This window comes from Clupea harengus, chromosome 22 (assembly GCF_900700415.2).
Source record: "Clupea harengus chromosome 22, Ch_v2.0.2, whole genome shotgun sequence".
In the NCBI taxonomy this organism is placed as follows: Eukaryota; Metazoa; Chordata; class Actinopteri; order Clupeiformes; family Clupeidae; genus Clupea; species Clupea harengus.
Window position 1 is genome coordinate 13,034,854 of NC_045173.1, and position 144,179 is coordinate 13,179,032.

Below are 144,179 nucleotides of genomic sequence, written 5' to 3' on the forward strand. Positions count from 1 at the left end.
TGTGTGTGTGTGTGTGTGTGTGTGTGTGTGGGGGGGGGGGGGGGGGGGGGGTGCGTGCGTGTGTGTATGTGTCTGCCTGTTGTTGTCCCTATTCAATTCAGCATATAACCACATCTGACATGCATGACAGTAAGTGCTTGCTAATTACAGCTCAAATGTTGCAGGACAAGGTTCTGTGTCACCAGCTTCCCGGAACAATCCAGTGATTGTTGTGTGAGTTGATTAAGCAGACAGGGCAGGGCCGTTTCCCTCCAATTATCCCCATTTGCTGGAGCATTTTCATGCCTCCATGCCCATGACAGAAAGAGTGTGTGGGGGAGGGGAGGGGGTGCAGAGGGACGAGGAGAGAAAAGGAAAAACCAAGAGGGAATTTTTAAAAACTCACTTGATGGACACTGTGTTTCGAGGACACATTTTGGCTCCTTGTTTTATCTTTGGTACGTTTGGCCATGGAGTATGGTTTAGCTTTTCTGCTTTGTCAGCTGTGAACAGACAGTCATCTGTTTGTAGTCTGCTGCCAATGTGGAAATCACACAGGCTTATTGGAATTAGGGCTGGTTGACAGTTAGTTGATATTTACTTGATAACTGATAGATAGTTGAGTTAGGTGAAAAGCATTTGATAGTTTGAAAGTTTGTGAATATTTAATAAATACCTACTGATTGTTTACTAACAATAATGGACCTTTAGTCATGTGTCATAAGGAGTGGAAAAACAAACGTCTGCAATTTCTTAATGCAAAATGAAATTATATCAATGTTGATATAGTAAAAAAATACACCAAACTGTCATTCTACTTAAAGCAACAGAGCTAATAGCTCCTGTTCGTTAGGTTTGACTCGGCCTATAGCCACAGACACACGTCCCCTCCCCCCACCAGGCCCTGCCTCTCTCTCTCCCTCCCTCTATTTGTCCTCTTGCTTAGTCTCCCTCTTTCTGTGTCTCTCTGTCCCTTCTGTTCTTCTTTCTCTGTCTCTCTTTCTTTCTGTCTTTCTCTCTTCCCGCCTCCTCTCTCCGTGCTAGAGCTGGCCCACCGGCACAACAGGCCATTTATCTACCACATCCACCATAGGTGTCCATTTCAGAATGTTCCTGCCTGTCTGGGTTGTGTGGTTGCCTTTTTTTAGGCGAGTGTGCCCTGTCCTCTTCTCCCTTCCTCGTCTGTTTGTTTTGCTGTGTTGTCGGATCTTTTTTGGACGACGTGCATAATTGGCACGGACAGCTATTTGGCCCGCTGTAGCAAAGGGCCCGGGCACTCTGTGTTCTGGTGCCTGCTTGCCCTCGGGCCTCCTGAGTGAGGAGTTATTGAAGTGGAAGTCCTGGTGGGAAGCAGGTTTCCTTTAAAAAGCCTGTGTTCCTCTTGCGGGGCCTGTAATTATGTGATTTACAGCCAAAGGGGCTTTTTATCCCGCCCCCCCTTTTCCCCTCCAGTTTACCCACCTCAATTTTTGCAGTGACATCCTTAAGTCTGCTGCTGGCCCAAATGAAAGAGAATCAAATGAGGAGACTGGAATGGAAAAGGGGGGGGGGGAAGGGTGGTCAAAGGCGGTAGGTAGGTGGGTGGGTGGGGGGTTGTGGGGGGGTTAAAAAACATCACAGCTACTACCACTTAAGGGCTAAATATTTCCATCTGTTTCTTCTAATTTGTTATTTTTTCCTTCTTTCCTCTTCTTCCTATTCCTCATCCTCCTCTTCCTTGCTCCGTCCTTCCATGCTTACATTTGCCCGTTGTTTAACTGTTGTTGAGTTTGGGCGCATGGAGGGGTGGCACCTCATCGAACTCAGCCAATCAGAGTATGCTTGTCTAGGTTTGCCTCTGGTCTGTGGCTCTTTGAGCTAACCGCTCCTGGTCCACAGATGGTCCCGCCGTAATGATTTTTTCTTTACCCATTAGCTTTAATAGTTGTTTATGGCAGTGAAATGCAGGAATGTGGCCCACTTAAGGCAGGGTGGGGATGGGACGGGGAGAGAGGGGTAGCAGGCATTAGCCGTGCTGCATTAGCTCCTCAGGCTGCTATTGGCCACATCGATATTGAGAGGTCTCATATTATTCAGGTTAGGACTGACCAACAGCATGTAGCACAGACATGCATTAATGGCCTCCCTGTTCGTGTATTACTCAGACACAAGATGTGCAGGTCATTCTTCAAATGTGTACATTTCAGACAAGGAGACCTTACATCTGGTGGAATCCAAGCGACATGGAATTCCTTTTGACAGGTTGAGCAATGCACAAAGCCCAACTCAGTCTTGCTGTCTCACTTCACCACACTGAAAGTGAATTTAGCTATTTTAGCTAATTTAGCTAATTTAGCTTTAATCAGGTCCTATAACTGCATGAATATGGATACTATGTTTCATGTTTAACCTGGACAGAGCACCAGAAAAACAAACCGGCATTGAGGACCACATCCACGCGTGTTGTGAAAACTTAGCCTTCCTGTATACAGCCTCTACAGGCACTACTGGTGGTACCTTGGCATGTCTCTAGGTCAGAGTAAACCCCCAGCAGAGGACTCTTTCAGCCCTCAATACTTTGTGAATATGGTGCTCTACTCAGGCAACCTATGACTTCAGGTAACCTGTGAATATGGTGCTCTACTTAGGCAACCTATGACTTCAGGTAACCTGTGAATATGGTGCTCTACTTAGGCAACCTATGACTTCAGGTAACCTGTGAATATGGTGCTCTACTTAGGCAACCTATGACTTCAGGTAACCTGTGAATATGGTGCTCTACTTAGGCAACCTATGACTTCAGGTAACCTGTGAATATGGTGCTCTACTTAGGCAACCTATTACCACCTATTTGTCATGTTTTGTAGCCTGGAAGGACATAAGTAGCACAAAAGGTTTGAAATGTACGATGCACTGGACTAACATGAACTTTATTAACTTAATTCATTCATTTATGCAAAACAACTAACAAGTTCCAGTGCAGCAGTTGTACAGGTGCCATCTAACGCCATTTGTACCCGAGGATGTGCCCGGCCCTGTGCCCTCGAGAGCAGGGACCTGCTGGAGGAGTCTCCGCCCGCCAAAGGCCCTAATGAACTCCAGGCGCACCGTAAAAGGACCGGGGGACTCTCTTGTGTACAGTTGGCGATGGCGTTAACACAAACCTCCTGTTCGAACCAAATAAAAAGGGGCCCATCTCAGAGACGCTTTATGGAGAAAGCGGCAGGAACAGCCTCTGATTCATTCGTCGAGAGAGCACGGGGAATGCTCTCCGACTCATCCACTTCTGTCCATTTGCCTAAGAGCTGCAGATGTTCTTGTTCACCATTTCAAGTACATATAAAAAAAAATAATAATAAAACAGCACAATGACTAACTGCAGCAAGAATGAGACAAAACAATCAAAAAGATACACATTTCACTGTGTTGAGAAAGAAACGTTATTGTGAATACATCCCGTCTTTGTTAAATTACTAAGATCCCTGCTGAGAGGGCAGTCTGATAACTCAACACAACAGCCTCGAGTGTTTGAGTCGCGCTCAGGAAAGCAGACAAAACTGCAAACAGATGTCAGCTAACTGCGATGGACCTGTTTGTTTTTACATCGCAGCCCTTTGGCAGACTGGTAACAAACGGAAAGCTGTATTCGTTTGCGGGGTAACCACAGTCATCCACCGACTGGGATGCCATGTTTGAAGATACACAGTAAAGCGGTGGCTGGCAGAGATAATTGAATGTGATCTTATTAAATGACTTAACATACCTTTGGGGAGAGTAGACTTTGTTCACATACATGCAATCTGATCTCTGCCTACTCGAGAAATGGCCATCATTATATATGATTGTGAGTGAGTTTGTCAGCATCTTGCTAGTTTGTCAAATATGGTCAGACATTGTGTATTTATGTACACAAAGCTGGAGTGTGTGTGTCTGTGTCTGTGTGTGTGTGTGTGTGTGTGTGTGTGTGTGTGTTTGTGTGTGTGTGTGTGTGTGTGTGTGTGTGTGTTTGTGTGTGTGTGTGTGACCACTTGCCTGCCCGAGCAGACGAGTAAATTCACCACGTCACACGTCTGCCTCCCCTCGCCTACCCTACCTTGAACAGCAGGCTCTGCTCAGGTGACGCACGCTTCCTGCTGTGGCTTTGAACTCTCAACTGTCACAGGAGCCTCGCTGCAGACAAATAACAGGGGCGAGGGCTCAGGGCCGACTCCTCCCTCCCAACCCCTGCCTCGGGCGCAGCCTAAGCCGGCCCTTTTTCTCTCCAGACAGCCTGGCACATATTTAATTATAGGCCTGGGCCCGTGCTTCACATTTAAATGGAGGGAAGAACTCAGTAAATGCAGCACAGAACAGGAGCCTCCAAATGGCAACTCCCACGCAGAGATACATCACCCTGACACACAACACGCCAAAAGCAGTCTACATGAACCGCTCCAATATAAAACCTCACTTAATGCGGAGGAATAATCTAGCTATATGTAGTGTTTTTTTTTATTAGATTTGTCGCTTATATACTACTGTTGCTACTGTTCAAGGTATTGATTTACTTACAAATTCACCTGGACAATTGTGCAAACACACTCTCTTATTCACGCACACACACACACACACACACACACACACACACACACACACACACACACACACACACAAACACAAATACAAATGCAAACACGCACACACACACACATACACACACCTGATGAACCACATTTTCTTTTTAAATGCAAGTCTATGCAATACATCTGTTAAACAATCCCATCGTCTCAGTTTATAAGGAGCAAGTTTTCAGAGTATGAATGACAAGAAAAGTCAGGAAGCAGAGGGTGTCAGCAGGAGCCAGGTTGTACCAAAGCAGACATGATCCTGTCACTGGGTTATTTGGGAAATGTGCCCACGGTGCGTCGTAAAGACGCGTTTGTTACAACAAGCTGTCAGAGGAGAAGAGATGGATGGCCTTTCTAAGCATCCAGACAGACACTTGACTGAGAGCCTGTCACAGTTTCACCGAAACCTGCTTTTCTTTGAGAGGCCTGAGTGCTACACTCACATCCATCTCTCTTTCTCTTTCCCCAACTGTCAAAATGCAGAAAGATGCCATGGAGACAACTTTAAATTTGTCCTCTTCAGACTTGGCGATCCATTATTTAACTGCTGTCCACTGTCTGAAACAACACTGTTGACTCCCAGACAGAGAACAATGGAGTATTGAGTCAAAATACAATAAACCATGAATATTTAGGCCCAACGTCACATTTAAAGCCAAAAAAGGGGCACAAAATATCATCCAAAAATACAGCATGCAGAATAGTTTTCCCTTTGTCCTGTCTAGAGTCTGTAACTTGCCTCTGAGATGAAGTACTGTAATCTTGGCAAGGCTTTGGAGATGACTTCAAACCCTGCAATCGGCCAGCTCCATAATTAGACGCACAGAGCAGCCTGTTGTGAAGCTCTGTTGTGAAGTACAGAGGACTGGTCAGAAGCCCTATTTTGAAGGCTAAATTATACCTCCGCACTCAGGTACATTTTCCTCCTTTTTTTCTTATCTTTGCTGAATCATTCATTTATATCTATCATCTAGCATTTTGTTTCAAACTTAGATTTGTTCAAAGGAGATTGTATAAAGGAGGTCGTGTAAAAACAATTGCTTGTTATAACTTAAATCCTTTTATACACAGGTTTATTGTAGTTGATGATTCACGGTATCCAGATTATACTGTTGTTAGTATGCTTTTTTGTATGCGTTTGGTTCCAGGCAGCAAAAGTTTTGGTGATTTGACTGGTACAGCATACCACCCATATTTTCATTTTACTGTGGAATTATGACAATCTCTTCAAAAACACGAAGGAGAGAAAAGCCTGGTGATAAAAAAGAGCTTGGCGAATGCCCCAGCCCCATACACGCTGAGATGTATGCAGACATTATTTTCTTGAGAGAAAAAAAAATCCACCTTTAGACCGAGCTAATCCCATTAGTGTGCTGATAGAATCTTTTTCCTGTTTCACATGCCCAGTGACATTAAAACCAGCTGAATTCTTCGTGACCACAGGGCTCTGCTCACTGGGGTGACTGTGATTACCTACATCATCAGGACCAATTTCAACCTATGGTTAATTAAGCACTCAAACGCGAAGGGGGGAAAACAATGGATGACATTACAATAACAAAAAAGTCTCTTTCTTGTCCAGGCAGAAAGATGTCTCTCCCTTAGCACATACTTAGTGACTTTAAATCCACTCGGTGATATTGCTGCTTTTTCTTTAAAGCCACTTTGCTCAGAAAAAGGAATCATGTTTAATCTTCCCTGACCTCCTTTTGATCAAATGACTCCCTAAACAAATAAAGCAACAAGAAAGCCAAACACATCAGGCCGGCTTACATACTTTGCCTTGGATCTGGGAGGCATTCCCCCTAACTCAAACCAAATGTGAAGAAATGAATGGGAATGTTTCAGTAAGGGATGTCCGACATCCGATAGCCCCTCTCACAGAGTACATTCAATCGCCCCATATCTGTGAGCACTTAGCATATCATTCGTACCCGTCATGAATTTTGCACAATGTTCTGTACTGTGTGCGTTACTTCTGCATGACCCTTCTGATGCACAAACGGACTCCGGGGCTGTGTAGGAGAGGCTGAGGCCATCTGCTATGAGCTCCGGGCTGGCCCATCATACCAAAAGCATTCCCCCATTCCCCCATTCCCCCGTCCAACTGAGAGCAGAGCCGAGCACTCTGCACAGAGGCACACACTCTACCCTGTCATTAAGTCCTCCACCACTGGAATCCACTTCAGCTCATGTGACTGGGAACTGCAATTTTATGTCCAGGGTGCATGTGTGTTTGTGTGTATGTATGTATGTGTGTATGTATGTATGTATGTATGTATGTATGTATGTATGTATGTATGTATGTATGTATGTATGTATGAATGTATGAATGAATGTATGTATGTATGTATGTATGTATGTATGTATGTATGTATGTATGTATGTATGTATGTATGTATGTATGTATGTATGTGTTTAAATCTATCTGAGTGTGCAAACACTTTGTGCTCACATGCAAGCCCACGTGTGTGTGTGTGTGTGTGTGTGTGTATGTGTGTGTGTGTGTGTGTGTGTGTGTGTGTGTGTGTGTGTGTTTGTGTGTGTGTGTGTGTGTAAGGCTGATTTTAAGCTGTAGGTAGAGGGCTGTATGTACAGTAATTATTGTGAGCATGACAGAACATGATAGGAGAGCATGTCATGTCATCTTCAGCTGGCCTCTGTGAAGGAGGAGTCTGCTTTGATCTCACACTGCACTTCTCCACCCCGCGCCTCAACACCCCCCGCTCCTCCTGAAGATCACCAGAGCTGCCTGACAACTGGGAGTTTTTAAGGGCCAAACAAACCGGCTTCCATAGTGGGGAAAAAAACATCCCTCCAAAACTATTCAGGCACCACAGCTCTGCATTGGTGCTCTATAACTGGTTATTTATGGAAAATGGAACATGGTTCAGAACCCAAAATTTCACCAAAAATCAACACAACGGCGTCTTTTGAACTAACTTTTTTTGTCAGTAATCGGCTAATCATCTAATCGTTTGTCGGTAAACGTCTAGGTACCTTTTAACCCAGAGGGAGCTTAATGTGAGCTCACTGAGACGCTGAGGCGTGTAGCGCCGTGGCGGATAACACAGGGGGCTGTGCAGCTGCCGTCTGTGCTTCCTTAGGCGAGCCAGCCGACTCCGACACCAGCCGGTCTGAGAGCAAGCCACAAAAGCATGGTGGAGTCCCAGCCTGAGCCGTGCGTCGTGAAGGAGGGGGGAGTGGCGGGGGAAGGAAAGGAGGGGGGGGGGGGGGGGGGTATGGCCAGGCAGCTCTCTGGGCTGTTTTTACAGACACTGCTCCCAAAATGAGAGGGTTTTTTGACAGGCAGGGCCGGACAGGATGCCTTTACGAGTCGGAGCGCGGAGTTGTGGCCTGCTGGAGAGCTGTGGCCAGGCTGGGGGAGGCCCCTTTTGTAAACAGCGACATTGTTGCTCTTCTGCCGTGGTGAAGGCATCTGTTAAAGGACTGGAACGTGGTGCTTTGCCGTGGGGGCAGAGAGATGTGGCGCGGTGGCCATCTCTGTCATTTTCGTTCTTGCATTTGAGACTTTAATCGTCATCCCTTGAAAATTACAGCTGTGAAAATCACTCCCTTGCCGAATGCAGAGGAAAGAAAATGAGTGGCCTCGCTAGAAGAGGGGACGAGCTCCTCTTCCCTGCCTGTCATTGTCCAGCCAGTTCGGCAAACATATAATTACAGCAGACATCATGGTATTAAAACAAATTTCCAAAACTTTTAGGTCTCACCAATTTAAAAATTCCCTTCTGTTGACAAGTTGTACAGTGAGGGAAATATAGTGAGTGTATGCAGGACATACAGAAATGTAAATATGACGATTGTCTCCATCTCTAACTACCACCACCCTGTTGCTCTGACTCACTCTACCAGCATGCCTTACAGACATCATCTAATTGTATAGTTACTAATACAGTAATGTGTTACTGTCTAGCTCCCACAATTGTTTTAGCCTCTGAAACATCACTATAATTAACATTAACTACACTCTTGTAATCGTGTCAAATCATCAAAGAATGATGCTGAAAGACTAGTCTCTGCTGGTCTCCCCATGTTTACCCTGTACACTTCCTCTCTTGTAATTCACTCTTGTAAATCTATTGTCTCAGTCACATGGCTGACTGGAGCCAAATTCTCTGTCTTTCTTTCTTTTTTTTTTTTAAGATGTTTTTCTCTTTATGGGCATCTTTCCCTCACTAACATCAGACTGACCATATCTCACCCAGATATAATCTGTTCTGATGTGAGGCTGTGTTCGGGTCGCAGTAGCGCCATGGTCCACTCATACTCACACACCTCTGATCACCATACAGCTTAGCAGCTTCCAGGCCACACTGTTGCCACGGCCTAGACAGACAGGGTCAGACACAGACACACAAGCACACACACACACACACAGAGACACCCTGCCCCCCATACCCTCACACAGGCAGACACGCTGGTTACCTCAGTTATGCCTTATGTTTGTTACACAGCTTCACCGAGAACACACGTTAGACGCCATTACGGCTCTCTTCACCATGTTTGCTCTGCTTATACATTTGAGGCTGTCAAAGTGACTGCTGAAGCCAGTGCAAGCACAACAAATGGGCAACACAACATGGGCAGCGCAACATTGGCAACCAAATAATCTCTCTGATGACATTTGGGTCTGTCTGACAATTCAATCAGGAGCAGAGGACAAGCCATATTCTTTCTGAAAGTAGCCTTTGTGTCTGCGGACACGACGATGCCAATCACGTCCATGTACCCTATTATCTCTGGCTGCCAAACACTGCTCTTATCTGTGCCTAGTGTTGTGTTTTGTTGTGCTGGTTCCCCCGGAGCGGCGCATCTGTCTGGCCCCGTGCAGCGCAGCCCAGCGCAGTGCAGCGGCTGTGGGTGAGAGAGGGCTCCCTCCTGCCCTTGAGGAGTGGAGCCGGCGTGTACTCATACAGTAATCCACATTCCTCACACTTCAAGTTCAAAGTGCACGCTCGCTCGGCTGATCAAGATTCGCCAGAGCCGAGGATTTTCAGGGAGTTCAGAGGCAGAGGCAGAGGCAGGGGGGCATAACGGCTTCACAGAGAGGGAGAGTGTATCCCCCCCCCCAAGAAAACGAGCTAATACCCCATACCCTATGGGCTCTTTCCCTCCATAGATCTCTCATGTGATCTGAGGACATAAGTGTGATAAGAACGAACATGTGTTTTGAGAACATGTCAGTGGGAGCACTGACAAGCCCCTTACTGTTCCAGTGCTGCATGGAAAAGACAAAAGTTGGTTTTGTCTCGTAGTTTCTTTAATACATCCTCTTTTTTGTCTTTGGTGGTTTTGGAATAAGCCCCAAGAAAGTTTTTTTTTTCATTCCATTTAAAACTCTTTGAAATAAGTCAGCAAGTCAGGGCAGGCTGATATTCCATATGCTGCCGTATAGGCTAGAGAGGTTACTGAAGAGGAGACTGGCTCAAATATGCTTTTACAATGACTTCTTAGTAGGGGCATGTTCCTCTGATGTATCCAAAAGAGTTAATACATCCGATAGCAAAAATCATATTAGGATTTACACTAATCTCAAAACTGGCAAATTGCTCATCTACAAGTGCTAACAAGTCATGTATGAACCAAAGTGGAAATGGATGAGACCATGCTCAATGTACCTTTCTATTCTGCGAGTATGAAATGTGCAGACATAATCGTTAAATTACCAGAAAACCTTTCAGGCTTTTTTTTCTGTGGAAATTGCGTGCTATGCTGTCAGAACAGATTGTGAAACCACCATTTTCTACACTAAAGTGTATCTTTCATCAGATGGGTCAAAAATAGCCTTGCTACACCGCCTCTTCACAGGATGTTTATGCAAACTGAAGTCGATGTCCTTTCTATAGCTATATATATAAAGTTGCAATAAAATCAGGTTTTCTATCTTGGTTACACGTGGAAATGCAATTAATTATGCTGTAATCGAGAGGGTCAGGCGCAACATCAGTTTGTCAAGCTTTGATGTGAACCAGAGACCAATTCAATCTGTCATTTTACTAGAGGGCAAATCCCACAGTAGCACTAAATGTGTATAAGTGTCAGATAAAAGGAGAGAGAGAGAGAGAGAGAGAGAGAGAGAGCGATGGACAGACAGCAGGAGACAAAACGCGCAAAGGAAAAAGTGAGAGAGTGAGCTCCTGTGGCCTGGGGGAGGCTCTCTCCGCTGTGAGTCAGAAGACGTGTAGTGCTACTGTAAAACAAGACATCAGTGTAATAGCTTCCACACTACTCCAGCATGCCCCACAGGGCCTCTAATGATTTCAAGGCTCCAGCAGGAGCGCATAGAGACAGTGTATAGGTAAATGAGAGCGTTTCTGTCCGACGTGTGTGTGTGTGTGTGAGTGAGAGTGAGAGTGAGAGTGAGAGTGAGAGTGAGAGTGAGAGTGAGAGTGAGAGAGAAAATGTCAGACTGTGAATAAGCAGATGCAGTTGGCAGAGGACCACCCTCTCGGCATGTTCAATATTTTTGAGTGAGCATAAGGGACACTCCCAAACTATTTTGAAAGCGAGCTAGCAGTTAGCCATGTCGTCATGGAAATTAATTACACGATGATGTGGGGGAGCGTGGTTATTGAAAGAAGAGGGAAAGCTGCTGTGAGAAATGCAAAAAGAACTGCAACAAACTCAAGCACTCGTCTCAGACTTATTATATATGTATATATACAAACACATACAGAAATCTTTACACAAAGATCAACTTGAAGATATTACACAGGAGTGGATGCACACATAGAAGCAACACATTTCCTCTGTCATGGAACTGGAGTTTTCTTGTGCCCTGCAGTCAGTCAGTGTCATTTTCTTAAAGCAAAACAACCCAGTTTTCTTTTTACAAAAGTGCAACTTTTTACAACTGTAATTTGGGAATCCTTCAGTGATTACAGAGGAAGATTCAGCTACTGTACAGTTGACTTCTATGCTTATGAGCCACAGCTCAGGCTCCTCCAGATCCAGCTTCTGTTTTCAAGTATAAAGTGCCTCTAAAAAGCCTTAACCGTATGGTTAAAATTTCCGGAAGTTCAAAGTTTTTGTTGTCCTTTTTTTAGTTGTCTCTTTTTCAGAGAACCTAAAACAGTCACAGATGTAGACAAGCCCCATCTCGGTCCAGCTGTTTTTTTTTTTTTTTTTTTTAAAAAGAAAAACAAAAGAGGTCACACAAACTCCATCTTGCCCCGGCCTCCGTATTTCCCCCAGTGCACCAGCGAGAGTAATCGCTCGCCAGCCAGCTCCGACGACTGCCTCATCTTGTCGCAGGTCAGGCAGCAGTTCTCGTGGCCCGTGACGGGCACCATGCACTCCAGGTCCAGCTTGGCCACGTGGCCCTTCTTGAGCTGGTGGCCATGGAAGCTGTAGTGCAGGCGCGACAGCATCTCATGCCGCTGCTGCCGCAGGCGCCGGCTCTCGCTGCGCAGCATGCGGAGCGCCAGCACTATAAGCAGAACCAGGATGAGACCGCCGGCAATGGGCACGGCGATCACCGCTGCCCGGAACCACACCTCCCGGCTGGAAGGCACCTCCTGGACGCGTGCTACTATATGACGGCCTCCACCTTCCGTCTGCTGGTTCCGGTCCCGCCGGTCTGGAGGAGAAGAGAAGGGGGGTGAGAATGAGAGAAAGACACACAAGGTTGTGGCGGGGGACCTTATGAGGGACATGCCACAACTTAACAAGCAAGAGAGGAGAGCAGGAGTGAGGAGGAAGAATGCAAAGCAGAGGAGATGTAAGGAGATGAGAAATGGAGAGAGGAGAGGAAGTATGAGTAGATGGTCTAGAAAGAGAGGAAGGAGACAAGGAAACGCTGCTGAGAAAAATGCAGTTCTGGCAGTGTGTGTGTGTGACCTTGATGTCACACTTGAAAATAGTAGATGAGAATAGAACCTAACAGCTGACCTGTCAAAATTCTACTGAGGTAAAACTAGGAAAAAAACAGGTGTCTATTAGATTGTCTATTGTTCTATTCATTCTATTGCTCATCTCCACCCAGGTCAACACCTCCATGTTCTTTTCTTTTCATTGTTTTTTTACAAAGGTGAAGAAAGGCCTCACATGCAAGATAAATGTGACTACGCAAGCGAATTCAGAGCAACAGGTATCCATACCTAAAGTTTCTCTCCTGCCGTAGGCCAGGTCTTGAAGGCCTCTGTAATTGCACATGTCCTCATGACAGCACTCTAGTGTGGAGGAACCCCGGCCAGATGTGTCCGAGGCCGCGTCTGAGCGACACGCGTCATCCGAGTTCGGCAGGGGATTGCTGCAGCCGTGAGAGAGCAGGGAGCGAGGGCTGCTCGGGTCCAGACTCCGCGTAAAGCAGGCGTTCACCTCTGACTTGCACATGTAGCCAGTGGCCACACAGTGTGGAGCATCACAGTAGCACCTTATTTCTCCTGTGAAACAGAACGATGGATCTTTAAGGGAGATAATGATCTAGGCAGCACATAGTGAGTGAGGAGCTAATCAAAAGAACACAGAAACCATTTTATGAACACACAAAGATACATCAGGAACACTGCGACTGTGTAGTAAAACATTATTCCAAACAAGAGCCTTAAAAAGAATATAAAAAGACATACTACACAGAAAACAGTACAAAAAAAATCATATTATTTGGAACAAGCACTTCTTCGTCAGTTTATGAAGGTCCTGACTGGCAAGTCTCTGCCAAGTCTCCTTGCTTCTTCTCACTGACCATTTTAAAAGTATCTGACCAAGTACATTCACTACGGACTCGCAGGATAGAATAGTCAGATTTCTTGAAATGATGAATTTCTGCCATATAAAGCCATAAAGAAGTCATATCTGAAAGGCATTCCGTTACATTTTTTACATTTTTTCAGCATTAAGAATTTGGATAAGCCATAGCACAGGGTATAGGCTGAAATAGGCTTCGCAGGCTTCGTACTTGACAGACCCCACAGCAACAACTATGCTGTTATGCGCTCCAGGACAGAAATCCAGAGCGCAGAGAGTGGGATAAAATGCCACTCGTTTTGTCAGCCTCCTTTTTTGTAATTTTTGTGTTAAACAGTGTTGAAAGCATGTCAACAAAACGATAGAGCGATAGATGTGGAGATAAAGCGGTTATGGTGTATCCAAGACGAACCTTTCGTCAGAAGAACAGCCATCGCACAAAGTTCCAGTTGTAACCACATGGAAACGATATTAAAATGCCGATCCATTTGTAAAAGGTTTTGTTTCTAAAAAGATTTTTCCTTTATCCAAACTGTAGGAGTACCTCGCGATGCTAAGATTTGTGTTGATTTACGCATACACACAAACTTCGAAGAACAACTGTCTCTGGCATTTTACAATCATATCACATCGACGCTGGAGAATCTGAGAATCGTCAACTTTTAGATCGCTGTAATGTCCATCGCAGACGCTACAATGTAGTAATTTTCAATAGCTCAATGAGTAGTCCACAGCTTAGAGGCATTCATCTTCAGAAATGCCTTTTGATGTTCTCAAAGTCTGTTAGATTCACAACAGTAGCTCCGCAAACGTCCTGGTACTTCCGTGGCACTGGTGCAAAATAAGGACAGCTCGGTTGAGCGTAACGTCAGCGCATAGTTGACTTCAGAACCTGCTTGTCATACTCCCCGCCTTTCAAGAAATTCATTGGATTGTGCATACTTGCATTTGCATGAATGGGCCTGCCGTTTTCAGAATCTTGTTTCAATGCCCGAATGGGAATTATAATATTTGGTCTTCTTTAATCAAAAAACCTACAACAATGACAAAAAAAAAACCATCTGCACCCAAGTAATCAGAAAGTTAACACCTTGCTTTTCTACACTGAATAATGCCACCTTGTTTAATCTATCAGCAGAATACCTACAAATAGCCACCAACACTATTTTACACGCAAGAAAAAAATAGGCCACATACTTTAATTTTTTTTGCTTAACCAGTGTAATGTAACATTTGGTGTTCCTGAGCATAATGCATAGAGTTACAGCAGAACTGTATCTATGATTATGCTACAAATAATAAATTGTTAAAAAATAAAAGCAGTTTACAGTTCCAAACATTTTTAGGAGCAGTTTAAAATTCTCCAGATCTTGCGTAGTAAACATAATTTGTTTTCCACAGGGGGGCGTACGGGGCAAATGTACGAAAGAAATGCCACGGAGGAGAGTTGCTGAGCGCAAGGTTTTCCTACTTTAAAGATCGTCCCTTTAAGGCACATTTTAGTATCATTTTTAGGTTGTGCTCCGCAAAACACTAGCCTGTTTCCACAGGCAGTTCAGCATATCAAGTAAATATAAGGTTTAAATGATCATGTATCTGCAAAACCTTCAACACAGACCACTGTAGGCTCTATTGCACAAAAGTAAAAAAAAAAAAAATCCAAGACTGACATATGTTAGAATAGTCTTTTATTCTTATATACTTTAAGAAACCATATACAAAGCTATGCCCTTCTTCCCACCCCGTCAGTCTAATGCACTGTGGCTGGTGGGAGCTTGACATTACAGCACTCATCAGGCGAGAGGAAGAAAAACAGTGAGTGCAGGGACTACAGAAGACATGGACATGGAGCAGCCCCAAAGCCACACAGTTCCACTACCGTATAATTTTGTTCATCATATAGAAAAATCAGATTCGATTTTTCTGGAGACACCCACATTTTTTTTTTTACTTCCAAGGAAAAGAAAAAAAGTGCACAATATCTTTGATGTTCCATGCAAAGGCAGAGCTGGACCCACTACACCTCACCAACGCCGTTTGGCGCATGCTGATAACCTCACAAGGCTTGCTGTACCAAGGGCCAGGCAGCATTGTGTCTATCCTCAGCAGGCGCAGTTACACATGTGCAAATGCTTTTACAAAACCATCCGAGATCTGTTGGCTTCACAGATCCAACCTTTTCAGTTTGATTTGCTTTTATTTTTTATTAACTCAACATATGTTAGCAACTGTACATAAGGAATGAAACTTTGATTGGCCCCAAGGCAGTTCTCTGAAGCCTAGAAGTAAAAACAAACAAAAACAAAAAAAACAAGAGGTACAGTTGGGGCGGAATGAGAGAGCAGGGGCGGGCTGACTTGGGGTAACCAGTAGGGGGCAGAAGGCAGTGTGGAGGTGCCCAGCCCACAAGCGTGTCGCTCCCCGGCTCTAGCACAGGGTTCTGAGGAGGAGGGGTGGGCTGGCTGGGCTGGCTGCTCTGGTGACACTGGGCTCAGGCCTCCAGATGGCTGCCGGTGGTCCTCTCTCTCTTGATTCTGCTTCCATGTGGAGCCTCGATAGCCTTGAGCAGCAGATCGCCCCTACCGCAGGGTTCGAGTGCTCAGAACCATTGAACAGCCCAGCTCACAGGCTCTGTGGGGTGTGTGTGTGTGTGTGTGTGTGTGTGTGTGTGTGTGTGTGTGTGTGTGTGTGTGTGTGTGTGTGTGTGTGTGTAAGAGAGAGAGAGAGAGAGAGAGAGAGAGAGAGAGAGAGAGAGAGAGAGAGAGAGAGAGAGAGAGAGAGAGAGAGAGTGAGTGTGTGTGTAAGTGTGAGTGTGAGTGTGAGTGTGAGTGTGTGTGGGTCTAGGTGTTTCTGTTGTCAGAGCCTGGTCTTGTAACCAACTCCCCTAGGCCCTTAAATCATGTAGGAGTTCTGATTCTTCATCTTATCCAGCTCCTTAATTTGTTGTCTTAAGAAGAGTATCCTGTTTAAAAAAAAAGGTATGATTATATCAAATTCAAAATGTGTCGATATCTTAAAACAGTAGAAAGTATTCAGCATGTTTTCATGTGGTTTACCCAGGTGGGCCATTCCTACATAGGGTGTCACAATGGTCTCAGTAGTTCTTTTGCACCTGGATGGAGCCCTTACCTCTGTTCTCTGAGAGTGGCCTGGATCTCACACACACGCACTAAAGACCTGAGGTTCTTCAGCTCGGTGCAGATGTCCGACATGTGCAAGTTGCCCATGTTGTGGGCCTCCTCCCTCAGCCGTGAGGCCTGGAATGGCAACAGCAAAGTCACATCCACCTCACTGTGTGACGACTACTACAACAAAGACTGCAACTGACAGGGAATACCACATGAACCTAAAGTTGACAACAGTCACTCAGGTGAACTGCTCGTGGCTCAAAGGTAAGGTCCTGTATTTAGCAGAGGCTTTTATCCAAAGCGACTTTCAAACCACCTGCAGTGGCTGAGAAACGCACCGGAGTCGGCAAATTGGAGGGCAGTGATGCTAACCACTTAACCACCAACACCCATTACATATATATTACAAATCTTACCAATGCCAACACTATTAGCACAATTTACTAGCATTGTTACTTATTACTTGACTTTTGAGGCATTCTTCTTCTGGAGGTGAGTGCCTTAAATTGCCTGACCTGAGGCTGCCTTTCTTACCTGTTTCTCCACGTGTTCAGTAGGCCAGCCCTGCACGTGTCTGATGAGATTCTCGTTGAAGTGGGTCACCAGCGAAGGCGTGAACCCACTCTGAGGTCGGCCAGGGGTTCCGGCAGAGGCTAGGGTGCTGCTGGGTAATGTACCAGTGCCACCACTGCACACTGACGCTCCACCAGCCACATGGTTGGAAGCCGGCGAAGTGCTGCCCTGACTACTGCAAGGGAAGAAGGACAAAAATATACATGATTTGCAGCATACTACACTTGGAAGACATGCCTGTGAAACAACTGCAATGCAACAAGACAAATACTAAATATACTTAAAGCTGATTTTGATTAGTATTATTACTAGCAAACGACAGGTAGTCCACCAAGACCCAAACACTGACACAAGTCAACGAGACAAGTCTAATACCTGCTGTTACCACAGGCCACCAATAGAGGGGGCTGAAATATAACCTACCACTAATAATTCCATCTTTTTTTATATATGTTTACACAGTATTTTATGTATTTGAACCAAGAACTATTTTTCAGTGTTTGAATTAAGATGTCATTTGAGAATTTCAAACCATATATACCACAATGATATATTATCATATTTTTACATATGATTAAAATATATACTTCTGTCGGTGCAGACGTGGATCCTCCAATTCCAGGGCTTTCTCGGCAGGGGTGAAGGCCTGTGGAGCGGCTGATCCTGACTTCACCAGCGATGCATTAACCTGAGACCGGGGATGGAAGGACAGATCAAGCATGGATATGGAGACCAGTCTTAAGATGTAAGGTCTTCATAAATACAACTTGATCCAACAGTGGAACACGCATGCCCACTCAGCCCACGCCAAAGACCCAAGTCTCAAACATCCATTAACACTACAGGACAATTATGCATCCAACAGGCTACTTGAGATTCAGTATCTGAACACTGAAGGATAGTGCCAGGGCTCAAACTGTTAAGGACTAAGCCATCTACTGTTACACCTAGCCATCCAATCAGAGGCTGCTACCATAGCATACCTACAGTGGCATATTTAAACATTCCTGAAGTATTCTACCTAGTTAACCTTCACCTGCACCTCAAGCCTAACATAAGACTTCAGGACAGAACCTCGAGTGTCCCCTCCCGAAATGTACACACTCTGGATTAACGACATTTAGAACTACTGAATAGTTTTGCGTGCACGTGATATGAGCACACAGAACAATATCCACAAGTGGAAAACCATCCAGCCGAGTGAGCAATTCAGCTCTGGACTCTGGATAACAGTATCCATGAGCGGAAAAGCGTCCTCACGAGGGAACAATTCTGCTCCGAGTGTACAAATGAGGTCTCGTGCCCACGGGGCTGAGATGACCGTCCCTTCACGCTTGCGGCTGCTCAATACTCGCTCGCCTGCCAAGTTGAATTTTGAGACTTTTGAGGCAGGGACAGTGGCTGATGTCTCAGTTCCTTTGATTGATCACTTTGAATACCGACCATGGGCCTGTTCGTCGTAGAGTTGAAGCTAAGTTAATCAATTGGCCTTTTAGCCCGTTAAGATTAGCGAGCTGATTGAGAACAGCAAATATCGGTTCGTTAAGTTGCTTCCACGAACCAAAAAGAGGGGCGTTTTTTATCTTAGCCTGAAAATTAGCTCGCTAAACCGCTTAGCGAGCTACAACGAATACCCCCCATGCAGGGGCGGAGATCCCATTTCATTGTAGGGGGGGACAATACATGGTCAAATTTCAGAGTGTAATTCCGGGGGGGGGGACATGAAAAAATTGCTTTCACGAGAGCTAGCATAAACTGCTAAATACCGAATTCTCTTATCACATTTACAAACAGAAATTCGAAGTCATTTTATAATTATCTAAACAGCATTAAATGTACTAACACGAAATATCTATTCACAGACAAATAATGTCCAAAGTTCAAGAGAACTTGATGCTCAAAATAAGTTATAAAACAGCTCGACAGGGAATCGAACTAGCAACCTTTGGATTATAATACGACTTCTCTACCTCCTGCGCCACTGTTACTCCATATTACAATACCAGCATAGTTCATGGACCGCAGAAAAAGATGACATTCATTTAACTTCAAATAATTTAACAAATCTGGAGAGGCACTGAGATGTAGACCTACGTTTATTAACTAGCATGAACCTGCCCCTGACAGGACAGTGTCCTAGACTGTCTAGCTAGCTATCTTAACTGTGTTAATTACCGGCATGCGTGTGTTATCGGCAAACGTTCACGTTGTCATGCCAATCCATTAATAAACTTATGTATACTTGTGCATATCGATTGGAACTTCGTAAATGGAGTTTAGAAAAAAACTTCTTCTTTACATGTTCTTACTGCGTTCGAGAATGAGGTAAATCTCTTTACATATCGTGTATCATAGCGGCAGCGACAGGGGACAGAGTAGGAAACAGTCTGACAATCTGACCGTGTAGGCTACTGGGCTGATTAACTGAAACACGGAGCTGCCGGTAGCCCTGCCAGTTGGAAACAGCATGTGAACCAAACCACTTTGAGGAATAGGGGGAACATGATTTTTCAACACTTAAAAAACACATTGTTTTACATCTATAATTAGCACCGCTTGTGTCGGCGTATTTTTATTTAAATTTTTTTTTTTTTAAATAAAAAAAAAAAAAAAAAAAAAATTCAATGATTGTTGGGGGGGACAACTTTATGGTAGAGGGGGACACGTCCCCCCCGGGATCTCCGCCTATGCCCCCATGACTTTGGTTGACTGTTTGGTTTGATCACGGCCACGCATAATCTCTTGTTCCACTCTCCAGTCTGGCCAGCCCAATTGGTGGCTTGGTAGAGATTGAGTGGGTTGTGTGACTATAGAGGAAAGTTGACAGAAACATTTTTGATCTGGTTCTTTAATGGTCTTTACATCTTTATTACCATCAGGTATTATTGGTATTATTGTAGATAGCTCTTCCACTTTAAGTTAAGGTATATCGCGAAGATAGCTAAACATGGTAGACATGCAATTTAGCATTTTGCTGGCCGTATTGCAGTAATGTAGTGGTCACTGAACTACGGCCTGCCTCCCACATTCTGGGCAGCCACCAAAGCCATTCATTGCCATTTTCCCCAGACAATTGGTGTCTCTCGGCACGGCTTTGCTCAGTTTTGCCTGTTTGCCCAAACACAGCCTGGATTTGCTTTACCCATAAATCAGAGTTTCGCTTGAGGGTGTGTAAGTGGAAACAAAGAACACAACCAGACAGAGCATAAACGTAATGGAGTTTGGCGCTGTTCAACTGGTACTGGAAATGCAAATTAGCTTGGCACAGCCTGGCTCTGCGCAGCCAAAAGTGCCAATGGAAAAAAAAAAATTTGAAATGTATTGTATCCAGCCTATACGGGAGCTGAAAAAAGTTAAAGATCAACTCACTTTTCCCATTAATTCTCCATGGTAGTTCTTAACATCACATATTTTTTGGCCACTGGTGGTATCGTTGGCGCAGTTCGGAGTTTGCCATTGTAAACAATAACAAGGTATACAAGGGCTTAGTAGACAGAGGGAGATGAAACCCCCCCCCCCTTCACAGTACCGATGTCTTCTCTTCTAGCGGGGTGCAAATATGCAAAGGACATCAGATGGGAGATTGTACTGAACAGATCTTGTATAGTCACAAAAAGACTACCACAGGAAATGAATAACAGATTACAAAGATAATACATGAACTTGCTTACTGGACAAGTTTGGACTTTTTGCCCCCTAGTGGAAAAATAAATGAAAATGTAATTCCTGTCTCCTGGTCCTGTAGTTCCTTCACGTTTCAACATATTCTGTAACTGTATTAGCGACAAGTTTATTCATTCTTTTTACCACCTGGTTTACTTGTATGTGACAATGAGAGGTTTGGCCGCCGTGGAAAGTTCCCAACCAATAGTGCAACTCAACATCTTCTCCTGTGTATAACAAAAAAAAAAATGGTAATATAGCTATTCTTTATGTAGGCTGTATAGTGCCTTTCTAACAAGAGCCAAAGGTATGGTCAAGTTTCAAGTATTGAATTGGGTGTCTGAACGGTCTTTTCAAAGGATGTCAGTCACACGGATGTTGACACAGCAGGTGGTTATCAAAATTGGCTTTACTTCAGCCCAACATGGAAGGATTCGCACACAGTAAGCAACAAGAACCTAAGACTGGAGTGCGTTCAAAGTGCAAAGGGTGAAAGAGAGTTGGAGGCCTCGTGTATAATCCTACTTAACACTAGATAACACACGGCCTACTAAGACTGAGCTCTGAGAAATGAAACTTTATTGTGCATCCAGATGTCAATAATAGAACAATTAAGAAAAAAGCGCTACGTTTGGATGTAGGCTACTGCACGAACCCGGGGCAACCTCGCTAACATTATAGAAATACAGCTATAGCAATATAGGCTAGTTAGTTACACTTAATGTGTGGCCTCGCTATCTGTGTGATATAGCTTAACTTAGCGTGGAAGATACAGCTACCTACGATGCATGGCTTTATATAACGATTTAAATACATTTTTAAAACTAATCAAAATAATTTTGTGATTAATACAAAAATAAGACAAATCAACTTCTTTACCCAATATCTTCACTAAGCCACCAACTGGACTGGAGTGTGGCACCGATCAAACCAAACAGCCAATCAAAGGTCATGGTTAGTATTCAAAGTGACAAAGGGACAATGAAAGGAGCAGAGACATCTGCCACCGTCCTCGCCTCCAAAGTCCTTCAACTTGACAAGCAAAGGCTGAGCAGTTGCAAGCTTGTAGGGTGGGTCGAGTGAGCACTCGCCAGAGCCCCGTGCTTGCGAGACCACACTTGTCCACGCGTAGCAGAAACGCTCCCTCGTGAGGATGCTTTTCCACTCACGGACACTGTTCTGTGCAATCGTATCGCAGGCACACGCGTGGTCTTTGAGAGTAATCAAACACGTCACGCCCAGAGCGGCTCACCTTCGGCTGGGAGGACAGCGCAGCTGTGCTCAGGTGTTGCTTCAGGGAGACTGCGTTGATCTGAGGGGTGCTGACCCGTGGAGACACATAAGACCTTGGAGACGAGGCATCTGACGGCAGCGACATCGGGGACTGGGTTGATGTCTGGGCTGTTTGATTAGGGCAGCAAGGAAAGAGAGAAAGAAAATCTAAATTCAAGATGGAACTCAGACTTAATTTAGTCAAAGCATACCATCATGCAACAGTAAGGCTGAATGTAACCACATTTACGCTGTGTGTGGTGAGCGCTTACAGAGGCCATCTTACACTGATTGACATGGAGTGTTGAGTTAGTTACAAATGGAGCTCCAAAAGGCGGATGGGCCATGCTTTCATAATGTGGCAGTGAAATGTATAATAAATGTTTCCTGGGTATGCTGCATTGTGCTCACATTTACATAGGAATAAATGATGCCACATGATGCATGTCCTATATGGATACAAGCAAAATTTACGAACCATGGTCACCATGTACTGTGACAGAGGCATCAGTGAAAGCCTATAGCATAAGGTCTAGTGTTTTTCTTGCGAACGCGTGCCAGAGGCTGGGGATGCGGAGTGGGAGTGAGTGGGACTGTGGCCATACCTTGTGTGGAGAGCTGGGCAGCTTGGGAAAGCAGAGTAGTGATGTTGAAAGCAGACGGTCCAGCAGTGAGAAGTTTATGAAGCATAGACTGTAAGGAAGCTTGTGTGACAGCGGCGGTGAGAACTAGAGGGAAACGAGACAAACACACACACACACACACACACACACACACACATATATATATATATAAACAAATCCAGACACTCAAGACTCAGAGTCTCAAAGCAGCTCTGGACATGAAAAGCCATAAGGTAGCAGGGAGGACTGCAATTACCTTTGTTCAGAAAGAACTGGGTCTGCAAGACATTTCAAATTTGGCCATTTCCTTTTCTTAAAGTGATTTTTAGAATGTTAAAGTGAAAGCTAGTTAATTAAGGGTAAATTCCCTATAAACAGTCTGTGAAATGTCGCTCACATCCATGTTTGTTTCCCTTTCATTCCCATCAGACGATGTTTGGGCGCCAGCTATTACAAGAACAGTTGAGTCATCACCAGAGGGCAATAAATATAGAGCGGTCCGCTCCATTTTAGCATTGCTGGCTAAAGCGCACCAGACTATGCAAACACTTTTAATTGAGAAGTTGACACAAAAACTCAGACAAACTTAAATGCATTCTGAGAAATCGCATCAAAATAAAATAAAAAACTAACGCCTCCACAGACGTGTCATCAGCTTAGGAAACCACAAGAGTCGAGGTAGCGGAGATGGCTCACAGGAGCCTGATGTACAGAAATAGATGGCAATAGTGTACACTAAGCTTTGCTAGTGACTCCGTCCCTTTGTTTCTGACGGAAACGCAGCCCGTATAGCACCTGAGGGTGAAGAGATCAGGAGCAGCAGACACAGTGAGAGCAGGATCACACAGTACTAGGAAGCTGACCGGGGGGGCAGCAGAGAGCCAACCCTCAGGGGGGAAAGATCCCAGTAGGGTGGAGACTGACGTCCCAGATCTAATTAAATGCTAAATCAATGCTCAAGACCAACCACAGAGGAAGGGTCAACAAGTCACCAAAGAAGCCATCTTCCCATGTCTAGCGCTCTCTCTCTAGCTGAGTTCCAGCTGTTCAATGGGAACTGAGAGTACCCCCCAACCCTTGGTTATCCCCCACCACCACACACTTGGGACCCTAACACCCTCAGGGCATCCGCAGAGGAGATGACGGGATGGCGGGGGAAGGCCTCACCTTCGTTGAGCTTGGCCACATCCACGTTGCCATGGTTGAGGTGAAGCGTGGCCTGCAGGGCAGGCAGCAGCTGCCGGAGCAGAGCCGGGTCTTGCAGCAGGGCGGCGCTGGAGGACTGGAGGGCGGAGGACGCATGCATCGTGGTGCTGGAGGAGGTGGAGGCAGGAACTGAGGAGGAGGAGGAGGTGGAGGTGGAGGCCCCTGAGGGGTTCATGCCCTGTGCAGCACTGGAGGAGGCGGATGAAGAGGAGGAAGTGGAGGCGGACTGTGATGAAGCTGGATGGCTGGTGGGGTTGTCCGCTGCAGCACTCTCTGGTGAGGGAGAAAATAACACAAATGTAGCATATATGATGGAGCAGAACAGAAGCTGAACCTCTGCAGGCCAGCAATGACAACCAACCATGTGATATTAACCAAGTGCATACAAGGGCACATCCAAAACTTTGGCTGTGACTTCAATAAATTGGCCTTGGGGTCTTGGAGCAGACTGAAAACAGCGTGCCATTTTGCTTCAGGCTTCTTTTCAGTATTGTGGAATATTCGAAAGGGTATGTTCCGGCCTGAAAGGATCTACCAACAATCTCTGAAGGTGGACTACTATGGCTATATTCAGGTAATTCTAGGAACTGAATAATAGTTTGTGTAGATGCCCATTCTGAGGCTGGTTAGGGTCATGGCATGGCCATGGGCAACAAGCATATAGCATAAATATGAGTCTCTCAAGTAATGCCCTCACAAAACATACCAACACACTAGTGACCACCAGAGGTGGTACAAAGTCATTGACTGTCAAGTAACCAGTCTCAAGTCAAGGATTACCAGGTCCAAACTGAAGTCCAAGGGCCGTATTCTCCCAAGTGTGCAAGCCTAAAAAAGCTACACGCACACGCAGTTACACACTTTTTCAGCCTATGCATATTAAGTCTGTGATTTGTGCACCAAGAAGGCAACTACCGTAATTTCCGGACTATAAGACGCTACTTTTTTCCCACGCTTTGAACCTCGCGGCTTAAACAATGACGCGGCTAATTTATGGATTTATTTATGTCTATGGATACCTGTGACTGTATACGGTGGCTTTGTGTTTACGGTGGCTTTGTGGAGCTAGGATGCTAGAATGGATGCAGCCGCATGGATGCTTAGCTCCACGCGATTTCTCAGTATCTCTCAATAACTTAACTAATGTCAAAATGTTAAGTTACTAAATGCATCACTATTGTATTACTTTTGATATTCATTTTAGCCTGTGTAAAGTTCATTTTTTTCAATGTAGCGGTAGGCACCTGCGGCTTATAGACATATGCGGCTTATTTATGTTAAAAATAATATATTTTTTTAAATTCAGTGGGTGAGGCTTATATTCAGGTGCGCTCAATAGTCCGGAAATTACGGTACGCACTTTGGACAGAGCAGACGCATAATGTGGATATTTCTTATGTAAACACTATTCAAGCTTTTTCAGATTTATTCTGCCCTTGACTTGCGCACTTTTCAGCTACGCGCCTCTGAGGGATGTAGTAAGTGAAGCACCACTAGGCCAAACACCATATTGCAGCGGGCGTATTTCTATTGTTATTCATCTGTGGTTTTTGCAACCCGTTTAGTGAATATGAGGCATAAGCGTGACTTAACAGATATTCATGTGTTGAATTTGAGCATTTTGTGAAATGAGTCATGCACTTCCTACAGGACAACATTTAATAATTTTTGGCAAAACAGTTGTCGAGCTTTTGCTCAAAAAGTTCTTTAAGCCTACCCCACTTCAGGGGGCGCTGGCATTAAGGGAGAAGCTCACCCAGGGACACAAACCCCATATACAGCCACGTGGAGGTACAATCATGCCAAGTTTCATGTGAATTGGTGAAGTCTAAGTATATGATATCATTCACAAAAAAACAAACTAACAAAAAAAACCTAAACTAAAAAAAAGAAAAAAAAACATAAATAATCATAATGATGACAGTCTATGCAAAAACAGCCATTTAGCAGGTATCCATCTGTAGTAGCTTATATGCCAAGTGCTTATCTGCTAACTGAAATGAGCCCATCATTCCTCTTAAATGTCTTCAGACATGAAACCAATACTAGTGGTCCTAGATCCTAAATTTACTGTAAATATAACAGCAGCTCTTACTGGTACTGGAGAAGGCGCTGGTGGCTGAAGCCTGCATGGCTTCTCGTCTGTAGTCCCGGTCTTTGGGAAAGCTGTTGACAGTGAGCATTGATTTAGAGGCTTCTTTCGGTCTCTGCCCCCTAGAGTAATACCACACACAATGCCCAATATTTAATATTAGCATTACCTTTACCAACCCAAAAGCTGAAACAGCCCCTAAATAATGAAATGTATCACTAAAAACCAAGGCCCTGCATGTATACTTGTAACACAATACTTCCCCTCTGCAAAGATAAGATCATCTGCTCCACTGGAAGTGCATAGCACCAGGTATGGCATGCACATGAACTTGTGACATACAAGCCTCACCTATAACCTGAAGTAACTCAAACGCTTGAGGAACCTGTAAAAGCAAAGAAGGGCTTCATGCATCACCTCTCAACCCAATCCTTTGGTTTCTCCCATTGAGAGACCTCGGTTCTGCAGTTGTAGTAGTACTTCTTTCCAGAGGAGCTGATGTGCTCTGACCAGTCATCTGCAGGCTCGTGTGGCTGGGAGAGAGAAGGCAGGTTGCAGTTGACACGCAAGAACAACACAGAATACAGAAGACACAGAATCAAAACATCTCTGCTGTTCATCTTTCATCTGATGCAACTGCCTGCAAATTGGCACAACTATAAGGTTTACCCTGATCTTGACGGCACCAAATGTAAATGAGAGCTTTTAAAAATATAGATTTTCCCTTGTTTTTAACGGTACCTGGTAGCAAGTAACACGTAACTACCGCCAGAAGGTGGCGGTAACACACCTAAAAGCTGCTTGCCAACCACCATTAAACAACAAAAGAAGAACGCGTTATAGACTATAGTTGGGGGAGTAGGGAAGAGACAAATCACTGATGGCAAAATGAATGTGGAATCAGGGGGGGAATCCGTAATGCTAAATATGGCAGATGTGTAACTGGAAGTCCTGCACTGTATTAGAAAGAGACAATCACATTGGTGGAACCGGCAATACCTGAGATTTCGCCTCACCTGAATGTTCTGTATATTTCCACTGCTAACATAGCAATAGTCACGCCATGAAATAAGGTGCATGTGCAGTGAGCAAGTCAACATGAAAGAATGAAGTATTTTTTAGCCTGATTTGAAAAAAACATTTTACACCGTTTGTCAGATTTGAACGTGGATTCATGTAATGTACTTTTAATGTCTGTTGTCCAAAGTGGATATACGGATCTCTCCCCATTCATTTAGATAGGACTTTGTTCTTGTTTGCCCGAAATAGCTGCCCGAAGGAGTTGCTAATATGATTGCTGAATGGTAAGACTTGTCTGAAGGACTTACCTACAGGTGCGAGTAAAATGTGTGTGGCGCTGTGAAATTAGATGCTATTGTACAAATTGGAGAAACATGCAAAGCCAAAGACTACTACAGCCAGTCAAAAAGATCTGTGGACAAAACAGAACTGAGGTGCCATGCAAACTCTGCCAGGTAAAGTGTGAATCGGTCTGTCTGTGTGTGTGTGTGTGTGTGTGTGTGTGTGTGTGTGTGTGTGTGTGTGTGTGTGAGGGGGGCCTGGAATTATGGTGTGTGTCGCAAGGTGCTCTTGCTGTTGGTGTGGATTTGGGGGGGGGGGGGGGGGGGGGGGGTCATGATGCTGGGCTTTATATCACAACTGGCCATCGGCCCAACCCTACTGTTGAGCGAAAATGTCAACAATCTTTGGCGAAACCTAAACCAAATTGCGGACTGCATCTTGAACAGCCCAATTCTCTAGAGTGGGAATTTACTGCGTGCATGGTGTGAATAAAGGCAACTCAGGTCAAACTATCACACTTTTGAATCTCTCTTAAATAAGCACTTAGCTGAAATTAAACAGGAAAGTTCAAACCCTTTTTTTGCACCTAAAACGGGCATGTCTCCCCCTGTGAAAATGCATCCAGCTTAACTACACCTCATGAGGAGTGGGTTTGGGCCATACTAGGACGCATCCAGCTAAACCATTACTTTCAGTACAATAAAATTCCTTTTAAGATGTCACACTGACTACATATTGGAGTAGTTGGAATCACACACCAAGAGGAGAGTCTGAGCTTATACGAGTTTTCCAGATAATGACTTTAAAAGGCAGCCTGGGCCAAATAGCAGTGTCGTTACAGAACACTTGGCCCGCTCACAGGACTAACCGGAGCTTTAGCTGGGATGGCATAGTCATGCATATTCTGCCAGCCTTGACGTCCAAAATGCATCTACAGACCGGCCGCTAATACCGTTTTACCCAAGAGACATAATCCACACCAGAACCCCTACCATGTCTGAAGCTTTGCTTGGATGGGAGTGAGAGTTTGATCCGTGGTGGCTGCTGTGGCTGAGAGAGTTCTCCTGTGGAGAGCAGCTGGTTCCTGGAGCAAAGGGAAAAAGCACAGAAGGATGCATTACTACATGCTGTGTCTCTTAGGAACACCCTACAAGCTTAAGGCAGTCCCCAGTTCCAGTCCCCCAACACAGGCCAGTACACAGGTATATTGGAGTTAATAGTAAAAGTTTGTAGAACTTAATAACTTCTTAAAATGTATATTCTTGGTAACAGCGCTAGCAGCCTCAATATTGTAGACTGGAAAGGCTGATAAACATTTTAGTAGATGGGCAACATGTCCTCTATAGCTATACCCACTTACCGCCATCTCTTTCTCGTTGACGCTGTGTATGGACTGATTTCGCCTTGCTAAGTGCTATAAGGTCGGTAGGTTTGCCGTCGGGACTGTCAGAGCGGCGGAACATTTTGCTAGGTGGGGTGGAATCTGATGCATCTCTAGTTTTCTCATGACGTTGGTCAGTGACTGGGTGGTTCTTCAATGGATATTTGTAGGTCTATAAATGCAAAGGAACATTCTGTAACAAACTGTTTGGCACTTAGCCTTCACAAATTACAACACAATAAATATGTCCTTCTCTGCATATGCACAGCTCTTTAAGACAGCATGCACCTACATCATGCTCTGTGCATACCAGAGAGTTGAGAATTGCATTAAGCAAAATGTTGACATTCTCTCAATGATAAATAGCCCGACAACTAGAATTTGTGAACCTGTTCGTTATGTTCAGCCATATCTTTGAAAATAATTTGCTTACAAATACCTAACTTCCGATTATTTTTTTAACAGGTGATGTTCAAACAATTAGCTAAGAGGGAGCTACGCTGTTTCCTATTGTATGACCAGACTTCTAATTGCTGTTTATAGTCCCTGTGCTATGCCAGTAATTTGAGAAATGTCAAGGTTTTTTTAATCGCGCTGTCGTATTACATAGAGGCCTGTGTGTACGTCTAAAGCCTGCGCCCATACACCTACGTCAACTGGCTAGCTACGTAGCTCACCCATAACAGGAAAAGCCTGTTAAATTGTGTTAATGGACTACTTAATCAGCCATATTTATACGCTTACCTGGTAGGATTGAGAATCCCTTCGGTCACTGCACCTACAAAGTGGAAATAAAAGTTAATGGTTTGAGGAACACTTAACAAGCTTGCTAAGGATAGCTGGCTAACTAGCAAGCTAGTTCTTAGCTAGTTAGCTGGGGAGCGAGCAAGCACCAACTTAACCTGCTGTTTTGAAACCTTCCTAAATCCTGTTAGGTTCATCCGAAGATGTGACAATTAGGATCGGAGCAATTAATGTATAAGAAATTACAAGTGCGTATTTGCAAACTCAGCGATAAAGGGGGAAACCCAAATGTAAAGTATGAGTTGTTTACCCATCACTGAATCTCGGTGGTTTCCTTGCATGCATTACCATCAATGCCGTATTAATGTGTGCGGGCGTAGAGGTGAAAGAAGTACAACTATTCTGGTTGTCTTTAGTATATTCAGCAACTCGATATGTGCCTTAATTTCACTAAAAGAGACTGGGACTTCAGCTAGTGTCACTGCTTCGTTCCTTCGCTTCTCGGAAGTGCACGGTCCATCTCTCATTAGCCTATACACTGCACGACCCGACTATGGAGATAGTCTCTAAATCGACACAGACGCAGTTTCCTCTTTACAAATATCAGGCATGGGAAGTGGTGCCCCCTAATGGATTGAATCCATTGCAATACCTCTTAGTAGAAGATTGTTATTTATCAATTAAGACAAAATCTGATTATGTACGTGCCACGTGCTAGTCGGATCGAATTAAACTAATCTGATATGAATCTGTAAAATATGTTGGCTATCCTAATTTACAGAAATGTCTGACAACGATAGAAATACAATTGCATAATGGTTCCTTTAGCCTACTGGCCAACTAAAACTCAAATCTGTTACAGATCTATGAAGCCACACACACATAGGCTACACACACGTGCACACTAATAAAAAACATTAATACAAATAAATAAATACACGAAAACACAGACAATCACATAGATTTAACTAAAAAGTCACTTTTTTGTCATGACTTCATAGGGAAATGGGCTAAACATATTCTTATCATAGCTTATTATAATTTAAATGATGTGTGTGTAAAGCAGTGTAAAATACATTAAATTATTATATTTAGTGACTGGTGCAAAACGTGTTTGTGTTGGTGTGTGAAACAGAAACTGCACTCTATCCAGTAGAGGGCATCAACCTTCTTGAGTTTTCAGACTCAGACACCATCATTCCAGATTTTTGCTGACTGGTATTTAGTTTCACTTTGATGATGATTTTTTCCCCCTTGCAAACCTCATTCACTGTCACTGCTGTGTACATACACATAGCTTAACTTATTTCATTGACCCAAAAAGACACCAAGGCTTACCTGTAACATATGCGTCAGTTTCACTATATATGGGAGATGGTTTCCAGGCTTGTAAGTGCACTGTGAGCAAGGAGGAACCATATCAGTGGGTGTTATGTTATGTAGTCTTACAAGCATACGAGCATGACAGTATCTGACTCATCTTGGTGGGACCTATTAGAGGATTCACTCATTTGTCCCTAGTTGTATGGTCTGAACACAACATGGCAGATTCTTATTCTCGAATATCATCAGTTTTTGACTGATGACAAGACTTCTCTGTGGACTAAAACTATTCAACCTCCTCTGGCAGATAAGGTATTGTGTAAAAGGGGGAAACTGTTTATTTGTCAACCTGTAAATAAATAAGCATTTTTAATTTCTGACAACAAAGAAAGTTGAAGTAAAGTGAAGCAGGGAGGCTACTGACTGACTGGACTGACTGGGAAGGATGTAGGCTGCATTTTAGCTCAATCTACAAATTCATCTGTGGCATAACCCAAGACTCACAAAAAGATGTTTAGTATTGTGCTGGTTGTAAAGAGAAAAAAACCTGTGTTCTGTGGTCACAAGGAATATGTGTGAGTGTTTGGATATTTTGGTGAGAAATAGTGAAACACTAACCCACTAAACACATTTAGTTCATCAGTGTCCATAGTGTGTAAAAGACACAATGTGGTCACGTGTTCCTCTTTTCCATTGAGCGTTTGTGCTCGCTTGGACAATTTGGGTCAGTATTGATGATTATCAACCAGGGCAGTGTTGTCTGTTACATTCAGTGGCTCATTTCTACTGACAGTGGCTTCTGTTTGCCTTTTCCGGTCCTCTTGGGGCTTGGATATAACCTGAGTGGAAATAAGCTCTCTATAAAAATATCCTTTTCCGATGTGTAATATACCTGTATACCTGTGGTTGCAGAAGATTTGAACAAGGACAAATGAGAATTTGAGAGGTGAAGCCTGTCCACCCTTCAGATGGAGTGTTGGTAGGTTCCTTCAACTTGGAATCCTTTTATTTTTCTTATTTTCTTATTATAATTTTTTAATTTGTACATTGTACACTTTGTAATTTAGTGTTAATGCAGTGATTAATAAGTGCCATTGGTAAATTCACAGTTCTGAATTGAGAACTTCCAATTTTTCATCAAATTCTCTTTTTCCTGGATGTTGTAATGACTTTAATGTATTCTTCTCAATTGTTGGGCATAGTATTACAGTGAGAATTGAATGATCAAGTGGTGTATTGCAGCATCTACTCACGAAAATGTGCAATGTATTCATGTTGTTCATGTTAGATGTCTTATGGCCAGTATTTTAAAACCTATGACATTGTTTATTCACCAGATTTACTCTTCATATGTAGTTTAGAAGTATTTTTGCACACATCTTAATCTTAAACACTGGTGATGTCGAATAGGACTTTGTCGAGCAGTGCCAACACCATACGAATAATCCTGGCAACACAGTTCACCACTAGGTGGGGGCATTATCACAGACTCCCCATTCATGCATTTAATGCTCTAAACAGCTCATAGGTAAAGTAGAGCTGAACAATTACAAATGAGTTAAATGACTGGAAATAGTTGAAAAATGGTTGTAATAACCATGTGTCATACATTAAAACCAATATGTCAGTGATCACCCAGTATCCCTCATTAGCTCTACTAATAAACTCTCTATGTATATATATCTCGCTCTCTCTCTGTTCTCCTTTAAAGATCCAACACCAGTAACTGACCCCTTTGATATCATCCGCTGCATTATTTGCATACAAAGGAGCATGCTGAGCCCACCCACCGTAGGAGACGGGATATTGGACATGGATCACACTTCACATTACAGTGGGTCAACATTTCAAGGCAGCAGCCCCAAAATGGGAGAATAGGCAGCATAGATGGTTGCTTGGCTGTCGTCTAACGTTGGTCTTGCTGCATCTCCTCGTAATCCCTGTCCTCATTGGCTCTCAGTAGTGGTCATGCTGAAATGTGTTTCCGTATAAAAGCAGCGCAGAAGCAGGTGGGCAGCAGCTGGATTTCAGCATGATGAGTTTTGGTTGGCCTGAGACAACGGTGTTCCATTCTAAAAAAAAGGGGACTGTGCGCGTATTTAGTACAAACTGCATTCAGGACTTGGCCTGCTTGGCTGAAGAGCTGCATCTGGTGATAACAGGGACAGCAGAACTCACATATCTGGCTGTGGTGCGACATAGCAGAACTAACGAGAAAGTCATGTTATGAATAGATAATCCTGACGGTGTTGTAATATTTGCTTATTTATTTATTGACCAGAGTATGGAATCTTAATTCAAGCTCCCACTTAGCCAAATGTAAGAGACTTGGAAGGATGAGATGAGTGGAGACAGAAATGCAGTAGACAGACACGGAGGGATAGAGTGATCTGACGTCCAGGCCATGAAAACTGTCCTGCACACACATCTAACCCCCCCGGGGGCGGCGTTAACGCTGGTTATCAGATAGACTTTTACAGTGCAGGTTAACAAGAGGCTTTGTTACATTTGGAAGCTCTACAGCCGCCTTCCATTTTGTATGTCCTCTGAGACTTCCCCATAATCTCCACAGCCTCCAGCTCTGGTGTGTCTCTCCCTAAATTGAGTTTAATAATCCATTCAGTACAAGCTGGCAGCCAGACATCTGTGGACATTATCATCTCTCCAGTGTTTTTGAATGGTCCTCGTATGACTTAAAACACCAGAGAACTATTTAACTTGGTTCGGCATGAGCGAACAAGCAACATGCCGGAGGAATTCTGCTTAGTGACGGAACATATCAGAGAGGCGATGACAGTGAATTGACAGTGAAAACGACTAAGAATAAACAGAGCTCTGTGATACATACCCAAATCCTTCTTGCAGCAAGGAAATGGAAGCGTAGATTTTATAAAGGCGTTGGTGCAGACAACACTACCAACAGAGGAGGACAGCAAAATGGCACCTAGTCATTTCACAACTTGTACCCAACTACTTTAATATTGCATTTCAAAGTGGGAGGTTTGCTTAGAAATTAATTACTTTGAGTGAAATAGTAAATATTGAGTGTGGTCTAGGGAAAGAGAGGTTTAGTTTCATTGCCATTACATTGATTGCATTGCCGTTATTATTTAAGAGTTAAAGAGTTTGCTTGTGTGTATGGTGAGAGTTCTTTTTTGTGTGTTTCATGCTCATCTGCAGGTGTGTGCAGGCTCCTCGCCTCTCTACTGTATGGGCTGGAGTCTCATATGGATGACAGTGAGGACAGCAATTTCCTGCAGGACACACTTATGGGGAACACACTCCATCTGCTCATCAGGGTGACCTCTCAGTCTGTCCATTACTGAAATACACACACACACACACACACACACACACACACACACACACACACACACACACACACACACACACACACACACACACACACACACACACACACACACACTGCATACACATACACACATACTGTATATGCTCACTCTCATAAAGGCACGTACAGGCACACAGATGGACAAAAACAGTCATAGGCTTGCATGAAAAAGAGAGCCCTAATTCAGTCCAAGTCAGGTTTTATGTCTCAACTCCAAAAGCAACAAAAAAAAGACCTGCTCTTTTGCTTTCTGTCTCTGTCTCCTTCTTACTCTCTTTTGCCCCAGTGTTTTTTTTCCCTTTTCTTTCCACATGCACTCCGTAATAATTCTTTGTTGACAATTCATAATAACCTGATGGACACCTTCTGTGGAATGATGACATTCTTCAGTGACAGTCAAGCGTTTGGAAACGAGACTTCCAAAAATACAGCCGGGCGAGCACACCCAGTAGCATCATCTGCTGGCTGCCTGGACTGATGGCTGAAACAAATGTTGTCTGGTGCTGCCTGCGCTGTAGTACTGTGGGGGAATGGGGGGGGAGGGGGGGCACAGAGGAGACACCGTTAGTAAGGGAAGGTTAAAAACAGGCAGAGGGGAATGTAAAAAGCTTGAGATAAAGGTCCAGAGTGTCTGTATGGGCTGTTGGTGTCTTCTGTGGTCAATGGGGTAGCCACGCTTCCTATCCTGTGGTGATGATGAGGCTATTCCTCATGTTCTGTCCATGGCGTGAACCATGCAGAACAGAGAGGATTGTGGGATTGGTGATAATCCTCAGAGCAGCCATAGAGCGAGCACCTGCTCCAAGGCATGATAGCAGAGCTAACGTCTGTTACGTTGAGGGGAAAAACACATTTTAGAGTGCAAAACAAATGGTGAAGTTATTTATGGTCACGCACTTCCAAATGTCTCCAAAATAGCTTGGTTTGAGATATAATGTCTACACACACAGACTCTTGTCCAAGAGATTTTACAAGTCACTTTGAGAAAACATGGATGCTCCTTAACTGAGCTCAGACCAATTTAAAATGGCATACTATAATGCTGTAAAAACAGCCATACTTATACTACTTGTATAAGACTGCCTAATATAATTTATGATGTTTGTTTGTTGGTATAATGTTTGTTGTTTGACATGAGGGACTGAAGGAGAAGTGATGTTCAAGAGAAAATGGGTGATTTTTAATCTTCCTTTGTACGTTCTAGTACAATAGTATTTTTTACAGTTATAGTGTAATACCAATTCAAGTAAAAAATAAAAAAGCTTGAAAACATTGTTGTGGTCAACATGCAGTGTACACTTTAATGCAAGTAAATCCTACCCTGACGGGCATTTCGTTTTTATTTTTTGAACATGTTGGATCAATAATGTTATTATTGTTCTTTTTCATTGCTGAGAAATTCCACAACTTCATTGTCACAGATGGGACACAGCCATTCCTATCTGATGGTGGAAAAACAGGATCAAATTCATTAGATTATCAAACAGTTGGATCTCCCAAAAAGTATTACTGAGGACGAATGAAATGGGATGAATTTCTCTGGACGGGCCATTATACGAGGTGCAAGACTTGGCAGATCCACGTGTATTAAGCAAGCGACACAGCCAACACAGACCGCTTTATGAGCACTGAGATGCAGGCTGGGCAGGAGGACCCAGACTGGGAGAGAGAGAACATAAGCCTAACTGTTCAAACGTATGGCTGCTCGGCTAGTAGCATGAACACTTAAAGGAAAAAAAAAATACTGACATTGTCTCAACAAATCCAACTGTGATTAAATCCATTTTTTTTATGAGGACTCTCAGCTATGCAAGGGTCGTAAATATGATTACATATTTCTCATGGACTAATGTGATGCTGAGTTTTCTTTCCCCTCCGCTCCCCCTGTGTTGAGTGGCAGACAGATAGACGTACACACAGACAGCGGCCCGCCGGTCGGCCAGCCAGCCAGCCAGCCAGCCCCTGCTTCTCCTAAACCAGCTCCTCTGTTATTCTTTTGACTGATTTAGCATGCTGGGACGTGCTCTGCTTGTCAAATCATCCGTCCTCGGCCCCGTGCCATGATGTATTACTCAGACAATACAGAGAGATTCTTGTTAACAGACACCACTGTGTCTGGGGTTTCATGGGTTCGTAGGTTCACTCGTCTATGCAGGGCATCGCCCGCCACCTCCTCACTGGACCCATCACCCCCCTGGCCCCAACACCCTTACACCCCCGCCACCTACCTAGCAACTGATGCCGGGTTCTGCCACCCCCTCTCTCTTTCAATGTCTTCTTTATGTCTGCATCTATATCAATTCACCTCATCATCCACTGTCTTTTCCTCATTCAACCTCTCTCTGTGTCTCTTTCTCTCTCTCTCTCTCTTTACACTCACAGGTCTATGAGAGATTGCTTCGCTTTGGAGCCCAGAGGCTCAAACCCATCCAGGACAGTGCAGAGTGCCTGGCAGGCGAGGTTAGTGCTCCCTGGTGGATTCTCCTCCACCACCGCTCCCGCTCACAGGCTCCTGGAGGCTGGAGGCTGGATGCTGCAGGTCGGTGTGTGGAGGGATGGGGGGCGGGGGGTGAAAAGAGTATCCAGGGCGGTGGAGAGGAGTTGGCTGGAGTTTGAGGTTTCACTGCTCTGGCCCTCTGTTTGTGCTGTCAGGGATTACCAGTTAGGTCCCAGGACAGCAGCGTAGGATCAGCCTCACACACAGGCAAGCTTGCACACACACACACACACACACACACACACACACACACACACACACACACACACACACACACACACACACACACACACACACACACACACACACACACACACACACACACACACACACACACACACACACACACACACACACACACACACACAGACATGCAAATTCACACAAGCAGAGACACACACTCATGTTCATGCAAATGTGAATGTGTACCAACACACACATACATACACAAGGATATACAGACGTAAAAAAGTATATTATGTACATACAGTGTATACCTGCTGTCACACACACACACACACACACACACACACACACACACACACACACACACACACACACACACACACACACACACTTCCCATCACATGAAAATGTATTCATGCGCCATACGCTGATGACAGTCTCACCCCCCCTATGGTTAGAGTTTTTGGCGAGTTTTCTGGGGTTTTGGAGCATGACCAAGAATGCACCACAAAAGTACAAATCCATGCTCTTCATCGCTTAGCCCTGCTCTGACTGTACAGCTATAAAATGACAGGTCACAGTAATCTGTCCCTGGTGCGAGATCGAAATCATACAAAGCAGAACTCATGGTAGGATGTATAGCGAGAACTCCAGTATTCATCTGATTCCTATTTAATCTTGTGAAAATAAGAAGGGCATCCAGTCCAGTTTTGCTATAACCCATTCATTTGGATTATGAACATATGCCTGATAAATCTGTCTACTTTGGTTTGGGTGATTGCTATCAAAACAGGCCTTGTTTGTCTGTGCGTCCAAAAAAACTCAATACCAGCACAATTTTGTGACGCTCACTCTTTGAGCATCAGTTTGGTGGACGCTCTCTTCCTGTCTACACCCAGACCACGGATTGTTTTTTTTCCTTTTAAAGAGATATCACTTTTCCAGCTCCCTGCAGAGTGAGAATAGGGAGGACATTTTTGAGCATTAAGCTGTTAAAAGCATTTCCCTCGCAGAGTTGGGTTTCCAGCGCAAGGAGCTGAATGTATGTTTAATGTCAGGTGAAGTGACACGACCGTCAGTGCTACTGCCACGGTTAGTGGCCACTGCTGCTGGAGGATGTTCAGCAGATGAGGGCTCCATTTTCCTCACAGGGTAGGGCTAGCCGGCCTTGGGGACTTAGTGCGGCTGCTGCACCACCACAAACTTAATGTGTTTTTTTTTTGTTTTTTTAAGTCTCAGTTTATGAAGGACATTCTTGTTTGGTTTATTTCAAAAAATCTGGAACAGTTGACATTTGTGGGACATTTTAGGGGAAGAGTGATTGAATTGTGTTCAGCTTACTGGCACTGCGGCTCTCCTGGATCATATCCTAGTTATGAGCAACATATTTACCATCCATGTCTGATTTGAAAAAATTGCATTCAAAATGTCAACAATTGCTCTAGAGTATCGATGATTTGTTGTCGAGGGACCAGACTGAACCTCACTGTGCCAACCCACTATACAACTTTGCTACTTTTCTTTGACTCTGGCAGTGTATATTGTAAGTTTTCTCTTATTTGTGTTATTACCAGTTGGCTCTAGAGCTAAGGGAGTCGTATGCCAGTCCAGAGGCAGCTGAGCTGTACTACCTGCTGTCCAAACCCCACCTTAAGGTAATGAATGACAATCACAGTCACGCATAATTTAAGCCTTATACACTGGCACACATTTTACTTAAATTTACATACAACTACATCCAGCTCTCCAACATCTGGCCAGGCCTTATGCCAGGCACATAACTGCCATAGTTAAGTGGTGATATATTACCCATCTGACCTCTAACACTAACACTTCCTTGATCACTGATCTCACATGCTACAGTAGAACACTTGTTCTTCTTCTCCAAACCCTCTGTTAAAATGTGCTTTCTTGTAGTCAACTGTGTTTAGGCAATCGAGAAAAACTGTAATATAATTCGGTCCCCATCCTTTCAAGCAGTGAATGTGGACTTGAGCATTGACTGCATTAAGACTTGAAAGTTGGAGACGAGTACTCAGACTTTTTTGTTAGTTTTTTTGTATTAGGCCATAATTATATGGCATAAGATATTAGCAACTATATCAATACTAGGGCTGTCAAGCATATATTGCATTGCATATATCAATTTGCCATGAGAAGCGTTTAAAAATCATATCAGATTTGTCATTGACGTGAGTTGACAAAAGTAAACAAGCCATGGCAGTGTGATGTTCACTACACGTTGATGGCAATTATACCCCGGAGATGATAAATACAGGAGCGTTGTTGCTAACGAAGAACACATTTCCTTTCTTCCTGATTAATCCATCTCATAGTTTGTTGATGATTTGGACTAATGGGGACTTGACTCGTTCTTTTCTTTGGTGATTCGGACTAGGACTCTGACTCAAACACTGGGGGCTTGAGACTGGACTCAGACTCACAACACTGCATTCAAGAATGCATTCCTGTAACTTGCATGCTGTTACTTAGAATATCCTAGTTCAATAGCTCATATCAAACTTAGCATATGCTAGTTGAGCTCATCAAACTTAGCATATGCTAGTTTTTCCATAGTCATCTTCATGCTGCCAGAGCTCTGTAGCTGTCTCATCCTCTCTCCACCCTCCTGTGGACATCATTCACACAAAAAAAGACCAAAGTACAGGGCTATGTCTTAAATCGAGTACGTTACGAAGTACACTGCAATACAGTGCGTAGTGCACACCATGCACTTACATCTGTAGTGCGTTTAGTCTCTGATTAGTGTTTTCTCAAATGGAATACTGACGGACGCAAATGTGCCAGCCTTTTACCCATAAATCTGTGCGCCAGCTCCCTCCGGCCAACTGGAAATTTTAAACAAAGATGGCGGACCAAACTCCGCTGACGGCCGTGTTTTGTATGTAAATGTACATTTTTGGGCATTTCCTCGCTTAGATTTTTCAAAAGTTACCGAGAAATAGACACTGTACTATCAGATAACACAGTTATTGTAACCAGCAATAATGGTTGAAGTGATTTGCGACCTGCAGTCAGCCAACTTTCCAAACTGAAAAGCTGCCGAAAGGGCTCCTCCTCTTCCGCTATGTAGCCAAGATGGCGCCCGTTTAGGGCGAGAAGTGTCCATTGTTTCACACTGCATTTTTTGACCGTTTGCAGTGCGCTATCCGGGTACTTTCAGTGCCCTGAATTCTGCTGGTTCTGTCAGTGTGAACGCCCTACGCACTGAAAGTCAGTGTTTGAAGTGCGCAAGTACCCAGTTTGAGACATGGCCCAAGTTTAGGTTTCAGTGGAGCAGATGAACTGAAAGGAAATCTTCACTGGGTTCAACAATGTGAACGAGTTTGGATGAAATCCTCTGACAATTAAATATAATCAACTGAAACAAACATGGGTTACCTGAGTGCATGTTCAATGTCTGCCCACCTGACTATGTACCTAGATTATCTTGATTCAAAGCCACCCACAACACAGCAGCAAATGAAGGCACTCACTCTGTGATAGAGGGGCCTGTGGTTGGAACAGACACGGCCCATTTCTTGGGTGGAAAATCAATCAAGGTGTGATGTGTTTGTCTGGCTTCCCCTTTATGGCTCCCCGGCGAGGGAACAAATGTTCTCCCCATCAGAGTCATTAGCAAGGCTAATGTGCGCAGTGATGAAACCATTCATTACGACTATTAAAAGGGCCGTTACACGCTTCTAAAAGGAACAGTTGCCTAGCCCCCCACTCTTTAATAACCTTACCCTGTGCATCTGCAGAACCGAAATGGTCCCGACCAATTACGGAGTCGAAACACAGAGTACCTCAATATTAGAATAACAGAAGATTGCTGATGATGAGGGTGTCTGCTATATGACAGGATTTATTTTGGACAGGTTTAATGATCTGTTGGCTCTTGGATCCTTTTCTTTTTGGCCGAGGAAGGTTTTTTTTATGGAGCATGATACCCATAAATCTCTGTTTGTTGTTTTGGAAATGTTAAAAATTCATAGAACTAGCTGAAATTAATTCTCGAGGCTCCCAGACACTCATACATCAGGGCTTTGTCTTGTGTCTGATCGCTAATGTAGCCTATTATACGGTCTGAATCTAAATTGTACTCTCCCCACAGAGTCTGCTGTCTGTCCACGATTCTGTGGCACAGAAAAATTACGACCCTGAGCTTCCACCTCTGCCCGGCAACATTTGTGACGAAGAGGAAGACTCAGTAAAGATCGTTCGGCTTGTCAAAAAACAAGAGCCTCTGGTAAATATTTCTGAAGTTCACACAGTACTCAAACATGGTAGTCAGAGACTTTATTCCACATGTATTGGTGTTTTGACTGATTTTCTCACGACTCTAGCAAGCTCCAAATATGCAAACGTGACCAGGGACTGTGCCATGTTTGTTTCCAAACTACGTGTGGTAGAGACGATCCAAACACACAAATATGGCTGCGGCAAATCCTGAAAAAGTATAACCTTGAGGTGGGAAGTCTCTCCAATTCCAGGAAATCTCCTGTAATTAGGTACCAGTAATGATGTGTTGGGTTAAGGTGAGGGTCATGGAAATGAGCTGATTTTCAGCGTGCTTTGTGAGAAGGAGGAGAAGGAGGAGGAGGAGGATGAAGAGGAGGAAGAGGAGGGGGGCTCCCGCTGTAGTGGCTGGCCAGTGATTTCAGCCGGACATGTGGCAAGAGAGCGAGTGGAGAGGGGACATGAGGCACGGGTCAGAGAAAGATCTGGATCACCTCTGTGCTCCGGAGTTTTCCGCTCAACTTTTCCATCCCTGACCAGCCAGGATATGCACTGATGCGTCATGTAGATATGGCACTGTGCACACAAATAGGTAATATTGGACAGAGGAGCAGGCAAATTATAGGCACCCCTTTATCATGCAAGCCAGAGAGACAAGGTTGATCCCACAGTGCAGTCCTCTCTATGCAATCCAAGCATGGCATTTGTCCCATTCTTAATGCAAAACTTATAAAGAGGTTTTTTTCTATTGTTTTTTTGCTTCAACTTGTTCCACTGTACATCTGGTGAGGATGGCTGGAGCAGATCCATTTGATTTCAGTTGATGATTTCCAAGGATGAAATGGAAAGTATGAAATGTCATCACAGAAATGTCAAGTTGGTTTGCATGGGACCAGGTTGCCTTGCTGTCTTCCTCTCTGTCTCTCTCTGTGGGATCTTTTTTCTTTCCCTCTCTTGTCTGCCTCTACCATTACTGTTATTCTTATGGACACAAACAGATCAGATGGATTTCCCATATCTCTATGCAAATGGTCACCGATTTGAGCCAGACAAAAAAAGATAAAAATGCTTTTGCTGCATTTCTGCAAAGTTTATGCACTTCAACGATATTTTATGTACATGAACTACGACCTCTGCTGTCTTCATTGGTAATCTATTACCCTCAACACAGTGCACTGTTCCCTGTATGTCTTAGTACTTCACTGCGGCCCATTTTGAGAGTCTGCTACCCTTTTCCTTTGTCTGGAAAAGTCATGCTGGACACACTGGTCATAATTTGTCATACACTCAGTGGCAAGTCGATCACCCGATACCTGGAGATATGGCTTCAATTCTCACCACGCAGAAGGGGCAGTGAGTGTGTGGAGTGTACAGCTGAGGGTCTAGAATAACAGCCAGGAGTGATTATGTGTTTGAAGGCCTACAGTAGTAATAGCCATCAGGCCTGCTGCCTCCCCATATGGATTCCATCACACTGGCCATGCCAGGCGCCGGTCATCTTACTGATGATGAGTAATTTCACTGCCACAGAAGAAAGGGCCCCAGACTCGGCCCTTGATTGTTCACTCTCCAAGCATGTCATTCCAGCCAGAGACTATGCTGCGACGGAGAACCTTTGCTGAATTCTTTTGTGCGCCCCCTAACCCCCAACCCCCCCCGTTCGTAACAGGAAGTCAGGAAGTAAACAGGTGGCCCCCTGGGTGTGCCCCACGCAGCATGACTCAGGGGAAAGTGCATCCATACCCGCTCTGGGTCCTGGTGGTGGTGGTGGTGGGGCCCAACCCTGTGATTAGTGTTGGAAAGCCATCTCGGCCGGTGCCTGTGGTTGAGGAGCCTTGAGGGTGTCTGTTTCTGGTGCTTGCCGGTAATTTCGTTTTTTTGTTTTTCATTCAGGCACTTAGGCCTTAGTATGGCACTTCACGTCTTCCTTAGCAGTGGGTCCCTGCTGATGGTGATGGTGCCTCCGCGAACCAGTTATTTAAGAGGCCCTTCCACCGCTGGTTGTGTCTCTTTCACTAGTGTTTGGACTGGAGCTTATTTTAGTATGGCGGTTGTTGACATGTGTTGACATGTGCAGTGGGCTTAACCTAAACTGTTGAAGTTGGACCAGCGAGACTGATTATGATGTGTTGATCAGTAGTGAAGCTGGGGAACAAGGAGCAGCTGGAGGCTGAAATCTGCGGGCGTGTTGAGTGCTAGTGTTTGTGTCGGACGATAGTTAATGTGATAAGCAAATGGTGTACCCTGTTCAATTGGCATTAGGTACAGCAAAATAAGCAGTCTGATTCTTCACTGTGGATTTATGTGGGAGTCTGTCTGAAATAAATCTGTTCCCTGACTTGTCAGAAGTGTTGAAACGTTCGTTCTTATTTGATTAAGACTGATATAATGTTTGACAGACGTTGTCAACAAACACAAAGGTGTTTTCAACAGTTAGGTCCTTGTCTTTCTCAACTGTATACATCCTTGAGCAGTGTTCGGTGTGCCCTTGTCTCACAGTGGGCTAAAGCTAACTTGACAGCATTTTGATGAGCCAAAACCATTTCCTTTGTGTTCCCTGGATATCTGACACGTCCCACTTTCAGCTTAAACCCTTGCTGCCTCTGAAAAAACCTTTGCCAGTGCTGGAACAAATACCACATGGTTGTCATCAAACAAAATAAATGTGGTCTTTTGTTTGACACTGGAATGGGGGAAATCAGTTGTCACATTTGAAGGTAACCTGACAATCCATTCCATGTTCATTCCATTTCTCTATGCCTGTGGTGATGTTTCATGCTGACTGGAAATGTGGAGTGTGCTGGGAAATATTTGGAAGCAGTATGAACATATCACCTCTTCTCCAGGGTGCCACTATAAGGAGGGATGAATTCACTGGTGCTATCGTTGTGGCTCGAGTTATGAGGGGAGGAGCAGCAGATCGAAGTGGTAAGCAGACTTCACTCATAAAAGGATAATTACATAGTTACTGATACTCAGTTATTAGTACAGAACAGTAAACAAAATGAATAGCAGCTTACCACACATATTTAACTTTAAAGAATTTTGCCAGTACAATTAAAGAAGTCCTTTTATCAACTCGTTTCCTCCCTGGGGTTGAACTAACGACCCTTGGCCACACTAGCGCACTGCTCTATGACTTAATCCTCTAGAGGGTATTATCCCTGAAGATTTAAGAGAACATGGTGTCTTCCTCCAAATTAAACGGAAGGTATTTGGGACTTCTCCTGTACTTCCAAGCAGTTTTTTGTTTTAGTGAAAACCTTAATCCACTGTCCAATCCTCCCTTTCCTCGGCTGGTCCAGTTCAGGTATGCGGATTGTTGTGTGTTTATGTTGGAGTCTTATACTGTGTGTCTGATGAGGAGTCTCTTCATTGAAGGATTAATTCGTGAGGGGGATGAGCTCAGGGAAGTCAATGGCATTCCAGTGGAGGACAAGGACCTGGAAGACATTATCCCCATACTGGTACAGCAGCATAGAGCTTTGCATTCTGTTTTCAAGTTCCCATATGTGTCTCTGCCAGTAGTGGTTATGCAGTGTGTGTGAAGAACATACGTGTGTGTGTGTGTGTGTGTGTGTGTGTGTGTGTGTGTGTGTGTGTGTGTGTGTGTGTGTGTGTGTGTGTGTGTGTGCGCAAAATTGCCACTGTTCTGCTTCCTGTCTGTGTCTCTGTGCATAATGCAGGGTGAAACACAGATCTGGCAAAATGAGAAATCTTTCTGGAAAGCTTTCGAGTCTCTTGTTTCCTTCTCCTGCAGGCTCAGGCGGATGGGGCCGTAACCTTTAAAGTGATACCAGGTACCAAAGAAGAGCCAGCAGTCAACGACACCAAGGTACGCCCCCTTCAAACAGATTGCACTGATTTTTATGGATGTTTGAGTGGCTGCATGTGTACAGTAATGTTCATATATGAACCCCATGTATAGTACTATGTGTAACACATGGTGTTTTGACATAAAGATGTTCAGAAACCACAGCTACCCACTGTGCTGGGAGCAAGTTTTTGGAATCAGTGACAAGGCATCTCTGTGCCAACGTTGGTGTGTGCCAGACCTTTGTCAGAGCTCTCTTTGACTACGATCCTGAAGACGACCCAGCGATCCCATGTAAGCTGGCGGGTCTGGCATTTAAGAGGGGCGACGTCCTCCAGATCATGTGCCAGGAGGACGAGGTGTGGTGGCAGGCCCGGCACCATGACACTAACTCTCAAGCAGGGTTGATCCCATCCAGAGAACTTCATGAGAGGCGAGTGTCCCATCGCACATCATCGTCTTTACACTCACTCACGCACGCAAACAAACAAATACAAAAGAACACGTTCACCGAGTGTTGTGCACACACCACAAGACTGGTTCTTAATATGTGGTGACACCTTGAAATGGTTATGTGTACATGATCCGCCAAGTCTGCAGCAAAACTCCAAACACTGACGCTCCAATTGTCACCTGCAATATTTGGTTAGGAATTTTGGACAGGAATTTTCTGTCCAGAAGCTGCTAAACCTCCCTTTGCGAGTGTGTGTGTGTGTGAGAGAGAGACAACATCTGCCGAAATGAATCATCACATCAAATGATGGCACAGGTGCTGATGTGTGTTGGCCAGCATGGACTGCATGGAAACTGCCACAGCCCTCAAAGCCTCCATGATGTGCATTACAGACCTGTAGACTAAGAGCACTTTCTTGGCAGACTTTGAACGCCTTCACTGCTCCCTGCACTAAGCTCTCAGCAGGTCGAATGTAGGATTTTGTGTCTGAGATGCTGTCTCTGTGCTAGGTTCAGTAAGCCCAGAGCTGTAGGTTTTGTAAGGAGATGATTACTGTTCCCAGGTCAGATTGTTTGACTGTGTTGCACTGGTTCCTCTGTAGGAGAGTCACCCTTCAGAAGCCTGAAGCACTCTTCCACCCACGGAGAAGCTTGAGTCTTGGGCCAGGTAAATTCTGTGATGAAAAGCAGGACAAGAATGACATGAGACTGACCAGGTAGACTCCATCTTCTGTGATGACAAACAGGTGTCCTCTGGAACCATCGATAAAAATTGCTAAGCTATTTCATATGTTGTGCGTAATTGATCACTATATTTTGTCTCTGTATAGCCAGTGGGGGAACAGCAGAAAGCTAAAGTTGTGCTGGGAGGACTGAGAAAACTGTTTGTTAAAACAGTATTTTCTATATTTAATTTATAATCATATTAAAGCTGAATTGTACTGTGATGGAGCCTTAAGGCCCCTAACCCTTTTGACTGGCTCCATGTGGGCTTATTTGTCTCACTTTCACGAGTGTCTGGAGTAAAGGCACTGATGTCCAAATGTTCTCTCAGAGCTTGAACCCAGTGTCCTCTAGAGTCAGGCAGAAGCTGAGTAGCTGAGATGAGTCTGAGGGTGTTATATAGACTGTGCTTAAGACGAAAGCGTCTCCTGAATCCCGTCCAGCAGCGGTGACCTGGTGGAGGTGAGGGAAGTGTGTGTAAAGCGCAGTGGTTCTGCTGGACACGTTAAAAAGTGTTTTACTGTGTGTGAACACATCCACCATGGGCTGCACCGTGGCCTGGAAACAGACGCACTCAAGATATTATAGAGTACTGGAGGATTGTGTTAAAGAAAGTGAAGTTAAATAGCAGGTCTACCCACATTGCTGAGAACGTCAGAGATGTCTTTGTTTTGCCTACCAGACTAGCAAATTTAAAAATCTATATGTATTTCATGATTTCTGATCCCCAAACAGATGTCCTCATAGAGACAGAACAGAGATAAATTATTTCTTCTTTGTAAAAATGTATATTCCATTTGTTTCTGCCATTTCACTAATTCCTAAACAGACTTTTGTTTTTCATAGCTTTAAACGCTAGCTTTATTTAACTATTTATAACAGTATCTCTTGTTAAGGTCATGAAGCTGCAGTAAGATTGACACAGCTTCTCACACCGTACCAAGCATTCTGCAACTTTTTTTATTAAAGTCGGTTTTATTCAGTTTTATTAAATGTTAGACAATTGTATATCATGGCCCTAGTTTACTGAGCAGCAGCACAGACATGTGATTAATGTCCTTGCTGCAATAATTGTGCGATGTGGCAAAGCACGTACATCTGCAAACTTCCATTACTTCATTAATTTCAAGTATCCTATCTATCATGTTGTAATTCCATGTAGCATGTTGTAATGCCAACTAGCCAGTCAATCAACCAAAGTCTGTTTACGAATTTAAAACCTTCCAGTCAGAATTGAGATGAATCTTCTAACTTAGAGGTAGTCTACAGTTGGACATATAATTGGACCTAGAACCAGATGGATAAAATTGGATCTTATCTGGAATATCTTAGCAGCCATCTCATCTTGAAAAGCCATTTTAGGACTGTTCAAAGTGACGTGGATTTCCCATAAAACCCCATCTGCCTGTTGGCTTGGAAGTAGAGTGACACCTGCCCGTAACTCAGGGCCCATCATATGGCGATGATGGAATGGGGTCACTTTACAGCCTCTCTTGTAGCACACACACACGCACACACACACACACACACACACACATACTCATACACGTACTCTCACTCTCACTCACACTCACACTCACACACACACACACACACACACACACACACACACACACACACACACACACACACACGCGCGCGTACTCTCTCTCTCTCTCTCACACACACACACACACACACACACACACACACACACACACACACACACACACACACACACACACTTACTCACACTCACATTCTAAGACAGCCATCTGTGGGTCAAGCTTGTGCCACATGTTCTGCTGGGGACTGCTTCCATCCCCTTGTGTCCCTAGAGCATGAGATACCCTAGTCCGTTTTTATTATGTAGGTGATGACACATGGTTAAGCTGGTAGGGTCACCCCTTGATTTCATGGACCACAAAATGGGTGCAAGCGTTTCTACGGACACTTTATCACTCTCTGTTGATAGAACTGTTGTTAGAACTTTCTTGAAGAGGAACTGCTGTCTCAATAGAGCTTTTGAAATAAGGCCTGTCTGTGAAATAGTTTGGCTGTGGAAAGAAAGATGAATATCTAACTTGGTGTCCCTCTCATTTCTGCATGCGGTACAGAAGAGTGTAGGGGTATGCAATCACTCTACATACCTATGTACATACATATTCATTTATTTACTGTTTTTAACCCACAGTGCTGTGGCAAAATAGTAATTCGTTTTCTTGTTTCCTCTTTGCTTTGCTCCCACAGAGGATGCAGACTATGGGGCCATAACCGGGATCCACATAGGTGAGAAGCACACCTCTCAACTCTCATTTGTCTCACTATTACTATGCTGTTTGGATGAAGTTCAGTAGAGGGACCTGTAATTCTGACAGATGTGGTTGGGGCTGCAGAGATGTAATCATGGCACAGGATTTAATGCCTCCTGATTGGGTGCTTTGTGCCGCCCCATTAGTAGTGAAGCACATCAGATGTAAAATGCGCTCATCTAGTCGCTGCTATGTGAGTGTAACAGAGGCTACAGAAGCTACACCCACCGCCTGCTCCTCCTAGGCTTGGCACTCCCTGATGAGCTCAACATCAGGCTCCTCCTGTGGAGAGACACAATGGCAGAACATGCATAAATCCATGCGCTGAATCCCAGGCCTCGGGAGAAGTAATGTGTCTCAGACATATTACACAGAGTTCGAGTTTTGAAGAAGGATTACTGAATTCTTCTGTACAAGATGAAAAGTCAGAGTGGAAAGTGGAAAGCTGGATGGCGGAATGTGACGATGAAGCATGTCGTGACATTAGTTGTTTTTTGTGCAATCACCAGAATTCAACCGTAAATCTCCTCGACAAAGTCTCAGAATAAAAAAATTAACCGAGGACAATGTCAAGATCAAGAGTCAAGAGTATTGTTTGATGTGAAGAGGTCACCAAAGAGGGTGGGGGTGGAGGGGAGAGGAGGGGAGGGGTGGGGTGGGTTTATTGAGAGGGGGAAACCTGGAAAAGGTATCAGCTCCCAAGTCCCAATAAGATCCAGACATGGAAAAACAGGGACGCATTAAAAACAGGCTCTATTTACAAACCAGATTATTTAATCAGTATGCAGTCCCACAGGCCGAGGGGAGCCAAGACGCTAATGCATGGTTGAAACTCCAGATCATTTTCCTACTTCTCCAGATCCTTGGATGTTTTCAGTGTCAGGTAGCCGCAGCGAGCCTGCGTTAGCCGAGACCAGTTATGGGGCAATCAGAAGGCTTCATTAAACAGATAATGGCTTTCCCAGGCAAGCTGATGCAATTTCAAACACTGCTCTTTTTTGATACTGGAGGATTTCTGTCAAACATTATTGTACATCGATTTCAGCCCGAGATAGACCGATTCATTTCTGCTTTCTTAGTCAGGGAGCAAGATGAATCTGGGGCAGTGTATGATTAACAGTTACCTCACAGGCTATGGCACGCATAAGTGCACTGGAGAATGCGGGAGCCAGGCTTCACAGGATGAGTCGCGGTTTCCGCAGTTGCTACGGGAGCCTGCTCTAAATCAGCATTGATGATATGATCGGTATCAGATGGGTGGCCAGAATCGAGCATGAAGGATGTTCAGCGTCTTTTCCTCATCATGTGTAGAGAGGAAAAGAGAGGGAGAGCAAAGGGAGCGAAAAGACAAACTTCTGCCAAATACTCAACACCGCGCTGCGGGTTAACCCATAGAGGCCTTGCATGTGAACAGCTGCATTGCTGCGCTTGTAACTGACTGGTGGTGATTAAAGGGCAATGCTCTATTGTTGACAGAGCATCCTTCTCGGCCTGTGCTGACACATCATCTCCCCCTCAGCCACCTCTCCGCGCTAAATCTGCTCTCGCCGCGCTGTTGATTTGTGGCGTGGCTTCTCTCCTCTGCCTCTGTATCGCGTTTCCCTTCTCATTACAGGCAGGACATGCTGTTTTCAAGCGAGCCAAACATAGGAAGGAGAAATACGGAGGCCAGAAGAGGCTGGAATTAATTTTATTATCTCCTTACCACCCATGTTCTGTTAGCGGCCACCGTAATGCGTTGGCATGGTTTGTCTGTGCTGCCCTTGAATGCACGTCTCAGCAGCTGGATCCAGGGAGCAGAAAACTCCTTGTAGCGTGTAATGAGAAAAAGAGCCCTGTGCACGCTTTCTGCTGCGTGCAGCCCCACGGTGGGCGTTTCTTGTTTTTGAACAAGTGGGGGCGAGAGCGAGGCGGAGGTGCCCACATCATTACGCACAGACATGCTGGGTATCTCAGCTCCACTCAACGCAGCGCAGAGCCTCAGCTCCAGCTCCTGCTCCAGCCCGAGTGGCCACAGTGTGGGGTTTGAGTTTGCGATGCCGCAGCTAACCACACCAGCTAACCACATCCATGTGCTGAGCGCTCGGCTTTCGCTTAGCTGACGCGTGAAAACGGCGCGCTCGCTTTTCGCCTGACTGCTCTGCAGGCAGCACGGCTGGGAGAGGGGGTCTGGTGGTCAGGCCTGATCCCTGTCATCGAGCGGCCCGCCGAAAAACGCTCCCATCCGCAGGGGTGGCTGATCTCAGACAAGACCCTGCCGTTGACAGAGGAGCCCTCGTTGCGCTTGTCGTCATCTCAGTGGCCCATCCTCCCCTTACTTTCCAAAGACGCAGCAGAGGCACACGAGCGATCAGTGTTGCATGATCACTCAAATCATCCAGCTGCTTCGAGGGTCTGTGCGGAACATGAAATCCAGCTGTACTTCTGCTTTCATCGGTACCTCTAGCACATTGATGATGATGATGATGATGATGGCCTGAAGAGCTCCCCTCTGCCACACCACACAGTGCCTCATGCAGTGATCCTCTGGAGCATCTGATAGACACAAGCGCAGTAGGAGGGGATGATGTGCAGTCTCAGGGAGTTTCATGATAGACTGCGCCTATAAAAGTAGTAGAGTGTTTTGGGGCTCCACAGGTCGGGCCCATTTCCTCTGATATACAGTTCCTCTGGCAGAAGGCCCATCAGGTTAAAGAGGCCACACACTTTTCAGCTCGGACATTCCTCCAAAGCAAAGCACAAACCAAACATTGTTATGAACATTTCCTTAAAGAGCGCTTTACACCCCTCTCTACCGTTCTCCCATCAGATATTATAATCCCATGACCTTCGAAGGAGATTTGTCACCAATAAAAATGCAATACCTCAACAGCCAAGACAAGAAAAAAAGCCTCCCAACTGTCACACCAGTCTGTCCAGATGAAATGAATTTGCAGGCCTTGGATTAATTATCTGAGTGTCAGGCCTGCCTTACTCCTGTTTGATTTATTTACACAGAAGCCGTCTGGCCACGGGGATGGTTATTACTCTCAGAGTAGAACTCGGCTGTCTGGAAGAGTTTAAGGGATTCTGGGAGATGTTTGGTGAGGCCCATCAAATGGCAATGTGCATTTCAGGCTACTGCAAATAAACTTGAATAAGAGCTTCCCCACGCATCTGCTTGTAACATGTCAGGGAGAAGAACATACGGTGAATTCCAACCAGCACCTTTAAAAAATTACTGAAACGTTTGGTGTAATTAGTTAATAGCTAATCCTTTATGACCACCCACACTGTTGTTATGGTGCATTTGTGTTTCTGCTTAAAAGTGTACTACTTGACTCAGTCCCAGTAACTTGTTATTAAATATTTCAGCTTATTTAATAACTCTGCTCGATCTTTCCAACCAAAATGCCCAGTATCGGAGGGTCCATAATTAGCAACGGTACACTCCATTGAATTCATACATTTGTAATAGTATGTTTGACGTACAACGTGTTTTGTTTATATGCCTGGGCTGGACAGTCAAATCCCCTTTATGGCTTTGGAAAGAACAAGAGCTTCAGATAGTTGATTTCTGCCTTGCTCCATGCTCTAAGCCTGTGGTTTTGCTATGTTGTGGAAACTATTGAAACAATGTGACGTTTTTTCTCCGCCAGTTCAAACTCTCTGCCTCCTCAGAGCATACGGCAGCATTCTGGTGTCATTAATCATGGTGTTTAAGGCCAGAAGTGGAATATCAGGTGTCTTGTGTATGAGGATATTAGTTAAAAGTTACATCTGTCACTGTGTTGAGGCCGTCTATCCCAGTCCAGGCTGCTGCCTCTCTTCACAGAAAGTAGGCCTTCTTGCTCAATTTTCGAGTTGACTTAGTACCATGTGTCTGTGGTAGACTACGTACCCTTAAACCCAGGAAAACTAATTGATGGTTACACAGGCGAAAGGGAGGTGGGGGGATAAATGGGTCCACCTGGGATATACATCTAGTGACTCCAACTGGAGTAAAATGTGCACCTCTAGTTGGTCATAATAAAAGTGCTCTGGAGGATTTATACTGGGCTACGTAGACACTGTACCAATTGATGACGCATTAGTACTGGGCCTAATGATCTCTCTGTCCCCTGAATATTTATTCTGAACATAATGACACATGTTAATACATTGCCTTTTCCAGCTGGCCTCAGAAAGAGCTTCCGGCTGAGCAGGCGAAACAGCGAAAGCGACAAACAGTCAAGATGGAGGAAGTTCAGGAGACATCGCCACGGCCTGATTCCCACCTATCTCGAGGTCGTGCCCTACCAGAGGGGACCAGCAGACCCTCACCGTATGGTGCTGATGTTCGGTTAGTGTGAGAAAGCAAATTCCATCTTAATGGTAACACCGGTAGGGCTCCCGTTTCCAGATTCCAACGTTCCCTCTTGCTGCCAAGAGAATTCTGAAAGAGCTCCATGTTCCCTATTCTCTGAAAAGGGATGGAAAGTGATGTATGTGTGAGCGAGCCGTTGGGAGTGTGAGCGCCACAGCATTCCTCCAGGTCCCTCCAACAGAAGTACCTCACTGGACTCCCAATGTAAACGTACCCAATTAAATCTCCTGTCGCCAGTCCTAAAGTTAATAATGTCAATCAGCAGCGTGTGTACTTTGGAGAACACACAAGGGGCTTGCGTTTCATCCAGTGAGTGAGGCAGCGGTGAGGGAAAGGGATCTCTGCTCTGTGTATCTGCTTTCTCCACTGCACCAGGCAGCTCTGGTTTCTGAGGTCTGCTCAGTGTTCGCTTTAATGTCGTTGACAAAATGACCGCCCTCTTAACGAGGCAGGGCAACTGGGCATGCATGTACCCTCAAACCAGAGGGCACACTTGAAAAGCTACTTCATCGGTTCTTTAAGATCATTAAGGCTGTGCATAGAACCATTTCCACAGAAAGAGCTAATTTCTGGCAAAGAAGGTTCTCATAGGTTACTCAAAAGAGTTCTTCACAGATATAAAATGCTATAAAGCTAAGAGGATGCTTAGTAAAACCTTCAAATGTTCTAATGTGAAGTCAAACCAAAAAACCCTTAAAGGTTCTAGTTGGCATTTATTTTTCATAGTGGGTCAAGTTGTAGCTCTCATCAGTGCCCTGTCGACCGCAGGCCTTTTCCATGAACTCACTCTGCTGTTGTTTTGGTTTGAACTCATTGAAGTCCCCTGACTCCATAATCCATCAGGTCAGGGTATGGATTGATAATGAGCATGGTGAAAAGACTTTTGGCTGCCACTCTGACAAATAGTGTTGGGGGGCGGCATGATGACATGTACATTCAACATTTCTAAAGTGCTTTTAATGTTCATGCCACTCTGTGTACTTGACCATTCGTCATCATGTTGGCACTGTTTGAGTTAGTCAAGTGCCACTATTACTGTGTTCTGTCTTTCAGAAGAGGTAAACCAAAGTTGAAATGGTCTTGGAAAGATACAGTAAAAGTACTGAAAGACACATTGAAATAAGGAAAAGTGAACAGTGAGAGAGAAGAGAGAAATGGTAACTGTGTTTCAGCAGAATCACTGTAAGGAAGTGTGAGTCATTTCTCTTTCTGGACAAGCTGCTCAACAGAGCCTTGACCCTGGCAGAATCTTCAGGGAGAGCATCACTTCTTGTAAAGGGCCATCATCTCTGCAGTATGAAAACCGGACCAGTCTGGAAAATCCATCCCAACACCTTGCTTTAGTCAATAGATTCCAACTGGTTTAATTTTTTTGAATGATTGTATTTCTTGGAATATTTTGAAATGGAGATGGTATTATTCCATGTCAGTGGAATATATACTTGTCAGTCATGGACGGATTAAGAAACCACGGGCCCCTGGGCCTGGATATTTTTAAAATATGGATATAATTAAAAAATTGCAAAACACGCACGCACGCACACGCACACAAACACAACCAATGTGTTGGATTTTACGGTCGAATTAGATACTTTGGCTATTGTATTGGGAAAGTAAACAGGTCAAAGTTTACTCTGTAACATCCACCTTCGGTGAGGTGTGCACTGCCCTGCTATTGTTTCTGACATTACATGTGACAGGGCAACAGCCGAGTGATTCTTTTCCAACTTGAAACGGATTAAGACCTACCTGAGGGGCAGCATGGGGCAGGAGAGGCTGAATGGGCTGGCTATCCTGTCCATTGAAAAATCAAATCATGCATAACCACTTTTATGTTTGAAAGGCGTCGTCCGGCAGGTGTAGCCTACTGTGCCTGCTTGTAGGTCTTGACTTTCAGATTCTGCGCCTAAACTAGCTATATCGTATCGTCTCATCACATGATCAAATAGCGACTTGACATTGGACAACAAGATACATATTACCCAGCCATTGCATATCTGTATATGACAAAAATAACAAAGAAAATAAGAAATTATTAATTTAATTGAATCGTTTTTTAATAGTTTCTATAGTGTATGTAAGATAAGCATACAGTATAATTTTGTTATAGATTGCTACTGACGATTCCCCCTTAAAATGATGTATACCATGACAGAGACAGGTTTGCCATTTTGAGGGGATATATAGCATAAGGTATCCTGAGCAGTCCCAAAAAGTTATGCTTGATCACTGACGCATTAATCTAGCTTTTTCTAACACAGCACAGGTACACTCAATTAAAGCCATTAGCAAATGAATAAAATACACCTTTTTCAACCACAAATAAGAGATACATAACAGCGACTTCACGCAGAGGCTCTGGCCTAGGGGCCCCCTGAGCTCATGGGCCCCTGGGCTTGGGCCCGGTAGGCCCGTTCGTTAATCCATCCCTGTTGTCAGTACATATAATAACATATACCAGTAAATAAATACTACTTGACCAAATGTTTATAATAAGCCATCCTTTTTTTTCATTATCTCTATCTGTCTGGGTCTAGATGACCGGCTGCTCTATGTATGACTCTCTCTGTGTGCGTGAGTGACTATATTCCACTACTCCTCAACAACTGCATCCTCCCACAAAATGCAACTCTCATATGTCAATCTTATTAAGACATAATGTGTTCAGTTTGTCCACTGAGCCTGGAAAGCCAACTCATGATGTGGCATGCATATAAGTGACTGGCCTTCTCACTGCACCTACCTCCATTCTCAATCAATTCAACTCACAGCAGGAAGTTAATGTTGAGCAGTTTGATCAAAATATTGACGCTTCTCTTGGGTCCCACATGACGTCAAACGGGGAGCGATTAAGCCTTTCTTTTTTCCCCCTTTTCATCTGTTCTCTCATTTGCTGCCTGATTTGTTTCTTTTTGCCTGGGTGTCCTGTGAAACCCATTATCATTGAAAAGGAATACGGAACCCTGTGCCGAATATGGAGTCCGGTGAAGCAGTTTTATGCATGATTAGAACGGCAGGCATCCCAGGCATCCCGGTCTGTATCAACAGTCTATTTGAGAGTGCTGCATGCTGGGACTTCATCCTTGTTGACTTTGACTCTTAAAGATGTTCCCGGAGAAGTAACCCTGTCCCTCTGCCGCTTAAAGACAGCAATGTTGGTTCGCTTGCTTTGATTCGATATCAGACAGACTGTTCATCTTGTGGAAATAATGATATGGCTTTTCCAGATAGCAGAGGCAGAGAGAGAGTGAGAGAGAGAGAGAGAGAGAGGCAGACAGAGAGAGAGGGAGAGGCAGGGAGGGAGAGAGTGTGAGAGAGAGAGAGAGAGAGAGAGGCAGACAGAGAGAGAGGGAGAGGCAGGGAGGGAGAGAGTGTGGGGTGGGTTGGGGTGCCTGGCCAGGACAGAGACAGGGCTCTGTGTTTTTGGAGAGGCGCGGCAGACTGAAGCCACAGACTGAAATCAATACACCACTACCCCGTCAGCCTCGCACTCGCACCCCTCTGATGGGAAGCCCAGATGCCTGCTGGGAGAAAGGGCCGTTTCATGCCTCTGGACGCACCCAACACCGCCCTACACACACACACACAAACACACACACACACACACACACACACACACACAGAGATGAGCACCCCGTGAGTGGGGCCTGTTGTCTGGCCCTGAGCTGTTGGTTTCAGCACCCCTCATGCGGGGGCTCCAGCCACCCAGAAACCCCAGCTTTGCTAAGGGCTTTGTTGACTGCGGCCGGAGGTCCCCTTGATTGCACGGCTGTGAAATGGAAACAAACAATGTTTTATTAATGGGCAAAGTGAAACACCATGTGCTCATAAATGGGAATGGCTGTGCGATTAAAGATGTACAATTAGGCATTGTGTACATGATGTACTGCTGCTCCTGTGGTGCTGAAGCCCTGACCTCTGCATGGCTAGAACTACTCAGCGCAGGAGATTTGGTGATTATTCTGTGCTAACGGTGTTTTAGAGAATGGCTGAAGTGGAACCCCATGTGTTTCACGACCGGGACGTTGGACAAAGGCACGCGAGGCGATTGTTCCTCTTCTTCTCTTCCAAGACGAATGGAAAAGAGTTCCTCAGCTCTTCAGTCCTTCAGAGGTTCCTGCCATCAAGCTGATTAGCCAAGATTCTCCTCATGAATCTGATCTGATCTTCATCAGAGTGTCCTAGCGGTATGCGTTTGTAAAACTGTAGTAATGCTGTTTGCCTGTCCTTCCTCAGGGCCCAGCGGAGTGGGGCTGAGCGAGCTGAAGAGGAAGCTGCTGCTGTCCGACCCTGAGCTCTACAGCGTCACTGTACCACGTGAGCCCCCACTCCCCTCACTTACACACACGGAAGGTGACAGCCACAGGACACATACATGAAGCACCCATTCAACAGGAACCTATACTTAGTCAGTGACCTAACTAAAGGGGTTCACATAAATAGTGTAAGTAAATCAAAAAGTCAATCAGTGGGATGTTTATGTGATGGATAGTGAGAGAATAGAAGGAAGGAAGGACCGTATGAGGGAAAGAAAGAAAGAAAGTAGTGGAGTAGTGTGTGTGTTTTTTCACAGCTGGACTAACAGCACAGAGAGAGGTTTTCTCCTGGCTGGATAAGTGCCATTTTTCTGCCTGTGACTGGCATTTGGCCTACTACTTTCTCTCTCTCTCTCTCTCTTTCTCTCTCTCTCTTTCTCTCTCTCTCTCTCTCTCTCTCTCTCTTTCTCTCCTCCTCTGGAAGGCTTTAACTGACAGCTCGCTATATTTCTGAATGGATTCCAAGCATGAGCCCTGCAGCAAACAGACCAAACTTTGACTTGAGACTCTAACTTTACCTGACAGATGCATTTATGTGATTTATGCAGTTAAGCACACAGCACAAGGAGTGATAGGGAAGGTCAGTTGTTGTGATTTAGAGTCTGTCTCCCCCATTTGCCATACATGACAGCAACAGATGATGACTGGAACCACTCTCCGTTTAGTAGATAAACAGTCGACTTGCAGCCAGGATTCCTATATTTTTCACGGTATGTCGGCAACATACTGTAGCTTATCCAACAGCAATACTATATGCCTGAACTCATTGATCTCTTGTGGCTTTCTTGTGGCACTTTATCCGCGGCGGATGAACATGTATGATGTTTAATGGCCACGATGCTCTGTCTCCCCTAGTGATATTGGCGTGTTGATGGGTTCAGTGCCTATATTTGAGATATCCCCTCCAGTCCGATTTATTGAGCTGCAGCACAGTTTTACTTCAGGCTGGGCTCAGGAAGTCAGTTTATCACACGCCCACGAACACCACTGGCAAGCTTCAGGATGTATAGTGTATGCATACATTTGCACGCGGGGTGTCTGACAGACTAGAAAAGAGAAGAAAAAAAATTATTAAAAAAATAATACCAGCCTGGCATCGCCCCCTGCCCCGGGCACCGGTAAAAGTTTATAGTTTATTTTGGAGTATGCAGGGAGTGTGTGTGGATGATTAGGGGTGGGGTGTGTGACGAGTAGACCCTGTCCTTGTTAAACTGGGCCCTGGGCCCTCAGCATGCTTTCGCTGTGACTCAGTGCTGCTGTTAACACATGACTTTAACTGGAGCTCGTCCTGTGCCATGACCAACACATGCTACCACAGAGCCCAGCCTCAGTCTCCACTCAGACTCCGCCGAGGGCTCCGCAACCTGCTTTTGAAGACTGGGTTTCACCTCCAGCCTCATGTGCCATGAACAGAATCAGTGTTTTATGGCTTTACCCTATTAACCTTTTGTTTTCTTTCCTTTCTTTTCTTTCTTTCATTCTTTTTTCTGTCCGTCTGTCTGTCTCAGACACCAGTCGCGAGCAGAGAAAGCACGAGAAAGAAGGGGTGGAGTACCACTTTGTCTCGAGGCACACATTTGAAAAAGACATCCTCAACCACAAGTAGGCACCACACAGCTAAACATTACATGGTTTCACCATAGTATGGCCACATTTTCCCATCTGACTGATTGACTTGCACCAATCTTCTGTTTGAGTCCTCTAACAAGTTTTTCCTCCAGACTGAAAATATTGAAACCTCATGTGAAAACTACATGAAGCTCGAGAACGGAGCGAGACATCATCATTTGACTGAGCACCACGAATTTACAACATTGGCTTTACAACAACTTCATCATACTGTTTTTGTTGGCTAACGTTGTAAATTCGTTTTTAACTTTTGTATTATGCTATAATGCTGTCATGCAACAGACATGTACCCATAAACAAAGGACTTGATGGTTATTCAGATGTTATTTGTAAAAACCCTGTGTTGTATTTATGTTACATCCCTTGGTCAAATTACTCTATTAAAACATGGACATTTTTAAATGTAGTCTACTGGTAAATATGAATCATTTGCAAAAAGAAATATGCCATTTTTGTTTGTTTTCTCTCGCAATAGGAGATCTGGACAAAGGGTTTGGCAGCTACACTTAAATGTTAGAGCACACAGGTGGCTCCAATTTCAAGTGTAACAAAGAAGATTAGATAAAGCCGCGCTGTGCCAAAACGTCTGGAATGGTGATCTCCTATGTTACAACCTACTCGGAGTGATCCTGCTATCCTCCATGGCCGAAGCCAAAGCAGATTTTTTTTCCTTTTTTTTTCTTCTCAACAGCGGTTATTATCTCCAATGCTAAACCAGAACAGGAGATGAGAGCAGTAAGCTGTGGCATATTCAGCAATGGTTTGGGCCGCTTCCCATTTTCCTCTCCTTCAGCATGAACACATCTTCCCCAGGCCAGGACAGTTACCACTCTCGTGTGCCACATATACAGGCAGTGAGGGGGGTGGGGTGTCGGGCTGACCACAGCTCAATTGGTTTCAGCTCACGCAGTGCATAGTGCATAATGCACCGGCCTCAGCTTCATCAGGGACTTAAAAGGGTTGTCAGTCAAGCGGGGGCTGCTCGTGGCCAAGCAAAAGTTTATGCAGGACTCTCCAAGATAATGAAGGAGATTTGGATAAGAAGTCCCTGAGTTACATTCATCGGTTATCGCCACTCATCTACAGTTTTTCATGGAAGACATTGATTTTGATAGTTGCAGGCGTGTTGCTAATGCCAACAATATCAACAAACCAATTACTCTCCCTCTCTCTCCATGTTTGTCCCTCCCTTATCTCTCCGCCCCCCCCCCCCCCTCTCTCTCTTTCAGGTTTATAGAGTATGGTGAGCATAGTGGAAACTATTACGGAACAAGCCTGGAGTCGGTGCAAAGGGTGTTAGCGGAGGGCAAGGTGTGCCTGCTGGATGTGGAGCCTCAAGTAAGCAATGCATACGCCGAGTCTAACCTAAGACGTCAGGTCCACACGGCCTGAGATATGACACTCTAGATTAGTCTCTGCAAGCAACACTCTGTTTTCCTCAGCTGTCTACCTGTTTTTCACAAACGGGGAGGGAAGGATTGTGGGAGGAAGGAAGGATGGGGGGGGGAGTTGGAGAGGGAGAGAAGGGAGGAGAAGGAGGGGTTGAAGTGGGTATCTGGCATTAGAGTGCAAGCAGCGCTACGTGTCATATTTGTTGACTTTGGAGCCCCGGCACTAATGGGCAGGAATTATGTCATTTTGGAACCAGTTGCATCTGTCAGCCCTCTTCCAAATGGCACGTTCCTCCTCAGCCCGATTATTTTTCATCAGGGTTGTAACATTTATAGAAAATGTCTCGCTATATTAACAAACACACTGCACGGGCACCCGTGGCTGAAATGATGTGTGGCCGGCCGGCTGGCCTGGCCCAGTGGACCCTGCACACAGGGCGTAATGCCTCAGGGTAAATGATTCCATGCTGCAGCCGCCGCTGCTCAGTTACGTGCGAGCTGACAGTAAATTGGGTTCCCCCTGACACTGCCTCGCTGGTATGAGTTGCAAATGAGTTGTCCATTAAGCTGTGGGCCAGGGCAAATGTGCTGGGGGGGGGGGGGGCGTTGGGGGGGGGTACAGCCGTACAATACAGTGTGGTCCTGGGAGGCAAGACTTTGTCTGCGACATTGTTTTATTAGTTGTCGGACAACATTTGTGTAGTGTGTGTGTGATTTGTGTTCAGTGCATGGGAGTAAATGCTGCCATGTTGTCCTCCTAGACGGTGGAGAAACTGTACACCAGGGAACTCAAACCGTATGTGGTGTTCCTGAAGCCGCCTCCAATAGAGAGCCTGCGTCTGAGCCGAAGGAAAACCAAAGTCATCTCAAGCAGAGATGAGAGGACACAGACCAAAACCCTCACGGTAACCTGGAACCACACACGCACATGCATGCAGAGACACACACATGCATATGTGACACAAAAAAGGAGAGGCATTCATGGATATAAATATATATATGTATGTATATATACCGGTATATATATATATATACTGTATATATATTTATGTATTATCTCTGCCATGCTCCCTCACCCACACATACAATACACATGTTGCACATGCACACACACACATACACACACACACACACACACACACACACACACACACACAAACATACAGAGGGCATGCTTTCATGTTTGTTACCCACCGGTGATGTTTGAGGTCATGTATTCGGACCATCCCTCAGCTCTCCTTGACGTTTAATACACCAGAGGTGAAAGAGGTCAGTGCTAGCACAGCTCCAGGGTGGCCTCCAGGTGCTCCCCTCCCAAAACAGTCCCCAGAGAGGGCTACCCCCCTGCCCGTGAGTGTTGGGTGTTGGTGGGTAACTCCATGCACTCCCATCTGTGTCCACTCTCTGACTGTGACTATGAACCACCTCATTGACCCCCGGGGCTTATAAACTCTGCCCGGCATGCTGGAGAGAAGGTACGAGCTGTGCTTTGGCCGCCGGACCATGCACACCTGAAACAGGTTTGCCTCGTAAACGGGGCAGGGTCATCCCTCGCACACCTGGATGCTGTTTGGTGAGCTGTCGGAGTGTCCCCCACAGTGTGTGAGACTCTGCCCGTTTCCTTGGCAAAGGCCATTAGACTACATCAAGTCCATGGATTTAACCATCCACGTGTCGTACGCACTGCTGTGATTATGGAACTGCTTTTATTGCCTTGCAAAGCTTTTATTTTGCAATTACCTAAATGAGAACAATATGTCTCACAGGGTCAAGTCTTTTTAATGACTCATAAAGACGGCGCTGTCAGGTTTCTGCACCTCGCAGGAGACAAGATATGGAAACAACCATCACTGGCACAGGCTGAGGAAATGCTGTCCAGTGAAATGTGGTTGTGAGTTCCACAATCGTTTTTTTAAAGTGCGGGAGAACGATTGAATTATATGGTTTGAATTACAAACGGGTACCTGTGTGAAGAGCACCTGTTTGAGTCCTCTTTAGTTAATCAGACTTTACAGCATTGGAAATTAAATGCATAGTTTAGCTGTTGATTTATAGTGAACTTTTTTTAGTCTGGCCAGCCTTTTCGTTGACTGGCAGACAATCCCGAGTCATAAGAAACCGAGACAGACATTTTTATGCAAAGTTACATGCACTCCATGCTTCACTCGCCATTCAGAATCAGCGGGGCGTCAGTACAGATCATAATTGTGTCAAGTGTTTTATAGCTGTTATGTGAATTACAGGGTTTAAGGGAACTCTAATATGTTTCCCAGGAGGAGGACTTTGAAGACATGATCGCCTCTGCCCACGCTATGGAAAGCCAGTATGGACACCTGGTTGAGGAGGTGATAGTCAACGATGACCTGGCTTTGGCTTTCACCGAGCTGAAGAATGCACTGAGGAAGATCGAGAAGGAGCCCCAGTGGATCCCTGTAGCGTGGGCACAGGACTAGAGGGGAGGACAGAAGATGTAGTCTAATCACTGATCAAAGTCATTCTCAGAGATTTATGACTGAATTAAAAACTGTCCGATAACTCAGGTGATGTTTTAACAATGAGTTGAACACAATCTTAAAATTAACCTTCCAGAAGGGACGTCGAGTGTGTTCCTTCGAAGGACATTAGACAGTTTCATGTGTTTTGGAAAAATTCTTGGTCTCGAGCCTCTAAATAAAATGCCTGTGTGCTTCCTCACAGTCTGTGTCATACCTGATGCTGGGGCCATATTTTCTCTCCTGTGTTCCTCAGGTCTCTGTGTAATGTTGTGGTCCATGTTTTGACATTAAAAGCTTGCAGGCTTTGGCACACCCCGACGAGATGTGTTCTCAATTTGAAGCGTAAGTGGGTTGGAGCGGGGACTCTCTGATCCTCCTTAACCTCGTGCAGGAGGAATGAGCTCAGGGATGAGGGCGCTGAAACGTGTCCAGGTACACAAACTCGCCACACATTTCCTTCCATCATCCAGCATCAGAAATAAATGGGCTTTGGCCTCACATTCACTCCTAATGACTGGCCTGGCCAAAGACTTATGTGTCGGCTCACCCTGAGAAACCTGGTGCTTGGATCGAGATTCTGACAGAGTGAGCTGTAAGTCAAGTCCTGAAAGGGGCAGATAACATCAACTCATCGTCGCTTGTTTTTTATGTCATCTAGCACTTTTTTTGATCTGCATAAGAGAGCCAACGGTGTTAGATGCTGGGATGTCTTTATGTCTGCAGGGAAGGTTTATTTTCATCTGAAAGGGAGAAGCGAACTCTGAAAGGAAGTAGGAGAGGAAGAGCGTTTTTGGAAGGTTAAGGCAGGAGCTTCCACAGAAGCCAAGAGGAAATAGAGTTTATTTCTCCAGCACTCAGTATATTAAAGGAGAATTACAGAGCGACAGGAGAATTTCTGGGGTGACCTTGGCCAGAAACTAGGGCACTGTGGAAGGGAAACCCCACGCATATCTGAAATTCACCTCCTTGGGAGAGTACAGGACAAATCTTTAAACATTTTCTATTTGTGTAGTGGACATTTTCAGCATGTGTCCTCTCCAAAACACATTAGAGCCGTTTGTCCGGGGAAGTTCACAGTACAGTTCACAGGGCTAAAATCAGCTCAGTTTCTGTTTCCTCCTCCGTAATTTCATTTTACAATGTCAAATGTCTCTTCAATCTGTTTGATTGCTGAAAATATAGTCCCTAGGCAGGAAGGGATGCTGCTCCAGTACTCTTGTCCAAGTTTCCAAACACCTGCAAAATCACATGCAGCTTATCCATTCTGTAGGGTCAATCCTGATCCCATCCAAATGTCAATGTCTGTCAGCCGAGTTGTTTTTCTTTTTCCCTTCTTGGTAATTGATTTACAGCAATGGGAAGAGAAAGACAGAGCGAGAGAGAGCAATAGAGAGAGAGAGAGAGAGAGAGATTGACAAAGTATCTGGGAGAGATGTGTATGGTTTTCTCCATGTATGGCTTGGAGGCGGAGTAGCCCCATGCTTAGCGATTTTAACAAGAGGTCAGGCTCCCTCACGAGTGATGTCATCCCCAATAAAGGGCTATCTGAGCAGCGAGTCGGGAGAGTGTCGAGCAGACGAGGCTGCTCTGCACGGACTGGGTCACAGGTCCGGATGATATATGGCCTGGCTAGACTGGAGAGGGCAGGTGAGTGGGTGGAAGAGCTCTGTAGGTTGGGGTGGGGGCAGCAGGATGAGTCGGAGAAATTGGTCTTGAAGTGTTTGTTTGCAGTGCTGCCAGTTGACTCTTGGTGTTGTGGTGGAGGTGTTGTGGCCAACAAGCAGGCACCAAATAGATGTGACTGCTCAAACAGCTGAATAATTTGCAAACAGCTGTAGGTATTGGTATGACAGAAATATCCATATTCTCTCCAAAAACAGGGTGTGGGTCTGAGTTCAATAACTTTCTTCCCTCTCAAACCCCCCAACTCAAGCTGATGTGCTTCTCTATCCCAAGCTCTTCAGGTTCAGTACCAGAATCAGAATCAGAATCAGAATTGGATTTATTGCCAAGTAGGTTTACACCTACCTGAAATTTTTTCTGGTGTATAGGTGCACACAGCAAACATAAAACATACAAACACAATAAGTACTACACATAACATAAAACATAAAAACACAATAAGTACTACACGTAAGAAAAAGTAGTACACATAAGAACAAAAAAACACAATATATACGATACAAATATATAAACAATGAATATAAAAAAATAAACTGGAAATTAGAATGCAAAATGCAAAATACCTTACTTCTTCCAAATGTTCAGTTGAAGCTATTGTCATCCTCTCATCCTGCTCCCTCAACAGAGCCCAATTCAACTGCAGGAGTCTATTCTGGGAACAGGACATGAGGGCAGGGGATTTGAAACAGAGAGATCTTTTCAGAAACAGAAATTGGTCAGTTATTTTATATAAAATGTCTCCTCTGCCCCTATAAAGACTGGGAAAAGAGGCTACTCATGAAGGTCATATCTTAAATAAAATAAGTGCAGTTGTTTATCCATCTCTCCATGGGGCAAATCTCGTAGCATTTTCTAGAAATGGCTGTACTCTGTAGTAACTTTTAATAGGCCACAAAATGTCCAAAAATGTTTTCCTATGCTAAATATTTGACTATGTGGATGGTTGAGGCGTATTAAGTTGGATCTGAACAGTCATTTATTCATATAAAGTTATGGCACTTTGAGTTTACAAAAGAATTTACTCAGCAGTGTGCCACGCCAGATTTCCAGTTTTTACACAATGATTTGTTCATGTTGTGTAACAAAAAACACATACGAATCGTAATTCATGGCTTTTTATAAAGACAGAGAAATCAGAATTAAAATAACAAGGGGAGGAAAGTTTGCTTACCACATGCCTCCAGTTACAAGGCCAAATATGAGTGGCGTAGAGACACAGGGCTTTTTGTGCAGCCGAAGGGTTTTATTTAGATCTATGCAGAGCCCCGCTCCACCTCACAGTATTTCTGCTGGCTCAAGGTTGAAAAGCTTAAACAATGATGAACACTAGAACTCCTCTGACTTGCTAGAAAGCTGTGGGTAGATTCCAAAGGTGGTTCCTGGGCAGTTCTCAAAAGCACAACACAAACTCAGAATGTTTTGTCTGTTCTGACAGCAACTACATTTCTTGTCACCCAAATCTGAGTCTGTGTTGAGATTACTGGTGTGAGCAGGTGCCTGTCTATCTTGCTTGCTTGTAAAAAAAAAACATTTGCTTCTTGCTTGTATTTTTGTTTTATCCACTGTAGGCCTGATTGTGTTGGCTGGAGAAATACACTGTCTCTCCTCAAAACGTATAGTATAGGCCATAACTGCAGCCACCTAGGCAGCCTCTCTCTTGGCAGAAGGCAACAAGCTTAAAGCGTGTGATGATTCGGACAGCTGGAGCGCTTTAATGAAGTGTTATTTATGGGGGCATGAAGTGCAGAAGTGCCACTAAGGGAACGGAGTCTCCAAATCACAACAGATCCAGAATGGGAAGACCCTCTGTGGCACGGCCCATTCGGGCCAGATGAGAGAATGATTGAAATTCTACCACTCAGCGTCGGGCCTCTCCACTGACAAGAGCAAAGGCTTGAGGCTAGAGTGGTCCACGGCGCAGCATCTGTTCCGACGCGGCAAACAGTGATCAATATTCCACACATGCATTTCTGATGAATGAGTCACCAGAGTGTCCTAGTTGTGTGAGGGGAAATAATCTGTCATTAAGTGAATCATTATGATGGCGGGTCATACATCTCTCTCTCTCTCTCTCACACACACACACACACACACACACACACACACGAACTCTGCAGTGGAACTGAACTCGGAACTTCAAAACGGATGCTAACATGAGTGAACAAAACACATGCTCGAATAAATCCTTGAATTAGACTACTATGCTGCGATCCTTGTGTACTACCACATGGCCCCTCCACAAAGCCATTGTGAGTATTCTTCTTTTTTTGTGCCAGAAAGTATTTCACCCTCCGCTGGTGAATAAGAGAACTGCACCCATTTTCCTGTACTCTGCTTTCCTGAACAGGTCAAGAAAAACCAGCTGGGCCACACTTTTAAGCGAGAGTACTCTCACCTCTCTTCCCTCTCTCTGTGCACTCTCTCTCCCTAACAGACACAGCATTGTTCTTAGTCTTGCGCCAGCCTCCGCATTGCCAGCGGTGGTGTCTGTCTCCTTCTTTGCGAGTAATATTGAATAATAACACAGAAATATGCTCATCAATCACCCTCCTCCAAATCACTCCTGCAGACGGGTGCGGAGTGATCTGTGGCTCTCAACATGTCCACTCGCATTTCACCTCCTCCAGCCTGTACCTCGCAATACCACAGGAACAAACATTTCTTTTCTTTCTCAGTTTTCTGTTCTTTTTCACGTATCCTCAGCCTGTGATTTATGGCGATTTCCGATCAGGTCTTATTAATGCTGAACTTCCAGGGTAGCATGTGTGTGCCTTTGCTTTTTATGGGGCAGAACTGGAGGGAGTGTAAAGGGCCTGGGAGACCTGCTGTTCACCTCTGACCACAGTGCTCACCGGGGCCTTTGGCTCCTGGTGTGGGGAGTACAGGAATGTGTTTTTCTTACTGTACCTTAGGACCTGCCCCTGTGCACTGTATGTGGCGTGTGCATTCACTGCTGCTCGTCTATGGTGTGAATGACCATAGTGGGTGTATCAACAGCAGGGCTTTGATCCCGGGTGACGGATGGTGGAACTCAAGTTGTTTTGAGAGAAAAGCAGTACAGGAATATGTTGAAAGAAGAGTATTTTGTATATGATACAACCTACTTTTTTTCTTACCTCTGAATAATATACAAAAATACAAAACATAGCTACATATAATACCGCTATACAGCCACTATTTGCATATGTTTTGTATTTTTGTATATTATTCAGAGGTAAGAAAAAAGCAAGTGCCCAGCAACACAGAAGAAAAATAGCTCATACTTTCCACAAGTACATTATTAATTCCTTTCAGTTTATGACAGAAATTTCAATCATAATGGCTTGTTTTTGATATTGAACAGCAACAACACAAAAACACAAATAAGAACACTGGAGAACTGAGGGGAAAAGCTAAATATGAGTCAGTTGACTCACGTTACCTCATGAACTTGACTGTTCCTGACACTTTTACTGCACATTTATTGTTATGACCTGCTTGCGTCGTTATTTATCCATCACCCCTTTGCCAGCTACTTCATTAACTCATGCACAGAGCTACAGGGAGAAGACAGCAGGGATGGTTATTAGTCAATAGCACAATAGGAGACTTTGACTCTGGCACTGAAGACCTCCCAGAGCAGCCAACCAGGTCATAGGTGGCCTTGAAACCCCTAAAAGCTGCATGGAAGGAGAAGAGATGGACGCTGAGAGTCGGTGATCCTGGCAGCACAGACACTCAAAGATAAATGGGACCGCCTCACAGAGAAGACCAAAATATGTCTAGGGCAACCATGACTAGTCCAACCAAACTGAGTTTGTGTGTGTGTGTGTGTGTGTGTGTGTGTGTGTGTTTGTATGTGTATGTGTGTGTGTTTTAAAAGAGTTGCAAGGTTGCAATTAGGTCCCTTTTTAAATAAAATGTCCCCCTAATGAGTTCTATTTATGTGCACAAGTTTATTGCCAAGTTAACAGCCTTCTATTTTAGGCACGTCCTTTCCTATGAACTTTGTCACTGCGCCTTTGGCCGTTGTGCAGACTTACACTTCAGAGGTTTTTCCAAACACCCAACATTTTGTGGTAGTGTTTTAATTAACAGGGAACAAAGAGATGCTTTTAAAAATAGAATATTTCCTCTGAGTATGCCATAGGTTGGTTGCTGTACGTGCTTTCAAAAAAGCCCAAACTTATGAGGTGAGAGCTCACAGGTGGTGTAACACTGAAACTGGCATCAGACTACAGCCCTCTGTAACCATCACATACCTGCCACTTCCAGAGGCAGCTTGCCAGACATTCACAACCTCTGTGTCTGTTGCCTTGATGTCATGTCAAGAGATTTCAGCTTTTAGTGCAGTCCATTCCTTGCAGGCTAAGTGCAGTTCTCTAAGGAGGTGCGACTCCTAGCATGACTTCAGTGTTTTTTGGACCTCGAGGAACTCCCATCATGGTGATTTAAGGATGTTTATTTTCCTATGCAAGGAAAGGGTTAGTGGCCATCTGGACTGATCCTCACTTGGGCATTAATTCACGCCGCCCTGTTAACAAAATGGTACGGCCCATGTTTACACTGCGCATCAGGAGCTTGGGAAGTTGCTGAGGCTTGCCAAGACTGGAGCAGGAGTTTTTCATGTGTGAGGACTGCAATAATTTAGCCAATCAGGGTTTGATACCTACACTGAAATCAGAGGGTGTGAAATCCCCATGCAGTCCCAAGCAGAGGTGGAAAAATAAACTTGTTTCAGTTTTAACACATGTTGTATAAATGGTAGATTTCTTTGCAGGATTGTAGAGATGGAAAATCAAGAGGAATAAATCCACTTGAAATGAAGGCCAGTGAGATGAATGTGTAGGTTTTAATTTGGTCTGTCACAAGGTCCATGGATGTCTGGGTTGAACGCATGCAGTACGAAAGTTCTTCCTTATGTTTACATTTCAATATACGTTATACAATATACATTACATTCACTGAATGTTACTATTAAATATAAATTAATGAATGACTGTAATCTAATTAATTAATTATATTTACATTGGTCATTTATTGTGTTAATTCCCAAATTGCCTACAGTAATTCAATTAAACTTGACAATTTAATTGTAATGATTTAGAAGTCACTTTTCTCAAGGTACAGAGTTGGTATCCATTTGAACAGTTTTTGGGACCTCAGCATGGCTATAATGTCTCTCCACCAATTCATCTCCAGAAACATTTAGCCATGACATGAGAACACCTGTGAAAGACACAAGTTAATATGGCGGCCCCCCTCTGGCTTGGTGCACGGCTGCTGAGAGGCACTGAGAGGCAGCAGCAGCAGTAGCAGCACCATGTTGAGGTGACAGCTGTGTCACACATGTGGGGGCCAGTGACACACTAAACACTGTGACTCATCGGGGACGCCCCCCAGGGAACTCTAATTCCACTGATGCCCTCATTAAGGCCGGCGTGACCCATTACGCCCCATTAACATCCACTCACCACTTCACTGTCACGCCACCACGGGAGGGAGAAATAGCACCGATGTCAATAACAGCTGCAATTATCACAGTGGACTTTTCCCAACATTTTACCTGAAAGCGTGACAGATCATTAACCAAGGCCTACCCTCTCGTGTATCAGCAATCAATGAATATAATGAGGAGGAACTGTTTTTTTGGGAGGGCTGTCTCAGTCCCGTGCATAATACAGTCAATTAGGTGTGAATGGCGTAAAATTGGCCATCACCTGGACTAACGAAAGTCGTGGGACCCAAGCCTGGCGGAGAGAGGTTTATGTTCTACAAAGGGAATTCTGATTCTACAACACAGAACACACTCAGACGTAGAATGTCAGGCCTCTGGCCAGGGCTGGCCAGGCGGGTGGGGATGACCGAACTGTTGCCTGTCAAATCAGATTAGCACTCGCAGGATCAGAGGAGTCTGAGGTGGTGTTTACAGCACAAGCGGTGACGCTAAAGCCCATGTCAGCGGAGTGATGAAGTCATTGAGAAAGTCTCATAAGAACACAGTCAGGGCAGATCATCAGTGATCACCCTCCCCAACAAACATGACCCAGTGGATGAAGCCTATGAAGCATGACGAAAGCCACGGTGCAAACAGAGCACAGGATGCTGGCTGTGCATGGCGAAGGGTGTGTGTGCTGGGGGAAAGGCACATGGAGGGCAAACAGCGCTTGGATGGCGAGACTGGGCAGAGAGGGGGGCATATGGGAGCGATTTGTTAAGTTAATGATGCATTTGCGTGACATGGTGATTGATGACAAAGTCATAATTGTATGATAGAGGCACTACAGTATTTAAACACCCGCAGAGTTTCACAGCAGATGTGGCACAGCGCAGCACAGCTCTTTCACGCAGCGATCGATCAAGGACAATTCAGCTGGGGTGTTTGGAGCAGCTCTCCGGGCCCTTCTGACTGAACTGAACATGAGTTTCAAACGGGGGAGTGAGAGAATGTCAAAGTGAGAGGGAACTTTTTTGGTGGAACATTAAGGATGGATTGCCCATTAATGCCCAGAGTTTCAAATTATTACATACAGACCTGCAAAAACTACAGGGAAAAGGTCATGCCATTGTCAAGGCCTTAAGTGTATATGTACCATTATCTAATCCCCATGTGACAGAGTACCTTTTTCCAATAAAGGGTTCACAAACCTCACTCTAAATTAATACAAAATGTTTACTGGAAGAGGTAAGTATAGCGTAGCGTTATAATCCTTGTGCAGATTATGATATTTAGCAGCCATGGTAGATGGATTTCCCCGAGGAGTCAATAAACATATTGTTGTAGTCGCATGTTTTTACAATAGTACCTTTAGTGTATGTCATGTTTGGGACTGAAAAAACTCAGTGGCTTCAGACCAAAAGTCAAGTGACATTTGGACACTCTGCACAGTCTGTGCTGCCAGGAACAGTAACAGTGAATCAAAACACAGTCGTATAAATTAACTGTACAGCGGAGAGTTCTGAAGGCGCCCTCTGAAATAACAATTTCACAGAAAAAAAATTATAATGATCCCAAATAAAAATCCCTTCCTTGTGTTTACTGTAGTTAAGAAGTCCAAAGCCCCTATTTAAAAGAGCATCTTATAACTATTGGAAAACATGGCCATTTAATTTCACAGAGCGCAGGCCGGCCCATGGTAACGTCTGTCCCGGGCTGTTTTTAAGAGCTACTATGAAGAAGTGGGCCTGCATTTTGCCAGGATGGTTGCACTGACATGCAAGAGGGTTTCAAAACATCATCAAGTCACTGGGTCCGGTTATACATAAAGGTCCCGCAAGCTCATGAAACTGCAGGAGGAGACAAACCCCAAACTCTCTTTGATGGCCCTGATGTCTGTGTTGGTACACGAGGTCATCTCTGCTGAAAGGCTTCAGAATTTTCTTTTTTCTGACGCGTGACCACTGAGCCAAGGGTGGAGGCACTGAAAGGACGGAGTGACTTCCAGAATCATTAAATTAAAGAAGTGGGAATTGTCTGATAGCTTGTAGGAGCTTACTTCAATAACATACCACTTCAATAGAGCGTCAGCCCAACCCTAATTTACATGTTTAATTAATTCCATAAACAGCCTCTATTCCTTTCATGCCTGCTTTTCTCAGAGGTCGGTATGTGGATATGCTGCACTATGTCTAATGTCAGACATCACTTTTATATTAGAGAGCAAACAAGGTCACTAACTACCAAACACCACCACACTGAGCAACTACTAACTTGTCCAAAAGTAGTCAGCTCTCTTGTGCTAATGCTTTAGTACTCATCCCAATTTCTGAAGATCCTTTACATGGGCATGGCACTCTGCTATTTTCATATACTGAAGAAGACCCTTGGCAAGGTGGGTCAAAAGGGAAAAATAAAACATTCTGACAATGTGATTTTGGTGCCATTAATCTTCCGGTGTAGTTCCTGTTTGGTGGTGGGTGTGCTGCTGAGGACCGGGGCAGCTGTGCTGCTCCTGAGGTGAGAAATGAGATGAGCCACTGAAATGAGGTTTGGACCCTGCGGAGTTAGCCACCAACAAAAACCCTGGACCGAATTAAATCTGTCCCACTTAGTGTCCTTACCCTCAATACCTCAATAGACGTGCCAGCAGAACCTTCTCACGGAAGGAGTGGGTCAAAAAATGAACACAGACCACTACTCTGTGATATTATGCGTAGACTAGACTGGTGATTATTTTGGGTAATGTGTTCAGCACGAACACAGATATATTGGTTAAAAAAAAAAAAAAGCAAGGAACGAACAGAGCAAGGAACAACAACTTCAATCCACTTTCTTTTGTCTTCTAAATCTTTCTTTGCAGAAAGAGATTGAATCTAACTATCTGTTTGGGGTCCCCAAGTCAATGAACTAAACCGCATGCACGGATGACAGCATGCATGCTAGACCCCACAGAGATCAGTAATCCTTGATTGACTTGTAAAAAAGGCTGAAAATACATGACGTAAAAGCCCATCCAAATGGGACTTAATATTCTGTTAGTCATGGAGACATTTTGATTAGAGATTGTTTCAGTGGCAGACACGGCAGACAAGGTTTCTTGGTTGCACACATGGCAATCATATTGGTCTTGTCATGTAGCTGGCATAATACTTTTGTTCATTTCATACAGTATCTCAAGTCTTCTAGACTTTAACTCATTAGTACAAAAAACATGAGCTCCTCAGACACCATGGAAAAAACATCAAAGTGCCTCTAAGTAACAGTGACTTAGTTTCCAGTGAAACTGATTAGTATGTGCTTACTTGTTAAACACCTGGTGGAAGTGAAAACTCTGCAGCGCTTGATCAAAATGATGCCTCATGGGTATGAGCTGTGCAGCTGTTGTGTAATTGGGTTGACATTGACATTTCATTTGACGTTTCTTTCACACTAATTTTGTAGCTCAAGAACAAATAAAATACAATGGGATTACTAAAATGAATAAGGCAGAGCCGCCAGCAGAATCACGCAGTGGGGCTGAGCATAACTTTATTTCTCTGACACAAATGGTACCAATATTTAATATGTCAGTGCCAATTTGCCCAACATATGTATGTCTAAACCAATGACAAGCTAATCCGTATGTTTGGCAAACGCCATGAAGAAATGTGATAGGCCCAGGCGTGCTGGTTATTTAGATAAGACATGTGGATTTGCTTAAGGGTTAGTGAGCAGCTGATGACGCTTCTTCTGTAGACTTTATGAGAGAGAGAGACAAAGAGAGAGAGAGAGAGAGACAAAGAGAGAGAGAGAGAGACAGAGAGAGAACAATATTTGACTGACTCAGATAGTGTCAAAGATAAATCAAGTTAAACGTATGACCACTCACTGCGATCAAACTGTGACTAACCCCCTCTTCAAAAAATACATTATATTCCCCTTCAAGCTCATTTTATTGTCTGCCATATTTCTGGCAAACATGTTTGTGGTTAATACCTTTTAATTAGTAGTGCTGCTGAGGTCTCATGTTGTCCTAAATCCACTCAGGTTTATAGGCAACAGATGGACACAGCTTCTTCTAAAAGTGCTATTTGCCACATCTAGAATACATCCACCATGTGTTTCAGTATGGAATCTGGATTGTAATGAACAGGTATTAATATCATTAAGATATTAACAATTTAAGCTCATCCAGATATTTAGGTTATTTCTAAGAGTTATTATCTTTGACTCCATTATCAGATGCTGGAGCTTAATGGTGGGCTGTATACATGGTATTTCAAGGTGAGACACATTTCATGAGTTGATCAGTTTTCAAGGGAGTGTTTTTGAGAATGTCTGTTGAATCTGGATGAATGGTGTCCTTGTCTGAGAGAATCAAAGGAAAGACACAGACCACATGATTAATGGTTTCCTTACTCTGTGCAAACATATTCAGGTCTATCAAAACAGGCTTGGATTTCCAAAAACAAGAAGGGAAATCAACAGTTGCCCATCATGCGGAACACTTTTCAATTTCAAGCATTGCACGAATGCAAACAGACTTAACCTGAATCTTTTCCTGAAATTGTGTCCTGAGCAAAAGCATAGACTGTGCATGGTTAATGTCAACAAGTGCTATGGCCAGTGGATCGCAGAGGGAGGATAATTTATTATGGTGTGTGGTTTGTTATATGCCTCAACCACAGTGGAATTGATGGAGTTTAAGGTGTTGTATGGGGACTTTAAAAGCTATAGCTGAAATACAAAGGACCTCTAACACAGGCAAGTCTGTAGACAGGCTAGAATTATGATTAGACTTTAAAGTGTAAGCGTCAACAGGACATCGTAGATACAGGACTATCAGTTCTTACACCACATGCCATTATTTAATTGATAGACTGAACTCTCTGAGCACAACTCTCTACTTCGGCAGTGACTGTTTAACCAGAAAGTGGGAAGACAAAAACTATATACAGTTAGCCTATCACTTTTAGTATTAAAAAGGCATACATGCAGGCAGAAAGGCATACATACAGTAGGTTTTAGATACATCGTAGATACATCTCTGCTCTCAGTCAGAGCGAATAACAATGTTAAATTTCGAACGATGCCTGCTATTTTCATCTGCACTTAACTCCCTCGCCGAGCTGTTGGAGCCGAGCTGGGCTGATGCTGTACCGAGATAAAAATACTCTTCATAAAGCAAGACTGGGATGAATTGTCCCTGCTGAACGGCGAACGCTCCCCTGAGCTGCAGGTCTTTGGCCGAACTCCAGCGTCCTAACAGCCAGACATACAGTAGCTCCGCGATACTCGGCTCTCTCACCTGCGCCGAGGAACAGGCATTCATCATTCCCATGTAAATTCAGGGGCTGCTCATTCTCGCTGGGAAACATGAGATGGACACCGTATTCATTTTCCGGGGCGCATTACCACCATCGTTATGTTGAATAAAGTAGGGGGACTGTCGAAGATTGCACAGCACACGCACACCAACATTCTGTCTTCACAGAGGGAGGATGTTCAAAGGGGGTCAGACTGCGCGCTAGGACTCAGTCCGTGACAGGATTACATTCAGCTCATTCTTCAAGATAGATGAACAGTAGCCCATGCTGTGAACTACCGTGATTATCTTGGAGTACAAATCTTGAAGGATTCTATGGGTTGTGCCAATTTAATTATTGTTCTGATGAATTTTCAACGTTTGTGAACTCAAGGTAAAAGTTGATACACTTTTATTTAGGCACTTTATTTAGTATCACTTCTGTTTGCTCTCAGTTTGACGTATGCACGCATATGATAATTTTTAAATATTCTTTAAATGTTCAAAATAGTACTTTATAATGCGTAAATTGTCTAATTAGCTCCCTCTTCCGTAGGCACGCCACCTGGACTGTGACGCACAACTTTGCATCTTATAAAAAGGCTTAGTATTGTAATATCAAAATGAGTGCGGTGGTTTTCAATAAATTTGATAACCATATTATGTTTGAAAAGAATGCTAAAGAGGTGGAGATGAAGAGTCTGAACTATTTGGAAGTTATCGAAGGACAGCATTCAGATTTGTTGTCAAATCGCAACGTTATTGATGACGACCCTTCTGTCAAGCACAGGAAGAGTGGGTATGTAATGGATGCTTTTGTCACCATAAATATATTGTCAATAGACAGCCAAGAAGAATAGAATGACAGAATAATGTGTTTTGTGCGTTTCATTTGGCTTGTTGGAACTGGTATCAGACCATGCAGTTGATTCTTTTCTTACCATTTACTTGATAGAATTGCAGTTTATGTTTTCATTTAATTATATTAGATAAGTACTGTGTGTGTGTGTGTGTGTGTGTGTGTGTGTGTGTCTGAGTGTATATTCTCATGTGTTTCTTCATGCTTATGTCAAAAAGGGTGACTAATGTTTGGTCTAACGCTCTGCCAAACAGAAACTTTACATCAGTTTACAGTTTCAGTAGTGCTTTGGGAGGGTATAAAAGAGCAAGCAGACTAAAGATTCAGCCAGCGGAGTATTTCTCTAGGTGGGCATACATTAATATAAATGGATATATGTGCCAAATGCTTTACATGAAAGTAAATGGTCTTCAGGCTGTACATACAGATCAGTATTACAAGGTAAATATTGGCAGAGTGTGACCCCTTGGCAAGCCAGAGGTGGAAGGGAATGTGTTGCATTTACATAGCATTGTGTTGCAGTCAGAGCACCAAATGTCATAGCAATGTAGAGAGCTAGCTCCACAGTGACCTCTGCTGATCATCTAACATATAGAGGCAAAGCAATTCACAGGCAGCTCCTGTAGAAAAAAAACCCTGACAAATCTTTTATCAAAATGATAGCAAATGCTTGTGCAGAACCAGTCTGGAAGCATAGTTAATCATGATTATTGAAGCAGGCAAGATTAAGCAGTGACATTTTGCAGGGGATTTGTGAAAACTGTGACCGTCCAATGAGCCTTCTGCGCTGCCCACAGGTCGCGGTCTGGTGCGGGGAAGGTTCGGCACAAGCGGCAGGCTCTCCAGGACATGGCCCGTCCTCTCAAACAGTGGCTCTACAAGCACAGAGACAACCCCTACCCCACCAAAACAGAGAAGATCCTACTGGCTCTGGGCTCCCATATGACTCTTGTGCAGGTTGGTTGGGATCACATCTTAGCACCTTTGAACACCCCTCTGGATGAAACCATTTTGAGGTTCCTGGCAGCAAGGTTATGGTTCATTCTCAACTTTTCTGAGAAAATTACAAAATACTCATGGAATCTTTACGGGGCTAAAGGGTGATCCATAAATAGGTATTATGTTTTTTTTGGAGATAGAGCATTTGGAGCATTTAGAGCATTTGGCACAGTGTATGGTCAGGATGCTTTGTTCAGTGCATCTTGTGCCATGTCTTTCAAGGTGCATAGTAATTGAGTTTATGATATGTTTTGCAGGTGTCTAACTGGTTTGCTAATGCACGACGAAGGCTGAAGAACACAGTTAGACAGCCTGACCTAAGCTGGGCTCTACGCATCAAACTATACAACAAATATGTGCAGGGCAACGCCGAAAGACTCAGCATCAGCAGTGACGACACAAACTCTGAAGGTAGTGTGTGTGTGTGTCTGTGTGTGTTTGTGTATGTGTATGTGTGGGTGTGTTTGTGAGGGAGTGCGTGTTTGTGAGGAAGTGGGTGTGTGGGTGTGTTTCTGTATTTGTATGTGTGACTTTGCATGTGCATTGGTTTGAATGAACTAGTGCAACTGTGTGCATGTGTGTGTGTGTGTGTGCCTGCACTGTCATGTTATGCACTGCCTTAAGATGACCCTGCCCTGTCCTGTCTTCAGATGGTGAGAATGCCTCCCGGATGCCGTCTGGCGATGGAGAGTTCAGCCGACCGTCGTACCAAAGCGTCATCCAACAGGACAGGCGGGCGAAGGGGGCGGGGCTCAGGACTGACTCCGCCCTTTGTGATGATTATGTCTCCCCGCCCAAATACAAGAGCAGCTTGCTGAACCGTTACCTGAACGACTCCCTACACCACGTCATGGCCTCAGACAAAGTCATGGACTCCCGACGGAGGAATCACTCAGGATCCTTTAGCTCCAACGAGTATGACGATGACCTCCTCCTGCCCTCATTGTCTGAAGTTGAGGCCAACAGTGTCTACAGAGCTGGTAAGAGCCTTTGGTCCTCATATATGGTTGTTTTTATCTCTCTGAGGATTCTGGGAGTTCAATGACAGTGACGTTGCTGCTGCGTGCTTTTGGACACACTGAGTTGGTTAGAAATGGCGGGCTCATGGCCTCAGTTGCTGTATTGCTGTTTGAATGTGGAAAGTTGCTCAACAGCCCAGTGTATAGGAACACCTGCTGATGTTTGACGCCCGCGAGAGCCCCATTTTGCCAAAGTAATTGGTCTAATTTATCGTTTACATAATTTCCACCCTAGCGACTTAACGTGTTCTTCTGTCTGTTGGTTTTGTATATTTGCCATCATGGAACTGCCCTCTTCAGAGACAATTAAGGAATGCCTGAGATTACTATTTTCCACTGCCAGGTATAAGCTGCAAATGATTTGAATCATCACCGCCTCCTGTACCAGTGAGCCAGGGTTAGCAAGTCAGGCAGAAAAGGAAAAAGAGACTACAGTTGTAAGTGGCAGGTACATGCTTAACGCAAAGACATTAATAATTTGGACATTTTGGTTTAAATGACTCACATTGGTGCCTAATGTATCTATAATTCTATACTTAATGGGTATATACATACCATGTATACCCGAAAGGTAAAAATTAGAATAGGTAGAAAATACAAATGTATGGTTAATATATTAGGGAATGATGAAATAGTATACACCAATGTTTGTGTTGTGTTAAGTGTTTCTTAAACACTGAGAGAATATATTGATTTTTGAGGACATATTGTATTGAGTACATGTTGAGCATATTATTGTACTGAGAATATATTTAACTCACTATAAACAACACTTCAGTGTATTCTACTCAGACATACATAATAGTTCTCACTGTAATTACGATTAAAGGTATGGCTGTAGGAAATCGCGGGGAATATTACTTTTAGAAACATTTGGCCACTTCAGAATTATACATTTCTATATAAGATGGTCATTCGTGTGTAAATATTTCTCAGCTAAATGAGAAGAGGCAAAGACAGACAGATTTGATCATTTGTTTGTTTGATGCCTGGCTGACTTGACACATCAAGCCAAGCAGTATTGTCTTGTTAAGCATTTAAAGCTTTCTTGTGTGTGTGTGTGGTATTTCCCTTGTTACTACATATAGTAAAATTATGATTATTTCTCCTGGCACTCACAGATGCTGACAGCAAACGTCTTATCATTAAGTCTTGATCTAAATCACACGGACTACTGACAAGAGAGTTAAGAGTGGCACTGCTAAGAAATGTGTTAAATTAATACTTGTATTTAGCTGGGCCACAGAGACTCATATGCGGCATTCATATTCGGTTGCTGTCTGGCAGTTATTGAGACCTGGAGTATTTTTGCCATTGCACTTAACCTGCTAAAATTTCATCATCCTGGAATGTCAGTGGAAACATTTTACTCAAAGCAGAGTGGAACTATGGCACAGGAGAACTATGAAAACTTTCACACTGTTTACTCCAAGCATTTACTCTACTCCAGGGTAAAAGAACCATAAAGAGACTTTCCATATATCTGGGACAGCTAATGTGTTCTGTTGTGCAAGCATGTATGAAATTAGGGCTGACACCACACAGACACATAGTTTCCTGTGTAGCATTTGGGCATGGAAATAAAAAAATAAAAAAGGATGTCGCTGGAGATAAACAGGAATTTGTGGATTCTTCACATTTCCCAGCTACAAATGGATCAGCTCATGCATGAGACCGGTCCATTTGAAGGCAGTTCTCCAAATTCACTGGCAAGAAAAGTGGGAAAAGTACATTAAAAATCAATGCTGCCATGTTATCTTCAATGTGTCCACCCTAGTTTGGACCAAGGCTCAGTTATGATCTTTTCTTCATAAGCAACTACTGTCTGAGGAGAACAAGAGGGGCACTGACAGGACTTAAGAGAAACAGAGTAAAGCTTGAGGTGCAGAAAGCCATTTAGGGTCATTAGAGCGCTCAGGGGAGGCAACCTGAGACCTCACAATATGGCCAGTGTTTAGTTAAGGCAATAGGGTGTGAAACTAAAGGCCAGGTCAGGTTTTGTTATGCACTGCATGTGTGTGTGTGTGTGTGTGTGTGTGTGTGTGTGTGTGTGTGTGTGTGTGTGTGTGTGTGTGTGTGTGTGTGTGTGTGTGTGTGTGTGTGTGCTCATGCTTGTGTTGGATCGCATTCAGAGGCATTCCTACTGTACCACTGTTACCACTGTCAAAATCCACTGTTTTTAAGCTGTTCTCTAACAAGGGCCTTTGTAGAGACATTGGAGATTGCCTGAGATTGCTCCACAGTAGTAAAGAACTAATAAAGCATTTTATTAATGTTAATTTATTCAGTTAAATATTCATTAAATGTAAGAAACAAACTGGAGGGAGAGAGGAATGTTTTTAATCTTAAAAAATGAAGAGGAAGTTTATTATCTTTTCAAAAAAACGTTGTCTCTTCCCCGTTCCCAAATATTTCCCCCTGAAAGTAAAGTGTGTCTGAAGTGCCACAGAGCTACAGCTAGTTTGATCTGTGAGACATTCAGTAGCTCATAGAAGCAAATGGTAAATGATTTATTAATGGTTCACAGTAGTTCTTGGCAGGACAGATGTTTTAAGAATCTGAGTTGAATGTGTTTCAGGCGAAGAATATTGAAAACTCTGTTTTGTTATGTATTAGTTTCCAGTTTTTCTCCCTATGGTTCCCTAAAGATATTTTCCTCTCCACCGATCTGGATCGCTCTCAAACGAGTGCGGAGCTCTGAAAATCAAGGAGCTTAGTGTAGCCTGGCCCCCTAATTGTATATGTGCCAAAGAGGGGGCTCAGAACGGTTAGTCTTGCGTGGCAGTGCATATGCATTTTAACCACGCTCTTTGAAGGATCTTGTGGTTACAAAAAGGTAGAGATTTAAGGTAAAGCCAGTAACTCTGTCTTAAGTGTTTTAACTGGTGGCCCAGTTACATCACTCACGCTGACCTTAAAGCAGCCCGTCTAAGCTTTAAAGCAGGAGCAAGTCACAAGTGCATGCAGATGCTCAACAGTGCTCAACACAATTGTATATGTTGTGAAGAATACATTGACGTATCATGGAATTATTCCTCATGGAATTCTAGGTATTGAATCAATCCCAATTCAATAATTTAGAGCTTTAGTCATTTTAAGCAGCTTTACCTTAAAGAACACAAGGACATAAATGCAGAGCATTTAGCAGAACACAAAAAACCTGTATTAACCCCTGATACAGTGCAATCCATTCAAACGTCTTTGTAATTGTTGTCAGTTGAAAGCAGGTGGTGTGGGGCAAAAAATGTGTTAAGTGTTTTCTTACTTTCTTACTATATATTCCCATGTATACTTTAATTTTGCAACACTAAAATGAGGTTCTGTATATATATATATATATACAGTATATATATATATATATATATATATATATATATATATACATTATGTGTGTGTGTGTGTGTGTGTGTGTGTGTGTGTGTGTGTGTGTGTGCATTTCATATGTAAGCCATATAGACACGCAGAATACTTTGGATGTGCATTATATGAATATTGTCTTGCTGTATATATGTATACATACATATGCATTTAGAATTGTAAGTGTGCAAGTGTGCGTGAGTTCCACTGTAGAGCCAAGGAGTAGAGTGTGCCAACCTTGGCTGGACTCGGTAGCTCCCGCCAAAACAAATGCAATTATGTTTCTCCAGTGCTTTTGGGACGGAAAAATGATATCTGCACTGTGTCAGCAACACGGGCGTTTTGTTCCAGCGCTACACAGCTCATTTGCATCCCTTAAGTTATTACATTTTTCTTCGAGCAGAACTCTTTTCAACTCGGAGTCCTTTGAGCGCTGTAAAACGTCACCAGTGAGATGCGCTCGGAGACTAACTGTCCCTATTTTTCCCTGCTGTGTAGTTGTTCAGGAATTATCATGACGTAAGACACAGGCACCTGACATTAGCTGTTAGAAGCCATTCTGGGGCCGTTCGGGTTTGACGGCTGAAATAACTGGACCGTTAATGTGAATTGATTGCATTATACTTTGAAATTTTCTGCGAGTGGTTTCTTTCTTAATGAATAGGACGTCTTCCCTAATAAAAGCTAACACATGAGACAGAAGACATGTTCAAGTAGAAGTCAAATGGCTATGCAGTGAATTTAATGTTAAACTCTTCTGTTTCCTCCACAGAGCCCTTGGACTGCAGCTCAAACAAATGTGACAGGTGAGAAAGTGCCTTGTGTGTGTCATGCCCTTTTAGTCCGGAAGCAAAAACCAGAGGTCCTCTCCCATGTTTGCTAATTAGCACAATTATTTATTTATGGGGTAGAACACATAAAATCAGTTGGAGTAGTGCAAGTGTGGATAGTGAGGATATTTATTTCTTATTTCTTGGTTCCTATCATTTGAACATGCGTATGATGTCAACCGGTGCTTCACTCACAGCCTCCATTCCCATTTTCTCCCCATGGCAGTAATAAGCGAAAGGAGGGTGGGAGAGGGAAAGACGAGACATACTGGAAGGAGATCCACGCCGCCATGGCCTTGACAAACATGGCTACCCAGGGGAAAGAAGGAGGGACGGCAGCCGCAGGGACAACCAGTTGTATCATCCAGAAGTCCTCCCATATAGCCGAAATAAAGACCGTCAAAGTGCCATTGGTGCCCCAACACTAGCTCAACTGTGTCCCCATTCGAACAGTCCTTGTGCGAGAAGAGAATGAGATGGAGAAAGAGAGAAAGAGAGATTTTCTTCTGTTCCACAAAAAAAGTCTTTACAAAAGGGATTCTTACAGAAAATGAGAGACAATTCCCTTGGTTCTTTAAATATGATTGAGACAATTTTCTGAGAGACATGACTTCCTCAGTTCCTCAAATATGGATCTGTTATGTTACCAACTACAGTGTTTTTATGAAAAGCAATAATTGTATGCTTGACATGCATTGCATTCACTGGCGTGCCTTTCCATGACAGAGCTCAGAAAGATGAAGAAGTTTCTTGTCATTTTTTTTCTGTTTGTTCATTTGGTCATCTGAAGTTTTAATCATCAGTGTCATTGAACCTTAAAGCACAACGGCTGTCTAGTCGGAGGAAATTTTCATCTGCAGAACCATTTCTTTTTAATCTAATGGTCATTCATCATACATGAACACGAAACCTCATGTCTGTGGTCGGAAAATGTAATATATTCTTTGAATGTTCACCATTTCCATAAGTTATATGACATTCAGTGTTGGTACAGTAGACTCTGGATTTTTGTCCTGTGATGAAATGCGTAAGACATTTTCAAGTTTCATCTTTTGCATAAAACCAATGTTTTTGTAAGTGTTCCTGTTGTGGATAGATTAAATTGTGTTCATGTCAGATTCATTTCTTTACGTACTTTGATGTAGCAATATTCATCAGCATACATCACTGTTAACATTTCTTTGCCTATCTGCATGAATACCGCTCTGGAAATCACCACTAACCACATGTTGCTTTGATAACTACTGCTCCTCTCCAAAGGAAGTTGAGTGATCTCCAAGAATGACAACTCTGTCTCTCCTAAGTGTGTCACATAATGGGGACTAGAGTGTTCCATTTTGGACATCGTCACTGTCATTGGTCTGGGCTCCAATATGGCTTCTGTTCCTTCGAGATTTCACTCCTGTCACCGTTAGCCACTTTTTCCATACAAAACAATTGTCCTAGATTTACACCGCTAGCCTTGCTTGTGTAAGAACGTGTTCCCACAAGACTTGCCACTGGAGAGAAACCAGTGTTGTGGATGGTTGCATGGAAAGGGCTAATTATTTCCACTTTAAATTTAGTTACATGTAATGTGGAAAATAGAGAGTGTGCAGGACATTTTGAGTGGTAATCTAGGAAAAAGCCACTTCCAATCTGATAAACTGCTCATACTGAAACAGTTAGACCCAGCTACATCTCAGCAACACACCGACACTGGTATGGCCTGGTCCGCCTTGAGTTCTGAACCACGACTACAGCTAGGCATTTCCATCTGGTGTTACAGATCATCTACATCTGAGCAACACATTGCTGGCATGGCTTGGTGCACCATCGGCTGGACTTAAAGCTATTTCCATCTGATGTTACAGATAACAGATATCAGGTTCACTGCAGTAAAAGGGCCTTCCATATGCTCATCCAAGGGAAGTCATCCAAGGGCAGTCTCCAAGAGATAAACTGGGTGGGAAAATAATCTCACTATCATAAACATCTACTTGTCATCTCTTTTTACAGGACACTTTGTGCTGGTGTTCACATTGTCTTCAGAAGAAAAACAATGAAGCTTTACTCTGATTTACCCCCTACTCTCCTGATAGCATGCAGCAACTCCAACCATTCACAACCCTGTCAGTGATCATGTACCTGGACCTGAAGAAAAGTGAGCACTGGAAGTCATCAACCTCAATTACCATGCTGCTTAGGCATACACAGTACAGTCATGTCCAGTCATAAACTCAACACACCCTAGATACTCACTTAGTTCCAGTGAGAGGCATCACCCTTTTTATATTAACGAACACAACCTCTGGGGTCGGGTGATTTAATGTACAGGCCTATGACTCAAACATTCATCTAAGCACACACAAAAGCTTCAGGATATGAAGGGAGAGGCAGTGAAGCATACATGCATGCATGCCATGAGGACATGGCTGTGCAGATATGATTTTGCTGACATAGAACATCACATTGTCACATTGGTTCAGGCCCTGGGCTCTGTAAAGCGCCTTGAGACCATTTTATTGTTTTGGCACTTTATAAATGAAATTGAATTGAAATGAATTGAATTGTCTGATTTACACAGAAATGTCTGCATATGGTATATCATGTGTAGTCTTTACGCAGACTAAAGAGTGTTAGGCTTTTGTGTAATCACATTGGACTCATGACCTTGCCTACGCTGGCAGCATACCACTTCTGCTACATGGAATTTAACAACACAATTTCATACAAAACATATATCCATATGACATACATTCATCCATCTCCAGAGTGGACTAGAGAATGTCCTAGTGTGTAGGATAGTAAATTAACTGAATACGGAGGGAAAAAATGATTTAAGATACGAGTGAAAACTTTGGAACAGACAAATTACAGATTGATAATTTTGTACATGTTAAAGGGAAGTTCACTCAGGAAGACATACAGATCTATTTCATGAACATTTTGGGTGTCTAACAAAGACAAGATCGGGCTCCCGAAAACATAAATAAGTTCAGCTGTGTTATAACAGACAGGAGGTCTACAATAATATCACATTTATTTTCTTACGGCTAACATCATCTAATCACCGTCTTATTAACATTCTGTAAATAATCAATGGCCGTGGAACTCCTCCAACATAAACTCAAGGAGGGATACCAGGTTTGACTGACTTATTCTACCCTCATTTAACAAAACAGACAACCATAATGGGTATGTTTTCATTCCGTCAAGAAATGAAATATGAAATCTGGGGGATCTCTCTTTGATGAACAGAATGACAGATGACCTTCAGAAGGAGACAGCTGGGTGGGTGCGCTAGTGAGCAGCCTGTGGTGCACCACACATGAATTCAATAACAGAGGGCTTACTGGAACATGAATAGCTGTACTCATGTCATATTTATTTCTCTAGTACGGCCAGGTTTAGGGTCACCCCTGAACTTGTTAGCCCAGTAAAATGATACTGGACACACAGCATGGGGTTCTTCTGTCAATCGGAAAAAAAAAATGGTTGTGAATGAAAAGGCCAAGATTCCACTCTAGTCCAGAGCGTGTACTGGACACACCTATCTTGAATGTATATCAGTGTAGCTATTGACAGTATTTTATTTGTTAGGTCAGCATTAACCAGAGGAGATTGTCTTTCTAGAAAAAAAAAGAAAGGAAGAAAAAAAATAAGTGTTCTCTGACTGTGCCTTGTCACAAATGAAAAGTCTGGAAAGAGTTATAAGCATGAGCAGGGATGGCACTGTTTGTTATGTTAGTAACTGAATAGTGTTTTTCAAACCTTCACATACAAAGCAGCCCAAAAGGTTCAACAGCAAAGCAACTAATCGCCAAGCTATTTTGAAACCATTTTAACAGTCATCTTAAGGATGAACAGACTTGCATTACATATCACTTATCATGAAACAGCATACAACAATATCCAACAGTACCCAGAGTAATTACAACTACCTGGTGAACATCAACATGTTTTATTGCAAAGTAAAAGAGCTGATCTAGTGTTCCCGTCTTACATTTGACAACCCACACCCAATCACAGGAATGGTTCAATCAATACCTTTCTTTGATAGGCCAAGGCAAAGTATTACAGCATTGGCCAGAAAACCAGCAATTACGGTTGCCTCCATTTTTGTCCAAACTGCTCAGTGAGGCAAAAGACACAGATCCATAATCTGTTTTAACAGGAAAAAAAACAAATATCACCTCACTAATCTACTTCCTTGATCTACCACCTTTCTGATTCATGCGGATTCTGCTGAATTACAAAAGAAAAGTGGCCCAAGTGATACACAGATTATCATGTCACAGTCAGATATTAAGGCATAATTGTTTTCAAGAGTCAAGTATGGATGGAGACAATTCAAACAAAAGGTCACTAACGGAGAATATTGCTTTAAGCAGGATGTGCATACAAGCAAAAACACGTCCATTCAAATTATTTTCCCTTAACTCAGACAGATTAAAGTGATATTATGCCAATTTATGGAGTATGAATTAAGTATGAACCTACGACAAGGAAAGGCTTTTGCTGTGAACACAAATATTTGGATGCTTGCCTTGGGTAAATATGCCTCTTCTTCCATGAAACTGTATGCTTGGGGCATGAGCTCTGAAGTCCAAAGTCTTTCCCTATATGGCCTGACAGAGGTATTTTTTGTCATCCTTTATCTACAGTTCCTGGTCAAGCAGAGCAAGAAATGAGAAGTTTCAAAACAAACACTGTTGGAAGAAAAAAATGCTTTAGATCTGACATAAAAGAGGCATGCTCAGCAAAATACAAGTGGCTCGTTCTTAAAGCCGAATACAAGACAGCAGGTTTTTGCGATTGCTTAGAAAAGTAGTGCCCATTATAACACCTACTGACTAAAAGTCCAGAGAGAACAGGCAAAGTACACAGACCTAAGGCAATGCCTTCCAATGCTGAGAGAAGCATCGATAAGCAATACATAAAAAGGATGAAAAGCAGGTTCTATTATAGTCAATGAGTACATATATCTCTGCAGTAATGTCACCTGACCTAAAGATTCCTGTCTACTGCCTCCCCATCCCCTCTCATTGGCCTCTGGACTGGATGGTAAAGGCTGCACGTAGAAGAGACACAGGAGATGAACCCACTGCGCTGTTCACAGCTGATATTGCAGACACAGAAAGTGAACCCACTGCGCTGTTCACAGCTGATATTGCAGACACAGAAAGTGAACTGAAACTACATTGTACATGATATATTTAAGATGGAGCATCCCACAGGATCATGGAATAACAAGAAGCCTTGTTTTTTTTTTTTTAAATAACACCGATCAAAGAAAAGTACATTAGACACGGCCCATACAACATGATGTGCAAGGTGTAGAGTGTGCAAACAGTCGAGTCCCTCGGCACTACGCTTCAGAGGGACCGAACCCTCCCGACTCGCTGAAGGGGGAGGAGGGAGCAGAGAGGCTACGCGCGTTCCGTCTTAGTTTGTCTTTTTTTGGGTGGGGGCTGGCTAGTGGTTAGAGGACGGAGCAGTACCCCCCGCAGCTGCCCCCGCCCCCACCGGCGGGCTGGCCCTGGTCCAGGCGCACGCCCTGGCTCTGCACGCTGCTCTCCCACAGGCCCGGGGTCTGCAGGATCTTCTCCACCAGCTCCTCGAAGGCACACTGTACGCCGTCACATGTCTTAGCACTCGCCTCTGAAGAAAGAGAGAGAGAGAGAAGGATGAAGATGAAGAAGGATAAACAGACTGACATGTACGTGAATGTATATTTGTGGAGAGAGAGTAAGAGGGGTACACGTCTCATCCTGCCAACTTGAACATAAGCAGACGGCACGTTTTGGAAATGCCTAGGAAGGGCTGACTGGTGAGACATGACATTCCGAAGTGAGGGATTGGACATGACATTCCGAAGTGAGGGAATGGACTAAAGCTACTGGAAGTTAGCTCTTAGCCCCAGACTGATGAAAATGCAAGCAGTTGAAATGAATGTAAATGTGGACCTGTTATATCTGACTATATTCGTAAAAAGAGCCTTGACTGCACTGACTGCACTGACGCGCTGACTGAGACTTCAGGGAAGAGTGGGAACAGACACAGACATATGTAACGCAAAAGGTAAATAAGGGATGGGGCATGATGACAAACTCTGTGAAAGGGAACGTTAATGTTGTGTGACAACACGCCAGCTCATGTCAGGGCTGGCCATTTAAACATGACAAGGGAACAAGAGGGCATGCAGCAAAACAATGTAATGACTGGTTTTAACTAGCATGTAATCAGCGCTCAGCTCTAAACTTGGAGAATCTAGGCAGGCGTATACTTATTTGGCTATAAATAACTGAGACCTGTGATTATTTTTATCCATGAGCCATTAATCAACTTTCATGAAAACATTTTTTTTTTTTTTAAACAAGCAAGGAACAATCTTTTAAAAAACAAAATTCCTTACGCACATGCCATGCGCTTCCTAAAAGGACACACTCACCTATAAACAGCATTGAATGTTTCCGTGCAAACTTAAGGCCTTCATTTCTGTCAACTTCCCGATTGTCCTAAGACAAAAAAAAAGGGGAGTCACGACTATAGAAGTGTCCCACAGTAAATGATGTCCAAACTTACTTTACTTCAAAAGGACATAGTAAAAACAACTGAACATACCTTATCTATCTTGTTCCCAACCAGCATTTTCACAAGGTCATTACGTGTACAGTACGTCTCCAGTTCATTCAGCCAGTTTTCCAGTCGGGTGAAAGTGTCCCGCTTTGAAACATCATACACTACGAGAGAGAAGGCAAATACAGTGAGACCTCAGGAAACATTACAAATTCTTCTAGTTTGATGTCAGACTCTAAATATGGTTGAACAGAAAGTCAGATAGAGTGAGAGTAGCAGTGCAGGACTGCTGGCTGGCATCAAATATGCAGATAGTTGGCTCATGCCTCCTGAAATCTTGAATATTCATTTCAGTCCTAAGGAAACAAACTGCCAAGGAGAAGCAGCTTCAGACATGCATGACAATTACCAAATAACGATGGACCGCTGAGGTTTTGAATCTTGTGTCTGGCTTAAGCTGTTCATGAAATATGGCAATCTAAATATGGAGCCACTTTTTTCCTTCGCTAAAGAAAAACATCCCAAATGGTGTAGGCACTAAATGGAGCCTCTTCTCACTTCTTCTGGTCCAATTTCATTTGTCAATAGATTTTTTATTCAAAACCTTATTTTATCAACCCAATAGTATCTATTGGCTTAGCTAAATGACAATCTGCTGACAAATGATTCAACACTTTCTAAAATAAGCACATCCTCCTGAGAGCCCTGTATCTGCAGAAGTAAATATCAGCAGTCTCAAAGCAGTCTGGGTGCTCCGCCAAACAATAAAGGGGGGGGGGATACTCGTCTACATGAACTGGAGGAAACAACAAAGTTTGGAGTTAGAGTTATTTACAGAATTACATAAGATAGGTACAAATCACTGGATAGGTACACTGCTGTATGTCACCAAACCTACTTGCAACCTGCCAAAGGAATTAATGCCGCACACATATGTGTCTGACATGTTTCAATTCTATTTCCAAACAGACTGTGATTGTTTGGACCATGTCAGAACTGAACTCACCCAAAATGACTCCTTGTGCGCCCCGATAGTAGCTTGGAGTCAAAGTCCTAAACCTCTCCTGTCCTGCTGTGTCCTGCAAATCAACCATGTTTCGCAACAGAGGGAGAATTAGTTCTAAAATAATAATACATACAAATTTGCATCTAAATAAGCAAAAGTCATCTTTTGACAATTCTGTAAAATTGTACTGTAGAAATTGTATTGTTGACAACAACAGGAACCGTGTCTGAACAGACCCTGAATTCATGTACCACTTTGCCATGACAGTTGTTATTAAATTTAAAGCAATAGAGAAGCTGATTTGTAAATGCAGAGAAGCTCTAAGATGTGAAATCCAGTGTGTCAGAAACGATCTACTATGGACCTTATCCGCCCAAAGAATGAGCCATGATGAGTGAAACACTGTGTTTTGGCGCCCTCTAATGCCAGTAAAGGAAGGTGTATGAAATGTGGTACCTATTGCTCAACACACAGCACATGGTTGATATCATGCGATTGACAGACAGCTAAGTGCCTCGTTAGTTCTGGAAAATATTAAATACTTACCCATATTGCCAGCTTTGCCCTGTTCCCATCTATCGCGATTGTTTTCACTTTAAAGTCTACACCTGTACAAATGACAAATATTGCATTTCATTTTATTTTGCCATGCGGTTATCTCTTTCCACGCCTGGTCCGGTTTCAGCCCTATGTCATCAGCCACATAAACAAGTATTACCTCATATGTTTCCCTGCGAATGACTTCATTTACAAACATATTTAGGCCAGGTTGTTCTTTCCTGTGATCTGACTCAAAAAGGCTTCGTATACATTAATTCTGAACTCACCGATAGTTGCAGCCAACTCTTCGTCAAAGGTGTCATCAGTAAATCTTAGAAGAAGACTGTTGAAAAGAAGACGGGCAGCGAAGTTTAGCGCACTGAATGACTATATCAACTGCTGAGAAACTGCTTAGAAATGTTTCTTATTATAAAGGACCCCTTCATTGTTTTGGAACAAAATGAGCTCAAATGTCCTCTATTTGTTTTGATGTCAGTTGACCGATTTATGTCAGATTAACGACCTGTGTAATTTAAGGATTTAATCAGATCTCTAAGAAGTATCGAATTGGCTGGGTCATTTATTGATACCTGGTTAGTTACATAATATCCTAATTGGAACACATATAGTGTATTCTGTATTGGGTTTTTGCCAAATAATTTCCAGCAAAGTTTATCATTGGGCTACAAAAACCTTTACGTCCGCCAATGTCAAGGCAAACATACCAATTACATACATCATACAGTTTATGCCTTCGCAAAACAAGGCAAATAACAGACAGCATACTTTCTAAACAAGTTAGCCCTTGGTTCTGATGCTCTGAGAACAAAAAGAGCAGAGCCTTCGAGTAAGCTTGCAAGGTAGCTAAGCTAAGTCAAGCCAGAACAACAGAACAGCTAGCTAACTCTCGTAAAAAACTGTTGCATAACCCTATCAAATAATTCGAGGACTTACCTGATGGAATGACAATGTAAATTGGACACGTATGTAACCGTTTAACTGGCTGTCAAGCTACATTTTAAAGCCACTCGTCTAAGGACTTTTACAATTTCCTAGCCAACGATTAGTATCAGCTACCAGGACAGTAGTCAAGATAGCTAGAATTGGATAGCTAGCTAGCTAGCTAACCAGCTAGCAGATAGCTCTGTTGTTCTGGCAATGTTTGGCACGTCAAAAACTCGTAATGATAAAAAAATGTAACTTCTTACCTCGACTTCCCAACACCGCTTTCTCCGATAATTAATATTTTTAAAGTTGTCAACACGTCTTCATCCATATTCTCTCGTCTGTTTACAGATGTCTGGTTAAGAGGTTAGACGCTGGGACCTTCCGACCAGAAATGTGACGTCGAAGCCAAAGCCCGTCACCACCAGATGCGTTGCATAACAGGGGATGTTGATGTTCATTGGAATCCGGAACTGTGAGCAGCGTAACAAAACTGTTGACAACATGTCAAAATAAATGTCCGGTCTGAAACTGTTACTACAAGACGCTCGTTACGAACGGTGAGCGTTGAAAATAAACGTAATTAACCCTTAATTAAATTTACTAACATCTTGTATCCTTATCAATTTGACCCCAGCAATTTAAAACTCCAGAAAATGATTATAATTAAAATTTGTACCCAAGTTTATGTGACAGGTACTTTATGTTTGTTTGTTGACTGTCTAACTAGCCCTTTAAATAAAACAACCCCCCTTATAAATCCAGAATACCTGTTACACGACTATGGAGAAATATGCAGATCATCGTAAAATCTCACTGATTGACCAAAAATTGGAAAGAGATATCCTTTTGGTGTTTTCATCAGAGGTGTCAAAAGTATTCACATTCATTACTCAAGTAGAAGTATAGATACTAGGGTTTAAAAATACTTCTGTAGAAGTTGAAGCATCAACTCAAGATTTTTACTTAAGTAAAAGTGTAAAAGTACTTGGTTTCAAAACTACTTAAAGTATAAAAGTAAAAGTAATGTAATGGGGGGGGGGGGGGGGGGGGGGATCCATTAAGGACAAACTCTTAAGCCACGTCTCAGGGGCCTATAGTGCACTACCCCCCCCCCCCCCCCCCAAAGAAAAAACATTTTCTAAAGGTCATAATGACTATAATGTTGTATTAAAATTAGTGCTGTCAGTTAAACGCGTTATTAACGTTAATTTTATTTTATTTTTTACATCAATGTTCTTTTTTGGCCTCGCAAACTGTGTAATATGTGCCACAAGTGACCCAAACCTTTTAAGGTTGTTGTTTGCCAGCCATCAACAGAACAGAAGACTTAAAAAACATAATTTGCAGGCGATTGGGAAGATGAGCGAATTCATTTTACAGGCTGTATGTGTTGAGGTGTGTGTGTCAACCGTTGAAAAGGGGGGCGTGGCCGGAGTGGAGTTCAGCACAGACGTGACATTTTCTCAGTGGTTTGCACTTCTTGCAATTCTGTTTCAAAGAGAACATCCCGCGAATTCCGTCTGTTTTCCGTTATCGCAGAAATGTTCTCCCCGCGTACCCCCTGAACCACTTTGCGTACTCCTGGGGGTACGCGCACCCCAGTTTGGGAACCGAGGCACTAGGCTACCCGTTTCAGCTGCATATATGCCCATTGAAAATTATCACATTTTATTAATGCAAATACATTAAAGTACCATATGTGTACTACTGAGCATTAACATGCGTTTCATGGAGCGGAAGACATGATAACAAGTTGCCTATAAGTATTGTAATAGTGCAAAAACTCAAATTTCAGTGGAATGTTATCAAAACCTTTATTTGGACCTTTGGACTCATGTACAACAACACTACCAATAGGCTTTGTTTAGCCGCAAAAGCAGCAGGTTCTCAAAGTTATTTGAGCCTATGCATGCTCTTCTTGGCCTGAAGATGAGCCCTGCAACACTAAACAGTCTTTCACAGGCTGCTGAGGCAGGGAGTGCCGTATTAAGGGGGTTGTTCCAAAGAACCTTCAGCAGATGCCTTAAAGTATAGATACCCAAAATTTCTACTTAAGTAATGTAACAAAGTATTTGTACTTTGTTACTTGACACCTCTGGTTTTCATGGCTTCATATTATTTCTATATTGTTGTTATCTATGATCTAACATTTGGAATGAAAAACTATTTCTGTTATCAAGTATAGGAACAAAGTGTGTAAAATATTGATATTTCTTATATATTTTATACAATTAAAACAGCCTGGGGTCAAATTGACCCCAAAGAACACCTATGCGTACAGCATGTGTACAAGACATTGAAAACATATCATCATGTTAATTTTGTGTTTACCCAGTTGTCCCCATTAAATTAGGAAAAGTCATTGAATATTAGGCAAAAAAAATGATGTCAATCATTTATTTAGAGACGTTAAACATTGAATGGGGTCAAATTGATCCCAAGGGTAATAGGAGGGTTGAAAAGCTAATCATAATTTGCATATCTGACTGTTGTATTTATGGTGAAGTAGATTCAAATATTAGACTCTGAAATAGGTCTATATATATTATGTTTATTTTTGTTATCATCTGCATTTCTAAAGTGTTAAAAACGTACCATGTAGGCCTACATAGCCAAGAAAAAGGAGTGAGTTCACAATTTTTTTTTTCATAATAATACATAAAAACGTCCATGTGGCGTACACAGCCTTTCAAACGTGTGGGCTATTGACTTCTATATGTGTAACTGACATACTGTACACTGATTCTGCAAAAGTTGTTCGGCTGGGTAAACTACAAATTGTACCCCCTCAATTGAAAGGCTGCATATTCCACGCGGGCAACAATTCCCCATTTTTTTTATTTCAGAATCATGTTCTAAACCTTCCAATAAAGAGATTTGACCCCTATATTGAGGGGGTACAATTTGTAGTTTTCCCAGCCTAACAACTTTTGTATGGAGTTAGATTAGTTTCATAATTCACAAACAAACGAAACGCGATTCAAACAAACGAAACACGATTCACAAATGTGATTTGTTATTCTCAAACAAACAAAACGCGATTCACAAATGTATGACCCCATGACATTTGTTTGCAACCTGACGAACACGAGTTACAAATCCCTGCATTCGTGTGTGTGTATTTTTGGAACTTTCCTAACGCGCTAAGATTCACAAATGCATTTTTTCTAAAAGATATTTTCTGCAGCCTATCAGATCTCTTCCAATTTTAGCCAATCACATTATCTTGTCTATGTGGACTACAACCACCCGTCATAGTAACGGACAATCACGAGCAATGGCATTTGGTAGCTGCCCACCAAATGTTAGTGAAATATAGCTTGTTAATCTCAATAAAACGATTATCATACGTGGTTGAATATTCTTGAGAATGGCAGGATCCATGTTTAGTCATTTTAAGTGTTCCCTAGGCTAACGTTTAGCAAGCTAGCTAGTCAATGTCTAACATAACCTTGGCCTTGCTAACATGGATAGAGCTACTCTTGCTGCATTTTGTTTGTTTGAGAATCACAAATCACATTTGTGAATCGCGTTTCGTTTGTTTGAATCGCGTTTCGTTTGTTTGTGAATTATGAAACTAATCTAACTCCATAAGATCGTTTCGTTGGTGCTGTTATACCGCAGTATTCTTGGGCTTTTACTTTGAAATGTTATCGTCCCCTATCCAGAAATCGAGACCGGAAGCGACCTGCACTATTTAGGCTAGTATCACTGTCGCTACACAATGGTAGTCCTTTGGGGGATCGTAGTCCCTCACATTGCGCATGCGTCATTTTGCGACACTGCCGACTGTAGTCGACAGCGAAGCCGCGCGCGCATGCATCACAACGACAGATCCGTTTTCAATCATGGAGAAAAGCGACGAAAGCCAGTTTTTTGAAAACATGACCATTTATTTAAAAACAAAGAAGATGTCACAGTGGACAAAACAGATGAAGTGGAGGATCAAAAAGTCTCTCCCCAGTTTCGTTTCATATGTTGACGTAGAGCCTTATGCTGTTAGCCGTTTACAACATAATTCAATATTACGTTAAATAAACCTACATTATGCGTTAAGACAAGCCAGATATGTTGATGTTGATGTTGAGCCTTATGCCGTAAACCGTTTGTGTCTGAGCATGCGCAATGTGAGGGACTACGATCCCCCAAAGGACTACCATCGTGTAGCGACAATCACACTGCTATTTGACAAGATTTAGGATCTGGTTTTCCATCATGTCATTGTTGTACACACGCTATCGTTGTTCAGCTTGAATATCCGAATAGCTTTCCAATTAGCTTAACTAAATTATGTTTGAGCTCATTCGTTGAACTGCAAAGTCAAAAGTTTTCATCGAAAATATTGTAAGCCAGCTCACTGACAAATTAGCTAATAATCTTAACTGTTAACAGTGAGCTAGAAATTAGAGATAAATGTTGGAGGGCAGTCAATGTGACAACAGAATTAAGTCTTTAGAAATGTAATAATGTAAAACAGTATTTCATCATGGTTTTTGTACCTCTGTATTCTAATTAAATTGCATTTTGCAGCTGGCAAATGAAGTGTAGTCATGGTGGTTGCGAGGTAGTCATGGTGGTTGCTAGGTAATCATAGTGGTTGCTGGGGCGTTGCTAGGTAGTCAGGTTGGTTGCTAGGTAGTTATAGTGGTTGATGGGGCGTTGCTAGGTAGTCACAGTGGTTGCTAGGCAGTCATGGTGGTTGCTAGGTAGTCATAGTGGTTGCTGGGGCGTTACTAGGAAGAAATATTGAACTTGGTTTGGCCTTGGCCCTGGATGCACTGGCCGATCCTAAGTTGACAGATGTTGGGGGGGGGGGGGGCAGAGAAAGGTTGCAGAAGAGATGGTGGCCAACGGAAATAAAGAGGGTCAGTAAGGAGGGGGATGAAATAAGGTGGGTAATAAGAATGGAGGCCAAAAGAAAGTAAAAGGGTCAGTGGATATAATGAGCGGGAATGGGGTGGCCAGGGGGGGATGAGAGTAATGGTAGGGGTTAGGGTTAGGATGGGGGTAACAGAAAATTGTGTTGAAATGGGGGGGGGTATTTCGGTTAAGTTTATGGGGCCTAGACTGGTAAAAGATATGTCAAACTGACTGTTGGTAAAATCATGAAAATAATACAGGGAGGGACAGAAGAAAATGATACCAAGTTTTTATTGAGTGTTTGGGAGTCTGTGGAAGAAAGATGGATGTTAGATTTAATTAAGTCCAAGTGGGGAGTGGGTGATCAGTTTGTGAATCCAGGTTCTTTCTGTTCTCTTTCTCTGGGCAGGGGTCCAGCCAGGATTCCTTTCCAGACCACAAATGCCAAGGTGTGATGTATCATGGACCTGAAAGTGACTGACTAGGTGAGTTGTGAGAGTATTTTTGGAGATAGTGTAAAGGTGTTGCTTGAGTCTGGTGCGGATGGAGTTGCCTGTTTCTCATATATATTGTAGATGGCAGAGGTGACAGGTGATGATATAAACAGCATTGGTGGTGTCTAGTGAAGGTAGTCATGGTGGTTGCTAGGTAGTCATAGTGGTTGCTGGGGCGTTGCTAGGTAGTCAGGGTGGTTGCTAGGTGGTCATAGTGGTTGCTGGGGCGTTGCTAGGTAGTCAGGGTGGTTGCTAGGTGGTCATAGTGGTTGCTGGGGCGTTGCTAGGTAGTCATGGTGGTTGCTAGGTAGTCATAGTGGTTGCTAGGTAGTCATGGTGGCTGCTAGGTAGTCATAGTGGTTGTTGGGGGTTGCTAGGTAGTCAGGGTGGTTGCTAGGTAGTCATGGTGGTTGTTAAGTAGTCATAGTGGTTGCTGGGGCGTTTCTAGGTAGTCAGGGTGGTTGCTAGACCACTGGGTGTTTGTAGTGGATAACTAACCAGCAACTTAGTTATCCACTACAATAATGATTGACCACAGTCTCTGTGGGCTGACAACCGTTTAAATGAACTCCTCCAAAACACATGAACGTGCAGTGCCTGACTACTGCTGGGGGATGAGTCCACGAGAGAGAGCCATGGAGAGAGGGCCACAGCAAATCGTTGTCATTGCTAACCGAATCTATCTACCTCAATGTCTCATTCACATGTCTCATTCTCTCAACTATAAAAACACACAAATAAGCAAAATCACCACATTTATTAAACGTCCCATTCAAAGCTTATATAGACTAACAAAAGATAAATACCCTCAAACAACACTTGTTCACAACTACAATGCAGACACACATGCAGACATATATGATTGATTTCATACAAGGTTTGTGTAAACATAGCTACATACAGTAGACTGATAGCGTTAGCGTTGGGCAAATACATATACTATGTTGGCTACATCATTCAGGAAAAGAAGAACATTCCCACAAAAAAAGAAAAACAAATCAGATAATTACCCATTCAACAGAAATATAGCAGTCATGGCGTTACTTTTCAGGCCCTTAAACTTGCCAGTCTACCTCCTGACCTGCTGGGTCTGCGTTGGGTGGAAAAGCGAAGTTATAGCTAGTTATGCTCACTGCCACAACTGGCTTCCTGTCTCTATGGTGGGTGCTTTAACAGAACTTCTTGGCTTTTGGACCCCTTCGTCCTTATCTCCTTTCCTGCCCAAGGACTTCTGTGGCTGAGTGTATGGTCAACTAACTTGACTTAACCTCAAATGATAACAATAATACAAAAATACCAACATTGTTTAAGCACAGAAACAAAATATTCATTGTAATTTGATGGCTTCGACAAAAGAAGGGCCATATGTAATGGCGAGACACTACCAGGAGAGGGCAGTCTTTAGTTTACAGCCTCAGGAGAGAATAAAAGGCCTTAGGCTGAGGGGAGGCCTGATGCATCCCATTGGACGAAACCTGCTGGGGGGGATGGACCCAGAGCTGTAGGCGAAGGGCTGAGCTGTAGGCAGATCAGATGTGTGGGCAACCAGCAAATAGAGAGAGGATCAACCACTAGTAAATCATTACACTGATTTAACCTGAAAGGACACAGATTGTCTCTCATCTAAAAACCATCCTTCTATGTAATGATGCAATCAATTAGATAATTAATTAAAAATAACAGATTCCCTGTTGAGTGCTCAATAAACATACAAGTTTGTAAATTCAACTCTGCTCCTTGTCACATGTACGTTGAATGCCCCCAGATATTTAACCATTACATTGATTATGCATTAACATAAATGAAGTAAATAATAAATACATTAAATAAAGAACCAAAAAACGGCACATGCATAATTTTTTTTCAAAATCGTTAAATATTTCAAATGAATCGCAAAAAATCGCACATTAATTTTGACAGCACTAATTTGAAATCTGTTTCTAAGATAATATACATGTGAAGAATAATTACCTCAGAGTCAGAATGGGCAGTATTCCCATCTAAAAATAAACAGAGTTAGTTAGACTCCAGATATTATTCAAACATTAATTGTGGTTGTAGTAAAAAGTCAGGGGCTCATGATAATTCCCAATTGGATTTTTTTTTCTCCAGTGTTTGAATACCAAACTATGATGTAAATAATTATGTTGTGCATTTGGAAAAACTATGTATAAGGTCTTTGGAGTACTTTATTTTTCCATTTTTCAATAATGTTTTTTTTAGTGTGAAGAGAACAAAGCCAGCAGCAGTGGCTAAAAGGAAGCTAACAGACAAGATGATCTTCATCCGTGGTGAAACTCTGATTCCAGAAGAGTTTGTCCTTTGTAATGAAAGGAAATATATCACCAGCATCATCTCCATTTATTATCATCATTATTTCATAGTTTCAATGAAATGTCATTATGTATTTCTCCACCTGTCATATCAATGTCAATTTCATACCTGCTGGGGAATTTAATGGAGTATTGTAAAACATCTAAGGCCATCCAATATTTATTCAATTTTATAAGCTGTAACTAAAGCAATCATGAAGAATGACAATAAAATGTGATATTACAAGTACATTTTGGGCATGAAATAAACACATTTGGTGGTTAATGAAAACTGATTTGTCTGAAAGCCTTACCGAAATAAATTGGGCAAACTTGTCTAATTCCCATGACAGTGTATCTCCAGCTAACTTGGTTGCTGTGGTTACAGACAATGTGATCATCTTTCTCTGGACACGACAATAAGGGTGGTATCAATAATGGCCCCTCCCTTGTGTGTGCAGGTGCTGCCATTGCAGATGAAGTACAGAGAGAGGTCACGTGGTCACAGCTCAGTGTCACATTACAGGAGTCAGCGCTGGACAAGTTTGTCACTACAGACAGGTTGGGGGTTGATACTGGCTCTGATGAAAACACACACATATGCAAGACAAAGACACATCACACGGACATTTCCTGAGTACCTCTGGTTTCTGTAGTTTAACAGGGATGAGTTTGACTTGATGCTACATGAAAGATCAACAGATAAGCTGCAAACTCATAGTATTGAGTTTATCATTATGTATGAGGTTAATATGAGGTTATCAACCTGGTAGCACGTATCAGGAGTGGAAAGTAACAAATAAAAACCATGTTATTCCAGTTACTGAAATTTAGTACCTTTTTTAGGTAATTATACTTTTAAGCATTTTTTACATTTTAGTTTACGTTAAGGAGACACATTTAAGGCAATATCAATATGTTGTTCGCCTTCTCACTCCATAGTTGAGCATAGGCCATTGATAGCGAGTTTCCACCGGATGTGGAATCCACTTGTTCTCGATGTTTCAGTTATCCAGTAAATCCACAGAGCAAAGGATTGGCTCACCCAGTATCCAATATCCATATGCATAATAATACAAATATCAATTCAATTGACCAGTTAACATGACTTATTTGACAACAGCCATTAGGCAAAGCTGAACCTATGATATAATAGATCAGTGAATAATTTCACCAAAACCCCAAAAGTCTCCTACAAAACAGATAGTTTCAGCACTCTATAATCCTGAAGTTTCCCTTTAAGAACCTTCCCATGAGAGAGAATTGAAATCAAGTTCTGTATTTACCCGGCAATACTTATATCTGAATTTGATTAAATTATGAATAAAGTAAGCATACTTGTGTTTGTCAAAGATCACATGTATTGAATTTTAAGTAATGTCGACATGAACCTCAAACTAAAAACGCACCTAGGACAGATCAATTGTATTCAATAGACAAAAGATTATCTGAAGCACCAATCTCTCCTCTGTAGAGCCCACTGTCACTTTTCTGCAGGCCACGTTTGATGTCGCACTTCTCTATCTGTTGTAAGGTATCACTCGACATTAAGCAAGTTTTGTTTCATGAATAGGCCTAAGTGAGACGCAAACTGAGCAAGGAGCGATCAGCTGGTGGAATCGGGCTATTCCACTGACTTTGGTAAGCGTAATTAGCCTACCTCAACGTAATGTTTTTTACTTGTATGTTTTCATTGTTCATTCCAGCATCAGGGACTATATTCGCCCACATTATACTGATCAATGTGAAAATACAAGTTAAAATGCCTATGCATTTATTTTGCATGAAAGACTTGAATTTACAAATCTTGCTGCATTCTTTGAACCTAAAAACAATTCATAAGCTTCTCCTTTTTGTGTTTTATCTACATAGAGATGTATTTTGTTCACTTTCCTTTCCTTCAGTAATGACACCTTCAAGGGAAAAGAAGTCACGCGCATGTGGAGCCACCACATGTGCCTCTAGGGGGCAGTGAAGAAGTCTTTTCAGGGAATCACCCACTCTGTATTTCTTTTGTGTGTGGGTGTGTGTGTGTGTGTGTGTGTGTGTGTGTGTGTGTGTTTGGTTGAGTGATGAGAATATTTATTGTGTTCTCTGTCTGTTTGCGTGGGCGTGTGTGTGTGTCTGCAGGGCTTCCCCAACAGACCCCGGAGTGAATCCAGACGAGGAGAGGTCTGTGTGCGTGTGTGTGTGTGTTTTTGTGTTCTTTCCTGAGCAGACCCCTGTGCCACTCAGCCTGTCACACAAGCAACTCTTAGTTGAGTCGTTTGAGTGATTATGTAGCAAAACATATTAAAACAACTGATGGAGATAATTTCCAAACACTGTTAATGACTTAATATAATAATCAAGTGCCTTGTATTGATAATTACCTTATATGAATCATGTACTTATGTAAGCAGGAACATGGCTTTTCTGTGTTTCTGCGTGTGTGTAACTTAGAATATTAGGTGCCACTTAGTCTGCATATGTACAAGAGCATGTTTAGACCAGAGGTGATAACAAGGTTCGAACTGTGCTTCTTCTGACCTTGCAAAACTTCTATCCTTGCCTCGGACGTCAGAAATCCACCACGTGGTTATCTCTGCTGAACGCTTAACTTCTGTCTATATAAACCTTGTGCGATGTGTTTATCATGGCTTCACTGTCCGCCTTGTACTGGGAGTGAGCCCGATTGCAATTGTTGTTTATCTAATAAATATACTTATATGCAGCTCCGGAGTCCTGAGGTAACTAGGGTGAATTTTCACCTAACAACAACGGTCAAAGGTTGTTACAGAGTTCTCCCATCGCTACACAATTTACTCCTAGCCTAGGTGCTGCCCAATTAGCAGACAGAGATGGATTTATGGAAGTTCGTGCAGCTTGTCTTGAGCATCAGATGAGAGATCAGTCTTGAAATAAACAAACTGAAACACCGTGTGGTTATAAACCAAAAGGCCAACGCATTGATTTTTGCAAAGCTTGTGTCTGAGATGATGAAAGCTGCTTTGTTTGTTATGAACAACATCGTTTTTTTATTGCACACACTGGACTGACAGCCAGAGGAACATGCAGAAAATGTTTGGTGAATTTGATGAAAACTGTAATGGATTATAATCAAGGACTTTACCCTCAAGCTGTATAGTTCCCTTCCCAAAAATCTCCTCTGTCCTGGAGAATCCTATGTGTTGTGAATAGTTTAACATTAGATGTGCATGACCTTTTGAGCTTTCTCAAAGCAAAACCATATATTTAACAACAAGTAAAGGATATAAGACGAAGCAGTAAAGGATCAGAAACTCACTAACCACTTTTATTTCAGTTTAATTTGCACATTAAACTTCCCTTTATGAGTGTCTGTTTTGCTGTTATTGGTGTTTACAAGGCGAGGTCATTGGCTATTAGCCAGTCAGCTAACTAGGTCGAAAGACAAATTTCATACGGTTACTTGAATCTACACTGTTCCCACTGTAAGGGGCCTGAAACTCCACTTTTCTATCATAGGGATACTATGCATAGTATTAGGGGTGGGGAAAAATCGATTCTTCGATTTCTGTCGATTCTCTCTAGAACGATTCTGTCTCGAATCAGAAAAGTTCATAATCGATTTTTTTAATAAAAAAAATGTAAAAAATAATTTTTATTTTTATTTATTTTTTAAATTTTTACACATCCGTTTTGTGTTGAAATGCAAGCAGCATCGATTATTGCATTGTTCATAGAAAGTCATAATTGTGACAAGGAAAAGCTTTTTCTCTAATAAAAAATAGAGAAGGTAATTCATCTGTTGATTTTCTTCAATTATCAAACACAAAGTAGAAAGTGATTTGAGACTCTGAGTAGCAAACTCAAATGTTTTAAAAATCGAGATGCATCTATAATCATTTTATCGGTTTAGAATTGATAATCGATAATCAGTTTAGTATTGATAATCGGTTTAGAATCGATAATCGGTTTAGAATCGAATCGTTGACCTCTGAATCGGAATCGAATCGTGAGGTGCCAAGAGATTCCCACCCCTACATAGTATGTAATTAATTAAACACACTGAGCAAAGTCCAGCTCTTCAGATCATAAATCATATTTCTGTTTTCTAGCCATGGAAATAAAAACACTAGACATAGATTGTGGTGGTTTTGAAAATTCTAGAAGGCAAGGGCATGCTGTAAATTGCATTAAGAACATAACAAAATCTGATGCAAACACCTTGCAGAAGGACCATGGAGACCCTGCACTGGGTAGAGCCTGCACTGGAGCCACCCCAAGCATAGAATCAGGAAGTGACTGCCTGACAGTCTGAAAGTCATAGTATATATACAAGTCAGGTAGTGTAGTCAGCATAAATCCATTGGTCATGGTACAGACAAAGATGAATAACATATGCACAAATGGATACAATGATGACAGCAGGAACTAATCTCAGAACAAGACAAGCAGTGTCAGGGTTGTTTACTTTATGACAGTCCCCGTCTGAGAACCAGATGAGCCCTTGTGGCGTCACCCCGGGACATGGGGATGCCTTTGGATGGGATAACACGGCTAGAAGGAGCGTTTCTTCTTTCCTTGATAGCAGGGGAATTATTTATAGCGGGAAGCTATTTTCTTGGGGTGATAGAGCACAGTATATTTTTTATAGGTGTCATAAACAGGAAAGCAGCAGTAAGTTAAACCTATCAAACACAAATTACATTTAGAAACAAAACTCAAAACCTTTGCACCCATGAGTTGATGTGTTCTGGATGGATGAGAGATTAGGCGTTCAACTTCATTTGACTTTCATTCTGACACTGACCATCTTTGCATAACTAATTGTGGTAGGGTGGTGTCGTTACACTCCCTGCTTTTACATTCAATTAGCCCAAATATCGTCAGCCTAGTCATTGACAGACCTTTCACACCTGCGCGTTACAGAGCATGCACACGGTTGCGTCGGAATGCGTTGATCCGGCAAGGTTGACGTGATGTCATCCTTTGCCGAACTGAATTGTGGCTCCGTTGGGTTCCGTTGCGTTACGTTTCATGCTTTGCTTGCAGCAAGAGTTGAAAATGTTCAACTTTTCGAGAGGCAACACATGCGTCAGCCAATCAAATTGCCTTGAATGCATAACTGACAGCACAGGCGCTAGCCAATCAGATCGCGTTTATGCTCACGTCTGAAAAGCGGGAAGCTCAAAAAAAAAAGATGGCGGACCAAACTCTGTAGATGGTCATATTTGTACTGTGGGATATTTTTTATGTTAAGATGAACATGGATTAACTCATCAGTATGAAAGTCTCACTTTAGGAAGGGCAGACTAGGCGGGAAGCAGTAACTTTGACATGATTCGCTGATGTTAGCAAGTCAGCAATAAAGTCACAACACATTCCAGGAAACCCCCGGTAAGGAGGGGGTCTCAGGGGGTCTCAGAGGATGTCAGGGAGTCTCAGGGGATCCAGACACACACACACACACACACACACACACACACAGGAGTACTCAGGGGAGTTAGAGGAGAGGGAATAGTTCATTCTGATGGTTTTGGCAAACAGCCAGATAGAACAAACCCCACGATGTACAGGCCTTAAAATGGCATGCAAAACGTTCATACAATAAGATCGAGCTAATCCATGGACCATCTCCTTATTGTAGCTTATTGATTACAATAATAAACCTCCAGATTTCTACATCCAGTCTCCGGTCTTCTGATTGAAAGAAAAGGTGTAGTGAGATCCCATTCTCGCCACAACAGTACCTAAAGGTTGTTTGTTTGACTTTTTTTTGCTTAGATTTTTTAAAAGTTACCGAGAAATAGACACTGTACAATGTAAAAACCCCTTTATTGTAACTGAAAAATACGTCTGATAGGATTTGCGAGGTGTCTTTGTCACCTATCTAATGTTAGCATGCTACTACTCACAAGGTAAACAGCTTGCTAGTGGCGTGATTGGTTTGTTGACCTGTCAATCTCACTATAACATCTCTGGTATCAACACAGCCCCATACGCCAGACTCCTCCTCTGCCATCCGTTGGATCAACGCATTCTAACGCGTACGTGTGCATGGTCCCTTAGGGCAGGGGTTTTCAACAGGGGGTCCGTGGCGGCGGTTACAAACATGCACGCGCGTGCAGGCACATCAGTGGGCCACAAATTACTTTCTAGTCAGAATGGTGGTCCCTGGGACAAAACCAGTTGAAAACCCCTGCCTTGACTTCCGGCCGAGACACAGACAAGATGGCAGCACAGAGGAACAGCTCCCGAGTATTCGAAATTTTTCCATGCTCCCTAAACATTGAATTACGTTTACGAACTGAAAATATTGAGTAAGAGGGGCAAGGATGTCAGCTAGGGGTAAAAAGGAAGGAAAAGAAATAAAAAAACAGGGCAAACAGGGACTCAAACTGGAAATTCTTATGCGGCTAGCCCTGACAGAGAACCAACGGCTAATCTAGCTTTGATCCTCCAAGAATTAAGAGACTTTCGACAGGACAATAAATCTCAACTGGCGGAAATCAAAGGAGAAATGACAAAAACAAACAATAGACTGGAGGAGGCCGAAGACCGAATCGAAAAGGCTGAAGAAAGATTACAAAATGTTGAGGGTGTTTTGTCAGAAATGCTAAAACTTCATGCTCAAATGGAGACAAAGTTAACCGAGCAGGAGAGCCGCTCACGACGAGTAAACATCCGCTTATATGGGATTCCAGAAGGGGCCGAAAAGGATAGTGCATCAGTGACTGAGTTGGTAGAACAACTGCTGGGTGATAACCTCGACATTGCTGATACAACAACTCTACAAATCGAGAGAGCCCATCGCTCACTAGGACCTAAGCCACCGCCAAATGCACAGCCAAGATCTATCATTGTCAAATTCGCCAGCTTCCGAACCAAAGAGATGGTACTTAGCAAAGCATGGCAAAAGAAGGGCTTGATGTGGGAAGAAACACGAATTAATGTCGACAATGACTACCCGCCGCGCATTCTGCAAAGGCGAAAAGAATATGCTGAAGTAAGAAAAGCTCTCAAGGAGCGAGACATCAAGTTTCAAACGCTGTTCCCTGCCCGGCTAAAAGTGAGATACCGGGAAGGAGACAAGATCTACGACACCGTGGAAGAGGCAACGAAGGACTTGGCTAAGAGGGGATTTAACGTCGTGCCTGTCAAGCAACCTGAGACAATGATGGAGCGCCTTCAAAAACTAAGCTGGCAGAGAAGCGGACGAGCCCTACAAGTTGAAAGTTCTGGAACCCCTCACTACAAAGAGCGGTTGCAAGCCTTTCGAAGAGATGATCCACCCCATAACGTGGACAGTGGATAGTAGCCTGATGCCAACAGATTATCCAACTGATTCAATCTCCCGCCCTGGAATGGTGAGTTTGATTATGTGACTGTTTAGCCCATAATAGAGCAATGTGACTTTTTATGACCTAGCAACTAAGCTATATTTCTATGAATCGGGACAATGGACATGGAACTTTGCTACGCGGTCACCTCTGAGGGCCCTCCCACTTATCGAGAGGGAGGCTTTCCCTCAAAGCCACCTTTTATCATCTGGTGGAGGGTCACAAGTATGACCCATATCGTGGAAGACGTTTTTATGTTTTTTTTCTCTACTTTGTTAAATGTTCACGGTTTGTTTGTTTACAGTTGTTCTTTACTGTAAAGGGGAAGTTTTTCACGCAAATGCAGGACATGACTATTGAAGTAAGCCTTAATGCAAAGCATAAGATTAGCCACATATAATGTTAATGGGTTAAATGACCCAGTCAAAAGAGGGAAAATTTTGTCAAAACTCAAAAAAGACAAGGTCCAAATAGCCTATCTCCAAGAAACTCATCTAAATGCAACTGAACATGCCAAACTAAACAGAATGGGTATTAAATATGTATTTTCATCATCTGACAAATCAGGACATAAAAGAGGGGTAGCTATATTGCTAGCAAGAGGAGTGAATTATGAACATATGTCAGAACTCACCGATACAGAAGGCAGGTATGTGATGATAATAGGTAAACTAGAAGGGACAATTGTAAGTTTTCTAAATGTTTATGCACGTCCAGGCAGTGGATGGATGTTTTATAGGAAAATATTTGACCTGATGGCAACAAAAGCACAAGGGGTTGTAATCTGCGGTGGAGACTTTAACATACATCTAAATCCAAAACTAGATGTTTCAACTGTTAAGTCTGAGACTAAACTTATAAGTAGGAGAATGACTGCCTTAATGAAAGAATTGGGCATTGTAGATATATGGAGATAATTATATCCTAATAGCCGAGATTATACGTATTACTCCTCACCACATGCAGTATACACTAGAATAGACTACTTTTTCACCTTCAGCAGAGACCTACACAAAATTGAGAGGTGTGACATAGGCCCAATCACTCTTTCAGACCATAGCCCTGTATTTATTTCTCTGTCCTTGAACAGAGAAGAACGATCTACACTATGGAGACTGAATTCAGATATATTGAACAACCCAGACACCAAGGAGTATTTAACAGCAGAAATTAACACATTTTTTGACCTAAATGATAATGGGGAGGTGACACCAGGTATCCTCTGGGATACACTCAAAGCAGTTATGAGGGGTAGAATCATTGCCTATTACTTCTTCGCTGAAAAAACTTAGAAGACAAAAGCTACAAGACCTTGAGACCAAATTAAAGCACTTACAAAGGGTTCACAGTGTTACTTTAGATGAAAGGGATAAACAAGAAATAAAAGAGATAAGGAATGAGATAGAGGAAATGAGCACACAGGAAATACAAAAGAAATGTATATTTCTAAAACAAAGTTACTATGAGGTTGGAGGTAAGGCAATGAAGCTTCTGGCATACAAACTAAAAAAGCAGCAAGCAGACAATACCATTTCTAAGATACGAAACCCAGAATCTGGGGAAATTGAACACAGACTGGGAAAAATCCAGCAAAGCTTTGAAAAGTTTTACAAAACACTATTCTCAGCAACATATTGAAAATACTCCTCACATTGATGCATTTTTGGCCTCACTTAACTTACCTTCTATTTCTGAAGAACAAAATGAACGATTAGCATCAGAAATAACAACTGAGGAATTAAACGCAGCCATCTCTAGGTTGAAAGCGAATAAATCGGCTGGCCCGGACGGCTTTAATGCCGAATGGTACAAATCCCTGCGAGAGCAGTTAGTCCCAAGATTACTGGAAACATATAACTGGGTCCTAAAGGAAAATAAAATTCCACCCTCGTGGAAAGAAGCAATAATTACACTAATCCCGAAGGAAGGAAAAGACAAGCTTGAGTGTGGTAATTTTCGCCCTATCAGCGTACTAAATGTAGACTATAAATTATTTACATCCATACTGGCACATAGAATAGACAATATTCTACCTAATTTAATACACACAGACCAGACTGGTTTTATAAGGCAAAGGCAAACACAAGACAATTTGAGAAGAACCCTTCACATTATTAATCACATCATACAAAATGGCACAGAGGCAATGCTTATAAGTCTGGATGCAGAAAAGGCCTTCGACTCTGTCTTTATAAAGTATTAGCAAAGTTTGGCTTTCATAAATCGATCATCGACACATTCCAAGCCCTATATGACAGTCCTTCTGCCAGGATTAAAGTCAATGGTGCTCTTTCAAAAGCATTCACCCTGGAACGTGGAACAAGACAGGGGTGTCCAGCTTCACCCCTGCTTTTTGCATTATTTATTGAACCACTCAGTCAATGGTTACGACAGAATTGTAAAATTAAAGGGATAAATATACATTTTGAGGAACATAAACTAGCATTATTTGCCGATGATGTATTAGTCTACCTAACACAGCCTACTCTGACATTCCCTAAGCTAATGACTGTTTTAGAAAAATATGGTGCTCTCTCAGGATATAAACTAAATGTTCAAAAGACACAAGTGCTTACTTTTAATTATGATCCACCTAGTTCCTTGGTAGAGAAGTACCAACTGACATGGGAGGCAGACCATATACGATACCTTGGTGTTAATCTCCCAAAAGACATTTCAAAACTGTCCACCTTGAATTATGGGCCGCTTAATAATAACATTAAATCTGACATACAGAGATGGAGCCTCATTCCATTCTTAAGCCTTAATTCCAGAGTAGAATCTATAAGAATGAATGTGCTGCCGAGATTGTTATACCTCTTCCAAAGTCTCCCAGTGGAAATACCTATGAAACAGTTTATGGAATGGGATAAAATGATATCAAGATTCCTGTGGCAAAGTAAAAAACCTAGGATTAGGTATAGAACTCTCCAGTTACACAAAGATTGTGGAGGACTAGGCCTTCCTTGTCTCCGTGACTATAACTATGCAGCTCAATTAAGACCTCTGGTGTGCTGGAGCAACCCATCATATTCTGCGAGATGGAAAGATATAGAGAGCAATATGACCCATCAGATTCCTTTAGCAGCTGTAATGGCAGACAATAAACTAATGAACAACATGATAGATAAAAACAACCCTTGGATTAATACCACTTTGAAAACATGGCAGAAGACAATAAAACTCTGTGATTTGGAACATACTCTAAAAGTATTAAGATGGTGTGCTTTTGACACAGATTTCTCTCCTAATAGTCTGGACTCCAGATTTAAGACTTGGATCAAAGGGGGGCTTACTACTTACTACACATTTGTAAAAAAAAAAGGAACCCTTAAGAGCTTTGAATTGTTGCAACAAGAGCATGGACTACAACGGCAAGATTTCTATAGGTATCTCCAGGTTAGACACTACTTTCAGGAAAATATAGCCAGAGCAATAGAAGAGCAAAAGACAGGTATTTTGGAAGTGTTCAAAGGTGCAAACAATTCATCAATATGCAAGAAGGTTGTGTCTAGATTATATCATGGGTTGCGCCAAGCCAGTCCAGACAACACTCTATATATTAAGGAGAAATGGGAAAAGGAAGGTGGTCTTCCAATATCTTAAGAAGATTGGGAATGCTTATGTAGATTACAATGGGGAACAACATGCTCAAATACTTGGCGAGAATATAGCTGGAAAAGTTTGTCCAGATTTTTTATAACACCAGTACAACAACGGACCCATATACCTAGCACAGCTTGCTGGAGGGCCTGTGGAGCAAATGAGACCAATCACTTTCATGTCTTCTGGGACTGCCCAGTACTAACTTCATACTGGCAAGAAATACACTCTCACTTGGAAGCAACCTTCAAAGTAATCATCCCATGTAGGTTTGACACTTTATACATAGGAAACATCTCATTCGACTCTTGGGATTACAGAGATAAAAAGTTGTTACTTATACTTCTGGTGGCGAGCAAAAAAGCAATCTCAAGAAGGTGGTTAAAACAAGACTCTCCTACAATAGGAGAATGGTTAGATGTGGTTCATGATATATATAAAATGGAAAAGTTATCTTACTCCCTCAAAATCCAGACTGTCACATTTTCTAGGATATGGTCTAAATGAACTGGGTATGTTGAACATATAGGCTTAAAATCAGATTTTGTTTGAATTTTTTTTTTTTTTGTTTGCTGTATTTGTATATGTATATGCTTGTCCATTTTTTCTTTTTCTTTCTTTATTCTCTCTCAGAGAGGTATAGTGAAACTCCCCCTATGTTTGAACTGTTCTTATTGTAAAAATACAAAAATGTAAAAATAAAAAAATAAAAAAATTAAAAATGGGCCTGGAAAGAAAACTGATACTGATATGAGGTAGTGACACAGATGGAAAATCCCTGTAGTCATATTTCCGATTTGGTTTGCTTTCCTTTTTATTTTGTTTTTCCTATACATCAGGCACCTGTAAATCATAAGAGAAATGATGTAAAAGGAAAAGTATCCTACAATGTTTGAAACCTGTTGGCCTCAATAAAGATAAAATATAAAAAAAGAAAACCCCTGCCTTAGGGCAATACACTGCAAACTTCAAGTTCTGGTGAAACACTCAGATAATTGCTTAAGGACAACACAGCACTGCAACACTAGTCATTCAGTGAAGTTAAAGACTACGGAGACCGGCTTCCCTACAGTGTGTTATGGCTTGACCGATACAGGGGCTGACTATGGGGAAAACAATGAACAAAAACAATAGAAAGAAAACCCCTCTAACCTGGGACACACAACACGTTCACTAAGACATACAACCAGTCCCCAGGCTAGAGGGAAAATCAAAGTCACTCGGAGTAGCAGAAACACACACACGCATACAAACACTCTCAAAAGAACAGCAGCTAGCACACCGTGAAGCTGCGTCGGTCTAAAAACAAACAAACACAGTAAAATGTTTGCATTCCATAATACACATTTGCACATATCCCGTTATGCTTTAATAAATAATCATATCATACATGTCCTGCTTGAAGTTCATGAAAGAAGGTCAGACTATTATGATGTAATAAATAATCATATGATACATTGCACATATCCTTTTACATGTTCTAATTACATAGCTGACACTCACCAATACACCATGGCCATGAGACCCTCAAATGGGCAGGTGTTGCGTACTTGTGAAAAGTGTTAAAGGCCAGTGATCTACTTCCCATACATTCCCCTTTAGTTAAAACATACGGCGGCGCAAGGACACAATTGTGTTCATGTGCACACAAAACCATCGCCGTGGTTCCACATACCTGTGCAATATTAGTGCAGTCTGACTAGTTCACTGCTGATCAGAACGTCGCTTGGGACCACGAGTCACAGCCACGTCTGCGTTGGCTCCCAAACTAACCAAACAGAGACCCACTTAATAGGTTGGCACAAACAGACTCCGGTAGAGAGGCTACCGGAGAGACGTATTTAGACGTACCTTGCAACGAGCCACAGCACCCACAACGCTGCCTCACACAAACACACAGAGCTAACAGCATGGAAGAGCTACCTGGCTAAGGACCCCAGGTATCTGTACATATGCCTGTCTCAATCACTGCCCAGTCCCTGCCCCTAATAATGACGCAACCGAAGCACGAGAGAGTGAAAAAGTGAAGTGAAACCTCAACAGAAAGAGTGCCATCAAGCAGGGGGTTCCACAGGCTACACACAGAAAAGACATTCCCCGTGGTGATAGTGGAGGGTGATGGACCTAACCTACTGGGGCTAAGTTGGCTACAGGAGCTGGCTATGGCAGATCAGTTGGTAGACTGCAGGTAGATTCAGCACCTCCATTGCAGCTGAAAGAGGTACTCAATAGACATGATGAAGTGTTTAGGGAAGGGCTGGGACAACTTAAAGATGTCAAAGCAAAGATAAATGTGGACAGGGAGATGTCAAGATTCTGCAAACCACAGCCAGTGCCATATGCTGTAAAACCACTAGTAGAGAGAGAGCTACAGAGGCTGCAGGATGACAAGATCATAGAGCCAGTGCAGTATGCAGAGTGGTTAGCGCCCATTGTCAGAGGTCAGGAAGCCGGATGGGTCAATGTGGGGATTATAAACTCACAGTAAACCGAGCATCATGGGTGGATCAGTATCCAATCCCGAGGGTTGAGGACTTGTTTGCACAGATGAATGGGGGGCAACACTTGAGTGACATGAGTCATGCCTGTAATGAGCAGGTTTTGCTATGTAATGAGTGCGCATGCGCGAGTGTTCAGACTTGAAGTTATACCTAGTAAATGGTCAATCTTATGCCTTGGTCTCTGGTCCATTCATTATTAATATAAGTACTATAAAGTACAAGACATGGTGTCAGAAGTCGTCGTCCCCGCCTCTGAGATGATTGCAACTTTTCAACGCAAGTGACCGGAATGTTCCGAACAGTTTGACTACGTGAAAAAAAAAGAAGTACTTTTGAATTCGCCTGGTGAACTAGCAGAGCTAACGCTAACGTGGAGCTACGTTGATACATTTGAGAGGAGCGTTCTAAGGTAAACCAGAATGGATTCTCTTTTTTCAATAAGTCCGCCAGAAGCTTTTGACTTTGGAGACTTTGGTAGTTGGCCTAATTGGATCCGACGTTTTGAAAGATTCCGCATAGCGGCAGGACTCAATGCAAAGACTGAAGAGTATCAAGTTAACTCGCTAGTTTACACCATGGGACACATGGCGGATGATGTTCTGAACACGTTAGCACTGTTGGAAGAGGACAAGAAAAAATACGACAAAGTAAGGCAAGCTTTTGATAAACATTTCATATGCAAGCATAATGTGATCTACGAAAGAGCTAAATTCAACAAACGTTGCCAGGAGCCTGGTGAGACGGTTGAAGCGTTTATTACTGCTGTGCATAAACTGGCTGAGCATTGTCAGTATGGAATTCTCCGAGATGAGATGATCAGAGACCGCCTTGTCGTAGGTATCAGAGACCATAGACTTTCAGAGAAGTTACAGCTAGATTCTGAGTTGACTCTCGTGAAAGCTATCACAAAAATCCGACAAAGTGAGGAAATTAAAAAGCAACAGCCTGCATTAAGACAGAGTAGCATGGATAGCAGGGATGCAAACATGGATGCAGTTAGATTCAAGTTCAAACCGAAATACTCTCCACATGGAAAAAGTGGTTTTAAACCAAAGGACAGAACAGTGCAAAATTATGCAAATACTAGATGTGGCAGATGTGGAAAAACACATGAAAATACACTGAATGCATGTCCCGCACGCACTGCTGAGTGCAAGAAATGTAAGAAAAGAGGACATTTCGCAGCTGTCTGCAAAACTAAAATGAGAGTGGAGGAAATCAAGGAAAGTGACTTTGATGAAAGTGTAGAGACATTGTTTCTGGGCACAGTGAATTGTACGAAATCCAACACATTCTGGCAGAAGTCGGTCACAGTGAATGGTCAGCAGATGACGTTCAAGTTGGACACGGGCGCTGCAGTGACAGCTATCCCGGCACATTTGTACTCGCAAAGACGACATGGAAAGCTGTTACCGACAACAAAAAGACTGTGTGGACCAAGTAACACTCCCATAGAGGTGAAGGGACATTTTACTGCGAATATTAGCCACAATGGAACTGTAGCGAAGCAGCAGGTGTATGTTGTGCCAGGCTTAGTGACTCCTTTGCTTGGCTTACCAGCTATACAGGACCTCTGCCTGCTCAGCCCAATGCAAGCCATCACAACAGCTGAGGTAAGCTACAAAGAACAATATCATAGAGTTTTCAGTGGCTTAGGTAAGCTAGAGGGAGAATACAAAATTAAATTAAAAGAAAATGCCACTCCCTTTGCCCTCTCTGTGCCACGCCGTGTACCATTGCCCTTAAGGGGAAAAGTTCAAGAAGAGTTAAAAAGGATGGAGGAAATGGGTGTTATTTCTCCCATAGAGGAAGCTACAGAGTGGTGCTCTGGAATGGTTGTAGTACCAAAACCGAATGGGAAAATTAGGATATGTGTCGACCTAACCCGCCTGAACGAAAATGTGTGCAGGGAGCGACATATTCTTCCAGCTGTCGACGAGACGCTAGCTAAGCTAGCTGGAGCTAGGATTTTTTCCAAACTGGATGCCACTGCGGGTTTTTGGCAGGTGCCTTTGCACAAAGACTCAGCTCCACTCACCACCTTCATCACACCGATAGGCCGTTATTGTTTTAATCGGCTTCCCTTTGGAATATCATCCGCACCTGAACACTTTCAGAAGCGATTGACACAGATGCTTGATGGCCTGGAGGGAACTTTGTGTCATGCCCAGAGAGCATGATGACAGAGTGCATCAAGTGTTACAAAGACTGCAGCAGCGAGGCCTAACTCTGAATGACAAATGTCAGTTTGCAGTGAAGCAGGTCAAATTTCTCGGACACATTGTCAGTTCAGAGGGCATACGAGCAGATCCCGAGAAGATCAGGGCGATTAGAGAGATGCCGCCACCCAAAGATGTGGCTGACATAAAACGCTTCATGGGAATGGTCAACTATGTGGGAAAATTCTCCCCTAACCTCGCAGAGCTCACAGGGCCAATCAGAGACCTCCTGAAAGCTGAAAACATGTGGATGTGGGGAGCAGCGCAGAAGTGTGCCTTTGAAAAGGTGAAAAAAACGAGCTCAGCTCATCTACTGTCCTTGCCCAGTACAGTCCAGAGAAACAGACCAGGGTTTCAGCTGATGCATCCTCTTATGGATTAGGAGGGGTCTTGTCTCAGCTTCAAGAATCTGGAGACTGGAGGCCAGTGGCTTTCATATCTCGCAGCATGACTGAAACAGAGCGCAGATATGCCCAGATTGAAAAGGAGGCCCTTGCTGTCACCTGGGCTTGCGAAAGATTTCAGACCTACCTCCTGGGCCTACACTTTGTGATGCGAACTGACCACAAACCATTAATCAGTCTTCTAAGCTCAAGGCCGCTTGATGACGTCCCGCCTCGTATTATGCGCTTCAGATTGAGACTAATGCGTTTTTCCTACTCAATTGTACATGTACCAGGGAAAAATCTTATTACAGCTGACGCTCTATCAAGAGCTCCACTCCTGCGTACTGCAACAGAGGAAGACCTTGCACTCCAGAATGATGTGACGGCTCAAATCAATGAGGTCATTCAGCAACTCCCAGCCTCACCTGAGAAATTGCTACAAATCAGAAGAGCACAAGAAGAAGATCCAGTGTGTAAGCAGCTGTCCTCCCTGATCCACACAGGGTGGGAAAGAAACAGTTCTGCGCCACAGTTAAAGCCCTTTTGGCAATACAGAAACGACCTGTTGATGGTGGATGGCCTGTTGATGAAAGGAAGGAGAATACTGATTCCAGCAAGCATGCAACAGGACATCTTGGACAAAATTCACCAGGGTCACCAGGGCATGGTGAAATGCATGGCCAGGGCCCATGAAGCAGTGTGATGGCCTGGGCTGACAAATCAAATCAGAGAGAAGGTACGTCAGTGTGAAATTTGTGCTAAAGAGACTCAAAATGCCACAGAACCGCTGATGACCACACCCTTGCCATCACGCCCATGGGAACGGCTAGCAGCTGACTTGTTTGAGTGGAAGAAGGGTCAGTATTTAGTAGTCATTGATTACTACTCACGTTACATTGAGGTTGCCAATCTCACAAGCACTTCAGCAACAGCTGTGATTAAGAAAATAAAAGCCATCTTTAGCCGCCATGGGGTGCCAGATACACTCGTCACAGACAACGGACCGCAGTTTGCTGCCGCAGAGTTCGCTGATTTTGCTAAGGATTACAACTTTCAACATGTTACCAGTAGCCCCCGTTACCCACAAAGCAATGGGGAAGCTGAACGTGCAGTAAAGACTGTGAAATCCTTGTTGCAGAAGAGTGAGGACCCTCACAAATCGCTTATGGCGTACAGAGCAACTCCTCTTGCCCATGGAGCATCACCAGCGCAGCTCCTGATGGGGCGCAACATCCAAACACCCCTTCCGGTCTGTCCAAGCACTCTCAAACCAGCATGGCCAGACTTGAGAGCTTTTGAGTTGAAAGACCAGGAGCTTAAGAGACAACAGGCTGAAGGATACAACAGACGACACAAATCACGGGAGACACCACCACTCCAACCAGGTCAGAGAGTGTGGATACGGAATGTACCACACACAGGAGTCGTCTCTGGCTCAGCAGGGACACCACGTTCATACGTGATCCAAACCTCAACATGCAGTCTCCGAAGAAACCGTTCTCATTTGAGAGTGGTGCCTTCACCGTCTGGAAGCCAGCCACACTCTGGCCTACACACCAGGGTTGGCAGAGAAGTCAAACCTGTGAAAAGACTGAATTTGTAGTTTAGTGTTGTGAGTTTACACGGAGCAGAATAACCTCCATACCACAACAGAGAGGATCAGGCAGTCCACCCTACCTCTCAGTTAGGTTATGTACTGGGTTTATATGAAAAAAAAGGAAAATGAGATGTGGAATGTATGTCTAGATATGTGTTGTGAAATGTGTGTCTAGATATGAGATATAAAAAAAATATGAAGTTCATTTAACTAGTTTACCTATGCTCATGTTTACAGATGTTAAAGGTGCCAGCTATCCCCTGCCTTGTTGGTAAAATCAGCATTAGGCTTTATTAACATATGATTTAAGTTTTCTGTAAAGATCCTGAAAGTATCAGTTTAAAAGGGGGAGATTTTGCTATGTAATGAGTGCGCATGCGCGAGTGTTCAGACTTGAAGTTATACCTAGTAAATGGTCAATCTTATGCCTTGGTCTCTGGTCCATTCATTATTAATATAAGTACTATAAAGTACAAGACAATGCCTATCAGCAGGTGGTTCTGGAGGAAGAATCCAGGAAGTATGTAACTGTTAACACACACAAAGGCCTGTTTACCTATACCTGCTTACTATTTGGGGTAGCGTCAAGTCCTGAAATTTTCCATGAAGGGCATCCTGGGTGGCATCCCGAAAGTTGCCATATAATTAGATGACATTCTGATCTAAGAACCCAATGACCAAAAGCACCTGGATAACCTGGAGGAAGTGCTCTGTAGATTGGAGAAGAGCGGACTTAGGTTAAAAAGAAGCAAGTGTGGAGGCTTCCGGCTGACGCTCGACATGTGAGGAAGTCCAGAGCTCTGCATGCAACTTATAATATAATTGTTTCTTAAGCGTGCAGAATACCGATAATTATATGAATACGTCATCTTATAGTCTAGTAACATCAGTGAGGTAACTTGGGTAGGGAGATATCGCGTATACATAGTATTTATTTTTTCATTTAAAGATAATGGCTAATCGTCAGCACAAGGCTGCTAATTCAACTGCTAGCAGGAAAGGTGCTAGCTCAACCGCTGAAGCTGATTCTCTACAGCTTTCTCCTGACTCTGAGAAAATTATGATGGCGATTGAATCGTTGGGCACAAAAATGGATACACAGACGGCTGCCCTTCGTCAAGAAAGTGTCTCCATTCGGCAGGAGTTGCATTCCACCGTCAACTCTCTACAGTCTGCTAATGCACAGAACACCAAGCGCATTGACGACCTCGAGCAGTCCACCACAGAGTGGAGTTCATCAGTCATGACTCTTGAAACTACCGTGAGACAATTGCAGTCAGAAGTGTGCAGTTTGGCAGAGAAGTGCTTGGACTTGGAAGGCCGTAGCCGTCGCCAGAATATCCGTCTAATAGGAATAGAGGAGGGTGTAGAAGGTAAAAACCCACGGCAGTTCTGTGCGACTATATTGAAAGAGATATTGGATTTGGAAGACACGCCACGTCTGGACTGCGGTCATCGTTCACTGGCACCAAAACCCCGAAAAGGAGAGAGGCCCAGACCGTTCATAATTCGCGTGCATCACGAAGACGTGAAAGATCGCATCCTCCGGATTTCAAGTCAGAAGAAGAAGTTGTTTTACATGGAGAAGCGCGTGCACATCTTCCCTGACTTCGCACCAGAAGTAGCTAAGAGACGAGCAGCGTTTACAGAGGCGAGGCGGCTCCTTAAAGATGTCAAGGATGTCAAATATGGTATCCGTTTTCCAGCTATATTCCGTATCACTTTCAGGGATGAGGAGAAATCTTTCACTGATCCTGAACTTGCCATATCTTACATAAAGGAGAACATTCTGCCGTCATCATGATCAGGTACATTGTTATTAATAGGCATACCCTACCAGTTGGTTTAGCTTATTCAAACTTGAATTGCTCAGGTTAAACTCTCTCTGAGAGCGTTTTTGCATAATTCACATTTCAAAATGTTTCTATGGTTAGAATATTGACCTAATTATGAAGACCCTGGCCTGGGCCCACACTGTGTTAAATTACAGGTTGTCTGATTTGTTTTAGTTTTTTTTTGCTGTGACACTCTTTCCTAACCGTTTGATTTGAATTCATACTGATCTCATGCAGTATCTGTTAGGTTTAGGCTACAGAGTGTAATGCACAAAGTGACAACTCTCTCTTTATTTCAAAGCAGTTATCACACTGCCTAAGTTTATTTATTTGTATTACCTTTTATATGCAGTTATGGTATTTTGCACTGCTTATTCTTTTTTTTATTACTATTGGATTGCTTGCTGTGCTTTGGGTCAAACTAGGTTAAGTTAAGAGACCCAAGTTAGTGAGTTTGGGCATTTTGCTCTTGGGGATATGCACTTTGTTTGGGATAGTGCTGGGGGGTGGGGGGTAAGTGTTTTTTCCCATTGAATGTTTTTTCTTTGTTATTTTTATTTTTACCTTGTCCATTTGTGGTTGCATTTAATTTTGAATATGACTTATGCCAGAGTCACAGAATCCATTTACATCAAGACAGATTGCCATGCCTGTTCAATATTATCTATACTGTTGAATATGGCTAACTCAAATACACCCAGTAGGGGGAGTGGGCAGTCAACTAAGTTTACCAATTGGAATGTGAAAGGACTTAACCATCCTGTTAAATGCACCAAGGTCCTCGCTCATCTTAAGCTCTTGAAAACTGACATAGCTTTCCTCACTGAGACACATATGCGTGGGTCTGAATATGTTGGCCTGAAGAGGGGATGGGTGGGACAGGTATACCATTCAACTTTTCAGGGGAAGGCCAGGGGAGCTGGCATTTTGATTAGCAAATCAGTACAATTTATATCATCTGAAACCATATCAGACCCTAATGGACGTTTTGTTGTTGTGGTGGGTAAACTTGACGGTCTACCTGTGACATTAGCCTGTGTTTACGCCCCGAACTGGGATGATTCTAAGTTCATGAATAACTTCCTGTCAACTATACCATACTTAGACACTCATCAGCTTATATTGGCTGGTGACTGTAATTGTGTAATTAACCCCCTGTTGGATAGATCTTCCAATCGCATTGCCACTAAATAAAAAACGGCAGAATGCATAGAAAGCTTCTTGCAGTCTTGTGCAATGTCTGACCCATGGAGATTCCTTTACCCTACAAAGAAAGAATACTCTTTTTTTCACCTGTTCACCACACCTATTCACGCATAGATTACTTCTTTATTCATAAAACCCTACTGCCATTGGTAGAGGCATGTGATTACAATAGCATGGTCATATCTGACCATGCCCCTGTAACGCTGGTTTTGACCTTTCCCAATCATAGACCTAATGAATTCAGATGGAGACTCAATTCACTTCTTTTGTCAGATGAGTCATTTATTACTTTTATTAACGTTTACATAGACATATTCTTAGAGACCAATGTAAATGATGAGACTTCCCCTTCCTTGCTTTGGGAGGCCCTTAAGGCCTACTTGAGGGGGCAGATTATCTCCTACAGTGCATCTACCCATAAAGCACGAATGGCCAGACTAACAAAATTTACAGAGCTCATCTCGGATGTAGACAAAGTCTATGCTGGTAACCCAACCCCAGAGCTTTATAAACAACGAATGATGTACCAGGCTGAATTTAATATGCTTTGATTAAGTCTAAACATATGTCCTATGAATATGGAGAGAAACCAAGCAAAGCTCTTGCTTATAGTCTGAGACTTACCTCTACTACTCATATCATTGATCAAATTGAATCTGAGTCAGGATTGTTATCGGACCCTAGGGATATCAATAAACGGTTTTGTGATTTTTACTCTAATTTATATACATCTGAACCCCCCACTGATCTGAGATTAATGGACAATTTCTTTGAGGGCCTAAATATCCCTGCTATGGAGGAGGAGTTAGTGAATTCTTTAGATAGCCCTATCTCTTTAGATGAAATTAACAATGCTATTGCATGCATGCAAAGTGGAAAATGTGGAGGCCCGGACGGCTTTAATACAGAGTTTTATAAGAAGTTCTCAGCAAAACTTGGCCCCTTACTCAAAGCTGTGTTTGATGATAGTCTAAACTCCCAGTGCCTTCCACCAACTTTACGCCAGGCATCAATATCCCTTCTTCTGAAAAAAGGCAAGGATCCCCACAGTTGTTCCTCCTACCGTCCAATAAGTCTTCTTAATGTTGATGTAAAGATATTGGCTAAGGTGCTGGCTCTCCGCCTTGAATCTGTTTTGCCCAATATTGTCTCATCTGACCAAACTGGATTTATAAAAAATAGACATTTATTTTTTAATGTCAGGCGTGTATTTAATATCCTTTACACTCCCTCCTCTCAGCGTCCGGAGGCACTTTTAGCTTTGGACGCTGAAAAAGCGTTTGATCGTGTGGAGTGGAATTACTTGTTTTATGTTCTTAAGCGGTTTGGGTTTGGGGATACTTTTATTTCTTGGGTCAAACTGTTGTACACATCTCCTTTGGCCTCAGTCAGAACTAATTACACGTATTCCTCATACTTCCCTCTTCAGCGTGGGACTAGACAGGGCTGTCCCCTGTCTCCACTGCTTTTTGCCTTGGTAATGGAGCTCCTTGCAGCCACTATTAGGCAGTGTGCAGATATCAAAGGGATCTTCAGAGCAAATCAGGAACACAAAATGTCTCTATATGCAGACGATGTCCTCCTGTATATATCTGACCCTCTTACATCCATTCCGCATATTCTTACCATCCTTAAAGTTTTTGGCAGTTTCTCAGGGTACAAACTCAACCTTGACAAAAGTGAACTCTTACCCATTACTACAATTGGTAATCAGACCTCACTTCTCTCTCTACCTAGAGGGCTTTAGGGACTGTGTGTGTGTATTTTGTACTGCTCTGCTAGTTAAATTGTACTTAGATTACTCTGAATTTGTACTATCTTGGCAATTACCCTGTTTGCCAAGTTAGTTTCACTCACTTGTTGGTTTGTCAAACCACACCTACAGCAATCAGCCACTTTTGTGTAATCAAGATCTGGGAGTGCCTTCAGCCGGATGCAATCAGTGAGCCTGCTATTTTAATAGGACTGGTGCTGAAGTGTCAGCCCTCGTGTTCAGCCCTTTTCGTGTGAAGACCTTTTTGGGTAAAGACATGCAAGTCTACCTGTAAGTCTGCAGTCAAAAAAGCTGATTTCATCTCAGGTTATGCCAACCACCTCTCTCTAGGGCTCTTAGCTCTCACGGAGACATGGATCAAACCTGAAAACAATGCTACCCCGGCAGCACTCTCCACCAACTATGCCTTCTCCCATACTCCCCGACCATCTGGTCGTGGAGGTGGGACGGGGCTGCTGATTTCAGACAACTGGAGATTCACTCCACTGCTGCCTTCAAACAGGTATGCCTCCTTTGAATATCATGCAATTATGGTAACTGCTCCTGTTAAAACCTATGTGATTGTCATCTACCGTCCACCAGGACAACTGGGTGATTTCGTCCATGAGCTGGACACCCTGCTGTCATCCATCCCTGACCACGAGTGTCCAACACTCATCCTTGGCGACATGAACATCCACCTAGACAATCCCAACTCAGCTGACTTTCGGACCCTGGTTCACTCGTTCGACCTACAACAGGTCCCCACTCCTCCAACTCACAAAGCAGGAAAAGAGCTTGACCTCATCCTTGCTCGGAACTGCACCACGGACAACCTAACGGTAACCCCTCTGCATCGCTCGGACCACTTCTTCATTCGCTTCGATGTTCGGCTCATTGAGCAACCCTCTGTCCCCCCTCCGATGGTCTCGTTCCGGCGCAACCTCCGCAACCTCTCTCCCACCCACTTTTCCTCTCTGGTTTCTTCTGCTCTTCCACCTTTATCCACTTTCTCCTCACTAGGTGTCAATGAAGCCACATAAGCTCTCTGCTCCACTCTGAGCTCATGCTTGGACAGCTTGTGTCCACTTTCCACCAGACCTGCTCGATCTACCCAGTCTCATTCGTGGCTGAGTGATACCCTCCGAACGCAGCGCTCCAATCTCAGAGCGGCTGAGAGAAAGTGGCACAAATCTGCCGCACTGGACGATCTTGCAAGCTACCAGACACTGCTGGCCTCCTTCTCATCCAGCATCACTGCTGCTAAGAAGACTTTTTTCAATGACAAAATCAACGGTGCAACTGACACTCGGAAACTATTCTCTACCTTCAAAACTCTGCTCTACCCTCCTCCTCCTCCCCCAGCTACTAACCTCACTGCTGATAACTTTGCTTCCTTTTTCACAGAGAAAGTGGCAGCCATCGGGAAACAGTTTGACCAACTGTCTCCCCCCCCTAAGGGCGCAACCGTCAATGGCTCATCATTTCCTTCTTTCATCCCTCTCAGCGAGAGTGAGGTCTCCAAAATCCTAACAGGTAGCCGTCCAACTACATGCCCGCTGGACCCCATCCCATCCAACATCCTTCAAGCCATATCGCCTGCCGTCTTACCGGCAATAACACAGGTGATTAATGCTTCATTTAATTCTGGAAAATTTCCTTCTCTTTTCAAAGTGGCTCGGGTAACGCCGCTGCTCAAGAAGCCGTCTCTCGATCCCACTCAGGTGGAAAACTATCGACCGGTCTCACTTCTCACGCTCCTATCTAAAACCATTGAGAGGGCAGCTTCCAAACAGGTCACCGAGTTCCTGTCAAAGAACAATCTCCTCGATCCGAACCAGTCTGGATTCAAAAGCGGTCACTCCACCGACACAGCCCTGTTGTCTGTAACGGAGGCCTTAAAAACAGCTAGAGCAGCAGCTCAATCCTTGGCTCTCGTCCTGCTTGACTTATCAGCTGCGTTTGATACAGTCAACCACTGCATCCTTCTGTCCATACTGTCAAGTATGGGCATTTCTGGCAATGCGCACTCCTGGTTTGAATCCTACCTCACTGGGCGCTCGTTCAACGTGTCATGGCAAGGTCAGCTGTCTGTACCTCACCGCCTCACCACTGGGGTGCCCCAAGGCTCGTTGATGGGACCACTTCTCTTTGCCATTTACACAACCTCGTTGGGCCCTATCATCCGCTCGCATGGTTTTTCCTACCACTGTTATGCCGATGATACTCAACTGTTTCTGTCTTTCCCTCCTGAGGACACCACGGTCTCGGCGCGGATCTCGGACTCTCGCTGATATATCCACATGGATGAAAAATCACCACCTTCAGCTGAACCTGGCCAAAACGGAACTGATGGTCTTCCCGGCCAAACAGGTCATCCACCACAACATCAATATCAAAACAGACTCTTTATCTCTTGTTCCATCCAAAACAGCAAGAAGTCCTGGGTCATTATTGATGACCAACTGACCTTCACTGCCCACATCGCCTCTGTCTCCAGGTCGTGCCGCTTTGCGCTATACAACATCCGCAAAATCAGGCCGTACCTAACCCAGTATGCCACCCAGCTGCTGGTGCAAACCTTGGTGAGTTCCCGCCTTGACTACTGCAACGCCCTCCTAACGGGCCTGCCGGCTTGTGTGGTGAAACCACTACAGATGATCCAGAACGCGGCGGCGCGTCTGGAGTTCAACCAACTGAAAAGGGCACACGTCACCCCGCTACTCATTGAGCTCCACTGGCTGCCAGTAGCTGCTCGCATTAAGTTCAAGTCACTTATGCTTGCCTACAGAGTGCTTGCTGGTTCTGCTCCCACCTACCTAAATGCTCTTGTAAGGGCAAATGTTTCACCCAGGACGCTGCGCTCGTCTAGTGAGCGTCGTTTGGCACTGCCGTCTGTGCAAGCACGGCAATCCAGACTATTCTCATTTGTAGTTCCACGTTGGTGGAACGAACTGCCTAGTACTACCAGAGCAGGGGCGTCCCTCTCTACCTTCAAGAAGCTTTTGAAGACCCAACTCTTCAGAGAGCACCTCCCTTCCTAACTGGCACCTGACTAGCGCTTAACTTGCACTTCAGCAGTTACATTCCTGCACTTCTTTTTCCTTTTTTCTAGGTCGTTGTTTTCTAATTCTCATGTAAAGTAGTATTTATTGTTACACCATGCTTTTTATTGCTCTTAGCTTGACTGTTCTCTCCCTTGTACGTCGCTTTGGACAAAAGCGTCTGCTAAATGACTAAATGTAAATGTACCTTTCAAAGTGACTAATAATAAGTTTAATTATTTTGGTGTGTGTATTACAAGGTCCCATTCACAACTTTTAAAGGCCAATTTTACTCTTTTGGAGCGTACCCTACAGGATCTTACCCGCTGGTCCACTATCTTAACTGCGTCAATTACCGGCACGCGTCAATTATAGGACACTTTCAGCGTTGTCATGTTTACATTCACTCTCGTGAGTGACTATGGAAAGAAACGTAAGCTCCCACAAAAATATGGCATTTAAGCTTTACTTTTGAAAAAAATTTACTCTGTAGAACTAATTTAAACTTATGAAATAGTGTTGTACTTTTGCGTGTACCTTATAGTGTGGAACACTTAGCGGCGCGACGAATATTTCATTTCGTCTTAAAGTTGTACTGTCAGATTTATTCTCTCCAGATGAAGTTTGACTGTGATTTTAAACTGTCATTTCAAATGCTAAAAACAGCTAGCATGATGTAATGTAAGTACGGATGCTTACAGAGACCAAATCAGATTACTCTGGTCGTTTAGACCTATGTCAATATGAAAGGCACTTGTTTAGAAATTGGGCGGGAGAATAACGCGATTTGGTGAGGAAGGTCGCCTTCCGTAGTTGCGTTTACAGTTAAACTTAAACCAGGTTGAATTAGATTAAAATGTTGTATTTCCACGAACAAAAGTACAATTACAATACCGTTATAATAAATGTCTTCATTTTTAATACATAACATACATAATCATGCCATGTTTGTTTTGTGCATGTTTAAGTGAATAGACTGCACCTACAACTGAATCAGGTCAAAGAGAGCCCACAAATAACCCAAATTAAACAAAAATAACACTAGTTAGATTAGCATTTGCTTGTCAAAACATATTGTGACAAAGTCATTTGTACAGAAATTAGACCGGTATATGTCAAAGGAGGAGGAAAGCATATTATTATCTCGAAAACCAACACGGTAAGTGGAACAAAGTGGGAGTGTCCTATAATTGACTCAGGCGAAAACGTACCCATGTAACGTGTCACCGTAAACATTATTAGAAATGTTTAGAAATACGTTTTCTTGCGGTGTTAAACGAGTCGTACAAGTTAAAAAGGACAAATATCTCTCTCGAAAACCGTAAGTTTGGCTAACCTTATACATAACGTTAATCTATAAATAGACTTAGCATATCGATTTTTCAACAAACTGTCCGATAACTGACGCATCTACGCTATGCCTTTGTCCTTAGCCGGGCGAATCAGTATAATTAAAATGAATATCCTTCCCAAATTCTTATTTTTGTTTCAGTGCATCTCATATTTCTTTACAAAAGCATTTTTTACGAAGCTTGATAGTCTTGTTTCATCTTTTATTTGGAATAATAAAACACCTAGAATCAGGAAATTGTTTCTACAGAGGCCTAAAATACATGGCGGAATGGCTCTACCTAATTTTCAAATGTATTATTGGGCAGCCAATATCAAAAGCTTATTGTATTGGCGATGGGATACATCCTCCCGGGATCTTCCTGGCTGATTACAAATTTAATCTAGTTATTGTAGTCCTGTTTCACTTTCAGCTCTTTTGTGTTCATCTATTCCCTTACATTCACCACAGACCTGCTGGAATCCTGTAGTCCGCCACTCTTTAAAAATCTGGTCTCAGTTTCGGAAACGTTATGGGCTAGTTTCTATGTCAGTTTATTCCCCTATTACAGCCAACCACCTATGCCCACCCTCTCTCCAAGATAATACATTTACTTGTTGGCTTAGAAACGGAGTGGTGAATATAAAGAGGTTATACAAGGATGCCATTTTCATGTCATTTGATCATGTTAGACAGGAATTTTCTTTACCAGCACACCATTTTTTCAGATATTTACAAGTCAGACATTTCATACAGAATCGCTTTACTCAATTTCCCTCACCTCCACCAAAGTCACCACTTGATTCAATCCTTGAAACCCCACCTGAGGTGAAGGGAACCGTATCAAGGCTGTACACAATTATATTTGAATTGGAAGGTTCCTCAATGTCAATAATCAAAGAAAACTGGGAGAAGGATATGGATGCAGATATAACTGAAGATCAATGGTCTAACATAGTTCAAAAAATTCACTCCACCTCTATTTGTGCAAAGCACAGTCTTATTCAGTTTAAGATTGTACATAGGCTTCATATGTCCAAGGTTAAACTATCCAAAATCTTCCCAGGAGTTAACCCTATCTGTGACAGGTGTAAGCAAGCACCGGCCACTCTTTATCACACATTTTGGTCCTGTTCTAGTTTGACAGCATTCTGGTCCTCAATATTTGAAGTATACTCAGCAATCTCAGGTTTAACTATAGATCCCTGTCCTTTCATTGGCCTTTTTGGTGTACCGGCAGACGATCTCCCTCTGCAAAAGGCACAATTAAATAGTTTAGCTTATTCCTCCCTTTTAGCACGTCGACTTATTCTTTTGAATTGGAAGAGTGACCACCCCCCTTCCTTTGGCAGATGGGTCTGTGATGTAATATTTTTTCTTAAGCTTGAAAAATTGGATACACTGTAAATGGTTCAATAGGGAAATTTGACGTGGCTTGACGTCCATTTATTTTATATGTCGAACAAATGACAATGCACCTTGAATAAGTTGTTATGTACTACATAGGTAACTTACCACTCTGGACTTTTTTTTTTTTCTCGTTTTATTTTGTGGTGTTGTGTCTGTTTGCTTTTCCCAGTGTTATTGTGTCTACTGTCTTTTGTGTTTGAAAATCTCAATAAATATACATTGAACAAAAAAAAAAAAAGAAGCAAGTGTGAGTTCATGGGTAAAGAGGTGCCGTTTTTAGGACACAAAATAAATGCCAGCGGGTTGCATCCGCTGACAGAAAAGATGGAGGCTATCGCCGGAGCCCCTAAACCACAAAATGCAGTTGTGGAATGTAACGAAGTATTTTTACTTCGTTACTGTACTTAAGTACATTTTTACGGCTACAAATCGAAGCATTTATCTATTCACGCCTGAAAGGCCGCGAGATCTGTCAGCGCGTGCTCCTGGCCCCGCCTGCCAGGAGTACTATAATATCATTACGCACCCTCAGTTCTGCCTCTTTTGAAACTTCGCAAGACGGAGTGAACATCTCCGAGCATATCTCGAACGCTCTACCACAGTCAAAGAGTTTTGTGTGCTTTCGCTCTCTACGGGTTGGTGAGTTATCCGGGTTCCTTAACCCTCACTAGCTCAGGGCGCTACGAAATTCATTGGCTTAACTTCATTTTGAAAGTAGTGGCTGCTATCCTGGCTGCCTGGCTGGCTAAGTCTCTGACTAGCCTGCTAGCTTGCTAACAACGTGTTCGTTGCAGATAGTGTGCTTGTGTTTTAACATTCTTCTCTACTTTCAGATTGAAAAAAAGATGGCCAGACACTACCCAGACTGCGGTCACGTCCGTCCCAAGGGCGACCGCCACCGTCGGTGCGTGACCTGCCTAGGCAGGGACCACGCGGAGGGCGCGCTTTCGGGCAAAGCCCCTGTCTGTTCCATCTGTGCTAGCCTCCCGCTAGCTAAGGCTACCAGGCGCCTTGCGTTCTGGAAGCGCAAGGACGCCGAGGAGACTGCACTGGTTCCATCCGGGGCTGACCCCCCCGTAGGAATGAGTGCGTCTTCAGCCTTGGACTTGGTGAGCGTGAGCAGTCGCCTTGCAGCGGCAGCTCCGCCCCCGGGTCTCTCCCCGTCTCCGCCGCCTGTCAGCCCTGGGGCTGCGGGCAGCGAGGCTGAGGAGCTTCAACCAAGCGGTGTCCAGCCTGAACTCGAGCTGGACATCAGCCTGGATGATGATAGTCTGCTAGACTTCTCCGATGAGCACAGCTCAATCGCTGAAGCAATGCAGACGAGCCATGACGTTAGGATGCGGGTGGAGACACCTCCTACCTCGTCTCGTCTCCTGGGCCAGCAACTCCACAAGGTTGCGCTGAGAGCAGCCAGCTGCCTCGGGCTCCCTCTCCCTCCCCCTCCCAGTGTGCGGTCCTCGCCTGCTGGACGGGGAGTTTTATGCTGGCTCCGCCGCGTCAGTTCCCAGCTGCATCCCCTTTTTCGAGGAGGTGCACGAGGAACTGCAGGCGACATGGGCGATACCCTACTCGGGCCGAGCCCCGGTGCCGGGGTTCGCGCCCTACATGCAGCTCCACATGGCTAAGGAGAGGGGCTACCTCTCCTTTCCTCAGGTGGAGGATGCAGTAGCGGGCTACCTCTCGTCCGCATCCCCCACGATGCGTCTCGGCCAGAAGCCTCTCCTGCCCACGCGGGTGGGCAGACACCAGGCTCAGCTGGCAGAGAAGTCCTACTTGGCTGCAGGGCAGGCTGCCTGCACGACCAATACGGCTGTATTGCTACAGCGCTACCAGGCAAAGCTCCTGACTGAGCTTGCCTTGTCGCTGGGGGAAGATCACCCGTCTGTGGCAGAACTCCGTCGTGCGACGGATCTGTCGCTCAGACTAACTCGGTGCACGGCACAGGCACTGGGGAGGGTGATGGGTGCCGTGGTGGCTACCCAGAGGTCTCTGTGGCTATCACTGGCTAAGCTGTCAGACAGAGAAAAAGCACCACTCCTCGACGCCCCGGTCTCTGTCCAGGGCGCCTTCGGGGAGGCAGTGGTCACAATGGCTGCCAAGTTCGAAGAACAGCAGAAGAGCAGAGAGGTATTCCAGGCTTGGATGCCTCGCTCTAGTGGCACGGGTGAGACGTCCTCCTCAGGACACACCACACCCGCACCGGGCCAGAAGAGAAGCGGGTTCCGCTCGCCGGCGCCTCCAGCAAAGGTATCCACCGGGCGAGGCTGGCAGAGACACCCCTTCCGCCCTCCAGCGCAGCCTGCAGCACAGCGACCAGCTGCGCGCCCTGCCCAGGGCGTGGCCCAGGCTCCGCGGCAGCACTCCGCTCGCCGCGGGCGAGGCAGAGGTTGACCTCAGGCTTCCTGATCGTGACAGTCAGCCACTCGTCACACAGGGGGGAGCGGTGGAGTCCACACCGCCTCCACAGAAATCAGCCCGTCGCTCACATGTGGAAATCATGTCCAGCACGGTAAGCAGGTTTTCACAAGCACCACAATCATATGTCCTAACTCCTGTCCCAGATGGCGCAGTGCCCAGGCATGCTTGTGCAACTCCCCCCGCGATGCACACAGTGCAATCGCACCCCCACATTTTTTTCAAAAACATGAGGGGGCAGCCCCAGATCTCGTCTCCCTCCCTAGGCGGAGTGGGTGTAGATCTAGGCTTAGACTCATTGGCCCTCATTCTCGAACATTTTCTGAAGTTTCTTCTGAAATGTTTCTTACGGGCTTCGGAAAAACAACGTAAGCAAAAGACATCCGCCAAATTCATGCACGCTTGAAAATGTGGTCCTACGCAGCAGAAGTTTTCTGGGCTGTGCTCCCCCGGAAGAGTTTTCTTAAATTGAAAGCGCGTTCTCGTGCTCCTGAATTTGCATACATACACGCCCTGCCAGCTCCTTATAAGGGCACGCAACCGTAGTGACGTGTGCAGTCGGAATCGACCGAATCTACACGAAAGCAACTCGTAAACGAGTCATGTCAAAGTGGAAAGCGATCACCGTCGAGTAAACGCAGATCTAACTTCAACTATATATGTCTATGACTTGAACGGTGCAGAGATGGACTGTTGCAGGATGTAGATGTGTCCATTCTATTCCACTATAGCTATATCAACGTGATTGAGTTTAGTGCTTATTTATTTATTCACTTACATTTGCAGTGTTCGTGTACATTACATTTAGTCATTTAGCAGACACTTTTGTCCAAAGCAACGTACAAGGGATAGAACAGTCAAGCTACGAGCAATAGAGACCTAGTGTAACAATAAATACTACTTTACATAAGAAATAGAAAAACGAAATAGGAAATAAAAATGAAGTGCAGGAATGTAACTGCTATAAGTGCAAGTTAAGCACTAGTCGAAGTGCCAGTTAGGAAGGGAGGTGCTCTCTGAAGAGTTGGGTCTTCAAAAGCTTCTTAAAGGTAGAGAGGGACGCGCCTGCTCTGGTAGTGCTAGGCAGTTCGTTCCACCAACGTGGAACTACTTCAAAATTATGGATTGCCGTACTTGCACAGACGGCAGTGCCAAACGACGCTCACTAGACGAGCGCAGCATTCCGGTGTAGTCCTTTTATTTATTTTATGACATCACGGTGCCTCGTAGAATCATGACTATAGGCCTACATGTGAAACGTAATTGTTAATGATACTTTAATCCGAGGATCTGTAGAGTTGATGTGAACGCAATCACCAACGATTTCTCACAAATTCATTAACACGGAGAGTTTTCTTAAATGCGATTCCTCAAAAAACCACAAGATGGCCCACGGGGCCATCTTGTGGTTTTTTAAGGAATCGCATTTGAGAAAACTCTGGCCGAGTTACGACTGCTATTTCGAGTTCGGAAAGTCTTCTGAAGTTCAGAGCAAATCCCAGATGAGAAAACTTTCATGAATGCCAAATGTTGTCCTAAATCCAATTCAGAAGAAATTCCTCTTAAATTCCTCTTAAATTCTTCTTAACTGCGTTCGAGAATGAGGCCCATTGACCATGAGCGGGTTAGTCCCCGACAAATTCAACTCAGAGTACAACCTCCCTGGTTGTGCGGAGAGTTGGCGCGCATGTGCAGTGTCACCATGGGTGCTGCAATTCGCCCGTTCCCCTCCGCCATTCAGCAGAGTGATACAGTCTGTGGTGCAGCGAGAACAGTCTCACTTCCTACGGGAAGAGATCATCTCCCTGCTCAGAAAGAAGGCTATAAGCAGAGTCCCTCCCAAGGAGGGAAATGCAGGCTTCTACAGCCGTTACTTCCTCGTACCCAAAAGAGACGGGAATTATCGGCCAATATTAGATCTACGTGTGTTAAACAAAGCACTCATGCCGCTACGGTTCAGAATGTTGACCCCACGCAGGCTTGTGCAGTTTATAAGGCCAAACGATTGGTTTATCACGATAGACTTAAAAGACGCTTATTTCCACATTCCGATCCACCACAGACATCGGAGATATCTGAGGTTTGCGTTCGGAGGAATAGCGTACCAATTCAACGCACTCCCATGCGGCCTGTCCCTAGCGCCGAGGGTATTTACAAAGTGCGTAGAGGCAGCTATCGCCCCATTACGTCTACGCGGCTTACGCGTTTACAATTATTTGGACGACTGGTTAATTGCTTCTCATTCAAAGGCTGCAGCAGTGCAGGATGGCCATCTAGTGGTGGCGCACCTGTATCGACTGGCGTATATAAATCGCCAGGGCGGAGTGCGCTCCCCGTCATTACACCATTGGGCGACTCGCCTGCTCCTGTGGGCAGCGAGGCACGTCCTGTCCCTCAGGGCAGTTCATATACCAGGTCACCTCAACTACGGTGCGGACCTGTTATCGAGGGGCGATCCTCGAGCAGCAGACTGGTGCCTTCACCCACAAGTGATAGGTCAGATCTGGGTGCGTTTTTTCAAGGCGCAGGTGGACCTGTTCGCGAACAGGCAGAACACCTGCTGCCCGCTCTGGTTCTCGCTAGGGGGCGACGATCCCCCACTAGGCATAGACGCGCTGGGCCACCAGTGGCCAGCTCTACCCCTATATGCTTTTCCCCCGATCCCGCTCCTCCAGCAGGTGCTGTGCAGGATTGCGGACGAGGGCAGGGAATTGATATTGATAGCCCCCCACTGGCCCAACCAGCCGTGGGCGGCAGATCTGGTCAATATGTCAGTGCAGCAGCCTTGGGAGCTGCCTCTACAGAGAGACCTCCTAACGCAGGCGCACAGGACAGTGTGGCACCCCCATCCGGAGTGGTGGCGTCTCAGAGCCTGGCACCTGAAAGGTGCAGGCTCATAGCGTCAGGCTTGTCGGACACGGTGGTGGCTACAATACAGAGTGCCCGAGCTGTATCAACACGGGCTCTGTATACGCTGAAGTGGCGCAGTTTTGAGCGGTGGTGTGCTGCGCGTCAGCACGACCCCGTTAACTGCTCGCTGGTCGTTATTCTAGAATTCCTACAGCAGTTGTTTGATGAGGGGAAGGCGGCTTCTACTCTCAAAGTGTACATGGCTGCCATTTCAGCCTGCCACGCAGGCATTAATGGCAGTTCTCCTGGCAGTCACCCGCTAGCGTCACGCTTTATGGCGGGGGTGAGACGGCTCAGGGTGCCAGAGAGACACCTCATAACCTCTTGGGATCTGCTAGTGGTGTTACGTGCTCTCACAGGGCCTCCGTTCGAGCCCCTGGACATAAAGTTTCTCTTTAAAGACCGCGCTGCTGCTGGCGTTAACGTCAGCAAAACGCGTTGGTGACATGCAAGCCCTGTCAGTCAGTCCATCGTGCCTTCAGTTCTCGATCGCTGGTGACAGAGTGGTTATGCGACCTAATGCTGCTTACACACCTAAAGTGGTGGTAACCCCATTCCGCAATCAGGTGATTGAATTAGCAGTTTTCTCGCCTCCTCCTTTTGCGTCAGCAGAGGAGGAACGTTTGAATAAACTCTGTCCAGTGCGCGGTCTCCGCTGTTACGCAGAGCGCACTAGAGCTTTCAGACAGTCAGATCAGCTATTCGTGTGCTTCGGTGCACGCGCAAAAGGCAGACCTCTATCAAAACCGAGCCTCTCCCGTTGGATAGTAGAGGCTATCGTGTTGTCTTATAAGAGCTTGTCTTTAGATCCCCCGGAGAAGTTGCATGCGCACTCTACACGGGGGGTCTCGTCTTCCTGGGCCTTACTAAAGGGCGTCTCAGTGGAAGATATTTGCAAAGCTGCAAGCTGGAGTTCTCGCCACACTTTCATTAGATTCTATATGTTAGATGTGGCTGAACCTAGTTTTCTTCATAGCGTTCTGTGGGCAAGCGATCTCTGAATCCCTTGGCCTGAGAACGATATATATGATAAGTGTGTTCATTAGTGTCTACATGTTATGTTGCACATGAAACATCCCAGGGTTTTCTTACAGGCGTCTTTAAAGAATCACGGATCCCTGTCGCCTATGATAAAGGTGGCCCTGTTAAATTCATGGTGTTCTGCAGGCAAGCAATCTCTGAATCCCCTGACCTGAGAACGATGTATATGATAAGTGTGTTCATCGGTGCCTACATGTTTGTTGCACATGAAACACTCCAGGGTGGTTTCCTACAGGCGCAGGATCGCGATCCTTGCCGCCTATGACAAAGGTTGCCCTGTTAATATGTTCACCGCCAGCGGGCGTATGAACCTCTATGAGGGCAAAGGCTTCAGTAGAGCTGGTGTGTGTAATTGGCTGCCACTGTATTATCACGCGGGAATGTATAGGGTCCCATACTGTTATATCGCAGTGAACTGCGATAAGGAACGTCTCGGTTACTTACGTAACCTCGGTTCCTTAAGCAGGAACCAGATATAACAAAGTTGGCGTGTACAGTGATACCTTGGATTGATTGTCTTGCTCAGTTTCTTTCCAAGGCAGATCTGAGGGCGCGTAATGATATTATAGTACTCCTGGCAGGCGGGGCCAGGAGCGCGCGCTGACAGATCTCGCGGCCTTTCAGGCGTGAATAGATAAATGCTTCGATTTGTAGCCATGACTGACGTCATGTACCATACTGTTATATCTGGTTCCTGCTTAAGGAACCGAGGTTACGTAAGTAACCGAGACGATTGCGTTGCTGTTTTGGAAGTTTAAACCAATCAGTTGGCTCTATCAACTCCAATGATATCAGAGTGCGCGTTTGGCAGCAGCACTAGCGGTAGCTTTGCCTGTTATAGTTGAACATTCAGCCTGACTACTTCCTATTCAACATGGATCCATGGTCGGCCTGAACTGAGCCCTCTGATATGAGCCACCCTTGGCCCTATTTAAAAGATATGTTCGAGTTCAAAGGCCCCAAGAATGACTCCTGAAGGTTTCAATGCGTTTCCTGTCTCCCTCAAAAAAAGGAGTTGCTAGCCTCCAATAATTCACCCTCAAATTTAAAGTAGCATATCGAGGTAAGCAGAGTGATTGCTATGCTAAGTTAATGTCCCTGACACTTGAATATTGATATATGTATTTAATTTGTTTACTGACATGATATTATAATGTTATCTAGCGAAATGCATGTTGACATACAGCAATAGCATAAAAAAACATGATTGTATCTTCATTATATATTTAACGTAGTGGTAAGATAAAGCTGGTAGGTTAGCTATGTCAAGCTAGCGTGCCTTGTTCTGTCCAGTTTTACAATTACAAATTACATACACGTTTACAATGAAATAAAAGATTTAAAGATATAACATGGTGTCTTTATTGGTTTGGCTTAATGGTATTAACTTTGCAAATAATCCCTGGTAGATAACTTGTCGTCCGCAGAATTGTAAGTGTGAACAGTATTACAGATGGTAGGCACAATAAGTACACCAACCTTTCTAATTAACAAATGTTGTTGCTTATAATTATTACTAGTAGTGACATCTGTAGAGGCATTTATTACCAGTAGCTATTTCTTTATCAAAATGGCACAGCCTAGACATTGAGAGACAACCCATTGCGTTTACTTAAAGTAAATTTAAAAGTAAGTACTTTTTACTTTAACTTAAGTAGGATTGTTGATGTAGTACTTTTATTTTCCTGGGTACTTGTACTTTTACTTAAGTATTAAACTTCAGTACTTCCTCCACCACTGACAAAATGTCAGTGAGTGAGTTGCTTACCTGGGGTTGTTAAATCATTACCACCGATTCTAACCAAAACTCTCCACACTACACACCCTGTTAAATAAAGAGGAAAAATGGTCATGGGGTTCAGGGCAGCAGAAGACATTTGAAGAATCAAACCTCTCATCTTGGCATGTGATGCCTCGCCCTACGGGGCGGGGGCAGTACTTTCCCATCAAATGGCGGATGGCTCGGACAGACCCATAGGGTTTGTGTCAAGGACCCTCAATGCTGTTGAAAGAAACGACTCCCAGCTAGACAAGGAGGGGCTGGCAGTGGTTTTTGGAGTGAAGGAATTCCACAAATATCTGTACGGGAGCATAGGCGGAGATCCCGGGGGGGGGGGGACGTGTCCCCCCCCTACCATAAAGTTGTCCCCCCCAACAATCATTGTAAACACAAATAAATAATTTTGAATAATATAGTAATATTAAATAAAAGCACGACAACACAAGCAGTGCTAATTATAAACGTAAAACAATGTGTTTTTTAAGTGTTGAAAAATAATTACCCCCCCATTCCTTTAAGTGTTTTGGTTCACATGCTGTTTCGAACGGGCGGGGCTACCTGTAGCTCCATGTTTCAGTCAATCAGCCCAGTACACGGTCTGGCAATTTCTGGCATTCATGAAAAGTTTTCTCATCTGGGATTCATTCTTAACTTTGAACAGAATTTAAGAACGCTAAATAGCAGCCGTAAATCGGCCAGATTAGAGTTGTTCTTAAGGGCTGAATTTGTGAGAATTTGTTGGTAATTGTGTTCACATCAATTCTACAGACATCCTCGGATTTAAATAATTACTTTAGTAAAAAATACGAGAATATTTGTATCATAAACAATTACGTTTCACATTTATAGTCATGATTCTACGAGGCATCGTGATGTCCTAACATTAATAAAACCACTACACGAACACTGCAAATGGCATTGAATAAATAAATAAGCACTAAACTCAAGAGCGTGGATATAGTGGAATAGAACGAAGAAGACATTTATTTACATGCAGCTGAATTCCTCCTTGAAGAGCCTTCATCTCATACCTGCCAACATTTGAGTAGCAAAATCCGGGCGCTGTTTTCAGGAATGGATGGCAGAGGCGGGCAAATGTTGGTTTTAAAGCAGCATAACGGAAGAATTGCTAATCGCTAACGAGATGCTAGCGGCTAAAACTAGCGAAACCTCTTGAAATGTGCTTACTTAGACACTATGACAAACTATTTGGTCAACAACTGTCCTAACACAGTCAAACATCAAGCAAGTGCAACACAAGACAAAGCAAGACGGCAAATAAGCTACTTACTAGTTCGGCAGACAGTAGAAACCGGGCGGCTTCAGGCAAACCTACATAACTAAGTAATATGCCTATGGACCCTGGTATGGGTAAACTGCTTATCCTAACCCTAACCCTGAAGTACAATTACTGCATAATGCCACTTTAAGGGATGTTGTGCATATAAGTATTTATAGACAACGTATTTATTATGTATTATGTCCGGTGGCCGAGAGGTGCAAACCAACATTACAAAATCTGAAACACTTTTACAAAGCTTGAGACAAATTTACATTTTTTTTACGTCTACTCAAATTGAGCGCTTCCGTTATCACTTCCACGTCAATCTCGGAGTTGGTACATTCCCTTTCCGGTTAATGTCATTTGTAAATTCGTTTCGCCACTTGTAAATTTGTTTCGGGACTTGTAAAAGTGTTTTGCGTCTTGTTCATTTGTTTTCTGAAATGTCAATTTGTTTCGGGACTTGTAAATGAGTTATGGTAATGTCATTTGTTTTTATGATATGTAAAAATGTTTTCCAAAATGTAAATTTGTCTCAAGCTTTGTAAAAGTGTTTCAGATTTTGTAATGTTGGTTTGCACCTCTCGGCCACCGTAATTATGTGGTCTTCAGTATATAAATAAATACACAACAACTGTATTTGCAAGACAAAAGAAAGCACAAAATGCTGTTGTTCAAACTTGTTCTATTCTCTGTAACAATTTTTTTTAACCACGGAAACTCCTCGAGGCATTGTTATGTGGAATGCAAAGTAATGCCTGATATGTTGACGGACCTCATTCTTACCGCCGTGCCCTATGTTGAAATCAGTACGACAAGCTTTGCAAAACTATTGCAATAACGTATTATTTATTCATGACTTTTTTTATTACAACAAAATCATATCACAGAAACAGTTGATGTAAGCCTTGCACAGGTTTCGGGATATGCATTATAATTTAAAACAATGGCCAGTAGTAGTAGTGTGTGTGTGTGTGTGTGTGTGTGTGTGATTGAGTCAGTGTATATTTTTGTCTGTGTGAGTAAGAGGGGCACAAAGAGTCAGTGATACAGAATTGAGATGAAACTATGAGATTGGAAACAAATCTCAGATTTTGCCAGCTATACAATCTCATAGAAATCCTATATGGATCTATACCGAATAGCAGTTAAAAGTTAACTACTGTTTTGTATTATTGTATATGAGTGTGGCTGACTTGGCTGCCCTACGTGTTTTCTTAGATGGGGTGTACTTTGAAGGAGGCTTAGTATAGTTTATTTTGCAAGATACAGTAAGAGAGAGCACAAAGTGTTTGTGTGTGTGTGTGTGTGTGTGTGCTTGAGTGCTTGAGTCAGTGTATATGTGTGTATTTTCAAGTTAACGGTCCTATTAGGTTACATTTTTAATAGTTGAACATTTAATAAACTAAAATATATAAAATACAAGAAATATTTAATTTTCTGAAACGGCCACCTGCGATGTGGGAGATGACTACCGGTAATTAAGTTTCAGGACCACGGATAGGGGCCGATCACGCGAACATAAGGCCAACGGGCAACTCAATCAGACTGCAAAACAAAACCTAATCAATTAGGTTAAATAATCGCGATCAACGTCGGAGTTCTCCTGGGATGGGGCATTCACTTCAACTTCTTCCACTGTGCAGACTGAGTTATGTTGTGTAGAGGTTGGATTAGATTTTTTTTGTGCGGGTCCTATTAAGAAGGACGCTATGCTGCTCTAGACTCATTTAATTTTGCCCTCGTTTTACAGTATTTAGCTGGCTATGCTAATTTCCGTGTATGTAATATTGTTATTGATACAATGTATTTATGTGCATGGGGACATTTGCGAATTCCGAGACTGCCGACAGTTCGGGTCAGGTGAACGTTAGTGCCAGCCATGTAGCTTATAAGTGTAAGAAAACTCTGTCCCAACCTGCCTGTTTTTTCATTATTTTTTTAGTAATTGAGGGTTGTCCACCCCGTGGATGAAATTCATCCAGCTGAGGTAGGGATGTAAAAACCAGAGGGAGGTAAATCCCCCCCATTCCCCCCAACAAATCGCACCCTGTGTACAGGGTGAACAGGACTGGTGAGAGCACAGTCCCCTGTGGAGCGCCAGTGCTGCACAACACAGTCTCAGAGACGCAGTCTTGTGTGGTCTCTCCGGTAGTCAGTGATCCAGCATACTAGGTGGACGTTCACACCCAAGAACTCGAAGAACTTGAATTAGAACCAGTTCAGTGGCAGTGTCCCTACCAATGCTTAGGGCCAACGATTTTCCGCGATAACGAAAAACGGACGGAATCTGCGGAATGTACCCTTTGAAACATTCGCTCATCTTCCCAATCGCCTGCAAATAATGTTTTTTTTAGTCTTCTGTTCTGTTGATGGCCAGCAAACAACAATCTTAGAAGGTTTGGGTCACTTGTGGCACATATTATTCACTAATTTTATTCACGCACGACACACAACACACCCGTGCATTGGGCGTCGACACAGGGGGCCTTTTTACATGTCCAGGCCCAGGGGCCCATGGTTTCATAATCCGTACATGCACAGGACACACACACACACACACACACATATGCATGCTGAAGATGTCGCTGGTGGAAATTGTCCTCTGCTTTTCACCCATCCTGAGCTGCCCTTCCTCACGGGCAGCCAGGAGCAGTGGGCAGCCTTTTCATGGTGCCCGGGGACCAGGCTAACTGCTCGTGTCCAGTCCTTGGTCAGGGACGGACAGGAGAGCGATCTGTTCTTCTGTTTTTTTAAACAGTGAATAGAACAAGTTTGAAAACCGGAACATTGTGCTCTCTCTTGTCTTGCGAAATTAACTATACTGTGGCGAAGATAAGAATGGGCTCGAGACAATGAATGGTTTTCGAACACTGAAGTCATACTCGTACAAAGATTAACAGTAAATACACAAGATTATAATCACAACATCTATACCACATGAACACGGTTGACACTTCAGTTATATGTACAAAACACATTAATACAGAACAGGAATGATTCTACATCAACCACACACACAACAATGGGACATACACAACAGATAGCACTGTGGCTAAGCTAACAGCTGCGGTGTAGTACTCCCACAATACACCGCGGCATAACAATAACACCAGTCCGCGTAGCTACGCTACAATACTTATAAACTATGCCTTCAACACCCCATCTAAGAAAACCCTTAGGGCATCCAAGTCAGCCACCCACATATACAATACTACAAAACAGTAGTTAACTTTTAACTGCTATTCTAGATCCATATAGGATTTCTATGAGATTGGAAAAAAATCTCAGATTTTGCCAGCCATACAATCTCATAGTTTCTCCTCAATTCTGACAATACTGACTCTTTGTACCCCCCTCTCTAACTCACACAGACACAAATATACACTGACTCAAGCACACACACACACACACACACACACACACACACACACACACACTACTGGCCATTGTTTTAAATTATAATGCATATCCTGACCTGTGCAAGGCTTACATCAACTGTTTCTGTGATGTTCATATGAATGATTTTATTTTAATAAGAAAAGTCATGATTAAATAGTACATTATTGCAATTACTAGTTGTTATAATGATAAATAAGTGATTGTGAATAAATTCATTGTAAATACTGTTACGCCCCTCTACACCCATACTGGCTATGCAGTGGCAGTGCAACAGCTTTTAGGTGTTGAATGGGCATAATTAGCCTGATTGTCCACACCTGGGGAGGTGTGGATAAAAGCCAGGCGGTTTGCCCTCAGAAGGGGGCCTTGCATGCCCACCAGGCGTTTGATGCTGCTGTGCACACTATTGGGTTTTGGTGCTTGGCACTTACTATTTTACTCTGTGTTTTAATGTTATAGAAATAAATGCTATTTTTATACAACTCTGTGGTCTGTCTTCAATTTATGTTGCGACGCACGAGCCGGGTCGTAACAATACATTTACATAATAATAAATACATTAATTCGTTTTTGTTAATAAATACAGTTGAAAACATAGAAATCGACATCAAGATCATTCAAATCCATCAAGTACATGCATAACTATGAGCAAAACCATTTTCGGCAGACGCATTCGGCGTCCATCTTGAAAAAAATAGCCGCCATCTTGGATTGTTTTAATGGCACGTCACACAGATTTGCTAAGTAGACCCTTTGGAACCACCATGCCAAATTTGGTGCTTGTATCACATTTTGCACTAATTTTCTATTATCTACCCCACTATTTTTAACTAGCCCGTCAATGAGTCGCCAGCCCACGGAGTCAGCAGTGCAGCAGTTCAGCTAGGATTAGCATCGCTGCTTCTGCCCTCAGTGGTGTGTCAGTTTGGTGTAGTGTGTAAAATTTTGAGAGGGGCGGCGCCATAGCGCCCTGTATTGACGCACTGCCACTGGCTACACACGTGCGGTAGAAAAGGTTTGTGTTAAGTTCTCATTTAGAGTGTGCCAATCACCACTGTGAAACACTACACACCACTCAGAACACACCGTGAATCACTGCAAACCACCCTCAGGCCCAAGACACCATGTTACACCTGCACATCCAGCAACCCTGTATAGGCCTATGTGTAAAACATGAAAATTCCTCCCACGGACTGCAGCAAACACGCCAGTGAGTTGGCCTCTTGCATTCTTCACCTTGCACACACACTTTTTGCCACCCACCACAAACATGAATTCGGCACCACTGGTCGGACCAATGGCATTTCGGAACAGAGGGTTACATTTTGTCGGAGTAAAGATATTTCTGACTATTTTTCAGAATATTGAGATTTCGGAGTATCGGGTTTTCGGAACACTGGGCAGTCTCTCTGTTGAATTCTGTTCTCCTAGATCCATGTTGATATGGAATATGTTACAGTCATTCATTAATAATTAATGAAAGGTCACTCAAAGTAGAAACGTACAGTTTTGTTTATTAGCTTACTAAACTTCTCACAGTACTGTCAGAACATCGGTATCTGTGGCATGGCTCAAAGCCACATGAGCTACACAGGAAACGACAGGGGTTCATATAGATTTATCGGGGAACAAATTAAGAGTCCCATTAGTGCATTTCCCCTTAACTTACATAACACATAACATGAGTATAATTGACACAATATGAATACAATTCAGCAATATAAAATAATACAAATAACCATTTGATGAGAACACATAACTCAACACCCCCACTTGTTCTCATTATCTCAAGCCATGTACAGTGTGACATACTGTATATACCTTTAATTTCCAAACAGAAAACTTTTAAACTTGACAATTTTAACTTTTGATACAGGCTTTGTTAGTATGTCTGCAACCATGTCTTCTGTTGGACAGTACTCAACATGTATTCTTCCCTCACTGAGTGCATCACGAATGAAGTGGTATTTAATATCAATGTGTTTGGACCTAGATCTATTCACTGGGTTTTTACTCAGTGCAATAGCCCCCTGATTGTCACCATAGATCTTGGTACAAGTGTAAGCACTGTTGTCCATACCATTTAGCAGTTGAGTTAGGTACATGCTTTCTTGAGTAGTGTTTGCTAGACCAATATATTCAGCCTCACAGGTAGATAGTGCTACTGTTGGCTGGTTCCTAGACTTCCAGGAAATTGCAGAGTCTTGTGGTGTCAGGCTGAAACAGTACCCTGTTGTGCTGCGTCTATCCTCTACAGAGGATGCCCAGTCCGAATCACTGAATGCTATTAGACTCAAAACCTCATCTGTTTTCCTAAAACACAACTCGTAATCAACTGTGCCCTTAAGGTATCTCAGGACATGTTTAGCAGCCACTAAGTCCTGTGTTTTAGGTTTTGCTAGGCTTTGTGACAGTTTACTCACTATCTAGCTCATGTCTGGTCTGGTACAGGTCATTGCATAGATCAGGCTACCAACAATTTCACGATAATCTTTGGGGTTTTCAATCTCATTGTTGTTTTCTTCTTCATATCTGTTCGACTTCACTTTTAGTTCACTTGGGGTAGCCCTTGGTTTACAGTTAGACATTCCAAACTTTTCAAGCATTTTGAGGATGTACTTAGTATGATATTTTGCCAAGATCTTTCATGCTAAATTGGGACTTCATTGTGTCTTTAAATCTGATGAGGCAATCCTCACTGCTGGCTGCGATTATCAAATCATCTACTCAGATGATTACTATAATTGTGTCATTTTCAATCTGCTTTCTATACATACAGTGATCAGACTGATTTTTCTCAAATCCATTTGGTTCCAGGTGGTCATTTAAGAGTTTGTACCAGTTCCTCCCAGACTGATTTAGACCATACAAAGATTTATTCAATTTGCATACCCACTTAACCCCTGTCTCTGATGTCTGTTCAAAACCCTCTGGTTGTTCTAAGTATATGTCTTCCTCGATCGGAGCATGTAAATAAGCTGTTTTCACATCCATCTGATGAACAAGGAAGTTGTTCTGGGCAGCTATCTGAATTAATGCACGCACTGAGGAATTTGAAGATTTGCCGTGGGAGCAAAAGTTTCATGGTAATCTATGCCTTCGGTCTGGTTGTATCCCTTAGCAACATACCTAGCCTTGAAGATCTTTCCTGTTTCTGCATTGTCTTTTAAAGCATATACCCATCTTCCCCCCACTGTCTTTCTGCCCTCTGGTAAAATTGTCAGTTCGAATGTGTCATTTTCTTTAAGGGAGTGGATCTCTTCCTTCATAGCACGTTCCCATCCGGGAGCCTCTGGTGACATAAGTGCCTCTCTATAGGTTTGGGGAACTCCACATACTGCCCTGTAACAATAATCAACACTCACATTTGTTACATCCTCTTTGGAGCACTTCACAAAGTCTTCTAAATATCTCTGGGCTTTCCTTTCCCTTTTTGAGTATTCATGTTTTTGACTAATTGTTGTCAATGGCCCAGCATTGTTTTTCTCATCTTCTATGGCTACTTTTTCCAAAGTTTCATCAGATCCAGACACCTCTGTGTTCTCAGCATTAACACTCTCCTTGTTTGCGTCTAGGACCTGGTCCTCTGTGTTTCCCTCACTTTGTGAAACACCATCACTGTTCTTGCTATCAGGTTTTCTGTTATTGTTGCTCTGGATTTCTAACTCATCTTCATCAGTTTGTGTCTGTTTTTCAGTGCTGTTCTTCCTAACAAACTTCACCAATCTGTGTTTTGAAATCTTTCCTGTCTGTGGATTGTACACCAGATAAGCTGGGCTATTCTTACTATAGCCAACAAACATCCCTTTTTCACACCTAGGATCCAATTTCCTATGGTCGTGTTTGTATGCATAGCAGTCTGATCCAAAAATCCACATTTTGGAAAGGTTTGGCTTCCTTCCTGTCATCATGAAGTATGGTGTTCTCTTAATTCTGTCATTATAGCATCTGTTTCGAATGTGAGCTGCAGCCTGGACAGCCAGCGGCCACAGGACCTTTGGCAATCCTTTCTCTATTAACAGACACCTTCCCATTTCAAAGATGGTTCGCCATTGTCTCTCAGCAGTACCATTTTGATGAGGAGAGTAAGGGGATGATGTCTCATGTCTTATCCCCTTTTCTCGTACAAGTGACTGAAATGCATTGCCTTTGTATTCTGTGCCATTGTCTGATCTTATGCATTTGACTCTACCGTATGGGGCACTGTCTGCCAAGAACTTTTCTGTTGCTAATGTTGTGTCACTCTTGTTCTTAAGGAAGTAAACAGCTATTGCTCCTGAAAAATCATCTGTAAATGAGATTGCATATTTATATCCTTCTTGAGAAGGTGGTTCAATGGGGCCTGCTAAGTCAGTATGTACTAACTCTAGAGCCTCACCAGCCTTTGTGTCAGTTTTCCTATTTCTGCTGTTGATGAACTTTCCCTCAGTACATACATTGCAGTCTAGTTTGGTATTACCGGTGATCTCCATACCCTCTACCAGTTTAGGCAATTTCAACACATCATCAACATTACAGTGCCCCATGATCTCATGCCATGTTTTGACGTCACAAGTTAAGCTCACTTTGTCTCGGGACATTATGTCATTAACTAATGCATCAACACATTGATTATGGTTAATTACCGTTTTCAAATAGTACAGTCTCTCGTGCTCCTCTATGCGAAACACAGTCA

At 43.5% G+C, this 144,179-nt stretch overlaps 5 protein-coding genes and 1 long non-coding RNA gene across 7 annotated transcripts; 3 read left to right on the plus strand and 3 right to left on the minus strand.

Moving 5' to 3' along the window:
* Window positions 1-11,218: 11,218 nt before the first annotated feature.
* Window positions 11,219-14,458, minus strand: bambib (BMP and activin membrane-bound inhibitor homolog (Xenopus laevis) b). The gene is made up of 3 exons (XM_012839754.3): window positions 13,687-14,458; window positions 12,686-12,970; window positions 11,219-12,165 (listed from the first exon to the last, which is right to left on the minus strand). Exons 1-3 carry the CDS (start codon window positions 13,760-13,762, stop codon window positions 11,738-11,740), a joined length of 789 nt encoding a protein of 262 aa, XP_012695208.1. The 5' UTR covers window positions 13,763-14,458; the 3' UTR covers window positions 11,219-11,737.
* A 1,588-nt stretch (window positions 14,459-16,046) lies between these two features.
* On the minus strand, window positions 16,047-29,844 carry LOC105910984 (WW domain-containing adapter protein with coiled-coil-like). 2 transcript variants are annotated; one of them, XM_031560030.2, is made up of 13 exons: window positions 29,569-29,844; window positions 29,259-29,292; window positions 28,494-28,686; window positions 28,126-28,217; window positions 26,249-26,364; window positions 25,835-25,905; window positions 23,701-24,012; window positions 22,516-22,638; window positions 21,891-22,039; window positions 17,563-17,663; window positions 16,937-17,150; window positions 16,404-16,531; window positions 16,047-16,236 (listed from the first exon to the last, which is right to left on the minus strand). In XM_031560030.2, the coding sequence occupies exons 1-13, from the start codon at window positions 29,607-29,609 to the stop codon at window positions 16,167-16,169; spliced, it is 1,644 nt and encodes a 547-aa protein (XP_031415890.1). In that variant the 5' UTR covers window positions 29,610-29,844; the 3' UTR covers window positions 16,047-16,166. The 2 variants fall into 2 exon arrangements, with proteins under 2 accessions (XP_031415890.1, XP_012695207.2); XM_012839753.3 differs by having other exon boundaries at window positions 25,835-25,953.
* A 1,455-nt stretch (window positions 29,845-31,299) lies between these two features.
* On the plus strand, window positions 31,300-62,757 carry LOC105910981 (MAGUK p55 subfamily member 7-like). Its single transcript, XM_031560341.2, has 17 exons — window positions 31,300-31,560; window positions 32,293-32,415; window positions 33,762-33,880; window positions 36,316-36,393; window positions 38,191-38,271; window positions 40,734-40,868; window positions 43,705-43,786; window positions 44,240-44,325; window positions 44,619-44,693; window positions 44,912-45,129; window positions 45,653-45,663; window positions 52,293-52,460; window positions 56,721-56,801; window positions 58,309-58,402; window positions 59,659-59,767; window positions 60,582-60,725; window positions 62,094-62,757. The coding sequence occupies exons 2-17, from the start codon at window positions 32,355-32,357 to the stop codon at window positions 62,271-62,273; spliced, it is 1,722 nt and encodes a 573-aa protein (XP_031416201.1). The 5' UTR covers window positions 31,300-31,560; window positions 32,293-32,354; the 3' UTR covers window positions 62,274-62,757.
* Window positions 62,758-74,656: 11,899 nt separating this feature from the next.
* LOC105910986 (homeobox protein Mohawk-like) lies at window positions 74,657-84,149 on the plus strand. Its single transcript, XM_012839756.3, has 7 exons — window positions 74,657-75,095; window positions 75,258-75,500; window positions 76,358-76,517; window positions 76,817-76,970; window positions 77,210-77,539; window positions 81,708-81,741; window positions 81,992-84,149. The coding sequence occupies exons 2-7, from the start codon at window positions 75,325-75,327 to the stop codon at window positions 82,191-82,193; spliced, it is 1,056 nt and encodes a 351-aa protein (XP_012695210.1). The 5' UTR covers window positions 74,657-75,095; window positions 75,258-75,324; the 3' UTR covers window positions 82,194-84,149.
* A 1,543-nt stretch (window positions 84,150-85,692) lies between these two features.
* Window positions 85,693-91,247, minus strand: LOC105910987 (ras-related protein Rab-18-B). Its single transcript, XM_012839758.3, has 7 exons — window positions 91,081-91,247; window positions 90,160-90,215; window positions 89,879-89,940; window positions 89,333-89,405; window positions 88,372-88,490; window positions 88,199-88,265; window positions 85,693-87,408 (listed from the first exon to the last, which is right to left on the minus strand). The coding sequence occupies exons 1-7, from the start codon at window positions 91,146-91,148 to the stop codon at window positions 87,230-87,232; spliced, it is 624 nt and encodes a 207-aa protein (XP_012695212.1). The 5' UTR covers window positions 91,149-91,247; the 3' UTR covers window positions 85,693-87,229.
* Window positions 91,248-95,333: 4,086 nt separating this feature from the next.
* Window positions 95,334-100,128, plus strand: LOC116218441. Its single transcript, XR_004162855.2, has 3 exons — window positions 95,334-96,165; window positions 98,948-99,047; window positions 100,060-100,128. It is a non-coding gene; the product is annotated as an uncharacterized LOC116218441 (long non-coding RNA).
* Window positions 100,129-144,179: the final 44,051 nt, after the last annotated feature.

Bases quoted from the DNA above. Each gene is read 5' to 3' on its own strand.
- bambib (XM_012839754.3), bottom strand. From the start codon at position 13,762: ATGGATCGGCATTTTAATATCGTTTCCATGTGGTTACAACTGGAACTT. The intron at 12,971-13,686 runs GTTCGTCTTGGA...TCTGTTTCACAG, and splicing joins GGCTGTTCTTCTGACGAAAG to GAGAAATAAGGTGCTACTGT. The intron at 12,166-12,685 runs GTATGGATACCT...CTTCTCCTCCAG, and splicing joins CGGCAGGAGAGAAACTTTAG to ACCGGCGGGACCGGAACCAG.
- LOC105910984 (XM_012839753.3), bottom strand. From the start codon at position 29,609: ATGGTAATGCATGCAAGGAAACCACCGAGATTCAGTGATGG. The intron at 28,687-29,258 runs GTAAGCGTATAA...TTGCATTTATAG, and splicing joins GGGATTCTCAATCCTACCAG to ACCTACAAATATCCATTGAA. The intron at 24,013-25,834 runs GTAAGAGCTGCT...CTCCCTCACCAG, and splicing joins CAGCGCCTTCTCCAGTACCA to AGAGTGCTGCAGCGGACAAC.
- LOC105910981 (XM_031560341.2), top strand. From the start codon at position 32,355: ATGCTGAGCCCACCCACCGTAGGAGACGGGATATTGGACATGGATCAC. The intron at 44,694-44,911 runs GTACGCCCCCTT...GGTGTGTGCCAG, and splicing joins CAGCAGTCAACGACACCAAG to ACCTTTGTCAGAGCTCTCTT. The intron at 52,461-56,720 runs GTTAGTGTGAGA...GTCCTTCCTCAG, and splicing joins CCGTATGGTGCTGATGTTCG to GGCCCAGCGGAGTGGGGCTG.
- LOC105910986 (XM_012839756.3), top strand. From the start codon at position 75,325: ATGAGTGCGGTGGTTTTCAATAAATTTGATAACCATATTATGTTTGAA. The intron at 75,501-76,357 runs GTATGTAATGGA...CGCTGCCCACAG, and splicing joins GTCAAGCACAGGAAGAGTGG to GTCGCGGTCTGGTGCGGGGA. The intron at 77,540-81,707 runs GTAAGAGCCTTT...TTTCCTCCACAG, and splicing joins CAACAGTGTCTACAGAGCTG to AGCCCTTGGACTGCAGCTCA.
- LOC105910987 (XM_012839758.3), bottom strand. From the start codon at position 91,148: ATGGATGAAGACGTGTTGACAACTTTAAAAATATTAATTATCGGAGAA. The intron at 90,216-91,080 runs GTAAGAAGTTAC...TCTTTTCAACAG, and splicing joins AGCGGTGTTGGGAAGTCGAG to TCTTCTTCTAAGATTTACTG. The intron at 89,406-89,878 runs GTAAGTATTTAA...GTTGATTTGCAG, and splicing joins GGGCAAAGCTGGCAATATGG to GACACAGCAGGACAGGAGAG.